This window comes from Juglans regia, chromosome 12, assembly GCF_001411555.2.
Source record: "Juglans regia cultivar Chandler chromosome 12, Walnut 2.0, whole genome shotgun sequence".
NCBI lineage: Eukaryota > Viridiplantae > Streptophyta > Magnoliopsida > Fagales > Juglandaceae > Juglans > Juglans regia.
In genome coordinates this window covers 22844084-22965979 of record NC_049912.1, presented here as the reverse complement: position 1 = coordinate 22965979, position 121896 = coordinate 22844084, and the positions used below count along the sequence as shown (strand labels likewise).

Below are 121896 nucleotides of genomic sequence, written 5' to 3'. Positions count from 1 at the left end.
GTAGTTTGTCAATTAATGGGCTTATAAATAAATGTTTTTCTATTAAGAAATTCCTTTGCTTTTGGTTGTATTTGGTCTCCTCTAACAAATGCTTTGGTTAACACTGTCTAATGTCTATCCGATTACGTTCTGATAAAAATAAAAACACTTCAAACTCCCCGATTAGTCTTGGTCTTCTTTCATGCTATTACACACAGCTCGACTGCAAATCCGGTGACTTTTTCTTGTGCCTCGAAAAAAGAAAAAACTCCATTGAGTGAGCCCATCCCAGAAAATAGCCTACAACTGATGACAGGGCCAGGGAAAACAAGTACAAGTCCTCTCGATTTCTCATAGAAGTGAAAACAGAAACGGGTACGAGTTTCATAATCTGTATTTGTTTCCTATCAGAGTAAATTTTCTTTTTATCGTTCAACTTCATCAAGTGAAATAAGAATGACTATATCTTCATTAATGTTGCCTCCTCTAAGACTGGGAACATGACGCGTTTGTGACCAAGCTAAAGTTGGAAGCAAAATCTCAAAAACATTGGTCATCAATCTACACCAACGTTCAAAGAGAACATGTGCTATAATTCTTGATCATACATGGTACTGATCTCTTTTACAGATTGGAAAGGGGTGATTTCCCACTCATGAAGCACCCAGATGTTATCTTCACCTTCTAATGCGATCACTTGTCAGACAACATCCCTTCAATTTCACCATTCTGGTTGTACATATCCACGATTTTCTTTGCGTAAGAAGGCATGTGTCTATCAGCTCTGCATGTAATCAATAATTTCACACATAAAAAAAGGATATAATGCACCCTATTATAAGCTCGTCAGATGTTATTATAAGTTACCTTGCTTTTCCCCAGGCACGGTTTACGTGCAAATAGTTCCGAATGGTATGGTAGTCAAGAGAGTAACGAGCAAATTCCAGACCCTTTGGGCCAATCTGAACCACAAGAACCAAGTAAGAATTGAAACTTGTGTATTGATACTTTTGTCACGGAATGAACAATGAAGAGAAAACTTCACCAAGTTTAGGATAAATGCTATCAAATTTCCAATAAATTTTGGGGCAGGCTGAGAAGGACCTCTCCCTGAGAAAAAGAGAGAGGTTAGCCGAATGAAAAATTACCAAGTGGCATAGTTCACTCGGGAACTTTTCTTATATGCAGAGAGTAAAGGGAAATCTTAGTTAAGAACATGCAGAACAATATATACATTTGATATCCTTTTTGAACATCGATATTATACATATAAGAGTCCTGCATCTCCAAAAATGTGCAGCATGTCCAGTTGGAGTCTATACCTTTGAGGGAAGTGCCATATATTCAAATGAAATAATAACAAAGACGTCGGCACACTTACCTAACTTAGCATTATCATCTGCCTTGACAGTCTCAATAACAAATGGTCGGCGGTCACCCTGAAGCAGTGTATTTGTTTTAGTAAAATTATTAATTTAATGTAACTTCACAGCCAACCAAATATGACAAAGCAAAGGGTTTTACACTGCTGATTGTAGGAGTAATTTCTAGGAGGTTTTCCACGAGACTGAGCATTTCTCTTCCACGTTCATTTCTGTCATATAAAGTATGGCATCATGAATTACAATATTTGGTAGAAGAGAATGATGATAACTAGAGAGAGAGAGAGAGGGAGAGTGGGAGACAGGCAGAAACAGGGACAAGGGGCAGAGAACATCAGCAATGATATTACCTGACAGTAACATACTGTGGATGTTGCGTCATGCTGACTCCAGAATATTTCGGCACACCCATGTATCCAACCACCAGATCCTGCAGTTCAAGAGACTGCATTATACTACAAAAAGGATAACAGTGCTTTCTTGCTTCTTTGCAGAATAAAAGTTCAGATCTGAAGTGGACATACATGTAACCATGATTCATGAGCCAGCCAAATTTAATTGATTATTGAAAGATTAAAGGCATCTGAAAATTACTCGTGCGTATAGAGAAAGAAGAAGTAACAGTTCACATTAACACATACTTAGCAAACTGAGAGAAGGCATACACAGATGTGGAACTGTGCAACACACAAATTAAAAAATGCACCCACCGGGTAAGACTTTCCGCATTATAAATGATGTCAAGCAATAAGGTTCTTCAGAATATACAAATGATTCAAGTGAACCAACAGGCCATCTAAAATCATATGAGATGATGCATCTTGAGATGAATTACTTGTAAGAGGAATAGAAAAGCTTACCGCTAAGGCATTGGTGTAGTCAAAACAGCTGTAAACAGAACAAAATTTGACTGGTTAGGACGGTTTTTAATGGTTGAATTAACATGTATTTATACAAAATCTATTACAATATACAACACGTGTCTTTTAGTTTTCTTAACTCATGCCTTTTTAGTTTTTGAATCAATGGATTCATATTTACAATTTAGAAGAAATTAAAGAGTTTATTAGTTATGACTCTTGGTGGATAGAGTTCCTTTAGCACATTACATGGTCTCTTGGTACTTCACTAGAACAAAGTGTTTGAGATTTTTTACATAGGTAATAAAAATATTTATCGATAATTGAGTATAGGTGTAACTCAGGTACATGGGTCATATACGGGATTTTTCATCACTAGCATACAAACATAAAATGAGTAAGGTGAGAGAAGACCTCGGTGCTCAACCAAATTTTGGAAATCACTGTGCCAACACTGGGACTTTCTTAAATGTTATATATATTACATAGTGGTCCATGGTATGTTAGCATAATTACAAATACTATTTTTACATTTCCCACGCATCATGTAAGTCTAAGACTGGTTTATATACATTTCCAAACAAACTGTGCCCATGGTTCTCCAGAAATTACTCTTTTTCTTTTGTCCATTTAACCCTAACAAGTACTCTCAAGGAGTTCTAAAAAATACAGAAAAAAAATAAAAGTAATTTACCTGTAGCATGAAGGGGCAATAACATCGACCAAATCATTTGCTGGTAGACAGAAATAAGGAACCTGCTTTAGTAAAATTTGAAACTGGATGAAGCAGCTTGATTATGATATGGAAGCCAAATTGGAAATACAGGACTGCTTTACCTCCTCAATGTGACCATCCAAATGCTTCAAATGAACCTATTGAAGAACAAGAAAAACTTCAAGGAATACTGTTCTTCACAATATTTACTAACAAATAAATATTTATATATATACATATATATATGCATATGTATATATAAGTAGCTCATTATATATATATTCAAACAGCTGAAATAGTGATGTTGAGATATACAATATATTCAGCATTACTATTAAATACTAAAATATCTGGCATGAGACAAGCTTATGATGTATTCTTCAAATAGCAATATTGTCACTAAAGCACACTATTAGAAGAATTACAAATCCAAACCCATCTCATAGCACTTAGTCCCATGTAGAGCACAAAATGAATTGCAAGAATTTATTTCAGGAGCTTTTGAGGCATACACCTTGAGGATTGACTACAGTGAATGAAGTGCATGCCTCTATGGTAAAATAGGTGATTTTAAATTAAATTTCCAATTCAGACTGCTCAATAGGCACTAGTGTTAAACCCCAAAAGAAAGCAAGGATTCTCAGCACAAACCTTGTAGTCTTGCATAAACTCATAATGGAGAACTGTTTCTGGTTCGCTACTTGCAGCCTTTAGAAACTTATCCAGTCCTTCTCGGGTTCCATTATCAACTGTTTGACAAAAGTTTTAGTACTGATCCAAGTTATATCTTTTAATTAGTACTTATACTTTTTTGATAATTTATTTTTTTGATAACTTAATAAATTATATTCAAGTCATTTACTTTCATTATATACGATCACCCATGAATGGGATTTGGGTAAGGATTCATCAGAAACTATTTGGAATGATATAGGCTTCAGGTGGGAAACTATTTACCAAAGAAAAAAAGTGCTAAACTTGCTTCACCACTCAGTTTCAAGGTAAAGGGGAATAAGATTTGACCAAAAAAAACCTTATGGTACGTGTGTTCATGTAACAACTTTTGCAATTATCTGAACCATATCTAACAGGATATCCCATAAAGCGCAATATTAACATATTTTTATGCGGTGTTGCATAACAGTCTTTCAACTTCATGGCCAGAAGACTAAAGTCAATAAATAAATATGGCAAACTAAATATAAAGCTTTTGATTACCACAATTAGTGCCTAATACATAGAGCTTGTCCAAATTCAAGTGGTGCTCCACAGATCTTAATGCTGCAGTTTAAGAAATTACTCTGCATTACAATGGTACAAGTCACAAATGAGAAAATTACTACAAATAGAAATTTCAGATCATAGTATAAGCCATACCTTGCACTTGGCAACCTACACCGCAGAAAAGAAGACGCTTTACACCTGCAGCCTATTGTGATAAGAAAATGAATAGATTCTTTCACTAGCTTTTTAAAGCAACTTACAAATTTAGGCCAACAAGAGCTGAAACCGAGAGAATAAACTGATCATAAACCAGTGATACATGCACATACGTCACACAATTTAAATAAAAAGCTAGCAAGTCAGCAAAAACCAAAAGAGAACCCAGAAATGTATCTAGAGAAAGTTTGTAAAATTTATAGAGATAGAAATGAAAGGCACGGTGATATTATTTGGACCCAGAAACAAAAATATGAATATCATAGTATTATAGAGGGACAAGCGTGGCTTCTTTTGTTAATACTTAAAAAATCAGAAGTTTCAGATTTATAATTGGATTTCACATTAGGCTTTCTTTGATAGAAACAAAGAATTTCATTAAAAAAGAAAAAGAAATGGCAGCAGGACCAGGAGTCTTGATAAACCGAATTGCACGGAAAAGGAAAAGGAAACCAAAATATCTCGCACGAATACACATCACACCTAAGCATCTCGACAACTGGTATCCATGTGTACTCAAGCTTTACTTGTTTATACTTTAAAACCTTTCCTTCCACACAAAAATTTCAAGCACATCTCTTGTGGAAGATGTATAAAAATCAAGCATAGGTGTCAAAAGAAGAAGGAAATGGCAAAAGGGCATTTCTAGGTCACTAATGAAACTCTTTAAAAAAAAGGTCACTAATGAAAGAAAAGACCAGGTACCTCAACTAGGGCAAGAGTATTCAGATTGGGAGATAATGTCGGCTTAACACCTTTAGCAGCTAGAACTTCATCCGGTGTCCTATTCAAAACAAGATAAACTATAAATATCATATTATAGATGAAAAAAATAAGTAAAAAGCAAAATTGACTCTCGCTGAACAAATTAAGAGATCAAGAGTATCTTGGATCAAAGTGCAAGTAAAAAGAACCAGATGCAAACCTTGCTAGGACAGGCCTTGGTCCAAATCTGTCCTCCGGATCACTGTGTATCCAAATAACAAGACCACAGAAGTTCACAGACAATGCACATTAAAATTGGCATTGACAATGAATGAGCTGCTACTTGACATCTACCATCTACTAAATAAAATTGGTGCCACTACCTCTGTACACAAACAACAGCTTCTACCATGCCTGATTTAAGCATTTCAATGGCAATTGTTGTTACTATCCCTGTCCATTGAGCTCCTACAATTACAAAAGTCGAAAAAAAATAAGGTAATCAGTATATACCATTTTTTTCCCAAACTTTAAACGAAATTCACCGGCAACATTATGAAACTGATAAATAACCGTTTTATATGAAAGTATGGAAGGCGTCTACATAATTTGACCAAAAATGAATGCAAAGCCCTACTTCATCCTTTGGCACCATCAAAACGTATAATAAAAAGACTCTGATATGAATCTAACATTGTTTTGATGAGTAATATGAAATCTAACATTTTTTAACAGCATTATTTTTTTTATAAGTAAACAGACAATTTTTATGCATAACAGATTGCTGAGAGACAGAGAAAGAGAGAGAAACCTGACAGTATATTGCAATTAGTTGACTTCTTTAAATTTTTACTATCTAACAGGCCTCCCTTTATTATTATTATTTTTTATTGGCACTGGGTGTCCAAAAACAGAGTCCGACTTATCCTGGGGGTGCACAGGCCCTCAGCAAGGAGTTTCCCGCAAGTGCACCTAACAAGCCTCCCTTTCAAGTCATAGAAATATGGTTTTTTAATAAGTAAAGTCATAGAAATAAGTAAGATGGTTCAACACCTCAAAATAGATAAAATAAAAGCTAGTTAATAATAAAAGCCGGTTCTATGGGGACGCCGTTAAACGTATCTTGGCTTCCGAAGTAGTTGGAAAGCTTTAGGTTAGAGAGAGAGCATGATGCATCATTTGGAAATTTCAGAAATAATAAGAAGAAGTTTAACACTATAATAAAACTCATGACTATTGAAACTCGTTAAAAACCAAAATGAAAAAAGAAGAAATAGTATAAATTAGACAGAATTGAATGAAAAGATTTGTCAGTAAAATGGCTCTCACAGAAACCAGAACAAAATTAAGGGTCAATCTTAATATGGTTCCAATTGTTCCCATGAAAAATAATGAACTAGAGCTTACAATTTCATTCCTGCGCACTAATCTCAGATCACTATCTATCCTCTATCAACTATTTGAATCGTGTATTGATGCTCTCTTTTCATAAGGTATTTTTCACTACACATCATCAACAAAAAGGGTGGCAAAAAGAAATGTTGCTATTCAAATTATGATAGGAGAGCAAGAATTTTCCTAGTGTAAAAGATACTTATTATGGTATAATATTGTATCTTTATAACAAATTAAAACCATTTCAAACCCCAAACAAACTGTAGACTAGTTGTCAAAATCATTACGCTTGAAGTCTCAAGAAAGCTGTAAGCCAGCAAGAGAAACCACAAGATAAGACAGACAAAAGAACGGTGGGGACTCAGGGAAAAAAAATTACCTTCTACAGGCTCTACTTTACGAGCATATAACACTTCCTCATGGACCCCCATATATATCTCATCTAAGGAACTTGATTTCCTCCCTCTACCATGAACTATGGGTTCCAAGCCCTGAATGGGGGAAAACAAATTATTATGGGGATTATGTGACAAGAAAAATACGATACACATACATATGATATTTATTTGATTAAAAGAATTATACAAGCATAGAAAAGAATAAGTTGAATTCAACAGAATAAAAAGCACATTGGCCTACTCTACTGCTAAAGATACATTTTATCCTACAAAAACTCAAAACAGTTATGACTGTCACAGAAAGTCAAGAGGGTGACTCAGGCATGTGAGAGTTTTCCGAATTTGATGTTCAAAGAGGCAATAAATCACACCCTTATCACCGTGTCATATTAGGCAGAGCATGAGCCTAAACAATAGATTATTTTAATGAAATGACTAGTTATGTGAAATCCAGAATTGATCATCCTAGATCATGGCGTGCAGGGACGTTGATCAGTTCAACTTTGGTTCTGCCAATGGAGTTTAGCCTTCCGCTGTTCCATTTTAGTATTCCAAATGAGTCCTTCCAGTAAATTGCGCATGTTTAGATTCATTTACACCCATTAACGCCTAAAATCATTTTAAAGATTTCACGATATCACACCATTATAAATTCGCAGCCATGATGAGCTATAGACCCGCTCACAAGAAGAACAAGAATAGAAATCTACAAATCAAGAGGTGTAAGAACGAAGGTTAAAAAAACTCAGCTAGAGAAACTGAACGAGATGTTTAGATAAGTGATTAGTTGTTTGTCGCGGGAACATAAGTAATTAAGTTTTTGTCGAATTTGTGCAACTAAAGAATAATGTCGTATTTAAGAAGAAACTTACTTCAATTCTAGACATTCCATCTCCCAGAAAAGCACACGCGTTCTTCACATGCGCAATGTAATACGTATCACACAACCCGCAATGACTACACAGAATTTCATCAAAATATAATTTTCAAGATAAAAATATGCCAATCAAAAAGTCTTCAAAATGATAACACTATTTACCTGCAGTGGTCTTTGGCCGGGTAGGTACCTCCAGGAGGAATGGGTCTGGAGCGGTTCCTCCAATCGTCTCTGAGCTTCACCGAATTTGAAGACTTGGAGTTCCCAACTGTTCCACAAAAAGAAGCATGTATGTAGTTATGCTAAACAACACATCTTACTTGCACTTACACTTGGATACACGCGCGTAGAGCATAGAGGGAGAAGGTTTTTTGTGCACCTTTAGAGGAAGAAGACGTCGAAGAAACGATTGAGAATGAGAGCGGAAGCGACGAGAGCCTGCAAATGAAGACGACATAGCAGCAGAGAGAGAGAGAGAGAGAGAGAGAGAGAGAGAGAGAGAGAATGGCAGCAACCTACAACCGGCGACGAGCAACGAGACGATGGCTCCGCACCCCACATATATATAATGTCTGTAGGATTAGGTGGGACCGCTAGTCACTTCATTCTCCTGCCAATTAGATACTGCCACTAACAAATAAAAATAATATTCATAACCTCAAATTTTAAGAGTAAAGTTATATACTATATTTTTATCTTATTTTAATCATATTAAATAGTATATAGTATATTTATCACTATTAAATAATAAAAAAATTTATAATAAATAATTATTTAATTATGATAAATATATCACATCTTATTTAATATGATGAAAGTAAGATGATAATATGATATATAAAATTTTTTTAAATTTAATCATCCCAATCATTTTATGATGTAATATCTCTAAATTTGTAATATTTATTAATATATTCTAATTTTGTCGCATTTATTAATATATTCTAAATGACTCTTGTTTAAATAATTCATAAAAAAACCACGATTTAAAATAAAAGATAATAAAAATTCAATCTATAAGCTAGTGTGGATAACTCGACGACTAATATGCTTACATCTCATAATTAATTTGAAAAAAAATTTAAAATTTGAATCTTATAAATCAAATTTTGCCATTTAATTAATATGAATTGTGTTCTACACACCAGCTCAAGAATAGAATAACTTAAAAATATAATATTGAACAAAAACATTTATGAGATACTTAAGCAAAGAGTTTTTCCTCTTAATTGAGAAAAAGCAAAACAAATATAACAAAAAAAAGAAAAAAAAGAGTTATACTTTAGAAAGAGTTAATTTTTTCTTCTCAACAAAAATAAAGGTTAGAGGGACGACCAGAGATACGACGTGACCATAATAACACCCAACTCGTTGGGGAGCCAGACAAGAGAGACCTAGATGGCAAGAACTGTAAGCACTCCCTACATGTCGAACTTGAGCCATAGTCTAACCCCAGCCGCACAAGAGCATCATTAGTCCATGAGTCACCGATAATTATGAACACTTCCTATTGGGAGATTCGAGCCCAGGACCTAGCACCCACTATCAAATTCATAGACCACTAAGCCACCACCCTCAATGTAGAACGAGTTTAATTTAATGACTGTTATATCTGAGTTTCTACCACCATCTTAATTTCACGAAGTTTTGCACCAGGATGTCTCCTCTCTTTTTTCTGCATCAATTCTCGTAGTAGGTGCACCTGTTTAATCTGTCACCTAGAACCAATATTCAACAGTGCAGAATTTTTTTAAACAGCTCCCCCGAGTGTAGGGTTTGCACCCCACCTCTCACACTAGAAAATTCAGACGAGACTTTGTTGGTAAAAACAAGTGGAGTGAATGCCATGGTTACAAATCCAAGTACCTTGAGGTTACATTATTGAAGTGCCAAAACCGGATATGGGCAGTAATATTTGTATGATTACTTCTGATTGAAACGAAGAAGGAAGAATAGGAGATGAAGAAATAAAGTTCTATGCTCTTTTTCTTCTAAAATCTCGAGCTACATGCAAGAGTTATTTTAAACAAATGGGGAAAAACAACGAAGAAAGAAGAAAACACTGGCCCAAGAATCTTATCTTCATTCTTGTATAACCAACCATGCCTAACATGAAGTCCAAAATAAATCAGGAAGAGAACCCGAGAAAAACCAGAACTTCGATTCATTTCCTAGGCTTAAGCCACTCTTTGATCTCAAATACAACAGATATGGGTAGTAACACAAAACGGCCTATGGACGTTACAACCTGTAATATTTGTATATATCAACATCATCCCTCTCTCTCTCTCTCTCTCTTCTCCCTCTCTCTCTCTGAAACATCAGATCCAACAAATGTCCCATTACACTTCGATATCCAAACACACAGAAATGGTACCATTTAAGGGACATTTTTTTATTGTCTTCTGGCTAATAAATGATAATTGAATTTTCCAATCGATGGGAAGGCCTCTCAAAACAAAACTCATTTCCTTCCACAAAGAATGGCTGTATAGTTGACTCAAAATATACAGACTACTACCTTTGTCGTATCACCAAATACATGGGAGGATGGTGGGTGCGTGAGGGATGACCAAATCAGATCTGCATTGCCGACAGCTATTCTGGTTTGCGTATTACAGAAGCTTGCTGGTTCTCCGTCTTGATGGCCCTCCAGGAAAGAGCTTCATGATCCATCCTAAGACCCTCTCTACCACCTAATCAAGCAAGAAATAGTATTAAAAAGAAAAGTAGAAACGTGAAATATTTTAGCTTCCAATTCATAGATTTGGGAACTGTACAACAACCAATAAAAAGCTATTGCAAGGCAAATTCTCTTGCACAGCACTGGTTTCTATGCAAGTCTTTTGTAATATTTCTGATTTGGATAGTGAGTTGAGATGAGATGAAAGTTGAAAGTTAAATAAAATATGTTAGAATTTTTTTTTTTAATATTTTTTTTTTTTTTAAAACTTGAAAAGGTTGAATTGTTTATTGTATTTTGTTCGGAAGTTTGAAAAAGTTGTAATGATCAAATGAGATGAGTTGAGTTGTTTTCACTATCCAAACCAAGCCAAGACCGTTGAAAAACTCTTCATGCTGGTTTTAAACATGAAAAAAATCAATCGCACACGTCCACACACCTACACACACAAAGACCCAACAAACATAGAATAAATTAAAACACATAAAAAGATAAATGATACCTCATCACCCTCATCAGCATATGGGGTATTCTCATGCATAGCACGAGAATCAGGTTGCCTAGCTGGTATAATCTCATTGGCCATACTTTGAGCAGTCAAAAGCTCTAGCCTTTGAGTTTGAGCTTCAAGTTTATGGGACAACTCCTTGTTCATCTCCTTCATTCATGAAAAACAGGACAGATAAGTAAATAATATTCAAATTAATACCTGAACAAGGCATTGAATTTCGATGTACGTATGACCTACTAAACAAACACGTAATTTTTAAACCACTTTGTCTACAAGACGAGAGTAGGACAACAAAATTTAAACAAAGGAATGAATAAAGCCCTGACTGCAACAAAGGAATGAACAAAGGTATAATAATACCACAATACAAAGGAATTATAATGGTCTTGCAACATATCAAATAATACGCCAACACAGAACAATTCAAAAGTGACTTTCTGAAGAGATTAAAACAAGACTGAATACCTATACTTATGATGTAAGTTCTAAAAGCATGTAAATTGTAAAGCCTACTTCAAGTTAAAAATTACCTTTAGCTTGGAACAATGAGATAACTCAGATGCCAAAGCTTGCATCAACTCTTCTTTCTCCAAAGCTAACTACAGCATGAAAAGGCCAGTGCTCTTGTTAGGTCTAAACTGCGATCTACTTTACAACATCAAACAATTAAAAGAAGAATGAAAAATCTAATGAGAGAATTTAATCTCAAGACATTTCCATATAAACTAGCAATGAACAGAAAATATATAAAAAAAACTAAGCCAGACTATACCTCAGAGATTAAAGCGCTGATATTGTTAATCATTCTCATCTGATCAGGAGGAATATTCACTGATGAAACTTCAAGAGTTGACTGTCCATTTTCAGGCAGCAAGTTAACACTGGAGGCATCACTTCCAAGCGAAGATGCATTTTGATCAAATTCATGGATGGAAGCATCTGGAATAGCATTGAATTGAATTGATGAACAGATACCCGCAAAGAGAGAATTGAATATCATTAAGAATAAGAAGAAAATATTGATGCCTTTCCCTTTTTCCCTTTTTAATAAAGATCTTTTACTTGCCAATAAAAGAAGAAAAGAAAATGAATGAAGACAATTTTTTAAGAACCAATCCTGTACCCCTTAATCAGCAATATGAATACACAATGTCAGCATAATGCCTATTTTCAGATGTTAAACATTGTTTTTGGTGAGGAAACAAAGAATCATTTGGCATCTAAAACACAGAAATATAAACAAACTTTATATGTAATCATTAAATAAGTTTTTTTTTTTTATTTAAACGAGAACTTTATCAGGGATGAGAATGACATGGCAAATAGACCTGATTTAGCTGTCTAACAATTATTTTTATAAAGAGCACTATCAAAATTTTTGTGAGCAGCAACTGAGCCATGACAAAATTCAATCTTACCTAAATCTTCAGTAGAGGTAGATGTATCTCTCTTATTAAGAGTATTATTGCTAAAATCAATAGACTTTGCACTTGTGGAAGCTTTCCGCAGCTTAGACTGCAACAGCTTCTTCTCTGTGTCAGGCAAACAAAAGAGGATTGAAACAAATTAGGGGCAGACATTGCAACAATTTGGTAGGTTGGATTTCTATTCTATGAATTTATAGAAAATCTAAAAAGAAGGCAATGAGAGAATAATTGAAGAAACACATTTTAATAAATTACCCTCGAGGTAGAGCACAAATTTGTTTAAATGGAATTTCAGATACAGATGTTGCGGACTCGAGATTGATAAAATTACTTCCTTTTCATCCCCAACCTAGCCCCCCAAAATCCTCCTCATCCCCCAAAAGAATGGCACAAAAATAACCAATTTTATATGAATGAAGGCCACTCAAACCCTACCACTCTGATAAAACTGTGATTGAAGCTAGGAGATAAATTATTAACAGAATATAAACCTTCTGTAGAAAAGCATAAAAGCATGCTTACCTTCTTGAAGAGCATCAATAGTTGACTGCAAATCCTGACGATCTTTCTCTAAGCTAGACATTTTCTTTCTGCAAATTATTCACTATGATCATCATTTCCTGACATCCCATAACTAAAAGCTTGCAATTGAAAACATTATGCAGGATTGATCAAATTTCTGCCCACGTGAAGAGACAAACAAGTTCCCAAAGCACTATTATAAGAAAGAGAGTTCCTCTTCAACATTTCACTCAATGCTCCTACAATGATTTACTCCCAATTAATAAGAAAGAACTTGTGATATGAACAGTGGTAACTTGGGCTATACAATTTGCATCATTTTGAAGTCCCAAATAGAACTTGGAACAAGTCCTACAAGGAGTATAACACTAAATGCAAGTAAAAGTAGGCACACCATAAGCAGAAGAGCCCTCTCCCTAAAATAAGTCACCAAGATTATGGGCCTCCAGATACACTATACAAGAAAACTCACTTGTGCCTGCAAATAAAAGCAACCCACATAGTTTCTCCACTCATAGAACACTAGTCCATGACCATTATGCATCTCTTCCTTAAATTATCCACGGTCAGATTTTCCCTGAAGCTGTTGTCCATACAGAGAAGCCACTCTTGAGGGAGACTTGTTCCACCATATACATCTCTATGGAAAGCGGTGTTCCACAGCAGGATGTAGAACTTGATAAAACAATATTGAATTTCAAACTTTTTCTTTCTGATCCTTGCTCCCATTCCACTCCTTAACTAGGCATTCTTCGATGTAACACTCCCAATGGACTTGGGTTGTGCCTCTGTCACTCTTTAATAAAATAATGTGACTTGACTCATAAAAGAAACTATAATATCGGATTTCAGTAGCAAATCTCTTACATTTTTAAAAACTATATTAAAAAAGTCAAATTAGTCTTTAATCAATAATGACAGTTTAGCTTCTAATTCGGTATTTTTTTCTATTATTCATGACCATCACAGATTTCAAAATTAATTTACAATTCATTATTCCCTCAGTATAAAATATATAGAAATTACAGAAAATTCATTTTCATGGCTTTAGATAACACTGCATCAACAAAAGAGAAAACCAATACAAACAGAAATCCTGCAATATCATTAGAATAAGTGATGCTGAAATGCATATCACAGTTATTTGTCTACAGGAAACTTATAATGTAAAGCATACCTGTATGAAGAGATTTCAGCTTGTGAGTTCTCCAGTTGCCTCTCCAGCTTTAGCTCACTAGATCTTAGTCTGAGTGCCTACACAAATTAATCATACAACGATTTCAAGAAACAAAGCAGTGAATGGGAAATGTGAAAAATCCAGTATACAATACAATATATTTACTATTGATTACTTATCAAAAAAAAAAAAAAATATATTTACTATTGAATAGAAGTAATTAAGCATCTGAGATGTAGTAATTTTAAAATCACGAATAAACAGGGATGTTTAGACTAATCTATCATCACTCACTAGATTCACAGAAGTACTTGAAATTTTTTTACATCACTTTATCCATTATCTTTTTATTATCACGTGACAAACAAATAAGACTAACCAAATGCTAAGGAAAACGAATATAAAAAGACCCACAAAGAAAAGCCAACTCGTCTAAATTAAAACTTCCATATTGTAAACCTATTACTATCATGACATTTTTCTGATCAAAGGCAATTTGATTGACTACATTGCGTAACCTAACAATTACATTAACCATACCACCAAACCTGGCCATGGTACAAAAAACTTTTGAACCACAAGTTTAATCAAAAACAGTCTGCATGTAAAAGCACTAAAACAGTATACTAATCGCAATTTTTTTTTTATAAGTAAACGATTATATTGATAAGAATAGGCACAACCCAAGTACACAGATGGTATACATAAGGTAACACCTATCTAGGAAGAAACAATGGAAACAAGAAAATCATGAACATCAAGGCCATTAAAATCTATAGCTATGACCCATAGAAATAAAGTCCTAACGAAAAGAGATCTAAGTTCCTCTATCATGCGCTCCTTGTCTTCGAACGGCTGGTCATTTCGCTCCAGCCACAAGCACCACAAAATACAAATGGGAACCATCTTCCACACAGCTTTGATTTGTGGAATACCTCCTAAGTTTTTCCAGCTGACCAACAACGCAGCCACTATGGCAGGCATTACCCGAGCTAGCCCTAATCTGCAAAACACTTCATCCCATAATGCTCTAGCAAGCTCGCAATGCAGTAAGAGATGATCCACAGTCTCACTATCTTTCTTACACGTGCAGCACCAATCTACTATGATCACCCTGCATTTCCGCAAGTTATTCGTCGTCAAAATCTTTACCCATAGAAGCTGTCCAAGCAAAGAATGCCGCTTTGGGAGACGCCTTATTTCACCAAATCCTTCTCCATGGAAACTGATTGTTCTGCGGTTGTGTGAGAGACTTATAGAAAGAGCGAATAAAGAATGTATCTTTGCCTGCGAGTATCCACCACAACGAGTCAGCTCCTTCAGTGCTCGGTTTCACAGAATACAAGAGACTCAAAAAGTCATCAAAGCTGCCAACTTCTCAATTTTGGACCGCCCTAGTGAAGTTGATGTACCATTGGACTTGATCCCGAGATATCGCCATAAGATCAGCCATTGAAGCTTCTTTCTCACATGTAACTTGGAAAATTGAAGGGAACGAGTCCTTTAGGGCATTATTCCCACACCATAAGTCGCTCCATAATTTTACCGAGCCATCTCCCAACACGAGTCTTGTATGACAATGAAAACCCCCCACCCTCGTCTAATGTGCTTCCAAACTCCCACCCCATTAGCCCCACTTATATCTCTAGTGCACCAACACCCCCCCCCCCCCAATACACACACACATACCTCCATATTTACAGTCAACCACCAATTTCTATAGGGCTTCCGGTTCCATATTATATTGCCACAACCATTTCTCAAGTAAAGCCCGATTGAAAATCCTTAGGTTCCTAATTCCCAACCCTCTAGAGGATAATGGAGAGCATACCTTCCCAACTGACTAGATGGAATTTGAAGTCATCGCCCATGCCACTCCAAAGGAAATCACGATAAAGTTTCTCAATCCGGTTTGCCACACTTGCTGGAATTAGGAATAGAGATAGAAAGTACGTTGGTAAATTAGACAAGGTACTCTTGATTAAGGTGGTCCTGCCACCATTTAAAAAGTACAGTCTCTTCAAACCTGCCAATCTACATTTTATCTTCTCGATCACTGTATCCTAGATTGATTTAACCCTTAAGGCAACCCCTAACGGAAGGCCAAGGTAATTCATGAGAAGAGATGAAACCTTACATCCAAGAGTGTTAGTCAACTACCGGATGTTACAAACATTGTCAACTGGCACCAGCTCTAATTTGTCAAAATTCACTTTCAAACCTGATGCCGCTTCAAAACAAAATAGTAGTGTTCTTAGTGCCCGAATCTGGTTTTGGTCTGCCTCACAAAATGTTAGTGTGTCATCTGCAAATAGTAAGTGAGAAATGTTAAGTGTACCCCTATTGGAATCACCATCCGAGAATCCACCAACAAATCCATTATTAACCAAAGCAGCTATCATTCTGTTAAGCACCTCCATGACAATGACAAAGATGAGTGGGAACAATGGATCTCTTTGTCTTAGGCCTCGAGAGTTGTTAAAGAAACCAACTAGACTGCATTCACCAAAACTGAAAGCTTCACCGTTGCTATATACCATCTGATCCACAAACACCATCTCTTTCTAAATCCACACCTCCCAAGTAAGTAATGTAAGAAATCCCAGTTAACATGATCATAGGTCTTCTCCATATCCAACTTACATAGAGTCCCAGTATTGCTAGCTTTTAGTCTACTATCTAGGTATCATTGGCAATGAGAACGAGTCCAATACTTGCCTACCCCTTACAAATGCATTTTGGGGTTTTGTAATGATCTTCCCTAATACCTCCCCTAGGCGATTTGCAAGCACCTTGGAGATAATCTTATAAACCCCATTCACAAGACTAATGGGTCGATAATCCTTAACCTCTAATGCCCCGATCTTCTTAGGAACCTGTGATACCCCATATGATATGGATAAAGGTAGGTGGTGTATGGGATCCCACATTGCTTGGGAAGGAAAAGTTCTTGCTCTTTATAAGGTTCCAATGGGGCTCTAATTATATCATTGACTAGTCCTTTTGGAGTATATGCCATGTGGTTTGGGCCTTCCATTGAGGCGTTACAAATGGTATCAGAGCCTATCACAACCAGAAATGTGGGACTTGAGTCGTGCCACCTACAATGGACAGGCCCGACGAGGACGTCGGGAATTTAAGGGAGATAGATTGTGATACCCCATATGATATAGATAAGGATAGGTGGTGTATGGGATCCCACATTGCTTGGGAATGAGAAGTTCTTGCTCTTTATAAGGTTACAATGGAGCTCTAATTGTATCATTGACTAGTCCTTTTGGAGTATAGGCCATGTGGTTTGGACCTTCCATTGGGGCGTTACAGAACCTGTGCAATAAAAGTGGCATTGAAGCGTTTCTCAAATTTTCCAGCCGAGAACAATTCATGGAATACTTTCATTAGATCCTCCTTCACCACCTCCCAATATGATTGGAAGAAACCCATAGAAAATCCGTATGGACCTGGTGCTTTGTTTTTTACCATTCTCCTCACTACATTGTGAACCTCAGTCTCCTCAAAATACCTCTCCAACCAAGAGACCTTATGCGGCTCAATAGACTCAAAAGCTAGTACATCAAGCTTTGGCCGCCACCCCCTCTTGCTCGATAAGCATGTGTTCAAAAAAATCAGGAACATGTTCTCGAATCGCAGGGGCCTCCATACAATTCACGCCATCTAGATTCAACATCTCAATGTTATTGGTTCTCCGGTGAGAGTTAGTCACTCTATGAAAGAACTTTGTACTTCGATCCCCTTCTTTCAGCCACAATGCTCTAGATTTTTGGTGCCACAAAATCTCCTCCAATAATGTAACTTCTCTAATCCTAAGACCACCTCTGACTTCCGTGATAATTCTTCTGAGATAAGGACCAGACCCTCCTGTATCCTCTCTAACTCCTCCAACATGGCTTTCTTACATTCTACCCACAAAACCTTCAGATTTCAACTACATATTTTCAAATTTAAAATATCGATGCCCTTCTTGGATCCCACCATAATCCAGCAATATAGGAAAATAATCGTTATTTTGCCATAAAATTCTCAAGGAGTCATATTTACAAGTCTACAAGTAATGTGTAAGTGTGATTGTACATGCATGTGTGTCCACTACACACACATATGTGTAGATAAAAGGCATGATGCCAATAGGTTATTTCTATTTCTATGAAATACACCTTTCAAGGGTATATCAATTTATGTTTTTTTTTTTTTTTTTAACTTTGTAGGCATCATATGGAATAGCATTTTCTTCATGAAAGGCAACAACAAAACTTAAACATACCAATAAATCTAACTACCTTCTCCTCTAAACCGATAACTTCAGAAGCCAACAACTTGGCGCGCTCATCAGCCGCATTGCATTCTAGCTGTGCATTTGCATATTCAATCCTGACAGACTCAAGTTCCACCTGGATCAAAGGGTACCCATATGGCAACAAAAGTAAAGGACAATTAAACAACTTTAAAACAATTTGAAACCATACATGCCACACTAACATCCAACATGAAATCGAATGAGTATTCTATGTCAGACTTATATTAGTTGATGAACAACCAGAATTTTTTATATAGGTATTATCTATTCTAATTGAATGTAGCAACTTGTTTGAGGCCATTATCAAAATGAAAGAGAGAGATTTGAAAGGCACAGAGAATCACTTGGATTTTATTTCATATCACCAACGTTCAAAGAAATTTGGGACATCTTTTATCGACACTCTTGCTCTACTAATTGGCTTTTTTCACACACAAACACACAAATAAAAAAACTTAAAAGGGGAAGAAAAAATATAAGTTTTTTTTTTTATTGGCATCGGGTGTCCGAAAATAGCGTCCCGACTAATCCCGAGGTTACACAGGCCCTTGACAAGGAGTTTCCCACAAGTGCACCTCAAGTAATTCAAGGGGAAAATCTCCCAGTCCAATGGCCCCTAGAGATTGTTTGCACCCAATGAGATTCAAAACATGGGCCTGGAGGGAGCATACCACCAAGACAAAGGCCTTTACCACTTGAGCCAACCCCTAGGGGAAGAACAAATAGAAGTAACAGGCAGCAAATTAAGAAAAAATGGATACTGACCAGTTGGGCCTTGATTTCCTCTTGTAAGTTTTCCATGTCAAATTTGAGTTGATTGATGACACTTCTCTGAAGAAAATATGCATGAAAAAACAGATGGATTAGAACTAAAATGTGTTGCCATCTCTGAAATGCTAGACTTGTCAGAAATTTCAGAGAACAAACCATCATAATTTTACATCAAAAACTAGAACAGCCAGGATCACATGGAAGATTGCATTAGCAATGCATAGGCACTTGGGAAAAGCCTTTGGAGTTCAGACCCGGAGGTCAGTTTCCACATTAACTGACCGGTAGTCAGCAAACTAAACAGATTTCTGTCAACACCAACTACCATGTCATTCGCAGCATTCTCAACACCATGTGTTACCCAAACTAACCTTTATATTCCAAGACTAATACAACTAAAAATCTTGTTTCAAGACTTTTTTTTTTTCCCTATTTAATATCCACCTGAAATAAACACCAAAATATGAAAATGTACTACCAACCATGCATTCACAATGATATTTTGAACTTTTGTGTCTAAGTTGGTCACCTGTATTTTCTGAGCATACAACCTTGTTATCTACCTAGAAATGGGCAGAATAAAATTTTTGAACTCGATGCTTAACCCACAGAAGCTCCTAAAATCTAAAACCTGATGTGAATATCCATATCATTTAAGAACATGAAATCAAATCAAATTAAAGATAGGGAAAGGGAAAGAAAACTAAGTGTCATTAGCTTCATTATCCTTCATGGAGTATCACTATCCCATTAAGATAGTACGTGCAGCACGTACATCTTTTATTATGAATGAGAAAGAGAAGTAAAACAGAAATATAAAATAGAGATCACGAATCATGGAAGAGGTCATGTTGAAACTTAATAATTTAACAAGCTCTCGAGAATAAGTTGTAATGCCACAAGTATAATAAATTCAGAACCAACCTGTTGGTTGTAACTATCTGTTGCGGATGAATTTTCAGCAGCTAGGGACTCTGCTAAAGCACGTGAGGCCTCAAGAGCTCGTTGCAAAGAGAATTTTTCTTGAGTCAAATCTTCAATATGCTGAATGGCACAAAAGAGGACACTATTAAAGTAATTATTCTACAGTGAAAAAGAAGTTGACATCAATGCATCGATTGATTTATACAAACTATTAATTACAAGTGAAGATATAATGGGACCATCTATTGCTTTTGCGTTTTCTAGTAATAAATTTTCTAATACTTATAAAAAAACATAAGGGGATCAATCATTCACATTAAGTTTTTTTTATTAACGCTAGGTGTCCGGGAACCGTCCCGACTAATCTTGGGGGTACACAGGCCCTCGACAAGAAGTTTTCCACAAGTGCACCTCGGGTAACGTTCACATTAAGTATATGACAATACTTAAAAATTACAGTAATATTCATCTCAAAGCCTTTTTTCAAATGTTAAAGTGTCAGGAGCATACTTTTTTCCAAAGTGGTCAAGTAGTTTTTTTAATTAAGTTATTCAAATATGTGATATACTGCCATTTAAACAAATTGTCAAATGTCTTTTATTCACATATCAAATCTCTCCAGATCTTTAAAACTTGCTCAGGCCCTCTCTCTATCAACTACAATTTGCGGAACCCTATGGGATTAAACCTGAGTGATCTCACTCTTCACATCTTGTTTTAGGGGGTAGAAGATGCAATTTGGTCCAAAGACAAGTGAGCTGAGTGTCTCATCCTCTCTGTTCAAGGGTAGCGAGCTTCTAGAATGAGTGGAGTGCCAGACAAAATAATTAGAGACGGGCATTAAATTATTATTATTGGCTTGTGAAGCTCCCTAATTCTCCTACCTTTTTTTTAATACAATTCAGCTCATGAAATTTGCAACCCTCCACCATATTTTCTTCCCTCCTTTTTGGGTAAATGAACTAAAAAGTAAATAGAAGTAACCCACAAACATGGGAGGTCTACTAGTTTGAGTTTGGAGCCTGAAATTTAATTATCACAATAATCAAAACAGATAAAGAAAAAAAAAAATCCTGTAAGCAGTCATCCCATCTTCCAAGAAGCACTACTCTACAACAACAAAAGCAAAAAATAAATAGCGGTAGCACTCAAAGATCACTCTAGCATTTCTTTCAATACACGCAGTGATTTCCCCTACCCTTTGTAATCAAATATGATAATTAGTTACTTCGAAAAATAAACAAAAAGAATTACTCTCAGAACCCAAAAACATTTCATTAAAAGAGTCCACTTTTTCAGAAGTTAAAACAACACAGCTCATAGAATGCCGACATACATCTAGCAATTCTAAAACCATCTAGGTTGTCAACATCCACTCCGTACTACATTTAGATAGGGATTTTTTTCTTTTTAAAGGGCAATCAACTCCTGTAGATCATCACTTCACATGTAGCTGAGGTTCTCAATAAATAGATACTTTATGAATTAAGGAACTTATCAGTCAAAGCAGCCCATTTAGCTTCAGAAACTTCAATCTAAATGACAACATACTAAGAGCACAAGGTTATCAAAATGCAGCAACATAAAATATGGGTACCTGTTCCAAAGCAGCAAAATCTTCATTATTTTTAGCTGGAAAAAACTCCTGTTTCCCATCCATGCTGTTGCCATATATACTCGATCTCACAAATGCCCCATTGCTGGAATATTCGGAAGAATACGTGGATTGATCGAATGCGCTAGGGCCATTAAGAATTTTCAGCTTTGAAGAAGCCCCCTCACTTTCACTCTGTCCTGATGGCTTCTGAAAAGGAGATGATCCTAAAACATCCATGCTGTTTGTATTTGAACCATTGGACATAAATGACTCCTCAGGTTCGGTATGTTGAAAGAGAGTCGCTGAAGAAGCTCTAGGAACATTAAGAGAATCGAGAAAAGATGGACGAGATCTCCTAGAATTTGTTTCAGTTTTGGCTAAAAATAGTGGTACTTGATTGGGGGAACTCCTGACATCAGCACTAAAATCCATGGCTTCAAATGCTTGTGGAGCTGCATTGTAGACACTAGCAGGGCCATTAACATTTCTTTCCCCAAAATTGGAAACCATAGAATCATTGATGTGGGCAACACCATTCATGTATTTCCCAGCTTCATGAGCAGACCCTCTTACATTAGTTGTAGGCTGGATAGAGTCTACCATAAAACCCCAAGACAGGTCAGTTCCTTCCCCCAAAAAACTATATATGCATACATATTCTATATAATACAAGCGTGTCTTAGTAGATGAAAAACACTGGTACAAGGTATTCAAATATGCAAATTACCATCATAAAATGCAGAGGATGAATGAGCACCAATCAGCATGCTAGCATTACTGGAATAATCTTGCAGTCGAATACCACCAGAATCCTGAGGTGAGACTTTTGTAGTAGAAACAATAGAATAACCAGGATTTTTAACACTGGACTGCATCAAAGAATTGCCACTTTCTGTTGATTGGATTTCATCTGTCCCATGAAAACTAGATTTACTACTTGTACTGTCAAAGTCCTGACTTGCTTGTGTGCGTGAAAGAATAGACCAATCGGCTGTAGTCCCATAAGGAAGTCCGCCATGCACTCCAGCATATATTCTGAAATCAATATTATGCCCTTCTGTACCATGGATATGATTAACATCCATTGATCCAGCAAATCCTGAAGTACCATATCTCTTAAATTTTTTGTTATCTGCATATGTCTGCACGCTATCTGCAGAATACGCATCATAATTTTTCACTGACAATTGAGGAGTAGTAAGTGCATCATCTGAAGAATCTTTTTCATTTTTAATGGGAAAACTAATTTCTTTGTTGTCATTGACGGTTACAGCAGGAGAGAGTCCCATAAAAGCTTGGCCCGGTATATCAGATGTGCCAGCTCCCTCTGAATCTGTAATAAGTGCAGGGACAGTTTCCAAAGGCTCTTTCTCATGAGGTCTGACATCAGAAGCATGATTTTGGCTAGTAGATGCAGCCTTTTTCGCTTGCTCTGCTGCTTTTTTCCTACGGAACTCCTCCAGCTGCAATATAGAAGACAATGTGTGAATTTTGACCCAAAAAAAAGCGCATCTAAGATATTCGGGATTGTAGCTCAAATAAAATGAAATTATCAAAATGGATTTGGAAATGTATGTACAAGAAATTTAAAAAAAAAAAGTTACAAGAAAGCTTCCACCTCCAATGTGTGCTTCCAACAGATCAATCGTGACATAGTGGACTCTTCAGTCTCAACTCCATCATCCATTTCAAAGATTTTATTTTAAAAATAATAATAATAAGCAACAAGAAACGATTCTTGTTCAGAAAACACATACTTTCCATGAGATTAAAATGGAGTTACAAGCCTAAAGTCAATGAGATGAAATTTGTTTTCTATCGGTAAACATAGTTTTATTGAGAATAAAATAGACAAAGGCCTGAGTACACGGGACATATACAAGAGCGTCCGGAAAAAATGTAGCAAAACCACAACACATGCAATGATGAAGTCGCATGTTCCAATCCAGTGCATAAAGTGTCTAAAAAGCGGCAGCGCTGGAGAGAGACATACATAGTTGATTGAGTCTAAAAGTAAAATCTTTAGTGTTGCTTCTAAGCACAATGCACTCATGAGAAAATGTGTCCAAAGCTCACTCAGTCGTTGAAGTCATATTCATCTCAACAAGATACAAAAGAACACATTTTTGTCAACTAAACAACAGGCAACATAACAGGCAGCAATATCGTAAATATTATAACCCAACCCGCAACAAAATATTTCTACAAATTCAAATAAAATAAATTCTTGAATAATAAAAAAAATGGACATAGCATCACCTACTAACGCATGCATCCATAAGAATACAATGGCAATGGACACAATGATGAAATTTCAAAACCAAACAATAAATCCCATATGAGAATCTATGTAAATATTTCCAACCAAATAAAATTATTAAAGTAGAATGATTAGAAGTTAGAAAACAGACCCGGCGCTTTCCAGCTTGCAAATGCTCCTGTTTCCGCAGCACCTGAGCCGAAGCCATTCTGATCCAAAGCCCCCAAACTCCAAAGTTCTCGTATATTTAATCCACAATTCTAATCAAGTTACGCGGATAAGAAAATTTAAAAAAAAAAAAAATCCCCACCAAACCCCCACCAAACAAACCCTAAAGAAATCTATCCAATTGGGATCAAGAAATTTGGGAATGACACTAAATTCGAAGTGATCAACGGTCGGATAATTTTTAAATTTTCAAAGGACGAAAAAAAAAGAGAAAAAATATCGTAACGTTTAAAACCCTAATATGCGGACGGTGGAGGGTGGGGGGGTTCCCGATCTGACCGGAGAGGAGGAGAGCTGTGTATGAAGATGTTTCGGTTTTCAAGTTCTCATAGATCTCCTCTCCCCTATTTCCTCTTCCGTTCCTTTTTAATTTTACGCTTTGTATCTTCTTTTTTTTTTTCTTTTTTCGTCTTTCATTCTTTTTTTTTTTCCTTTGTACTTTCTTGGTGGCTGATAACATTACCTTCTTTTTTTGGTTTTTTTGTTTGAAACAGGCTGATAACATTACCTGGCGGCTGGCGGTACATGCAAGCGACGTGTTGGCGAATTTTGTTTTGGACCATGCTAGTCGCTAGATTTACCGCAACGTGTAAAAAAAAAACAAAAATCAAACCTTTTTTAAACTCCCTAAAACGTTTTTTAAAAAAATCACAAGTTTATTAAAAAATATCTTTTTTAACCATTAAAATAAAATAAAAAAACACAGTCGGTAGCCTTTTTTTATATCCACTCTCACCGAAGACTAAATTCTCTTTCATAAAAATTTTTATCTCGTTTTATTTAATTATTATAATATATTTAAATTCTCACACAAAATATAATAAATAATTTAACTTTTTTAAATTTTAAATAGCACTGCTACAGACACGAATAAATTACACAAAATAAACTCATAAATTAATATAATTTAATAGAATCTTTTAAATCTACTTTATAATAAAAATAATTTTATAATCTGACATACCACATCAAGTCACATCAGTTTATAAATTTATTTTTGTGTAATGCTTAAATATTTTCCAATCTCAAAATAAAAATAATATTAAAAAAATATTTATAATAATATTTTATTCAATTTTTAACTTTTATCTCAACTCATTTTATCTCATATGCGAAAATAAATAAAACCTCAATAAGACAAGCATTTCCCTTATGGCATTGAAACAAAATATAATAGCATCCTTGCATGTTAGTGAGTTTTCTAATTGAGAAATAATATTTACAGTCTTAAAGTGCATAAATATTACATATTTTTAAAAAAATAAAGTAAATAAATACGATATTTATATAAAAATAATAATTTTTTAATAATAGATTATATTATTTTTTTAAAAGAGTATACGGCGCTTGCATAATTCATGAGTGTATCTAGCATTACTCGATAAATTATATTTGTAATTATAGAGTGCACAAGTGCCACCTACTATTTTTAAAAAAATTAAATAAATATGATATTCACATAAAAAATTAATTTTTTAATAATAGATTCTACTATTTTTCAAAATAAGTGTGCGGCATTTTTACAATCTATAAATGTATTTAAAATTACTCTTCTATTCAATTGATGTTACAAACTAAATTAAAAGTTGATAGTCAATATTAATTTGCCATATTAAAATAAAAAACAAGATGGATAATATTTATAGAATTTTCCTATTCGAGAAGGATTTAAATGAATCTATAATGAAACTGATAAAGTTTAGAATTATATCCTTAAATAAGTCCGATTCGAATAGTCTATGCGATTCTAATACCATAAAAATATAATGATAAAAAAACTTTGAGATATGTGACATGTTGACATAAGACATTAAATTTTTTAAGTTTTAAAAAATAGATAAATAATATTTATTGTCTTTGAGTGAACAAGTATTATATAATTATTTTATAAAAAATAAATAAATATAAAATTCATATAAAAAAACTAATTTTTTAATAATAAATATTATTTACACACTACACGACTGTATTAAACATTACTTTTTTATAAATGTGAGAAGAACACAAAGATGTAAAATACAATTTGCACTAATAAAGCAAGCACGTATAAGTATTTTAAATCAATTAATGTAATCGTGTCATTTTATTAAAAAAAAAAAAATTTTAAATAATTGTAATTTTACTTACTTACTATTCATTTTAAGTTAAATAGTTATAGATTAATTATAAATTTATCATTTTTTTCTCGTAAGTTTCCTTAAATACGTGTAAGAGCATTCTCATTGGATTAGCTAAAAGCTAAATCCAATGAGAATTTAGCTATTAGGTCAATAAATTGCTCACATTGAATTAGCTATATTCCAAATATAGCTACAGTAATATCCAAACTAATTTCTAAATTTGGAACACACTATTCATTCATCAAATCCTTTTTATATTATTTATTTCTCTCTCTTTTTAATATTAATTATTTATCTCTCTATTTTAAATGACAATTGAAAAAATATAATTAAAATACAATTACAAATTAATATATAATATTATAAATAGTAAAATATGATAAAATAAAATAAATTTATAATTAAAAAAATTAAAAAAATTTCAAAATTATTAATTACTCATTACTATATAATGAATAAATAGATAATTTAATTTGAAAATTTGATGTGAATAGTCAAAATTAAATTCATTTTATATTATTTTATAGTTATATAATGAAAAAATGGCTATTCCAATGTGGAGATTTATAAAAATGGAATAGTTAAAAGTTAAATTCATCTTACATTCATCAAAAATGTACTTTAATTTAGTCATTCCAATGAGAGTGCTCTAAGTAGGTGGTCGTTGCGTATTAGACTATTAGTACCCAATAAAACCGGTTTGGAGACTAATCCATTAAACATCAATTTCAACTCGAGCAACTCTACTCACATTTAGCTCCATTTAAATTATGAAATGAGATGAAATAATTTTAAATAAAAGTTAAAAATTAAATAAAATATTATTTTTAATATTATTATTATTTTATAATATATAAAAATTAAATTATTTATTATATTTTATATAAAAATTTAAAAAAATTATAATAATAAGATGAGATGAAACCGTATTTTAATCTAAACGGAGTTTCAAACTTAAGCTTGCAGCAGATCAAATTTTAGAAATCTGAGATTTAGGTTTTCAATTTTCACTGAATTTATATGAATTTAAAAAAACTCGAAATAAATAATTTCGTCAATATCTGGTTAGAAAATAATGGAGAATTGACACATGGACGTACTAATGTCATGCCATTTCAACTAATCAGAAACTAACACATGGCATACTAATATTATACAGTAATGTTTTATTAATTTCCTAATGGGAGATGGACGAAAGTAATTTATTTTAAATTTCTTGGAATCAATTTACGAAAGTAGAAAACCTATACCTCAATCTATAGAAATGTGAAAACTGATTTTACAATTAATCTTTTTTTTTATTTTGTTATAATTTTATCTTTAGAAAGTAAGATGTGGAATCTCAATTAATCCTACCAAAGGCAGCAGCTAGCAATAGAATTGAGATACATAAATGTTACTTTATTAGTTCATCAAGCAATTGGTAAAATTAATATCCATGCATTTTTATCTATGACATGACATGAGTCGCTAATATTATTCTTTAAACACTCTTATAAAAATTATAAATTTAAATTCTTTGAATATTCCATTGGTTTTCCTCTTTTTGAGTACATGCTCTCACATTTATGATGATCCTTAATGTGCTTTATTCATAATTATTCAAACAGTTATTCTACATATAATCTGTAGATATAACTGGCGTGCAGTAGTCTTTCATGTCACGTCAGATTTAAAATAAATTGTTTACTTTTTCTCTAAATGCACATATTCTCTCTAATCAGCTCTCTCATCAGCTCGATTTTTCTCTCATCAGTTTAGTCTTACTCTCATCAGCTCTCTCTCTCATCAGTCTCGTTTGCACGCCGTTTGTACCAAACGCTTGCAACAAGCGTTTCTCTTATTCAAAATGCAAACATTTCGGATGTAGCATTATTCGATCAATAAAAGTTAGACAGTTAGGCTAGCTCAAACATTAATTGCAAAGAAATGTGAAACATTACATACGTTACAATCCCCTAAAAGAGCAATGATGAATGCTAAACCCAAGGGATTGGCCTAAATGGTGAAGGTCTTGATTTTGAGATATCACTCTCTTCAAAATCTAAGATTCAATATCTCAAGAGTGCAAACAATCATTTAGGGCTACATCATCTGGTGAAAATCTAGCGATTTAACCAGTTCTGTGAATGAAAACTTTCGAGAGTGTGGTGCACGGAATCGAGATTTACTATGTAGGAGTGGGTCCGAAAGGCTTTCCTTGGAGAGGTTTCCCGACATAAAATATATATATATTTAAAAAAACATTACATACATTACAAATCCAAGTTTAAAAAGAAGTGAACTCATTGATAGACCCTGAAGAATAAATAAACAAAGCTAAAAAAAAAAAAAAAACAGGGATAAAGAAAGAAAGAAAGAAAGAAAATCTGGTCACTATTTGGAGTCAAGGTATTAATTTATGATAAATGATTTAGTAACAAAAAAGATTATAAAAATAAATCTATAAATTAATGTGACTTTCTTTTTTTGAATAAATAAATTAATGTGACTTGCTGTATATGGTACATTAGATTGTAAAACTATTTTTATGATTAAAAAATAGATATAATATATCATATGAAGTCGCGTCAATTTATAAATTTATTTTTTTAAATATTTACGTGACTTTAGGAGTTGATCTCTTGATATTGTTGACATGCATATATGGTGTTTTTGGCCAAGAAAATCCCTCAATTCTCTAACACAAACATCTCATAATTATGAAGTCACTATTATCAAGTACCAATTATCCAAAAACATAAATAGGGCAAAAAGTTGGTGCCACAAAATCCCAATCATTCTTTAATTATCCAGCTATGGAACATTACTACTTGGAGGTAGGGTTCTGGGCAGTAATTTTCTCCCTAACTGATTTTAAATAGATCAACAATTTGGTGTAGTCAGGAAGGTTGTCTTTGATTACAGAAACTTGTCTGAAATTCTCAGCCCATGCATGCAAGCGAGGGAAGGTGCTGGGTTCTAGCAGCTTCACCCCTTTCATTTCTTCCAAGCATTTGAACAAGTAACTAAGCCATCCATACACTATGTCTACCATTCCTATTTTGTCTCCACCGAAAAACTTTTTGTCCCCAAGAGCTTGCTCTTCCAAGATTTTCAGAAACTCCAACACTTCTTTCATTTCATCCCCCCGATCTTTCTCTTCTTTTTCTTCTGAAACTTGAAAAAATACTGAGAAAATGGGACGCTATATGATCAGAGAAGTAAGTTATTAGTCAATCATTAGCATGATAATATCATGGCTAGCTAGTTCATGAAGATTTTTGTGGTGCTGATTGATAATTATAAATGTTTAAAGAAAAATTATATTCTAAACATGTTTTTGATACGTTTAACTCATTAAAGTGGATTTCATAATGATAATAAATATGAGTAATGCTACATATAGTTGTGAAGTAAAATTCACTATTAAAAATTTAATTTTTTTTATGTAAATCTCGTATTTATTCATTTTTTTTAATGTAATTACACGGCACTTACACACTCACAACTGTAACTATAATTTCTATAGACATATTGATGTTTTAACTTCTTTACAAGTATAACTATCTCATAGTAAGCGTCTTGATCTAACTGATAAGTATCAAGATTTATCATGTTTAATAAAGTTTTATGATAGGAACCCAGACAATAACAAGGTAGAATTTCTCCATTGACTACGGTAAGAAAACGCAGCAAACCCCACTCGGGATGGGAGAGAGACCACAATTTCAATAGACAATTCTTGACACTTAATGACAACATACGGCCTTAAAATAGGGTTAAAAAATAACCACCCAAATTCAAATACTTGCACAAAACCATCTCTATTTCATTAAATTATTATAATTTTTTTTAATTCTCATAAAAAATATAATAAATAATTCAAATTTTTTTAAATTTTAAAATAAAAATTATATTAAAAAATTATATTCTAATAATATTTTATTTAAATTTTAACAAAATAATTCATCTAAATTGCGTAACCAAATCAGACTAAAACTACCAAAATAAATCCTAACATCTTACTCAAAGTGCAAGCAAATCAAACTTGATGGATGGAATTCATGAACAAACAAGTTCACAGTAATAATTAGAAAGAGATGATAGGGTACTTGTGCAAGTCGAAACTACCTTATCTTCTCCGAAATTAATCCAGAACCGAGCTAAAGCCCTCTCGTGGGCATCCTTCGGCAGCAGAGGGTAATTATGAGGCCAAGTGTCTTCGATGTATTGAAGGATGACGAAGGACTCGGCTATAGGTCTGCCGCCATGAACAAGCACAGGAGTCATCTTGTGAACAGGGTTGTACTGCAGGAGCATATGGCTCTTGTTGCCGATGTCTTCTTCTATGTACTCATACTTCACACCCTTCAGCTTCAGAGCCCATATCACCCTGTGGCTATAGGGGCTAGGCCAAAATCCCAGAACCTTCACTTCTTCCATTGCGCTCTGATGACTGATCTGTAATCAAAGATCTAGCACCGGAGAATAGGACAAGTCAACGCATTGCAATAATGTAAGTTCTTTAGGTGAGGATTAGATAGTAAGATAGATAAGATTAAATGAAAGTTAAAAATTGAAAGTTGAATAAATATTATTAAAATATTATTTTTTAATATTATTATTATTTTTGAGATTTAAAAATATTGAATTATTTTTTATATTTTATATAAAAATTTAAAAAAATTATAATAATTAAATGATATGAAATGAATTGAAATTAAGGTCCTGTTTGATTGTAAGATTTAATTGAAATCAATTCAGTTCAGTCTAATTTTAAGTTAAATCTAACATCTAAATATTTAATTTTTAAATGATTAAATTCATCTCAACTCAAAATTTTTTTATTTGTAGGATCTATAATTTTTTTTTAAATTATCATCTTTTTATATATTAGACCTATAATTTTTTTTAATTTTCTCTAAATAATATTAAATTTATCTTAATATCTAAATACTATTAAATTCATTTTAAATAAACCTCGCATAATTCACTTCATTGACTCAATTTATTACTATGCATACAAAAATCAGCTCAGCTCAACGTATAAATACAGTAAAAAATCTACTCAACCTCCTACTATTCATACAACCTCCACACTCCACATTATTTTTAATTTTTATTATTTTTTTCTTTTATTAAATATTTATTATATAAATAATGAATAAAAAATTTAAAATAATTTAAAAAGAATAAACTCAAAAAAAAATTTTAAAAAATATTAAAAATTTAAAAAATTTAAAAAAGTGTGGAGTGTGGAGTGTGGTAGAGATTGTGTAGCAAAGCTCTAGATACAGCCTAACTCTGAAATCAAACGGAGGCTAGTGAATAGCCGTCTTGTTCGAAGAAAGTACTAACCCTACTTTGCTAGCTGGACACGTGGTGCAGGTAAGGCACTCGGATGCACACGTGGGTCTTGGGCCTTCTACAACCAATGGCTCGGGCCCAGTTGGAATTGGCACCAAACCTTCACCTAGGCATGGGCAGGACTTGCCATTGGAGAGTGGTATCCAAATATCGAAAAGCCCATCAATTCTAAGGATCTTTCCAAGAGCATTGGCATTGAGACATTTTATAAGCATGTGAGATAGAAATAACGAAGAGAATAAATCAATTCTCAAAATATTTCCTTATATTTAAAAACGTCTATAGCCTATTGAACATAAATAAACAATAATCTTGTTTTATACTTTTCTTCTTCCACAAAATCACCATGCTGCACCACCACGGCGTCCATGGAACCCATACAGTAATGTCTCTTTCTACATATTCACAGTAATATTCTTCATAAAATCACCACACAACAGATTCCGTGAAGAGCGAGGGCATGAGAGGAGCTGGAGCTTCAGCTGGAGGAAATGAGGAAGTGGAGGGGTCGATGAAGGAGGAGGCTGCTGGTGGTGTGGGAGTGGCTAACGGCGGAGCTACGGGGAGAAACTCGGGCGTGTAGAGGGGTTGCGTGTGTGGGGTTAGGGAGGAGCTACAGGTGGTAGGTTCCATGGAAGTGGTCTACAGCGTGAAGAGAACTCGTGGGTGGTGCTTGGCAGAGCTAAGGCTGAGCCGAGGTGGCGAGAACTCGTGCGTCGAGGTAGGGTTTGGTCGCCGGCGTGAGGAGAAGTCGGTGAGGTGGTTGGTTACGCTGCAGGGTGGCACACGACGGCGTTGGGCTGCTTGAAGGAGGAGATCGGGTGAGAGAAGGGGAAGACGTGCGACTGAAGGAGGGAGAGAGAGAGAGAGAGAGAGAGAGAGAGAGAGAGAGAGAGAGAGAGAGAGGGGAAATGCTAGGTTTGGGATTTTAAATATCAACTCTTCATCTTGAATCTCCAGATTTAATCTAACGGTAGAGATTTAAACTTTGATTTAAACTAACTTAAAATAAATAATTAAAATAGAAATATTATATCATACACTTAAAATCAATTTTAATTTATAAAATACTAATATTTCATCATTAAATAAATTATGAAGTTTTGTTAGATATTTTTAAGAGAATAAAACCATTTAATTAATTAAAATTTTTAACATAATTAAAATTCTATAATAAATGAAGAATATAAATAAATAATAATTTTACTCTTATACGCTAAATTATTTTCGATGATTAGGCAAATCTGGATACTCTAAAAAAAAAAAAAAAAAGAGAGAGAGAAAAGAGAAACGTGGGGGATGTGGTAAACGGGCTTTGCTCGTTTAGCCACTGCTAGTAATTCATAAATGCATTGAATGGAACTGGGAACATGTTTAACACGTGGGTGTAAATCGATCAAATTATAGGCAAGCCTTACTTCCTCCTTCTCATAACCTTCCTTTGACGTTCCTCCTCCTTGCTTATTCTAATTGACTCGACGTAGAGTCAATCATTACGTGGATTGGGTAAATATTGACCGTCCACGTCGCCGAATGCGGAACCCTCATAAGATGGACGATCCAAATACAGCTTGATCATCCTCATTAAAAAATGAAAAAGGAAAAACAGCGTTACAGCATGCATAAATGATAATAACAACAAAAGTCCATATAGCAGTTTTCGGTGAATAAGAGAAGGGGAGAGAGAGAGAAACAGAGAGATAGCTAAATCGGTAAATCCTCCGCACGTTATCTCTTTATGCCGTTTCTCTGCAATTCGTAATGGATTCCAATCGCCCAGCGTCCGGTTCGTATTGCTCTCTGCTCTCGGGACTTTACTTCTTTTTCTCTCTTTGATTTATTTTTGTGTTGACGTTTTTTTGGTTTGGCGATTTATTACTTTGGGAGATCCGATCGGTTACTCTGATCCTGGGATTTACGTTCAATCGGCTTTATTTCTTGAGTCTTTGTGGCCCAAATTTTCAGTTTGAGGTCAGGTGGTTGTTTTTGGTTGCCAATATCGGAAAACGAAAGAAAATTTGGAGTTTTGAATGATCGAGTTATCGGCTTTTTCATCTTATATTATATAGGAAATTACGTCTTTTGGTTTCCTTTTTTTTTTTTTTTCCGTTTATATTTTTCCGGATAAAGGTGGGTATTTGACGATATTGACTTTTATTATCTTATTTGAATAAAAAGGAGAGGGGACTTCTTCAGCTTGCTGTTGACCTTTGCTTTGATTCGCTTTTTCCTGGGACAATAAATTTAGCCATTCAAAGTCTCAAATGATTCCGGTCGGATTAGGTGTAGAGATGAGATTTGATGCACCTCGGTTCTCTTCGATATTTGATGTTTGTTCCTCTTATTAAGTGCTGCGGGTAGTTCTATTACCCCGCTCGTTTCCATGGAAATTTTCTTTATAGAAAACCTTTTCAATGAGGAAAATAAAATTCTCTATGCAGGAAATATTTTTTATTGAATTTTGGGGTTGGCTTCTCTTTCAATTCGTGTCTTATTTCGGCAAACAATGCTAACCCACGTGGATGTGACAAGAGCCAATTTGTTTGCTAGAACTTCTTAGTTCTTATCGATTGTCTTTCCTTTGCTGTCTATTCACATTCTTTGCACCTCCCTCTCATCCTTCGTACTTGAGCGCTAGCTCAATTTGGCATCTCCTCTCCCTAGAAGAATAGATCAGCTGTGGAAAAGATCCACCTCCATAACTTCCGTACCCCTAAACCATCTCTATTTGCTTATCAAAATAAATAAATTACTAATAAAAAGGTAACTGAAAGAACCTCTACTAATCAATGGCATTGTAAATGGTACTTCCAAAACAAGGGTACCCAATTCTCCTCCCCTCCGGAAGAAAAAAGAATCATAAAAAGTATACTTAACAAGTGTTCTCGAACAGGATCATGATCTTTATTATCATTATCATGGTTGATCATAGCTCGATGGAATCAAGGTACACTGCATCATGGAATGTATAACCTTGAGAAGTCAGGTGTAAAACAGTTGGATGGATTCTTGATGTGGAATCTGAGTATATAAATTCAGTAGGTTTAGTTTTTATTTTTCTGGAACCTATGCCAGTGATGAACGTATTGTCCTTCATTTATTTATTTTTTCTGCGGTGACTACTATATTGCCTATAATATTATTTTGACATGGCTGTCCATAGTATGCTTTGCTACTGGGCTCTGTGCTCGTAGTCTCGTGTCGTTATCAGTCATTTGAGATATGAGGGTTTTGGACTTGAAACATTATTGCACACAGGAAAAATATTTCTATCTGCAGCCCATTATCCATACCTATGGTCAATCAAATGTTTTAAAACTGGAGAGCGTGACATTTAAATTTTTACATTTTTAAGAATCAGTGGAGTCACATGATTGCCAAGTACTTTATTCCATAATCTGAGTACATGCTGCACTTTCCAGATAGTGTGTGGTCACATTGATTTTCATTTGGTATGTTGGAGATATCATGTCATTTAAAATATAGCAGGAATTCTTTTTAATGCCCTGATGTTGAGGTTGTTGTTGAATGATAGTAAAGTTTTTAACTTTTTACTATCAGAAGGTACTCAAAAATTATGTTTAGTTCATTTATTTACTTTATCAGTTGGTTTAGTCAAGATGAAGTCATCTGCCAACCTTTTAATACTTTTGGAAGTTGAAGTGTGATATAATATTTTGCAGCTAATAGCCCTCCACCAAAACCCTGGGAGCGGGTAGGGTCCTCATCCGGCCCTGCTCCTTTTAAACCCCCATCAGGTGGCAGCACAAGCGATGTAGTTGAGGCTTCAGGAACTGCAAAACCTGGAGAAATAGTTCCTAGTACTGGTCAAAATGCGGCTATTAACAGAAATGCCCTTGGCAGGCCTGTTCCCACGAGGCCTTGGGAGCAGAGTTATGGGAACAGCAATTATGGAGGTAATTACTGATCTTTAATGGAAAACTTTTCCCTTTTCTCTCCCTTTCCCTTTCTTATGGTTGTTTCTGAATCTTTTGAAAAATCACCCCCTGATTTACAGGTTATGGCTCTACAATGGGCGGCTACAACTCTAACTATGGTTCTGGAATGTATGGTTCATATGGTAGTGCGGGGGGGATGTATGGTGGGGGGATGTATGGTAACAACATGTATAGGGGAGGTTATGGTGGGCTTTATGGATCTTCTGGCATGTATGGAAGTGGAATGTATAATGGTGGTCTAGGAGGCTCCATGGGTGGTTATGGAACGGGTATGGGTGGGCCTTATGGAGTTGAAGATCCAAATAATCCTTATGGTGCTCCTCCATCTCCTCCGGGGTTTTGGATTTCGGTTCTACGGGTGGTAAGGCATATGATGCATTGTCAAGTTTATTTTTTCCTATATTGAATTACAAACACATTATGCACATAGTACATAAAGGTGCTTATTTGTTTTCTTTGTTTATGAAGTCTGACATTACTTGCCCTTAGGATTGGCCCTGTTGGTAAGTCTTTGGATGGGGCTCTGTGTACCTCCGGGATTAGTCGGGATGCTATTTCCGGACACCCGGTGCCAATCAAGAAAAAAAAAAAAAAGTCTTTGGAAGGGGCTAGAATAGATCTTGAGTTCAATTTTTACCATCTCCAGTCCTACCAAAAAAGAAAGGACAAGAAAACTGATGTTTCCAGATTACTATTGTGACTAGACGTTTGTCAAATCGTGTCTGCTGCTTCAACTTACCATCCATATGTTCAATGTATCTTCATCATCCAAAAAAAAAAAAAAACCATCCGTATGTTCACATTTTTTTAGTGCTGCTTTAACTTATCACTTAAAAAGGCTTTTAGGTTCTGACCATGTTGTTAACAGGTTGCTTCATATTGTCTCTTGCTTCTTTCTTAATTGATTTCCTTTTTCTTTCCTTGTGTGCTTTTGATGAATATGAAGAACCTTTTTGTGGTGAAAATTGTAACTAACGAGTTGTTTTGGCCCATGATAGTTTCAGTCTAGTTTTTCTCTCTTTTCTTTTTTCTTTTTTTTTGTGAGAATATTTCCACTATGATTGACTTATTATTGCATTGTCTGATATTGCAGATGCAGGGTGTGGTAAACTTTTTTGGTAGGATATCGATTCTCATAGACCAGAATACACAGGCCTTTCACATGTTCATGACTGCAATGCTTCAGGTGCTTTCTCCATATTGTTTCCTTGCATCTGGTTATATTCTGTATGAGCACATAAAAAAGGAAAAAAGAATCGGTATGACACAGAGTCGCGATCTATATATTTTTTTTTCTTGATAGCATTCTTTTTGTTTTTAGGAATCTTTAAAACCATGCCATCTTCTCAATGGTGATATAATTGTGATCCATTTTCTTCAATTGCAGTTTGGGTCCAAAAGACTGGTACAGATGATAATTTATTTCAGCTACTGCAGCCTCTTGATTGATATTTAGTCTAATTCCAAGTTCTGATCTGTTGTTGATTGGAAAAGTCCAATGCATTTTTAGAATACCTTTTTGGCTACCCTACTTCAGTTTTTGTTCTGAATTATCAGATGTCTAGTAGATACAATACTTTTTGCCATTGTTTTTAATTTCGTACCGTACCGGCCGGTACGGCCGAAATTTTTCGTTTCGGCCGTCCGGCCGGTACAGGTACTAGATATATACCGTACCGGCCAAAATACCGGCCGTTTCGGCCTAAATTTCGGCCTGTACCGGCCTATATTTCGGCCGGTACCGGCCGATATTTCGGCCTGTGTTTTTTTTTTTTTTTCGTTTTTTCAAACTACAAGTTTATTTTTTGACCCCCAATTTAGATTAGACTATTTATAATTTATATGTATGTATGTATTTATATATAATTTATTCATATATAAACTATTATTTTAGAATATAATTGTTATATATATTTATATATATAATTTATTCATATATCGACTATCCCGAAACGGTACACGAAACGGTACCGGTACCGAAATATTTCGTTCCAGTGTCTTGACCGGTACGCCATCCGGTACGGTATTCAAAACATTGCTTTTTGCGCAAAAAGAAATAGAAAATCTCAAAAATGAAATGTCCTTCTGAAGTCAAAGTGATCAATGTCATCTTTTTGTTTCACTGTGTATCTTGGGAACTTCTAATTTAACACCTAGAGTATTATCTGTTTAGTTTTATGTAACATGGCTTTTGTGGCAGCTTTTTGATCGCTCTGGTGTATTATACGGAGAGTTAGCTAGATTTGTGTTGAGGATTCTTGGCATTAGAACGAAGTCAAAGAAGATTCACCCGCCAGGCCCCCCCAATGGTCTTCCATTTCCTGGACCTCACAATCCCCATGCAAATCAGAACTACTACCTTGAGGAAGCAAAGGCTGTTCCAAGTGGTTCTTGGGACAATGTGTGGGGAAATGACGCTGGCAACTGATGCAATGTTATTCTTCTGCGGGCACCAGAGTGAACCCCTGCTAAAAGATTTTGAGATGAAGAGACGTCTCTCTGTTCACCGATATGAACTGGAGGAGATGATATACAGTTTTAAATAGTCCTGGAGTCGTTAGTATGTTTGGGTTTGTGGTTCATTGGATAGACTTGGCTGTTTATAGTAATGAGAGGCAAGAGATCAGTTGTGTTTCTTTCATTGAAGATTGAAATATTGGCCATAAGTTGTTTCAAATGCTTACGGAAATGCCCTTTTACTGTATTCTTGCAGGTCTATCTTGGATTTTTAAAAACCTTCATGGTGGTATCTTCTGAATTTATAAACTAAAAGTGACAAAAGTTTTACAGGGAAATGGTGACCTTTAATTTCTTCGCCTCCCCCCCTCTTTTCTCTTATTTAATTTCCAGGATTTTAAAAAGAAAATTCACCTCAAGCTTATCAAAATGCTCAGACTTCCAATTTGGTATTTCAATTGACCAAAGTGCTTTTAAATTGATTCGTGAACTGCAGACAGTGAATTGGACAATTTCATAATGAGTATTGATATACATACAACACATTTTCACAATACATTTCACAATAATGTTATAAGATAAGGATATTTTTGTAAAGTAATGTCATTTTTATAAAGTGTTTTACAAAATTATCCCTCATTTAATACATTGTTGTAAAATGTATCCTGAAAAATTTTGTGTATAAGTCATTTTCCTTTCATAATTACGGCGCATTCAATTTATGCATAAAGAAGAAACAGCTACCAAGAAAATCTTACACTACATATCTCTACCTAATCAACATATAATTTGTCATTTTTTTTTCTTATTTACACATATTTAAGCATTAAGATAGAATGATAAAATGATAAATAACATATTAATTAGACGGAGACGAATGGTGTAAAACTTCCATTTAGAAAATTGAAAGTTCACCTTTTAAGCCTTCCATAGAAACACCAGGAGCTACTACCTATAAATTTTTGTAGGTTAAATTAATTTTTTCAACATTGATCTACCTGTATTTTGGTAAATTTAAGCATCGGTCAAAATCTAACTGTTAATATATCTTATTTACCATTTTAGTTCTTCTATATACAGTCGTTAGATACAACAGGCGTGCAGCCGTCCATGCCACATCAGATTTAAAATGAATTATTCCTCTCATCAGCTCGATCTCTCTCTCTCATCAGCTCCATCAGCTCGGTCTCTCTCTCTCTCTCATTAGCTCGGTCTCTCTCTCATCAAATGTCTCCACGTCAGCCACATTTGCACGCCGTTTGCACCAGGCGCTTGCAACAAGCGTTTTTCTCACCATTTAACTTAGGGTGTGTTTGGATGTTGAAGTGAGTTGAATTGAGTTAAGATGATAAAATATTGTTAAAACATTATTTTTTAATATTATTATTATTTTGAAATTTGAAAAAATTGAATTGTTTATTATATTTTGTATTGGAATTTGAAAAAATTGTAATGATGAGTTGAGATAAGTTTAGCAACCAAACTCACCTTTAATCCAACCGTTGATATTAGCATTATGTCGTCCTCTTTATCATTCATTCATCTTGATAACTTACTTTAATCTAAAACGTGCATTCTCTCTCGCCCACAACAAGTTTCTAAGTTCTCGTTTTTGACGTGTCCTAAAGTCTTAACTCGAAACAAGTCATTGACGAGTCAAGTGGATCCATCCCCCGAAACTTTCCATAATCTCCCTAAGAAAGTATTAAAGATTTGTTTTCAGTTGTGAATGTGTTTCCATTTGTCCTGAAGCGCGTTTAGATTCCCATGAACTTCTCTAATATCATACAAGGTGGTTTGTGTGCGTGACATCTGACACGATTGACAATTTTTTTAGACCATAATTTTGTCAGTCCCTTAACCCTGCACGCTCATGCTTTGATCTCAATGTTGGTGAAAGCGATAAACCGACGGTCGGAGACAACAGAAGAGAAAGACCAGATGGGTGATGAAGAAAGAAGGAAAGAAAAAACAAAAAAGCAGCTGCTATACATGGAGGCTAATTCAAGATATACATATGCAATAACAACACAACCAATTTCCCAAAACCCCTAACTCAAACAGGCTCAACCCCAGCTAAATCTCATCAATACAATAATAACGCACCGAAAACAAAAAATGAAAAAATGGGTACCAGCAGTTCTAGCTCACCGCCACGACAACCTGCATTATTGCATTTGTGATCAAATGTCGTTTCCTCTTTGGAACAAACAAAGTAAAAGGAAAAAGGAAGCTATTCAAATTCTATATTGCTTCACTAGCACTCAGGCTGTCAAGTCACTTTCTAATTATGTTCTCTCACCAATACCACAGAAACCTGACCACACTAAACACGTTGGTTTAAGCACATAATATGCATACGCAAGTTCAACCAGCACCTGGAATAACTCATAGAAATGCTCTGATGTTCTGTACCTTTAGATTAAAATATTTGTTTACATATCTTCAATATACTTACCACACATGAAGAATTCCATATTTTTAGAGGAAAATATATATATATACACATAAGTATAACAATTTATGATAATTTTATATGCAGTCGTATTTAAGATTCAAAAACATAAAAACAAATGAAATAGGAAAGTCAAGAGAGCTAGAAATTGCACACAATAGAACGTACCAGGATTTTTTAAAGTCTCTGAAGTTGGTAGTGCAGGCAATGACATCTCTGTAAGATTTAATAACAGGAATAAGGACATGGACACCTCAACAAACTCCAAATATGCTAATCACAGAATCTTAACATTCATTATATTGATATCTTAAAACCATGAGGAGAGAAACCAGATAAAAATGATATTCTGGGTAAGTTACCAGGTGCACAAAGAGACACGGATGAAATTGAGGATGATGTAGGCCATGGTGCTGCAATGTTGTCACTCAGGTCACATATAAAGCTGAAGCCTGTAGTATTGTCAAATATCATATCTGTGGGCAAGCTTCGGAGTAGACACCCTGCGTTTGAAATAAAATACAAAATAACCAATAATTACTATGGTATATTTATTTTTTTAAATTCATTTATGATACTAGCTTTTTTATAACTATTTTTTATCACCAACCATTTATACACAAAAGGGAACACAAACACACCCTAAAATCTAGCGTGCACTAGGAAATTTCCCTAAAATATCTTGGATGGTCAACATTGTCCAACCTACTTGGTTAGCATTTTCACATTGTAACAAGAATTTTAATAAAGCAACCACATGGAAGTCCTTCAATTCAATGAAAAACCCTGAATATTGTAACACATAATACACAATCCAATTCCAAACTCTATGCTTTGAGAATCAACTGTTTAAATGTAACTAGAACATTAAGATCATGCTCATAACAAGAACGACAATAAAGACAAGATGATTGAAAGAAGTAAGCAGAAACAGTTGCAAACCTTCTTGTCCAAATACTGCTCCAGTGCAGAACCCAGATCCATAAAACAGAAAGAAAGTTCCAGGTCAGATAAAATAAAGGTATGGCAATGGGCAGAAAGCTATAACAAGATGGCATGAAGTGTACCTTGAATACTAAAATCTTTCAAGTCAATGTCACAGAGCTCATAAATATTTGCCATAATTCCCCCTTTCCGTAACATGGACCCAAACACTGTTGCACATATTATGGCTTGTCGATTTGTTATTAGCATTTGCTTTTGTACCCCAGCTATGTAAGTATTTAATGAGCTACAGCAGGAAGGACTGGGAGCAGCTACATTACGACATGCTTGAATTACTTCAGAAGGCTGCTTAAAACTTAAAGGACAAACTGCACAAGAAATGTTCATTAAGTTTAGGAATTAAGGCAGAAAAAAAATCACAAAACATAAGTAAAAGTGGACCATTTAGTAAACAAACCACGCAATAAGTAATGCATTTGAACTAAAACAAAATGCATGCCTAAAAAAGAAAAAACAGATGCAAAACTGAAAATTGTACATAAAATGGACACACAAACGAACTATCTAAAGTTTGATTTCAGGCTTGTGTGTGTGTGTGTGTGTGTCAACAGTCAATAATAATTACTTAGCAATTCAAATAAAATGAAATCTTGAACTGCAATCTGTAAAACCTCGTCTAGGGTATGTTTGGGTGCCGAGCTCATCTTAGCCTATTTCAAACCAATCATTGATGGGACCTACTACTTTTTCGACTTCCCATAAAAAGTTAAAAACATTTCTCAACCTACTTCATACATTCAAACACATCTCAATGGACCCACAAAACTCACTCTCATCTTAACTCACTACTATTCACAGATCAACTTAGATCATCTGAGAGCACCTCAGCACCCAAATGCAGCCTAAGAGGAAAACGAAGATCATTAAAATACTAAACGCAGATGTCCTTCAAGGTCCCTGGAAGCTAAGAAAATTTTTCATCCACTTCTCAGGGCTCCTTTTGACTTATACTTTTAAATATTTACTCAACAAACCAAAGAGAGATAAGTACTCAACATTATGTTACGAGAATTATATATTTGCTCTGATCAATATTCTTTGTTCCCCTTGGGATAGTTGCAAAAAAAAAAAAGAATTAAATCAAGGAAATAAACAAATAAATTGAAACAAGAATTTTGAAGATGACAATTATGAACAATGTAATTCATGCACCTAAAGTATGCTTTACAATATTAGAAAAGCACAGAACCTCACCAAGAAAACTAATGCTAATGCACATATACGAACGTTTATATGTTACAAGCATGTGAAATACAATAGCACTGTACCTTTGTTGACTTTGCAGGCAGATAATATTCGAAATGCAGTATTTGCAGCATCTGACGGAAGTTTCCTTGAAAGATAGGAATAAACCACACGTTTACAATCATTAAGAGAATCAATATGATCAAACTCCCCAACTATATTTTTGTTCTCATTGATCGTCATTTGTCTTCCTGAAATCTGAAAAGCAGCATCCATTACTGCAGTCTGGCAAACTGGTCTACAACACTCTTTAAGAGGATCAATAGTTCCACAGGCCTCCAGTAATTTGCTTGTGTTCACTGTTTTCTCAAAGGTAACAACATCCTTCACAGGACAAGATCCACCTGTAAGATTCGACGATTTAACAGAGCAAAGTGTAGGTATCGTTTTGTTTGCCCCTCTGCTAGCTAAGATATTAATGATATCTATAAAACAATAATTAGCAATAGCATCTTGCAAAACCAACTTATCAGAGTTGATGCTGTAGAAACCCTGGAAGATATGGAGTAAACTACTCAACTGTGGACAACATATTACATTTCCTACAAGTGCTGCAAATGGCTGAGAACAATCAGATGCTGTTTTGTCCATGACACTTGATATAAGAGAGAAATTTACTGGACATTTTCCTGTTAGAACTGGCTCATATCTGGCTGGAAAGGTTGGGTACATAGGTGGCAAAGGTTCACCAGGATTTGGGTAGTGGGGAATGACAGCTGGTGATATCTCAATAGGATCAAACAGTCCAGTAATAGGCGGATTAGCTAGCTCTGATGTGGAAGAAATGTGAGTAGGCACAAGCTGCGTCTGCAGTGCCACTAATTCTTGAAAACTGTATAACCAAATGATGAATAATAGTAACAGACGGCATAGAGAACCTGCAACCACAGATGTAAGCCTGCCTTCAGCAATGACACAAGTAATTTATTTTATAAAAGGAAATAATTCTTGTTTGAAAATTAAATTTTTGTATCAGTAAATAAGATTTTTATTGATGAGAACTAGGCATAGCTCAATTACATGGGACATATACTAGAGCAATACCTAGGCATGATTGACTAGGGATACAAGGAATTCATGGATATTCAGACCATTGAATTCTAATACAATTGACAATTAATTGAGAAAAATTTACTCGGAATTTTTATTAAAGGTATCTAATGCCAATCAACCTTGCCCAAACATACCATTCATTAAACATTTCTAGAAGTTTCTTCATTGCTTTTCTTCATTACTATTATTTATGTAACGAATACTAATGTCAAGGTGCCAAGAGAGAAAAAAAGGGATTACTACTGACAAGAGTAAAAAACAACAATGTCCCTTGGATTTAGGCAAAAATACATAGACTTGCATTTTTTTCCCAAATACATCCAAACCCCTCCCTAGTCCATCTGTTCATCCCCAAACCCATCAAACTCCAGACCTAACTGAACAACCCAAGCAGGCAAGTTCATTCCAAGTTTCCCAGGACCCTCACTTCCCTCATTTATTCATAAAAAAGGAAACTGAAAAACACATACACAGAGTTTCATACTGCCAGCCATGCCTCCCAACACCAAACTCCCACATCAACTGTACCACATCCATCACAGACAACAACAAACAGTCCTGAAGCATACCTCAACTACACAATTTGGAGAGGGGAAAGGGGTTATAAGACAAATGAGTGAGCATTTGGGTCAGGCTTGAGGTTTGAGTTCCTTTGGTTTGGTTTAACAGTAGCACAAATCTCAGATGAGTGGTGACACAGTGCCGAAGGAGGTATGCGATCTAAGATCCCCCCCCCCCTCTACACCTCACTATCACGTTTCTTACTCTATAAAGTTGAATCACTTTTTTTTTTTTTATAAGTAATAATTTATTCAAGAAATAGGCATAAGCCCAAGTACACAAGACGTATACAAAGGAAACACCTACAACTTCCACAAATGAAAAGAAACTAAACGCCAGAAAAACTAAAACAATTGCAGAAAATTATCCTCCACTACAAACACTTTAACCCAAGAACTCAAAGTACTCAAGAAAAGATCCCTAAGATCTCCCAATGAGCGTTCTTTATCTTCGAAGCATCTCCCATTTCTTTCAATCCATATGCACCACATAAGACAAAGAGGTATCATCTTCCAAACTCTCATCGCCTTCTTACAGCCCTTCAAACCCTTCCACCCTTCCAATAAATCCACCACTTCTCTAGGCATTACCCAATGTAAACCTGTCCAACTCAAAACCTCAGTCCACAAGAATCTCGATACTTCGCAGTGAAGAAAAAGATGACTTACAAATTCTCCTGCCCTTTTACACATGACACACCAATCAGCTATAAACAGACCTCTCCTTCTAAGATTATCAGTAGTCAATACTTTACCCAAAGATGCCACCCAACAGAAAAAAGCAACCTTATTGGGAACTTTAACTTTCCATATACTTTTCCAAGGAAAAACACAACTACTATGACTTGACAAAAATCTGTAATAATATGATACTGAAAACTTAACATTTCCAGCAGGGATCCACACCATACTATCCTCTCTTTCAAGCACCAACTTTGAACTGTAGAGTTTAACCAGCAGAGCCTTAATTTCATCCACCTCCCAATCATTGACATCCCTTTTAAAAATGATATTCCATTCAACCCGGTTATTATTACTGCAGTGAGAATCATAAATAGATGCATTATGATCCCTGGCAATTCTGAAAATTGAAGGAAAAACCAGCTTTAGAGAAGTATCCCCACACCACAAATCAAGCCAAAAGAGAATCCTCTTACCATCTCCCACCTTCAATCTGAAATTATTGGAGAAGGAATCCCAACCTTTTCTAATAAATGTCCACAAACTAACCCCATAAGCACCACTGGCAACTTTAGAACACCAACCACCCCACAAACTTCCATATTGCACTTCTATCAAATTTTTCCACAGGGCTTTACTCTCCAAATGATATCTCCAAAGCCATTTTCCAAATAAAACTCTATTAAAAACCCTTAAATCTTTTATCCCCAAACCACCACAATCCAGTGGTTGACAAACCTTCTTCCAACTAACCAAGTGAAACTTCTTTTCCTCACCATAGCCTCCCCATAAGAAATTTCGAAATAAACTCCCAATCCTCTTTTCAACACTTGCTGGAAGAGGAAAAAGAGAAAGCAAATAGGTGGGAAGGTTGGACAAAGTACTCTTTATAAGAGTTAGTCTTCCCCCCTTAGACAAGTAGATCCTCTTCCAACCCGCTAACCTCCTTTCAATTTTTTCAATCACCCCATCCCATATATTGACAGCTTTAAAAGAGGCTCCCAAAGGAAGCCCAAGATACCTCAAAGGCAAAGAAGAGATTCTGCACCCCAGTAAATTAGCCAGGTCTGATAAATTCTGAACAACATCCCATATAAAGTTGAATCACTATTTAAAAGAAAAGCAGCAAAGCAACCAGTCACCCTCCACTGCTCACTCTACCAAAACAGACAACTTCATCGATCATATTTCTCCAAGAACCCAGCTCTAATCAACCCTGACCTCCATCAACAATTACAACACCTTCACCATCTCCTCCAACTTGGATTAACTCTCTAATTCAGACTCCAATTGAAATCACAGCATGAGGGTTATAGAGAGGTTTGAATGCACGTCAGCACGAGACATGGGTACCTTGTTACAATTCCATATTTCCAAGGTGGTAATAATTAGACCTTAGAATGTTAACTCATTGCATAGGATAAAACTTGGACTCCATACATAAAACTGATAAGCGGCAATTTCCAGGCAGCAAAAACACCATGAAAATAAGCTGGAAAAAGGGAATGAATTGTAAATCCATATCTCTTTCTAAATAGTGAACACCGTAGTAACATACACTGGGCATGTTTTGCATTGAGAATATTTCTTAGAAAAAAATGAAAGCCAATAATTCATCTGAATGGATACCAAGATCTCTGGATCAAAACAGCATCACACTAACAAACTAGCACCATAATAAATTTACACAATCAACAGAAGAGATTTCATTTTGAAGAGGAAGTCTTTGGTAGGGCAAGACAATCACCCTCAGTGACATCTATTTGCCTTGTCCCACCAAAGAATGGCAAGGCTATAAAGGCAGCACCAGTCGAGGAATATATCTTACCCTGAAGATGACTAGTAGTCTGGAAATAGTCCATGATTCCACTAGCCCTTTGCAACCATCGATATTTATGACAGAAAACCCTAAGTTAGCTGGTTAAAAGCCAGAAGAAAGCTCACAGCAATGTAGCAACACCTGTACCACCTGCATAAGGCCCAACGTCAGAAAATGAAATTAACACCATTGGGAATGCAATCGACACATGAAGGCAAATAATTAACTCGGAAAAATGAGGTGTAGGCTTGAGCATTTTCCAAGAGGCACTCCAATTTTCACAGAAAGAAAATCAAGCTAGCGCACGAAAAAATTAGCCCAAATGAGTTCCAAAATCATATTTGCTTACTTGGGCCGTAACGCAAACATATGTCATGTTGAAGGTTTAGATTTGTCCCTTTTAATATGAATCTTATGGTATACACAATAGAAATCAAACCCACAATCAAAACACATCGAACGTAGTCCAACAGAACCTCATATTGATACTACCTTTACCCTTTCTCGCACTTTTTTGGCTACCAAACAAAAAATCAGACATCTCTAAGCAAGATAAAAGAACTACGCAGACAAGAAGGAGAAAGATACCTGAAGATGTTGGAGCCATGAAGAATCATGGAGCTAAAATTGTAGCCTTGTGAGGTTTGGGATCAAAAAATCGGAGAGAAATCCCGAGTTTTATTATTATGATTTTCCCGGGTCGATCGTAGTTGGGTACTTGGGTAGTATAAGATTCGGAAACCCCCAAGATCGGAGCTGGCTCCTCACTCAAAGAGAGACAGACAGTCCAGTGGAACTGTCACCCACCCTCTCTCTCTGTCTCTGTCTCTCTCTTCACCTTGACGTTGTAATCTAAGAAGGTAGGTTTTGTAGGACTTTGTGTTTTTGACTCTTGGGGAAGCTTTACTAAAAAAAGTAAATATAAATAAAAAGAAATTTTATTTACAATCGATTGGAAAATTATGCGTGCAGTTTATTACTGAATAATGATAAAATAAAATAAAAATTAATTTTAAAAAAATTATTATAATTTTAAATTTTTTTTAAATATAACTATATGAATTTATACGAACAATCTCTATTTAAGAATGATATATAAACTAATTTTTAATTTTAATTAATTTGGACGATTATTATTTATTTTATATTTTATTATTTATTAGTTTCTCAACATTTTAAGTTATATTTAGCTAATGAAGTATTTTTATATATTTTATGTATAATAATAAAAAAATATTAGATAATAATAAATAATAATAATAAAATAATAAATAACAGTGAGAAATTCTAAATTCAGTAACTAAACTAGGCCTTAATTTGACTTTTTATTAAGTAGGTTGATTTTATTTTGTAATAAATCAATCCAATTGTCTTCTATTTTGTTATCATCGATCCTTTACAATGATATAAAACAAATCATATTTCTCTGATAAACCCATTGCTAGATATGGGAGGGAGAAGAGTAGTTATTTCATAGAAAAATTATATAAAAGTAATCTTATAAATTTATGTGATTTTATGTGATCCGTCATATTTATTTTATAATTAAAAATAATTTTACGATCTGACGAAATGTATCAAATCATATCAATTTATAAAATTAATTTTGCGTAGAAGAACTACTATAATTCATTCTATAATTTTCTTGTCGATACAACTAAAAATCGGTTATTAAAATGAATCATACAAATTTGTTAGCGTCCACCTATGAGTTATAGGCCTTGTTTGTTTTTGCATATAAAATGAGATGAATTAAGATAAAAATTAAAAATTGAATAAAATACTGTTAGAATATATTTTTTTAATCTTATTTTTGTTTTGGAATTTGACAATGTTGAGTTGTTTATTTTATTTTGTATGAAAATTTTAAAAAAATTATAATGATTAGATCAGATGAGAATAATTGTGAAAATAAATGAGGTCCTTAGTATTTCTCGCCAAGCCGTTACATACTTGGGCGCTATTAGTTAGGTTGCTCATCCAACAAGCTCGAGTTGGATACAATCAATTTTGTAAGGATGGTCACTCTTGGCAAGTTGTGTTTGAAAATAGATTAATCACTCTCCAAGGTAGAATCTATTGGTTCTAGTTGGATTGATGGGACTATATGTATCATTCAAGTCATTTTCAATTTGGGATGAGCCATTTGAGCTAACCAAAATAATTTATAAAGTATTCAAACTCCTTCCTTAATGCACTGTTACACATAAATGGGTTGCGTGATCGAGATGTGTTTGAAAACAAGCACATACATAGACTTAAAGGAAATGGATATGGACAGGAATCAATGACCTTTGGTACTGTCAATAATGAAGGTGGCTATAGACTTAAGTTGCGCTTTGATTTTGAGTTACGTTGAGATGAATTGAATTATTTATGAATAGTAGTGAGTTGAGATTGTTGAATAAATTTTGTGGGGTCAACCTAAGATGAGTTTAAATGTATTTAGATGTTAAGATGAGTTTAGATGTATTTATAGAAAATTGAAAAAATTTGTGAGTCCCGCGTGTAAAGAAGTCTTGGGTTAAAAAGGTTATGAGTCTCACTTATAAAGAGATCTTAAGTTGAGTGATATTTAGTGATTTTAGAGTCGTGGGCTAGATTTTATAGAGAAAATAAGAAAGCATATTTGAAGGTAATGACTCGCACACCTTTTTCCATTTACATTAGCAGGTATAAATACAAAGTTCTAAGGCTTGAGTTAAGCCTAAAAATTATGCTATTCTATAATTGACTCTCTAAGATATATACAATGTCAACTATGAGCTGTACCCGAATTTAATATTGAAATTTAAACTTGCTGGAGTCGATTTGTGAGCTGCTAATTTTGTGGGCTGATTATGCGGGAGAGAAATGGCTTTCCTTATATGCCCTCGCAAAATGGAGGTACAATCGGTAACACCAATCTTGGATTGTAAAGTCTGAAAGCATTGGCGTGGTAGAGGCTTCGTGAGCAGGTCAGCGAGATGATCTAAAGTGTGAACATGATTTACAGTAATGTGACATTTCTTGATGAGATCACGAACAAAAAGGAGGTCGATTTCAATATACTTCATGCGAGTGTGCTGAATTGGATTTAAGCTGAAGTGAGTTGCACCAATATTATCACAGAAAACCTGTGGAGGATGCTGTAGATGGAGACCAAGTTATGTGAGCAGTGAGTGAAGCCATGATGTTTCAGAGGTTGCAACTGCCAGGGCACAAAATTCTGCCTCTGTGGATGAGTGGGAGATAGCTCTTTGTTTGCGTGCGGACCATGAAATTGGATTGGAGCCCAGAAAAGTGATAAAGCTAGTGGTTGAGACCTTTGTATCAGTATTTGTAGCCCAGTCCGCATCAACAAAGGTCTACAGTTTTAAGGGGATGTTCTTTTGAATGAGGATTCCATGAAACATTGTGTGCTTTAGATACCTGAGGAGTCTTTTGGCTGCAGTCCAATGACAACCTGTTAGTTTGTGCATGAATTGGAAAAGTTGATTCACTACAAAAGTAATGTCGGGTCTGGTTAGGCCAAGATATTACAATGCCCCAATGATTATTCTATACTCTGTACTGTCTGCAGGTTCGGAACCATATGTAAAAACTAGTGGGGTGCTGGTTGACATAGGAGTTTGAATTTCTTTGGTCCCATCCATTGAAGTTTTGGACAGTAAATTTCTTTTGTATTTATGCTGCAAAAGGAACAGGCCCTTGGCTGTAGGAATAACTTCAATGCCCAGAAAAAAATGTAGATTCTCCATGTCTTTTACTGAGAATGTGCTGCTAAGTTTGTTGATAATGTTAGCTACAAATGTGGAGGCATTTCCTGTGATAATAATGTCATCAATGTACACAAGACAGTAGCATAGAACACTGTTAGAGGTACAGACGAATAAAGAAGTATCAGTAGCTGAGTGCACAAATCCAGAACTCAGGAAAGCATCTCAAAGTGTCTTGTATCATTGATGGGGTGTTTGTTTCAAGCCATAGATACTTTTATTCAGTTTACAAGCATAATGAAGCTTTGATGGATCTTCAAAGCTTGAAGGTTGATGCATAAATATTGTTTCTTCAAGGCTACCATGAAGAAAAGCATTATTGACGTCGAGCTACCGAAATGACTAGCCATTCATTACATCAATAGAGAGAATTAGTTAAATTGTTGCTATTTTGACAACTGGACTGAATGTTTGGGAATAATCGATGCTTGGTCTTTAGTGGAAGCCTTTAGCGACTAGGCAAGCTTTTGTGCCGGCTGATGGTTCCGTCTGGGTTTCTTTTCTTGTGAAAAAATATTTTGCAACTTACAAGATTTTGACCAGGTGCAGGAGGAACAAGTTCCATGGTTAAGCAATGCAGTTATTTCTTTAGACATGGCCTTGCGCCAAAGTGGGTCTTTGAGTGCTTAACTGACACATGTGGGTTCATCTGGTTCAGGTAATGCATGTTTGGTGGTGGTATGAAGTTGTTTGGGACAAAAAATGTTGTTCATAGACCTAGTAGTCATGGTATGGGTCCTTTGAGATACAACAAGAGTTGGCATGGTTACCCAAGTAGGTGGTGTGGCTGTTGTAGTGTCTGGATTTGAAGAGGGGAGGGAGATCTCTTCTTGAGGTTCTGTGGAGACCGGCACTAAAGGAGCTTGGTTTTTCTGGTGAGTCCATATTTATGAAAAGGCAGTCTATGAGTTTTATTGATAGAACATGAATCACAAACATGAGACACAGAAGAATTGCTAGAAACTGGAAGAGAGAAAGAATTGATCTGTTTGGAAACAACTTTGGAGAAGGGATGGCCAAGATGCTAGTGCCAGCCATTTATTGATGTGCATTCATGGACCATTGTAATGGGAGTGGAGGCACTGGGGTGAGGTAGAGGATAGACGCCATTCTTGCACAGGCCTTGAAGAAGAGTCTCCCAAGTCCTCTAATCCTTGACAGGAAAACAAGTAGGATGAAATTCAAGAAATACGTTATTGTGTTTGGTAAAATGATGAACTGAAATCAAATTTTTGTTAATGGCTGGAACACAAAGAGTGTATTGAATATGAAATGTGCATTTAGGAAAAGAGAGAGTGAGAGAACCCGAGTGAGTGATTTTCAAACCTGATTCATTCTCGATAAGTACTTCATCCATTCCATCATATTCGAAATGCAATTGCAAATTGGATACTTGAGATATGATGTTATGAGATGCTGCAAAGTCTATTAGCCATAGTTGGTCTGGCTAGGATGAGTGGTGCAGTTGGTTGTGGCCTTCTAAGTTTGTAACTGAGGGTAGTATTTGGCAACATGGCCAAGTTGGTCATAGTATTGGCATTTGAGGGTATATTTCTGCTACTTGAAATTGTGGGGCTTAGGCTTCGAGTCATTTTTTTGTGTGGTTGTTCTAGGAGATGGCGATAGTTGCTTTTTTGAAAATCTGAAATCCTTACACTAGGTGTTGTTGGATGTGACAACCAATGATTGAGGGTTGCTGTCCAGGTGTTTGAGATAAGACTTATGGCCTATGAGAAGGTCATGGAGTTCTTCAAACGATTGAGAAGACTCCCGAGCACAAATGGGAGCTACCATTTCTTTGTACTCAGGGCCTAAGTTGTTGAGAACATAGAGGGTAATATCATTAGCGGAGAGAGGAGCATCAATGAGAGCAAGTTCATCAGCAATAAACTTGGCAAAATATAGGAATTTTGTAACAGTGCGTGTGCCACGCTGGATGAGTGTGAGATCCTCTTTGAGTTGCATAACTCATGTTCTGGAATGGCTGGCATATAGCTTGGTTAGTTTGTTCCAGGCTTGAGAAGATGTCTTGAAAGCAGCTATAAAGGGTATCACAACATCTATCACCGAAGTAAGGATAACATTCAAGATCAATTTGCCCTGACGAAACCAGTGAGTGTAAGTAGCGGTAGCTGCTGCATCAGGGTTCATGGACAAAGGGTTTGTAGAGCATGTGAGTGTACCATCGAGAAGAATTGTATAGGTTGTAGCCGAGAAGAATTAACTCAAATTGTGCATGCCAAAAAGGATAATTTGTTGGTGTGAGTTGAGTAGTGATTTGCTGGGCAGCGTTAACGGCAACAGGGGGAAGAGCAAGGATAGGTGCTAGGTTAGCCATTAGAGAAGCTGTAGAAAGGATCAAGAAACTCGTTGGAGAGAAAGGTCAATTTGATACCATATAGGGAAAATATGAGAGCAGATTTGAAGGTAATGACTCGTACACCTTTCTCCATTTGCATTAGTAGGTATAAATACAAAGTTCTAATGCTTGAGTTAAGCTTGAAATTATGCTATTCTATAACTGACTATCTAAGTTATATACAATATCAACTATGAGTTGTACACGAATTTAACATTCAAATTTAAACTTGCAGGAGCTGACTTGTAGAAGCTGATTTGTGAGCTGTTGATTTTGTGGGCTGATTCTGCAGGAGAGTAATGGCTTTTCTTATAGATTTAAATTTGAGCTCAACTCAGATTAGCTCAGCTGTTTCCATATTATAAATATAGCCTAGTGCCCCTTTATTGGAACCATCTATTGTGTGAAAATCCATTTGCTAAGGATATACTAATATATTACTGTTAGATTATAAGCCATATGAAAAATAAAATAAAAAAGAAGAAGTTGAGAATCTGTTCTCTACAGTGGCATATAAATAATAATTTTTTTTTTCACTTACAAATAGGAAATGATGGATTGGTTAATAAGAGAATTCCTATAATTATAAATAACAAAGAAAACAAAAGTAATGTTGCATTTTGTACACACAAAATAAATTTCTTTACGTGGTTCGTTTTGAGCCATGCATTGCACATGAGAAAAGATGGAGCAAGCAATTTGTTCTTTTAGCACGTAAGCTGTACAAGTATGAAATCAGACGACATCGTTTTTTGCTAACATGAATATAGTCGTGTCGTACCCACACCATACCCTTCAATCACATGCTGCTGCCACCCCAACTACGCCAACCACGACGATTAGATTCTGGCAATCTTATCGGAGCTATCCCTTCAGGGCTCGGCACCCATATTGTAAAAATTAAGGTAATTTTAAATGTTATCACCCTTAATTCTATATTGATCTTTAGGGATGATGGGTGAGGAATTATCTAAATCGAATGAAAGTTGCTAGTGCTCATCTGAAGGTCTTGAATGGGGTGGGAAAAGACCAGGCCTATGCTGAAACCCACATGTTGAGCATTCATCAGGGTATCATTTTCGTTCTTGAGGTGAGCCGTGTATGCCATTATGGGAGGCTTTGTGGTGTGGGTGTGTACGAAACTCCAGGAAAATGCCTTCAAGATTGCTATTTTGTTGATGGTCATGTTGGGATGTATCTGATAGTTTCTTTTAAGAATTTCATTTTCATTTGCTTTGTTTTCTCAGCTACCATATAGATATTTAGGCTATTAAGTTTTGATATCAAAGTACCCTTATGCGTGTGTGTGGGTGTGTACATGCTTACGTACACACGCATGTATATATCAATTTCTTCATTAGATTTTTTAATCCTAATTTTGTACGTGTGCGTATTGCTGTTAAACATGCAGGCTTGTGTTTCTGTTGTTCTCGTTGTATTGCAGCCTCTCTATGTTGCTAAGCACCGGTTTCTTTTGGTCTTGGCGTTTTTGTGGTTACCTTGTAGAATTGAAGACTGAATGATTCCACCTGCTGGGGTATTTGCTGTGAGAATGCAAAATCTGCATCGAATTATATTATGTTTCTCTTCAACTTCACTAGGCTAAAGCACAACAACAACCAGAGTTTTGACAGACACAACCAAAACCAAGTTGAGAAACGAGGCAATCAACTTGAGAGGATTTTCTGCTAAATCTGGTGAAAATGACGGCAAAGATGAATGGGAAAAGACTGTGACGGGATCATTTGGTGATAAAGCATCGAGTGATTTGGGATGAAATTATGTGTCGTCTTGGTCAACGGGACTGACCAAGGAACATTTTGATGGTGAGGCCCCACCTAGCAGAGGAGACTCACCACATTCTTCTGTGATCTCTTTATTGCAAGAGACTAATGATAAGCTGAGAGAATTTGAGGCAGAGAATCGTAAAAGTAAGGCTTTTGTAGATGGATGGGGCGAGAGGATGCAGAAGATGAGTGTGCTCTTGAAGCAAGTTAGAGAGCCTGGTGCAAGGGGGTCTTATCTAAAGGACTCTGAGAAAGCTGAGATGTATTGCTTGCATAAGCAGAATCCTGAGGTTTACACTGTTGAGAGGCTGGCGAAGGATTATAGGATTATGAGGCAAAGAGTGCATGCAATTCTTTGGTTGAAGGAGCTTGAGGAGGAAGAAGACAAAAAGCTTGGGCATCCTCTGGATGATTATGTGGAGCTCTTGCTTGATACTTGTCCTGAGTAAGTTATTACTTAAGAACATCAACGGGTTTATATCAGGTGACTTATGTTTGTTGCTTTTGAATGGTGTGAGAAATGGTACTTGGTGATCATAATCGTGCTTATTCTGTAATTTATATTGGTTATGTGCTATTTTATAAGAAACTTGGCTACAAGGATTAGTTGATTATAAATGCGAGATATGTATCTAACTGTATGCTCTTCTATAAGCAAACTAGCCCACTAATTTAGCATTGTAATTTTTATGTTGAAAATAAATTAATTTTTTATTAATGTGAGATATGTATCTAATCGTATGCTCTTCTATAAGCAAACTAGCCCACTAATTTAGCATTGTAATTTTTATGTTGAAAATATAGGGTGGTGATGGCCCAGATATCTTGCTTCTACTGCCATGCATGATGCATCATTTGCATGTATGTATTATTTGTTCTCGGGTTAATGTCCATATACAGTGAAATCATATCTAGTCGGTGACTGTTGATCCAGCTGCATCAAAGCCCAGCCGAGCCCTATGAAGTCCTAATTAGCTGCCTTCATCCAACATAATCTCTCTTAGTTGGTCATTGAACCATGTTGATTCTGATCTATATACTTTTCCGCAATGAAAAGAAGTAACCTTTGCCTTGGTTTCAATGGCCAAAGCTGTAGATTTCAATGGCCTCGATTTTCATGATTTTCTTGTTTCCATTTCTTCTTCCTAAATATGTGTTATTTTTTGTATACCCCATTGTGTACTTGGGCTATGCCTATTCTTATTAATATTATCGTTTACCTATAAAAAAGAAAAGAAAAGAAAAAAAGTAGCCTTCACTAATAAGTGAACTCCTATTATAAAAAGCCACCTCAGCTTGAGAAATGACTATTTACTTCCATTTGGTAGTTTCAAGAGTTGTTGATATGAGTGAATATACGCATGCCCTTTTTTCTGATTCATGTACTGTATTAACTTTCTTTCCTCCACCCTCTACTCTCAATTTCTTTGCTAATTCACATGACACATTTAATATCCTATTTATGCAAAAACATAAGTGTTCTTGCCATCTGTAATTCTGGAATTTTAGCTACATTGGTCAAGTAGTTGCTGAATTTAAGAAATTTTATAAGAGATTTTTGTTCTTATACCTTACTCAAAGGAGGGCGTTTTAGGGAATGTAGCGGCAGGACCTTCCTTTATATGATAAACAGAGTAGGGGTGGCTCCCTTTACACCTTAGCAAATTTCTAATATGCCACTTCATATATTAGATGCGATTAAAAAGGGGTTATTCAATATTTTGAATATAAACCGATAGATTCTAATTTGCTATGCATAAATAAACTGTACACCTCTTACACGAAAGAAAAGAAGGAATGAAGATTTAAGCAAGGAACATGTTATTCTGCCTAAGGAATCTGACTATTTTCATTCTCCTCTCATTGTTTTTTTTATAGATCATTCCTCCACTCGTTGCTATAGATATAAATTCATGAGATCAAATTACTAGGTTTTGGTTCTTGTAGATATGAATCAAATCTCTTATGTATGACATCCTATGGCATGTAGAATCACCTAAATATATGTAACATAGTAGTAGATGCAAATCGCTATGAATCTAACTTAATATCTTCAAAAAAGGGAATTCCTGATCTTTTGCCTATACACTTTGGTGGTATACTTTTCTCTGAATTTTTAATGTTTTCCATGACCTTTTGTTTCTTAAGTTGTACTTCTGTACATAACCAATCGGTATTTTTAATATGAAAAGGGATTTTGACATCGAAACAAGTTTTAGGCCTCGTTTGATTACATAGATGAGATGAGATGAGAAATTTGTGAATAATAGTAAAATTGTTTGAGTTTAGATGTTTTATAGGGTTTTGAAAAATAAGAGAGAGAAAGTTGAATAAAAATATTATAAAGTTAAAATATTGTTAGATTTTTAATGTAAATTTTGTTTTGAAATTTGAAAAAGTTGAATTATTTTTTATGTTTTGTTTGGAAGTTTGATAAAGTTAGAATAATTAGGTAATGATTAGATGAAAAAGTTGAAAATTTGAAAATTTGAAATTGAAAAGTGTTTGCATTTGTCTATTTAAATGGTGTTTGGATGTTGAGATGAATTGAGACCATCAATGAAATTGAAACCAAACAAGGCCCTAGTTTTCCTAGTGCCGGTTTACCCCTGATAGAAAGACAACGATGATTGGCACCCCAGTTTATGGTTCAAACCACCACTTCTAGAAAAAAGGAGATCCAACAACCAAGTTGAATTGCTCTGACTTCTCTGGTGGTGGTTGATAATACTGCAATATTTGAACTGAATAAAGGAAACCATGCTTGGAATAGGGAAGTTACACATTTATGTTTGGAATAGGGAAGTTACATATTTTAACAGGTTGAAGGGGCCTAGTTTGATTTCTTCTAGTGGGTTTTCAGGTGGTTCAAAATTCGAGGATGGACTAAAGTTAAACAAAATTGGTATTTCTCCCAGTCACGTAAACTACAAATTCAGTACTCCTGCTTTGGTCCCATGAGAATTGCAAGGTTTTCAATTTATCCAAAAAAAAAAGCATTGCAAGGTGTTGTGCTTGACATTGTACCTTCTTTCTCTGGTCTTGATAATGAACTTGAAAGTGCTAGTTATGGGTATGTATATGTGATATGTATGAATGACATGGTTTTGGGATGCTAAAGGCTCATCATAACCCTGATAAGCCTTAGGTTAGGGGTGAACAACTGATTTATGCTATTATAGAAGAAAAATGATTTCTTATACTTCTTTCTCCTTTCATCTTGCAGATTTTTAAATTTCCACGACAGGGAATTCCATGTGGCTTCCCTTTCTTACAAACCTGACTTCAAAGTCATGCCGGAGGGTTGGGATGGTACCACCAAAGATCTGGATGAAGTCCATTATGAGATCTCCCAGAAAGAAGATGAAATGCTTTATCAAGAATTTGTCCAGAGGATGAACTTCAATAAAAAGAAAGTAAGTTCTCATGCTCACCCTTTTTGCCCTGAGCAAAAGAAAGTGAAAAAATCACCGATTAAAAAAAGAAGAAAGTGAAATATTAATTAGGGCTAAAGAGTCGGATTTATATTTTAACATATGCTATTTATTTTATTATTGGTATTATTAGATTGATGTTAAGCTTGTGGTTATAAGCTTCCTGCTCTTTATTCTTTGATTCCAAGTTAATGCATGATTGCCCTTCAGCGATAAAAGAACTCATACATTTTACAAGTCATGCCCCTTAATTCTCACACATACCCACTCAGTCGGATATGTAAGGTGAGTGAAGAACTTATTCTGTCTTTATAAGAGGAAGTTGGTTTGTATATGATGATTTAGACGGAGATACACAGGAGTGGTATCATGGTGCCATTTGAGAGTGGAGATGGAGGTGACTTGGAAGCTGAGGTTTAGCTGGTGATCAAGGATTGATCTGTCGGCGAATTAGACAACTCAAGTTGAGTGCCTTGCATAAAATGGGGCCTTAGAGTTTGCAGTCATTGATTAGTTGGTTAACCTGCATACGAACTCATTCTTTTTATGGCTGCTTTTGGAAGTTAGACAAACCTATTTTTTGATAGTAAGAAAATGTTTATTGGTAAATAAAAGTAGTCTAGTATACGGAGTTGAAGAGGAATAAGATGTAAAGGTTGAAGATGAAAGGCCAAAGAAAATGACTGGAATGACTAGTGGTCACTGGTAGGGATGAGTTTTGGACCTCTTGGATAGGTCTCATCAACTTGCCAAATATTTGCTGCTTGTCCCATTGTGTCCACCTTAATTTAGGGCTCGTTTGTTTTCGGAAATGAGATGAAAGTTAAAAAGTTAAATAAAATATTGTTAGAGTATATTTTTTAATATTATTTTTGTTTTAGAATTTGAAAAAATTGAATTATTTATTTTATTTTGTATTGGAAGTTTAGAAAGTTATAATGATTAGATTAGATGAGATGAGATATTTTTTCAAAATAAACGAGGCCTAGTCTTCGTGTAGGTGTCCCCCCCCCCCCCCCCCCCCCAAAAAAAAAAAAAAAAAAACCTCTCCCCCTCGAGAAGTTAGGGGGTTTTCTTGTTTTCTTCTCAATTTTTATTTTCTATTAATTTACTGCAGACCCAATATAAAGATCAATGTCATATATATTTCACTTGTGCTATTTTGAACCCTTTAAATAATATAGTCACTGGTTTTGGTCGGGTGCAGATTGCAGGGGAGGTCAAATGCCACAAGTACAGCCGGCGCCGTCCATCAGAAGGGTGGAATTTTACAGTAGAGAAACTGGGACCTCGAGGGAAGCGTGGAGGTGGTGGTGGCTGGAAATTTGTCAGCTTGCCTAATGGTTCCAGCGGACCTCTTAGGAGTGGTTTGGATTCAGAGATGAATTGAGATGGTTTATGAATAATAGAATAAAAGTTAAATTATTTATCATATTTTGTGTAGAAATTTAGAAAAGTTATTTTGAAATTTGAAAAAGTTGAATTGTTTATTATATTTTATATAAAAATTTAAAAAATTATAATAATAAGATGAGATGAATTGAGATGAATTGAGATGAGTTGAGATGTGTTACGAATACAAACGAGACCTTAATGAAATGGAGAAGATGTATGTGAAGCGAGAGACCCCCCGCGGCCGCCGCAAGATACTTCCCTGACGAGTCTGATTCTAGATCAATCTTAAACTTAGATTTTTGTGGCACGTATATGATGGTTGGGATTCTAAGCTGGAACTTCTAACCCCCCGGGGCGTGCGGCTGTCAGAAGAATGTTCTTTGGTTAGGAGTATGTATCTCTTATATGTTACACCAGTGAAACTTGTTAGGAGTTCAACTTTGAGCAAATTCATGTGCGCTCTTCCTTGCTTCTTACTAGGGTAAGCTAGCAATAACAATAAGAAATTTCACTAAAAACATCTCATCTCATCTCATCTCACCTCACCTCATCTCACTTCATCATTATAACTTTCTCAAATCCCCACACAAAATAAAATAAACAATTCAATTTTTTCAAATTCCAAAACAACAATAATATTAAAAAATATATTCTAACAATATTTTATTCAACTTTTTAACTTTAATCTCAACTCATCTCATCTCATCTCTGAAAACAAACGACGTAAGATGAGATTAAATATGGTTTCAAATTGGGGCAAAGAGACCAATTCAAACTGTAATATGGATGCCACAAAGCAAGCATACTATCTCATCGGGATGAGAATATTTTCTCTGTTAGAAGTAACAGACGAGCCTTGTGGGATTACTAGAATTAGTTCATTTTTCTTTTAAATTACATTTTTCACTCTTGAATTACCAACATTTTTTTTAGAAATTTTAACTTTGAAAAAAAAAAAAAAAACAATATGGGCATCCTAAACTACCTAATTTTAGTAATTTGCACTATCGATTAAGATTTGACCTTTTCGTCTATAAAAATAGGAATTTAAGACTACATGAAAGATTGATTTCTCAATTCAAAATACTTTTTCCTCAAGTTTTCATGCAAACATATTTTAACCTTAAAAAAATACTATCATCTTTTAAAAAAAAAAAAATCGCCTTGGATGGGTAAACTCCCTATTTAAAAAAAAAAATTATTTAGTTTATTACTGTTATTGGGGTATAATATAATTTTGAAGGTACTCAATTGAAAATAAAGTGAAAATATATTATTGAACATCCATTGTCAAAATAAGAAACTATAAAAGTAGTAGAAGAGCTTGTATTTTATTTATTTGAAAAGAATAATAGGTTGAGAAACCATTTCAATTTATCTCATCTCATCATTATAATTTTATCAATTTTTTATATAAAATATAATAAAAAATTCAATTTTTTTAAATTACAATTCAACTTTTTCAAATTAACTTTTTATCTAAAATTAATTCATTCCATTTCAGTACGGGGTATTGCTAATACATTGCAATTATAAGAGTTTTGATAGATCAAGTATAGGATGGACAGTGCATGGACAAAAGCAAAAAAATTGCTATTTTGTTATTGTTTGTGTACATTTCATGCATCCATTCTGTTCGTGCATAATTTATTTCTGTAACTGTAACCGTACGGTCGTTCTTTATTCAATTATGAATATAGCGTTAATTCAGATCTTCCATTGCTCACAGTGGTAAAAAAGCAACTACTGTGCTGCAAGCACAAAGAAGCAGCAGCATGTTTTTTGCATTGCAACGACCATGAGGAGCAACAGCCATAACAACGAAGAAGATCAGCGCAAGAAAGAAAGCACTATCTCCGGCTTAGATTCGAGATTCAACCAGACCCTCAGAAATGTTCAAGGGTAAGAATCCCCCCAATTCCCGACAATTCTAAACTTCCCATTTCTTTTTTTTGATAAGTAGACTAAGAATCCCCCCAATTCCCGACAATTCTAAACTTCCCATTTCTTTTTTTTGATAAGTAGACTAAACTTCCCATTTCTCAGTCATGCATTTGCTTGAATTTTTCCGTGAAGACTTGAAAACCCAGCTTCTGACCTCCTGAGGAAGCCCTTACGAAACTCATGACATGAGTTTTCGAGGATTTTCAGATTTCAATTTTCAATGGGTCTGTGGTGTTAGATTTGGAAAACCCATTTGGATATTGGTTCTAACTATGTTTTGGCTTTGATCTCTCGAACTCTATATACGATAAAAAAAAGTTCATAAACGTTCTGGTTGATTTTTTTTTTATCTTTTGGTAGATATCAGCGAGGAATGTCGTGTAATTCATAGGATCTGTGTATTCGGATTGGGTGATTTCATTAACGCTCTGTTCTGTTTGGTTATGTCATCTCCTACAAAATTACTTTTGGAGTTGCGTTTCTTTATGAACAAAGCTTATTATTTGTTATCTATATGTGCCATGTGAAACGGTTGGAATGGTTCTATCTAATATTTAGATAGAGACCTATAGCATACCTTCTATAGCTGTTGCCGTGCTCCTGTTGTAATTTCGTCTTCTTAGCAATCAAGATATTTTGGTCTATCTAGGTTGCTCAAAGGCCGAAGTATTCCTGGTAAAATTTTACTGACTAGAAGATCAGATCCAAGCTTACAAGAACCTTCTCCTGAGTATGAAAGGAGCTCCTCATTCAAGGATGCTAGTTCAAGTGATCGCATGGCCAAGGCAGTAGAGGCAATTTTGACAGCCATTTTTACTGATTCTTTTATTATTATTTTGATCGTTATTATAGAAACATGATGTATGAAATTTTGAAGATTCATAATTTAAAGTTGGGATTTTACTCTCAATGTAGGAAGAAGTCCAGAGTACAAGCAATCCAAATAAGAACATAAATGTCAATCAGTTGAAAACATCAACCTCAAATATTGAAAATACATCCAAAGAAGTTCAGAAATCTGCTATGGGTGCTAGAGCTACAGATTCTGCAAGGGTTATGAAATTCACCAAGGTGCTCTCTGGGACAACAGTCATATTAGGTATTGTTTATCTTCCCTGTCTTTTAGCCCTTTCCTTGTATCTTGATCGATATGCTGGGACGGATATTCTAGAGTATGATGGATTTCCCATGAACCTAAGTCTAATGGATTGTTCTCTGCCCAATGTTATCTTGTGATACCCATATGATAAGTGAGGGTATGTGATATATGAGATTCCACATTGCTTGGGAATGAGAAGTTATTGCTCTTTATAGGGTTTCAATAGGGCTCCAATTGTATCATTGACTATACTCCTTGGGCCTTCCATTGGGGCGTTACAAGTGGTATCAAAGCCTATACCAACCATAAATGTGGGATTTGAACCATGTCACCTACGACGGATTGGCCCGACAAGGACGTCGGGAACATAAGGGAGGGAGATTGTGATACCCCATTCTGATAAGTGATAAAGGTAGGTGGTATTATGATACCCCATATGATAAGTGAGGGTAGGTGGTGTATGAGATCACACATTGCTTGGAAAAGAGAAGTTCTTGCTCTTTATAAGGTTCCAATGGGCTCCAATTGTATCATTGATTAGTCTTTTTGGAGTATAGATCATGCGGTTTGGGCCTTCCATTGGATGTTACATATCTTCTATTGAATTATTTTTATAGGAAATCCATTTTTCTAATAAAACATCCAATTGGAACATAAACCATATTTCTGAAAAAGGATCATCCCTTTTAGTGATGTACAATTCTAACCTAATAGCATCCTCATTATCTTAATAGCACTCTTTTTAGGCACTCCCTTTATCACACATTTGATTGCAACTTGCCTATTTTGAACTTAAATTTCATTTTTCGGTGCATTGCATAGATGTTCACTTGCCCTGCCATCAGCATGATCTCTTTTGTAGAGTTTATTGATTTCTAAAATTTAACTTTCTAATATCACTTTGTAGAGAATTTGCATGAGTTAGCTTGGAGTGGAGTACCAGATTATATGCGACCTGATATCTGGAGGCTTCTCTTGGTAAGTTTGAGAGTTCTGGTCTAGGCTTGTAACCTATTATTGTTTATATACAGAAATGTCAGACTTGTAATAAAATGTTTCCTAGTTTATAATTAGAGATATTAATTTGAATATAGAGCTTTGAAATCCAATTTATTGTCCATTAGACTGATACAGAAAACATATTTCAAAGAAGATCTTAATGCTTCATATGTGATAATAGGTGCTCTGTCGTGATTTTTTTTTCACTCGATTTTAGCGAAGACCTTTAGTTTTTAGTACTTGTACGTTTGGAAGCAAGCTTCTATTTCCGGATTCTAGATGTCACATGGATTTTGACCTTCTTGTGTTCACAGACAAAGCATGACTCCTGTTAGTGAAATCTCAGGCAATAGAATGTTAAAGGGCTGGTTATAATTTTACTTGGATGAATGGGCCCCACAGTCAGCTATATGGGTCCTATGATCCTAATATGTTGCTGTGAGACCATTGTTGTATGTGCTTAGAAAAAGATCTCCGTTATTTGAGATTTCTCTGACATGAGTGGTGTAAACATGAGATAATCCAATTCCCATATTGTAAAATATCATCTACCAAAATGATCCGGTAGAAATCCAAAATTCTACTTAAATGTTGGGTCTAGTGCAAAGAAAAAATTAAATATGTTGGAAGGAAAATTTTCCTCTTCACAGTTTGGACTTCTCATCTATGGAAAAGCTTTATTTTTTAGAAGCACCATTCAAATCTTTCCAGATATGTTTGAAAACTGAAATCAACTTAAAATTCTTGCTAAGACCTCTTCATCAAGATTGTCAAGCATTGATAAGTTATGGCCTTTTTGGGATATCAGAAGGCAGAAATGATTTATTATTATTTCTTAAACTCTTCTACTGACGTTAAACTGTTCCTAAAATGCTCATTTTGTGTTGCATATATTGGACGGACCATCACATTTAAGCTCAGGGGCCTACATAATCTGGCTTTTTCACTTGAACTTTCTTATTTGTTTGAATTTTGTTGCTTACTTGAAATTTAAAATGAACTGACAACAGGGATATGCACCACCTAATTCAGATAGAAGGGAGGGAGTTCTAAGAAGAAAGCGCCTCGAGTATCTCGACTGTGTTTCTCAGTGTTATGACATTCCAGATAGTGACAGATCAGACGATGAGATCAACATGCTTCGCCAGGTACTTTCAGTGGTTATTGAATTCTGATTCTGATCATTATTGTTCTCTTGTGCCCTATTTTTAACAAATTGCCGATATTATTCTTGTCAGATTGCTGTTGATTGTCCACGAACCGTACCTGATGTCTCTTTCTTCCAGGAACCACAAGTTCAGAAATCCTTGGAGCGCATCCTTTATACATGGTTAGATTTTATTTTTAGTTGCAGTGGCTTCTACATGCCATGTAATACATGCATTCTAGGTAAAAGAAGAAATGAATGCCCCAGCCTTGCCAAACTAAATCAACTGAATTAAGTAAAAATTTGGATTCGACATACTGTTGGAATACTTTATCACATGAATAAGTCGTCAGTAATTTTCTGACAGAATTCTTGCTTAGTTGCTTCAGGGATGTGTTGCTGTGCTACATATCCAAATATAGGTAGACCAGTCACCATTCTTTTCTTTTTTATTGCTTCTGCTCTAAACCTATAAAGGTTTTGGATCAATGCCTAAAAACTACCAGTTAAACATGAAAATAGTTACATTTTAGTGTTGTTTTGTCAGTTTGAATTTGTATTTAATCAAATCTGATTATATTCAGATTTAACAATAATTCAGCTGAATCTATCTAAATTAATGTCTGTTTAGGTGTTTACAGAATTGTTTATTTACTATTAATTACGTCATTTTTCTTCAGTTCCAGATCCAGTCTTTCAATGTGAACCTTGGTATATGTTACTACATTCACACCTTTGACTCTCTGGATTTGCTTTGAATTTGACTTGCTCATAGCCTGTGCTTTGTTTGTGATGCTCCTTCCTACTGCAGTATAAAGTTTATCTCATTTATGCGATTTTTCCACTGTATACTTATAGGGTTATGGTGTGACAAAGGATCTCCTACCCTAGTGGGTGCATGAAAAAACTGTTTTCTGTTATCTGTACATACAAATGTACATACACACACACATATATATATATAAAGGAAAATTTTGTGATATATTAGAGGTGTAGGATCCGCTGATCAGGAGGTTTTTTTGGCTCTTGGGTGATCTTCCATCTGATTTGAACACTCAATATTGACCTTTGAAAAGTGTAAATGTGGATGATGGCAGAGACATTGCGACAAAGCTCTCTTAGATATAGTGATGAATAAGCGCTCCCTATAATCTGTTGTTCAGATTTATGACAGAACGCCTACACGTACTGCATGCCTCATCTATCCTTTTTTAGTTATTCTTTTCATGATTAATATAAACTATTAGGGTATATGCTTCAACTGTTTTAGGGAGGGGGTGCATTGTAATTTTTTTGGTAGTTCAAGGGGCGATTGCTAAAATTGATAGTTTGAGATAGTCAAGTTTATTTTCCCCAAACTATTAATGGTCAATGGTTCCCCCCCGTGCCCCAAAAAAAAATCCACACTCCATGTCCGCCACTCATTATTTTTTTGTTCATTTCCTTAGGGAAGGAAAAAAAGAAAAACTGGTCAACAAGTAGAATATGGTTGTCAAAATGTCCTCATTGGAGTATTTTCCTTGTGTTGTCATAGTATTAATTGGTCTGTCTCTTTTCTATGTTTTCTGATTTCTTTCCAGGGCCATTCGGCATCCTGCAAGTGGATATGTTCAGGGAATAAATGATTTAGCTACTCCCTTTCTAGTTGTTTTCTTGTCAGAATACTTGGAAGGGGGCATGGATGGCTGGTCAATCTCTAATTTATCTCCTGAAAAAATCTCTAACATGGAGGCCGATTGCTATTGGTGTCTATCGAACTTGCTTGATGGGATGCAAGACCATTACACATTTGCTCAACCAGGAATCCAAAGGCTGGTGTTTAAACTGAAGGAATTGGTTAGGCGGATTGATGGTAACTCCTTTCTTTTAGCCTCTAGTTTCTTACTCTAGAACCCCTTTATTTGCATTAAATGAACTGCCTTACACCATTATACATTAATTCCATACTTGTTTTTGTGATTTGCCTATGTATTCTTGTGTTTGTTTTGGGTTGAATTGGAAGTCTCAATCATTCCCACTTTTGTATGTGCAGCACATATAGAGCAAACCTAAAAATCCTTTGGTGCTCAACTATCCATATTTTTTTATTTAGATGGCAGTAACTAATTCATATTTCTAATAAGCCAAACTCTTGGGAAGTTTTTGTTCTCCAAATTTTGCACAAAACTTTTTGAATGGTCTTGTACATTTGCCTACCAAGGTGGCCCATTTGCACAAAGCCAACTTTAGAAATTCGTGGGAAGTTTTCTATTAAGCCAAACCCTTGGAAGTTTTCAGTCTCCAACAAAGGCATGTTTACATCTTAAAAAACAGGGGCTTTTGTACATTTTGTGGTCAAATAATTTCTTATCATTATTCCCGCTTCCTACCAAGGTGGCCCAAGGTGATGTATGATGAGTTTAAGTTTCATTTGGTAAAATGGGCCACAATATGCTCCCCCATCTCAGAAGGAGGTCTGGGTATTAGGAATTTGCAGGTTTTTAACAACGCTTTGTTGGATAAATAGTTGTGAAGATACCATTAAAAATGGGGTACCTTGTGGAGAAATATAATAGAATCGAAGTACGGTGAAGCATGGGGGAGGTTGGTGTTCAAATGAGGTAAGTGGGGCATACGGCGTGGGCTTTGGAAGCACATAAGAAGAGGATGGGATGCCTACTCTAGAAATACCCGGTTTGAGGTGGGTGACGGACTCAAGATCAAATGTTGGCATGACATATGGTGTGGCAACAGGACACTCAAGGAAGCTTATCCAGAAGTCTATGGTATAACAAGAATGAAAGAAGCCTCGATTACGGACCTTTTGGTTACATTAAATGGTGCTCCTCAATATGATCGAGAAGTCGACACAATATCGGATTTTTATAATCTCATATATTCCACTCGCATGAGGAGGGAAGTTGAAGATAAGATTTTCTGGCGTCACTCCAAGAAAGGGAAGTTCACCGTCCGCTCCTTCTATCAAGCCATGAACACACATACAACAAACCCATACCCATGGAAGAGTATTTGGAAGACAAAGGCACCCTTCTTTGTATGGACAACTTCACTGGGAAAGATACTCACACTTGACAATTTAAGGAAACGTCGATTCATTGTCATCGAGTGGTGTTGCATGTGCAAAACGTGTGGGAAGTCAGTTGATCATTTATAACTTCATTGTGAGGTTGCCACGATCTTGTGGAATGACTTCTTCACTAGGGTGGGACTTACTTGGTGATGCCGAGAAGGGTGATAAATCTCTTAGCTTCTTGGAGAGGCCTTCAGGGTAACCTTCATATTGCAGCAATATGGAAGATGGTCTCAATATGCTTATGGTGGTGCAGTTGGAGGGAAGGAATGACAGGAGCTTTGAAGATCGAGAGCAATCAATGGAAGAGCTTAAGAAATTGGTTTTCAATGCTTTACTCATTGGTCAGTTGTAATTGATTTCAATGGAATGAGTTTCCATGAATTTCTTGTATCACTGAACTAGCACGCTTATGCAAGGCTTTTGTATATGTCTTGTATACTTGGACTTTTGCCTATTCTTATGATCAATATTTTAATTTTATCGATATAAAGAAAAAAGAAATCTTCCCTAAAGTTATTGTCAAAATGAAGCAATTCACACTAGGGGGAGCTTATTAGCCTTATTTCTCTAGCTTCCAAGGGAAAGAGGCTGTCATGAGTGCAGAACATATGCCTTAACATCCATTTCCTAGATGGGTCCCAAACCATTTGTATTTACCATAGTGTACCACCCTACTTGAATACAACCGCTTATTTATATATTGAGAAAATTCAAGTTTGTGTAGTTTTCTGTATTCTTTTATAATTCAGAATTTTATTGGGAATTTTTTTTTTTATAGTTGATATTACATGATGCCATCTACGGTTTAAACTGCCCTAACCACTTCCCTCTCTTCTCTCCCATCTTTTAGGTTATTCTTTTATTTTCCTTCTCTGCTTCTCTCTTTTCCCTATCACCATTCTTTCCCAATTTCCTTTTATTTTCCCTCTTAAAGAAAAAAGCCAGGACACACAGTGTCTGCCAATAGGTTAGCATTATATAAAGTTCAAATTCTCTGAAGCCTGTTTCTTTATGTTTTGGCATACAAAGTTACCCGTTGCCAGAATAATGGAAATGGGGTTTTTAAGCATTTTGCTTGTTTTAAAAGTTCAAATTTGAACTTCAGTAAGGGGATGCGTCTGCTGCTGTAGGATGATATGCGGCCTTAATTAGAGTAATTGCAAAACGAAAAACTGGCGTATTAAAAAGGGAAAACTGAGTTAATTAAACTGTGGCATAATTAGAAACTGATGTCATATAGAGACTTGAGTTAGCAATGTCTGATAAAGACCATTACTATGTAGGAACTTTAGTTTTGAAGAAAATCAGAGCATATTTCTCCTAGACTCCTAGTTGCTTCAAGTGCTTTCATGGGAGAGGAACTTTTCAACTTCTTTAGTGAATAGCTTTCTTGTGCTTCGATATCTTTTTGTTGGCGTGGTTGGTGAAGCATCTTCCATTGAATTGCAGTACCAACTTGTACATCTAAGGGTATCCATTTCATTGATGCATGAAATGTGTCTATATTTCTATCATCTTACTATATCTAATCCTTCTTGTTTCTTAATTTTTTTTATATTTATAGCTGTCCAGAATTCTAAATACTATATTCTGGGTCCTACTGATGAGATCACTTTTTAAAACTGTGCTAGAACCTGTTTCAAGACACATGGAGGAGCAAGGTCTGGAATTTCTTCAATTTGCTTTCCGCTGGTTCAACTGTCTTCTAATACGTGAGGTTTGCTCCTCCTACCAATGCTTAGTGTATATATGAATTGCTGTAATCTCTTCCATTGTAACATGCTACAAATTTTCTTTAGCAGATGAATTAAGCATAATGCATTTGCGGCATATATTTGGCCATGACCTGGAGCTTTTATCTTTTATGCAAAGCTAATGTGAGCTTCTATTTGTTAGATACCTTTCCATCTTGTCACTCGCCTGTGGGACACATATCTTGCGGAAGGAGATGCATTGCCAGATTTCCTTGTGTACATATTTGCCAGTTTTCTTTTAACGGTGAGATGGCATTCTTTCTTTTTTCGCTGAGATGAGCTCTTGATTTTGGTAACTGTCAATGTCATTGTGTCTTTTTACTGCTTTTTGGTTATTAACAAAAATACAAAGGCTGGCATGTTTCGCAACTTTGATTTTATGAAAAAGCAAATGTTTTCACATCATTGTGCATTGGGATTAAGTGTAGTCTAAAATATCTTGCGTACCATTCAAGTGCCACTTTTGAACCTGTCTTTGTACTGTATTTTTTGTGAGCTCCTCATTTGGACATGGTATGCATTCCACTTAGGAATTCTAAAGCCAGAACAACCCTGGCTTTAGTGCTAACTCATGAGTACCTTTACTTGTAATATGCTGATACATGGAGAGAGAAATTTTGATGATGAGAAATCCCAGAAATCGTGCAAATGCAACATGCCTTCTACCAGTTAAACCCTAGACCTATATAACGCACCCACATCACATGGATTAGGTAAATGATCATCAGCTTTTCAAAGATGGGATGTGGACTCTACAAATCGTTTACACCCAAGGGCTTGAACCTTGTACTTGGTGGGAGCATACCCCCAAAATGAAGGCCCTAACTACTTGAGCCAATCCCAAGGGGTCCTTTGGAGAGAAATATTTCATGTTTTATCAAGCAAATTCCTGTCAGACATTCCTAGTTTCAGTGGCCTCCAGAGGGTTTTTCTCTAATTCCCATTTAGGAATTAAGTCATATTCAGTACACCTAAGGCTGTGGATGCTTTACTGTATGGCTGGTGATTGAACCTGTTATGGCCAAGGGAACACTGGTTTTCATTGGCTAGCTCATATGCTAAATATTCTGGCCTAAGCTGTTGTATAGATCATGATCAGTGTATTGCTGCACTTTTATTCCTATTCCATGCACCTTATCTTTTTCATTTTTTTGGGGTAGTAAAAGAACAATATGCCTTGTAATAAAACCTTGGTTCTTGGCAGAATAATATCGTCTCTTTAAAGTACCTATTTTTTAAAGCAAATCTGCCATCCTAAAACTGATTTGATAGCAGCATATCCTTAGTTCTATACCAGCCATAGGATCAGCTGCTCAATTTTTTTCCTGGTAAATGCGATATGAAACTTCTCAAAAGATATATGAAAGTCTTGAACCACTGTCCTCATTGTTGAAGGCGTTTTAGAATTTCCTTTAACACTTTCAGTAACGTCTTCACGTCCCGGTGAACATGAAAGGCTATCTCTGTATGGTCCTAATAACATTTTATGATAATCCATTAAGTTGTGCCTTTTTCTCCTGATAATCTCTGGATGGTGACTAGATGATTTTACACTCCAATGCAATGGTGATAATTATATGTCGAGTAATTGACATGAGCTGTTACCTTATCTTCAGTGGTCAGATAAGCTTCAGAAGCTTGATTTCCAAGAATTAGTGATGTTCCTTCAACACCTTCCAACACAAAACTGGACTCACCCAGAACTTGAGATGGTGCTTTCAAGAGCATTCATGTGGCACAGTATGTTCAATAACTCTCCCAGCCACTTAGCTAATTAGAAAGGGATTTCGGGTATTCGCCAGTTTGGAATTTTATTCTTTTCTTACTTCAGTAAGGGAAGCCAGTCAATTTGCTCATATTGTATTGTGGTTTATGATGTCTGTATTTTTGGGCGTTTCTTTTGTAGATTTACTTTGACACGAGGATAAAAAGAAAAAGGAAAAAAATGCTTGTATAAATTTTTTCTATTTCGGGAGTGTAGCCCAGCTGACTGTTTTTGTTCCTGGTAAATGGTGAACTCCCAGCTGTATCTACAGAATGGGTATATTTTTGTTCTTGATTATATAACTGCTCGGTTGGCTGCCTCAGCCAAACTGACTGTTTGGGGAATCCCATTCAAGATTAGATTTTTCTGGTGTATTGGTAATGGCAGTCTCACAGGCCACAGCTAAATGCATCTTGGCCGTTGGAAGGTTGTGTTCGTTCAGTTGTTTGAGAGTAAAAGATCTCTTGTAAAACAGCATTGATGGGAGGAAAACGAGCAACTAAGACAGCCATTGTCGAAACTCTTTCTGTGAGAGTTCACCCTTGGTGTCAATCGCAGAGGCAGCAAGAGCACAAGCAGCAGAACACACGCACATAACATGGCAAGATATCGTTATCCATTTCTGAGCATTGTGAAGAGCAGGGAGGGGAGCGTTGGACGAAGAATGGCCGACTCACGTAGGGGAGGAGGGGAGGGAGGTTCGACAAACAGCAAGACCTGGACTACAAATTCACCTCCTTAAAATACACAAAAAAAGAAAGGACTAAAAAGGCTCCTCACTCTGCACAATTTTCTTCTTAATTATACTTTGCACGTTCTCCTCATGAACGATCATCCTCTTTTGCAATCTCCATAGTTGTTGCCACTTAGCTTCAATTCAACACTTTTTACTACATTATGTACATTAAAATTGTGAAATGTTTACAATTTAAAATTGGAAAATCTAAAGTCCTTTTAAAATATATATATATATATATTTATATATATATATATACCAATTTCCATTGTCCGTAGTGATTTTGGATAAATCCCACGTTAAAATTACATAAAGTTCTCTAGTATTTAATCAGTGTATTATTGTTGGGAATCTGTGATTACCTTTTAAGGACTAAAATGCCCTCTACCCTATTGCTACCACCGCCATTCTCCACGACACCGAGCACATGCCAGAGCACCTTTCGTTGTTGCCGCCACTGGTGTAAAAAAAATCCGAAAAATCGGCCCGAGCCTATCAAACTAGTTTGGTCCGGAACTGATTTCCGTAATGAAAAAACTGGCCAGAACCGGTCCGGTTCGGTTCTGGGTTTTTTAGGCCCGGACCGATTCCATTTAATATGTATTTTAAATTATTTTTTAAAATATTATATATAATATATAATAATATAAATTATAATTATATATAAGATAATATTATTATAATTTATAAAATAAAAGTTTAATCTTAAACATAAAAATTTAATTGATCATATGCTTTAAACATAAAATATATATATTAATAACATTTTATCATAAATTAATTTAAAAATAAATTGAAATTGTAAAACTTCAAACTAAAATTAATAAATTACATCAATATTTTTTTTATCACTTAAAATCAGTTTAAAATTGAAAAACAAATCCTAAATATCAAAATATTTGATATTTATAATATACCAAAGTTGTAAATAAGATCACTAAAATATTATTTACCAACAAAAAAAACAACTCAAATATCATTACCAAATTTGTATGGCCTAATAAATTCTTAATATATTCTTTTTGATAAGTACATAATACATTAGTGAATTAGTAATACTAATATACATTACTAAATTAGTATATAATGTATATTAATTACAATTTCCTTTTATGGCCTAATACTAATAGTCTAATACTATATTACTATTAGTAATATACTTTAAGTCTATATATCAATTAGTATATAAATCACTATACTAAATAATTACATATCAAATAATGATACAGTAATACTAATACTATGATAATGATTAGTAATTTAGTATTAGTATACTAATACTATCACTATAGTCTATCAATAATTTAGTTATAATAAATTAAACTCACTATAACAAATACAAATACTAATATATAGTTATTCTAATACTAATAGTCTAATATAGACTATAGTTATATTTATACTAAATATATTTATACTAAATCACTATAACTAATACTAATATATAACCATACTAATAGTCTAATATTAATACTATTATATAGCCTAATATATTATATAGCTATGACTAATACTAATATATAGTTATTATAATATTAATAGTCTAATATAGACTATAGTTATACTTATACTAAATATAGTTATACTAAATCACTATAATTAATACTAATATATAAATATAATAATAGTCTAATATTAATACTATTAGATAATCTAATATATTATATAGTTAATATAATATATTAATATTGTTATTCCAATATTAATAGTCTAATATAGACTATAGTTATACTAAATATAGTTATACTAAATCACTATAACTAATACTAATATATAGCTATACTAATAGTCTGATATTAATACTATTATATAATATATTAGACTATAGTATATTACCACTGTAATATTAGACTTTTAGTACTAATTTTGATAAATACATTATTGTATTAGGAAACGGCGCCGTTTCTTCTCCGGTATCCCAAATTCCCAATTGAAAAAACCCTAGGCCAGTCCCTCTCTTCGTCACTCTGCCTCTCTGCCTCTCTGCCTCGCTGTCTCTCTGCCCTCTCACGCGGCCACGGCCCACGCCGTTGCACTGTGCACATCTCGCCGTCGCCCCCTCAGAAACACAGACCCGCTCTCTCGCCGTTGCACCTCCCTTCACGGCCTCACCTCTCGAGCCGTTCTCGTTGCACACACAGCCCCTCGGCCCCTCTCTCAGCGCTGCGGTGCCCTCTCTGTCTCTCTTCCAATCTCTCACGCAGCCGGCAGCCCCTCTCTCACGTCTCTGTCTTCGACTGTAATTTTTCACACTAATTTTTTTTTTCATTTCACTTATTTAAGTTATTTGAAATTACTTTGAAATCTGGTATGAATCATATGAACAAGCTTTGGAACAATCTCGGATGTGTGTATCTCATACCATAATCAGAATTTTTATATAGCTAGTGATCTGTAGTATCTGTATATGTATGTGTGTGTGTGTGTGTGTGTGTGTGTGTGTGTGTATATGTAAGTGTTAGTTGTTTTTCATGAACTTTGATGCAACTTTTTATAAATGTTTGTTTTAATCCGATGTAGTTTGCATGGTAGCCCTTCGAAACAGAGATGGTGACTCTTGACAGTTATTTATTTATGAATTTATTTCTGTTGTTGAACATGAAAAAGGCATTAAACTGTTGAGCTGTTGATTGCAAATAACACACCCAAAGCCATGAATGAGGCAAGTTGCCAACTTGAGATGGAAATAGACAGCTCGCTAAATGCCACTTGTGTCATTTTTAGTAGAAACCGTATTCTATCAAATACGTTTCAAATCTACAGTACACCAGAAAAGTAAGTAGACGCTGAAACCTAACAAAAATATATGAATATGGTTCTGAAAAATATCCATTGAAGTCACGAGAGATGGACAACTTGGGGGGTGGGGGGTAAGTTGTTTGACTTGGGGGCTCTAACCCTGCATGCACAAATTAGCTAGGGCCAGGCAAACAGCCATTTCCCAAGTTGGGTATTCCCCTAACAATTAAAACCTGCAGCTTGCTTATATATATATATATATATATATATATATGTATGTGTGTTTAGACAACATATGATATATAAGATTTGACTTTTTGTACTGATCATGCATTTATATTGCAATTCTTTTCTTGTCATTTATATTGCAATCTTCTGAGTTTTTTGTACCGATCAGATTTTGGAATAAAAGTATAAAACAGATGTTTTTAAAACAGTTTTTTTTTTTTTAAATGAACAGAATTTTTTTACAAATTTGCATTTTATTAAAACCGGACCGAACTGGACGGGAACCGGAAGTACCGGTTTAGGGGGGTAACCGGTGCATAATCAGTTTTTGAAAATGCAAAACCGGTACATACCGGTTCGGTCCTAGATTTTGTCTAAAACCAGATCGGACCGGTTACACCCCTAGTCGCAGCTCTCATCTCTGCACGGGACTCTGAGTAGTACTCTCTCTCTCTCTCTCTCTCTCGCTCACCCCGTTTATATCTTCTGTTCTTTATTCTTTTTGGTTGCCTGCCCTTCCCAGCTCGCGATACTTGTATAAATTCCTAACCAATTATTTTTTTTTATAAGTAAAAAATTATATATATCAAAAGGAAAAACCAAGTACACTGAATGTACACAAGAAAACACCTTGCCCAAAATGACCCAAAAAGCCCGTGGAAAAAATAAATTCCTAACCAATTGTAACCTAAGAATACGTCGTGGCTAACTTATGATGCCCCTTCTTTCAAGAATTCATGTGTTATACCCTAATTCTGATTCTTTTTTTCTTTCTTTATATATTTTGTAATAGTTGTGAATCTGGTGTTGACGGTCGAAGTTACTTGCTAGTGAGAATGGTTGAGTTTCTTTTCGAAGATATTTTTAGGGTTGAGCGTCTTAACCCAGATGGTAAAAAGTTTGATAAAGGTATATATCTCTTTCTAGATATGCTCATTGCTATTTCACTACATACTTTCAGTTTAATGTTCTCGCTCTCTCTCTCTCTCTCTCTCTCTCTCTCTCTCTCTGTGTTCTTCAATTTTGATTATAGTTTATGGCTTTGTCATCTTGGGATTTTGAGATTATCTGGTATCTAATCACCAATCTTGAGTTTGAAAATAAGATTAAAGTCCATACAATGGTAAAAGTTAGAAAAAATTGTGCCGTTGAATGTAGCCATTATAAGAAAAGTATTGCCTCTGCTAAGAAAATCTGCTTCTAAGGCTCATAGTATGTGAAAGAGTGTAGTGATGTCTCTCGATCTTCTACTCCATAATTATCTTAAAAGCGAGTATTTCTACATTAGCGAAGTTGTCTGGGTCATTTTTCTGCCTCTAAAACAATTGTGAAGTTCTAGCCTCTTTTGCTCATGTTATTAGTTGTCCTGAAATCTTTTTTTTAGCTGTATAACAAATGTAGCCATAATTTTGCAATGGTATCTGTTTCTCTTAAGAGAGTTTTGTTTACGTAGAACTAAATTATGAACTTAAAGAATATGGGGGTTCAGGAAGTTACGAATTTCAGGTGGGTTTTTTTAGTAAAGAAAATCACTGGAACTGCAGGCCTATGGCTGCACTATGCATTGTGATATTTAGTACCATAACCTAATTGAAATTCAAATTAATCATCCTGCTGGAAATACAAATCTGTGTCGAAAACACTACTAAATTATGAATAAAAATTTGCATGTAATGGTACTTATCAAAAAAAAATTTGCATGTAATGGTTTTGGTTTATCATCTCTTTCCGTATTAATAATGGAGTTGAACTGAGTTTTTTCAACTGGATATGTCTTTAAATGCAGTTGTGGTATGAAGATATTGTGTTTCTATTAAGAGCTTTAGAACTAAGTTTCACTTAACTGTTACCACCTTAGAGTTTGCGAAATATGAAGTAGTTTCCTTTCTGCTCACTCATAAGATTTTGTAGATTCTTTTGCGTGTTGATCCATTAGCCTTTGAATGTAAGGGTCTTACATTGCAGTAAAGTTCACTTTGGCACTTTCTTAGTAGTTTTTTGCAGGCTAGTTTATGCTATACTCTACATGAGATAGGAATATACTGTTTTTAGTCAAGCTAAGTGGATTCATTGCGATCAGAAGACTGTTTGGATTTTTTCAAGATATACACACGTGTTGGCATTTTACATTCACAATTTCATCAATGTGCTTCTGTAGTTATCCGGGTTGAAGCAAAAAGTGAGAAGTTCGACATGTTCATGCACCTAGATGTGATGGTTACAAAGGACTTTATGCTGAAGGAAGGTGATAAGTTTGCGATGGTACTAGCTCCAACACTAAATCTGGATGGAACACCTGATACTGGCTATTATACTCCGGTAATGATATTCCTCGTGTAGCCTCAAAAGTTTGGATTATGATGAAGTTACAGCATTAATTATAGATCAGATATCTGTTTATGTTTATTGCCCGCATGAAGAGTTAGTTCTAAATTTAATTGGAGCTCTTTTTTTGAATTATTAGCTTTAAACCTGGGCCTTTTGAATATGACTCTTAATTATGCTGTGATGATCTCTGTAATTTGTATATAGATGCTATAGGTGAGGTGTGCATTTTTTAGTTTCTTCAATTTCATGTAGTTTCCATGGTAATGAGCCATTATAAATCGTACTTCTATCTTACACTGATAATAGGGCAATATCCACAATCTTTTGTTGCATCCTCTCCCAAAATTGATTGTTGGTTGTGGCATTTTCAAGTCATCAGGGCCCTAATCCTAATAATGAATGTTAATCTTTTCCCAGGGCAATCGGCAGTCGCTTGCAGACAGATTTGATTATGTAATGTATGGCAAGCTTTATAGAATTGCCGATGGTTCAGGACGTGGAACAAAAGCGTATGTACTACTCTTCTTTTCATGTATGAAGTAATAATCAATCTCTGTGGTGTTTTTTCCTTGGCTAATCTTTTTAGTATGTTCACTAGACTTCATATGGATGGTTCAAAACCATGCAGTTCCTCCAACTACTAAGGAAAATGTTGTTTAAAACGAGCCTAACCATAATTCAGCCTGAAGTTTGGTGAGGTCAATTGGGCACCATCATTAGTTGTAGCTTAAGCAGCAAAGTAGGAACACCCCAACCAAAATTGTTCCCATTAATTTTGAACTGAGACAAAATTGATCAGTGTTGTCATCTATTTTTGTAAGCCTTTACATGGGTTCAGATTTTGCATTCAGGGAGATGAACGTTTCATTTGGTGGGCTTCTGATGATGCTGAAGGGAGATCCATCTCATTGCAACAAGTTTGAACTTGATCAGAGGCTATATATCCTCATGAGGAAGGTGTAAAGTTCAGCTATTTGATCATCAAAGTGTTATTTTATCTGTCTGTTAGTTATGGAAGCTCTCTCTACTTTCCAAGCTCCTAATCGGCTATGTTAATATGCGATGCCATAACATAACAGCTTTTCAGTTTATAATTGGCAATGCTAAACTTATGGTAAAATGAACAGTTTTGTACCTATACATGTCTACATGTGGTGCAAATGAACAGACGGCTAGGCCTCCTGTGGCTAATGTGACTGGCTTGAGAAATATGCAGTTCCATTCCACCGATGGAAATTTTATTTAGATATTTTTCCATTAATAAGTTGAGGCAAGGAGGGTTGCCAATTGGAATGGGATTAGTTCACTATGCATTTTGCCCAAAACAGAAATTTGTTGATCCCAGCCCATTGTCAAGAAACACCGAATACAGAAAAGCTTAAAAGAGAAGACAGAAAGATGTGGGGCTTTATCTCTTTACCGTTGGAGAAACTAGTCAAATGGATAGATCATGTCAACTACTGTCCAGGGGCCTCTTTTCGAAGCAATTGAGACCCTTGCTCCCACTTCTGCAACCAAAATCATACAACACTTATCTTAGATTCTTTAGAGTATAATTCTAGAAAATGATTTTTGCAAGCCTAGACGTGCAAGCTTGGCACAAATTGCAAATCCTCTTATAGAAAAAGATCAATGATTTGTGCATGTCTTAAATAAACAAGTTTTGCACAAATTTTTATAAAAAAATAGATATTGCTTTCGTGGGATTACTTTTTTATAAAATATTTGTACAAGACTTCTATTTAGAGTTTGCAGCTAGTATTACTATTTTTTATGCATGGAATGATAAGTTGATAATTCAACTTTGAAAGCAACTTTGATTGATCAGTGCATGAAATGAGAGGCCAGAATGATTGATTCAGATATTTTAAAACCTTAACCCTGTTACTATTTTTTTTTTATGTCAAATGAAATTGCATTAAATTATCCACGAATTAATCCAGATTTTGCATGAAGGTTAGTGAAACAACCGTAACCCCACTCCCCCAAAAATGTAAAAAAGAATAATAAATATTCAAATGTTTTTCAACTTGGAAAAATGATGGGTCTCATTTGGTTCTCGATTATTTTCAATGACAATAAAAAGGAAAGCACCAAAATAAAATGAGTTGTGTTATACCCACCCGAGAATGGATATGATAAGGTTATTTGGGCTTTTTATTTTTTTTATACCTTGCACATTTAAAAAAAAAATTACAATATTATTAAAAATCAATTTCTTAATCATTAAGTAAAAAAATTATACATCGGATCCAATCCTCGGACCCATCCTTGATCCTTGGGACAATAGCATTTCCCAAATAAAATTTCTCCAATTCTTTCTTAAAATTCTTTCATTTCAGTCTATTGAATTATTTTATACTTAAAAAAATGTAAATCACAAAAAAAAAAAAAAAAAACCAGATTTCTCTATGTCAAGAATTAAATTGGTTTCGGAATTCAAATTTTCACAACAATTACTCCAACTTTGCAACGACCCGGATCCGGCCCGTTAAATTCGAGTTAGGAAGCACCGAAAACAGCTAAAAATGTTTCTCAAAACCATACACTGACTGGAGAAAGGCGATCCCGATATCTTCTTCGTCTGCTCTATCTTCCTTTCTTTTTTTTGGAACCATTTTGTTTTTCCGCAACAAATTGGACTGATTTCAACAGTAAAATGGCCACAAAACCGCAGATGTTTACGGGATTAACCCTGGCCTCTACGCCTGCTTCTTCGTTCCAGCCCTCTTCTTCAAGCTCTCACAGTCTATGCATGGTCAGGAAGCCCCTGACGACGTCATTTTTCGGTCGTGGAGGTATGTGCCTTTTTGCTATTTTTGCTCCGTGATTTGCGAGTATGGCTTAGATTTTCTTAGTTTCAACGTTTTTTGGGTTCTTACCTGGGTTTCGATTTACACTCTGTTTGGTTGCTTAGGAGAGAAAGAAGAAAATCTATTACCATTTTACTCATACAATCCAAATTAGTGCACTACACTTGGTAAAATGTCTTGTATGTTTTGACGGTAGGCGCATGTCGTATGCTTGTTGTAATATGAGTTCACTGTTGATATGTAATTTTACGGTTAGCAGATGATTATGAAATTAGATTAAAGAAAGTAACTGTCTAGAAATAGAATCAAATAAGTATATAGGTGGGAAGAGCATGCTTATTGATGTGGAATTTATTCTAATGAGACAATACGGACTAACTCCAAAAAAGTTGAGGCAATAATGCAAAACTATATAAGCCAGTAATGAACTTTCTCACCCTGTTCCGTTATCATTTTGGAGCAATCAAAGTAAAAAATATGAGATTCCATAAATTTTCTTGGATTATAAGATTGTACTGAAATAAGCTTGATGTGCATTTGTTAACACCATTTGATTCAAACACAAATTTATCTGTCAAACTGATTTTTTGGAAAAAAGTTCAACTTGGTTGCTGCGCATCATCTCCTATGTATATTTGTCTCTCAAACTAGTACACAAACATAAGATGTTCTTCAAACAAAAAGTACTTATGGGTCATGCATACAAAGAGATGACCACATTTGTGGCGTCTGCTGTTTCAAATAAGTTGGGTTTTCTTTTATTGACTGCATTTTACTAAGGATTTTCATTGATAAAATAAAAGCATTTGAAGTAACCTGCATATTTAATGTGTGTGTGTTTCTACATTACAACTTAACGATGCAGCCAAAAGAAAAAAATGTCGCATATCTTGTTCTTTTTATGTGTTGGAAGTTTCTAATTGGAATGGAATTTACCATGGTGGTTAGTATGCTGGAGTTCTATTCTTCAAATAACCTTATTACGCATATCATGAGTTTGGCACAATGACATTACTCAATTACGAAAGTAAAATTACTTAATTTTAATACTTAGAAAATTTAAAACTAATTTTTTACTTATTCAAGAAAAAACCTTGGTTGAATTCCCTCACAGAATTGTAAAGTCTCTCTCACTCTCACATTGTATGCAAGTTGTATTCGCATATAAAACCCTGACGGGGGAAATATTTATTTGCTCGCAGTAAAAGTTGCTGGCATAAGAATCGCTGCTTCCAAACAATCCCATAGTAGACAAAGGGGAGGTTCTCTTGCTGCTGGTATGAACCTTTTTGACCGGTTCGCTAGGGTTGTCAAGGTGTGATTTAAGGACTCATTCACATGCATTCATGTAAAATTAATTGTTGCCTTTTTATCTCCTGTCTATTAACTGTTATTTGTTAAATGATAGATATAATATGATTTAGCTGTCTCCTAACTGCAGTCATATGCAAATGCGATTATAAGTTCCTTTGAAGACCCAGAGAAAATCTTAGAGCAAACAGTGCTTGAAATGAATGATGACTTGACAAAGATGCGTCAAGCCACAGCACAAGTAAGCATCATTTGTTCTTCCCCCGTTCTTTTCATTTGTTTTATTCCGTCCTTTCTTTGATCAGTTTTTGTTCTCCTGTTACCAACAAAGGACAAAACAAATAGATTATTCTACTGCTCTCTATAGGATGGGATTTTTATTATAAGTTAAACGGGCAAAGGGATGCTACACAAGGTGTATACAAGAGGAGCAACCTGGGGGTGGAGGGGCAAGGAAAATAAAATCAAAATCTAAATAAGAAGAAAAGTTAAGAATTATCATGCACCAACATCCACGCATATTGCTTTTAACACTCTAGAACTAAGCTCATCTCCCATCTTGTTACAATCTTCAAAGTTGATAAGACTTAGATATCTTGTAATAAATTCTTTTTACTTATTAAAAAAAAAATTTATCTTGTAATAAATTCTTATTACTTATAAAAAAAAGAAAAGAAAAGATATTGTGTAATTCCCCACTCTATTCATTGTTTTTTTTTTTTTTTGATAAGTAATCGATATATATAAATAGAGATAGGAAAAATCCAAGTACACAAGATGATATACAAGAGAAAAGACCTATCTAGGTCGAAGTAAGAGAAACTAGAAAGTCATGAAAATTCAGGCCATTAAAGTCTAGAGCAATGGCCCATAAGCATAAAGTACGGAAAAATAGGGTTCTAAGTTCCTCTGAAGACCGCTCCTTGTTTTCAAAAGTTCGATCATTGCGCTCTTGCCATATATACCACATAATACAGATCGGGATCATTTTCCACACCGCCTTGATTTGTTGGACTCCTCTTGGAAGAGTCCAGCTGGCCAGTAGATCTACCACAATTTCAGGCATAACAAAAGATAACTCTATCCGGCTAAAGACTTTCATCCACAAGGCTTTAGCTGTCTTGCAACGTAGCAAGAGATGTTCCACTGACTCGCCAGATTTCTTGCACATGCAACACCAGTCTACTATAACTATCCGGCTCTTCCTCAAATTGTCGGTAGTCAGAATCTTCCCCAATGCTGCTGTCCATGTAAAGAAAATTGCTTTTAGGGGGCGCCTTATTTCGCCAAAGTCTCCTCCATGGGAACGAAATATTAACGGCTTGGGAAAGGGACTTATAGTATGATCGAACTGAGAAAATGCCCTTACCCGCAGGAGTCCACCACATCTTATCAGCTTGTTGTCTATCTGGCTTTACAGAATAAACTAGACTAAAAAAAGCCTCAAAGATGTCCACTTCCCAGTCTTGTGCCTCTCTACTAAACGTGACATTCCACTGCACTTGGTCCCCTGATAGAAGCATAAGATCCTCTATTGAGGCTTCCTGGTTGCATGCCACTCGGAAAACTGCTGGAAATGCATCCTTTAGAGCCTCATCCCCACACCATATATCCATCCAAAACTTAATATATCCATCCAAAACTTAATACGAGAACCCCTTTTCAACACCAATTCAGCGTGCTTCCATATTTACAACCCACTCTATTCATTGTTAGTCTGTGGCATTTACTTTTAACCCCCCAAATTCCATGTTTTAAAATTGGCGAAACTTTTGTTTGTTTGTTTGTGAGAAGGTTTTGGCATCTCAAAAGCAGTTGGAAAACAAATACAAGGCTGCACAACTAGCTTCTGAAGATTGGTAATACTTGAGTGCACTATTATCATAATTCCCTAAGTATAGTGATAATGCATTATGCCTGTGTACCTTATGTTTAATGTAGGTATCGTAAAGCCCAATTTGCCCTTCAGAAAGGAGAAGAGGATCTTGCACGGGAAGCTCTAAAGAGGCGGAAATCTTATGCTGTAAGTATTCATCTGTCTGAAATAGTTTATGCTAGAAGTTCAAATTCGTTGTTATTTTGGATTAATAATGACCAGTCTGACTGAATTTGAAGTAAGATGCTAGAAACTGCATAACATTGATCCCTTGATTATATTTTTTCTTTTTCATTTTTTTCCGTAAATTTACTGCTTTTGAAAAAAAGTGCAGTTTGTTTTTACACACTATGCTTACATAGATTTTCTGCTTATGCAAGCGGTTGCAACTGAAAAGTGGAATTATATAGGGATGTCTTGGTATCTGGGCCATAGTAATGCTACATTCTGAAGGATTTGGCATACATGATGATGATGATCATGCTTAAATTTTTCTGCAGGATAATGCTAATGCTTTGAAAGCTCAACTTGATCAACAGAAAACTGTTGTTGAGAATCTTGTCTCTAATACACGGGTATGTTAATGACTATTATCTCATGCATTGGTCATATCCTCACGGGGTTGTTTTGATAGAAAATAATGTTCGAAATACTATTTTCGATTCATAGTACATCACTGTTGTTTTGCTAGTGATAAATGTTGCATTTTAAATAATGCAATAGCATGTAAAGAAGCCATGTTTTCATATGTAAAAGACGTACTTCATAATATAATTGGCTAGGCAGATAGAAAACTCATTTACTTGGATATTTTTTTTGCTGGTAAGAATGCATTTAATTGGTTGTTAGTTGTCAAAATTGGTATTATTGCTCATAGGTATCATGAGATTTCACTCATAAAAGGGGGAAAGAAACAGCTATCCTGAGAACTATGAAGAGCTGACTAGAGAAGCTGTGATTCTTTTATTACAAATTGTGAGTTAAAAACAAGAAGCTGAGCAGAACCAAGGCAATTACTTATGCTTTTCTATTCTATAAAAAACCAGCCGAAAGAATAATTTGATGAGATCAAATTTATTTTTTGTCCAGGGACTGAGAATGAAACTTTGCCATACACTGACTTATTTGCATTATTTAGTTCTGACTCTGACCACGCTATTCGGTATAATAAGCATACGTCAAGGAGTTTAATAAATTTGCCTTTTGTTTTTTTGGGGGGGGGGGAGAATAGACAAAGAATTCAAGTTTCATTTGGTGAATTAGGCTACGGTTTGTACCCCTATACACGAAGGCGGGTTGGGAATTTGGAATTTGTTGGTTTTCAACAGGGCTTTATTGGGTAAATGGTTATGGAGATATCACGAAGAGAGGTCTTATCTCTTGTATATCATAGCTTTAGATTTTAATGGCCTGAATTTTCATGATTTTCTTGTTTCCTCTATCTCGACCTAGATAGGTCTTATCTCTTGTATATCAGCTTGTGTACTTGGGCTATGCCTATCTTTATCAATAATATCGTTTACTTATCAAGAAAAAGATATCATGAAGAGAGGGGAGCTTTGTGGAGGGTGATCATAGATTTAAAATATGGTGGATTGTCGGGAGGATGGTGCTCGAATGAGGTGAGTGGACCACATGGGGTGGGGCTTTGGAAACAAATAAAAAGAGGCTGGACCAATCTCCATCGATCAACACGGTTTGTAGTTATGGCTCTAGTATTAAATTCTGGAATGACTTATGGTGTGGAGATCGAATACTCAAAGAAGCCTACCCAATACTATACAACATTCCACAAAGAAAGGCGGCTACAGTAGCACAGCTTTTGGATCTCTCTAGCGGCTCTCCCCAATGGAATATTATTTTCTTTAAAGATACCCAAGATCAGGAAATTGAAACATTTACAGATTTCTTCAATCTTGTGTACAATTGTAGAGTGACTGGAGGAGCGGATAAGATGATGTGGTCACCATCCAAGAAGGGGAACTTAGTGTACAGTTGTACTATAAGTCTCTTATGACACTCTACAAGAACATTCCCATGGAAGAACATATGGAAGACTAAGCCGCCGTGGCCCCCCCCCCCCCCCAAAAAAAAAAAAAAAAAACCAAAAATAGCTTCTGTTTTTGTATGGACAGCTTTGTTAGGGAAGATTCTGAAATGCCGACTCATTGTATTGGATTGGTGTTACATGTGTAAGAAAAGTGGCGAGTATGTGGATTACCTATTATTGCATTGTGATGTAGCCAAGAGTTTATGGAACGAAGAGTGGGACCCTTTAGGGTAATGACAAGAAGGGTTGTTGACTTTTTACTTTTTGGTCAGCTGGCAAGGCATCTGGGGTAACTCTCAAATTGTAACTGTGGAAGATGATATTGACCTGCCTATGATGGTGCATATAGATGGAGAGGATTGGTCGGAGTTTTGAGGATCGTGAATGGACAATGGACGAGCTTAGAACTTTTTTTCTTCACACTTATTCTATTGGTTGATTGTAATAGACTATGATGGCATGAACATACATGATTTTCTTGTATCTTTAGACAGTCATGCCTAGGTGTGACTCTTGTATATGTCTCATGTACTTGGCTTCGCCTATTTTCAATAAAATTCTCATTTACTGATTAAAAAAAAATAAAATTGTTTGGTGTAGCTTTTGGAGAGTAAGATACAGGAAGCTAGATCAAAGAAAGATACTCTAAAAGCACGTGCTCAGTCCGCAAAGTTTGTCTTCCACCACCTTAATGCATCGCTATGCCATTTTACCTATATATTGTCTCCTTAATGATGCCATTAATGGCCACTTTGGTGTTCAGGACTACAAGCAAAGTGAGCGAGATGTTGGGGAATGTCAATACAAGTAATGCCCTTGGAGCTTTTGAAAAGATGGAAGAGAAAGGTGAGGCATTGAGATGGTAGAAATCACGCTCTAATCCACATGATATATATATATATGATAAAATAATATAAATCCTGGATTTTCTGCACACCACCCTCATCCCTTGCCTCTTCTCCATGGTGCAGATGACTGCAATATTATAATATACTTAAGTTTTATGGCATGTCTCATGTGATGCACCCTGGCACCACGTTATGTATATCTCATACTTAAGGTTACAATGGTTATTCCTTGCTTAATATGTTTCTTTATCACCCAATATATAACCAGCTCACTTTTTGCATGTTATCTTAATTTTTCTGAAATATTGACTGAATCAATCTTGGTTTATCATATTGATTCTATTTATTTTTCCTATTTAAATTTTATTAATTGTTTTTCATCTTGATAGTGCTGGCAATGGAATCCCAAGCAGAAGCTCTTGGTCAATTAACAACTGATGATCTTGATGGAAAGGTAGTCATCATTTCCCTTTCTCTTCACTCCATTCCATATTTTGTCAAATCAAATCATTGTTTATCCGAGTGAAGAAACTTGAGAGAAAGTCCTTGAAACTATTGTGAATGGGTTACTTTTTTATGTTCTTTGCGAAATATAATCTGAAGATAAGTCAATGAGTAAAGTTCAGCACCCTATGTGGGTTTTCTTTTGAACTTGTTGGCGTACATAGTCTATTTGCATGATTGTATGTTATAAATTGCGTCTGAAGCTTAAAGTGGCTCCCCGATTTCAAAGCTCAGATGCTGGTCATTTTGGAGCTCAAATGGTGTTCAGTACAGCTGTTTGATATGTTAGCTGATACAAAATTTGTGTAAATCATTGTGTAGTTGTCCAAGATCTTTGACGTATTATTTTTACTGAACACTGCATTTTGTGCTGTTGAAGTTTGTCACTATGTTACCTATCAAAAAGTTTGTCACTATGTGACACATCTAACAGGCCATGTTTTGGTGTTGTGTCATGGATGCAATACTTTCCATACTTCCCATGCCTTATGGGAGGTTTGGGAAATGAGTTTGAGATACTTATGACCAATGATCATGCCTTTATACAAGAGTGGAGGTCCAGCGGGCTTGAGAATCTCTTTAACTAGCTAGTATGGAGCAAAGGGCTCACAACTGGTTTTGGTTTGACATTATAGTATTGAGATATGTATTTCAGTGAGGGGATTATGGATATCATATAGCTTTGACCAATTTAGAGGTGTCTGGGATGTTGATGGCTTGTTAATAGTCATTTGCAGTGATGTGAGTACCTTGGTGGATACTGGCATATATTTGCAGTTCGTACAAGTACCAGGACTCATCTAGGTTTAATGGTTACAGTGCCATGGTCTTGTCCTGCTTGATGTGCTAAGACCCACCTCAGCTGAGCTCTCTCATGCTCTAAATTATTTGAGTAACCCCTGCGGTTGTTGATTTTGGAGTCTCACCAGTGTACAATGAGTTGGTTTTATTGAATATCATTCAGATACATGCACATATACACAGGCTCTCTTAGATGTACTGACATGCAGTTAGCATGCTTTCCAGTTCTTACTGTTGCTGTCATATATAAATATGGATAGGCGAAGGTAGCAGGCTTCTCTTCTCCTAGGCTTCCTGCACATGTTATTTGTGAAGAAAAGGCAGAGACCAGTTCTTCACTTGGTAGAGATACCAGATGCTGGTTGGTCTTTTTATTTTTATTTTTTATTATTGGCACCAGGTGTCCGAGAACAGTGTCCCGACTAATCTCAAAGGTGCACAGGCCCTCGGCAAGGAGAAGCATGCCACCAAGATCAAGGCCTTTACCACTTTCACATGAAAAACAAACATAAGATACAATCCAGTCTTCTTTAAATTTGAATAGCTGTCCTGCATAGGTCTGTGCAAGCTTGCATATGCACATGCGCACATACAGTAGTAATATCAAACATGGTCAAGATTTGGAGCAATCTTACAAAGTAAATTGGAAGCTCAAACTGGGAAGGTGGCCTTTCGCAGAAGTGCATGAATAAAATGTGTGCTGGCCATCCACTGCACATCGATGGCTCTCTTTTTGTATATATTGTTTGTACCTAGTATGATTGACCCAATTATTCCCCTAGAAAGAAGAGAACTGGGGAAAAACTAGAAGAGGAGGGAGACAGAAAAGAAAGTTAAAGATTGAAAGAGGAAGGAGATAGACATCTGTGACAAAAATCATGGCTAAAGTTACTCTTACACCCTGAATTACTTTTGGTAGTTGGTATTGATGAATTGGGGAATTCATGTTACTTTTTCCTTACTAATGGGTTTTATTGTAGGAAAGATATGATTGTTAAAGAGGTTACTCGAGACATATCCCTAAATAGGGCCTGGTGGCATAAAGGAATGTGGTAGACCACGAGTAACTGGGACTGGGGCATAGTTTCTGGGGTTGAGTCTAACTTAATACTACTATGAGGAACTTTGTGTTTTATTCATTTAATGTAACAACGATTTTGATTATGAAGGGTATATAGTCATAAATTTAGCTGTTTGATGTCTCTGTATAGCCTACTGAGCACGTCAGTCAATCATTGAACATTCAGTTAATTGTTTTGATGATGACTACACTGCCAAACGCATATAAGAAAGAAAAGAAACAAGAAAAAAAGAGAGAGACTACACTGCTAAACGTTCATGCTCTCTGTTTCTCGCATTTGATTGCCCCTTACCAAAAGTAATACTTACCATTTTTGCGCTTATATTTATGTTGCAGTTTGCATTGCTAGAGGGCTCATCAGTCGATGATGATCTAGAAAACCTGAAAAAAGAATTGTCCGGTAGCACCAAGGTATGCGTTATACTTCCAGTTACATGTGAATGCATATGCTTTCAATTATTCAGCGAAGTACCCAGATTTTTAGCATACATATAATTTAAAACTTCATTTCTGTTCATTTTTTGTTAAAATTACTTGGCTTGCAAGTGTCTCGTTCTTCATTTTTCGGGACAATTACACAGAGGCAGCATGTAGAAAGAAGATAAATTTTTTACTGGGTTGAAAGCTTCCAATTTTCTACTATTTGCTATTTCTATCCCTTGCCAAGAAGCTGGAGGAAGACAGAAGATTCAGTATCTTTTGTTATAAGATACCTGCGTTTTTTTAATCCAATTATCTGCCTTTTCAACAACCGTAGACTTTGCCCTCCTTTTCTTTCTCTCTTTTCCCTGCAGAAAGGAGAGCTTCCACCTGGAAGAACTGTCACGACAAGCACAAACAAGCCATATCCATTCCGAGATTCTGAAATTGAAAGGGAGCTTAATGAATTGAGGCAAAAGGCAAAGGATTTCTAGACTTTCCGAACTGTTCCCGTCTTAACTTTCTTTTTTAAAGCTCAGCATTGGTTTCATTTTGCCAACATTTTGTATAGCCAAAGGCCAAACATATTTACTTTGTAGAGCTTGAAGACCAAGCTTAAATGTACTATAGTGATGTTATGCAATGAACAAGGCTGCATGCTTCTGTACAATAAAACACCATTTTTCATGTTCTCAATGTAAGGTTTTGAATAACATTATCTGCGGCAACACTCTTGTTTTTGGATTATTGGTACCACAAAGTCCATTAGACGTACAATTAGACCCCGTTGGGAACTTGTGATCTCGGTTCAGTCTAATTTTAAATTGAGTCTAACATCCAAATATCCAATTCTCAAATCAATTGACTTATTTAAACTCAAAATCTCTTTACATGTGAGATTTATAACTTTTTTCAATTCAACAGTTTTTTACACGCAGAATCCAGTCGTTTTCAATTTCTCATAAATATAGCTAAACTCATCTTAGGTGGGCAATACAAAACTCATTTTACTATCTCAACTCATTGCTATTTATAAAGAATTCAACTCATCTTAACTCAATTCAACATCCAAAATTTACTTATCCTTTTTGACATGTCATCCATTCAAACAAGGGTACAACTGGCGAAACTGTCTGTCTGCACTTTGTGTTTGGATTACAGGTACCACATTAACGTTCATTAAATATACATTTGGAATGACACTGAATATTCCCAGCTTGATCCTTCTTGATAATGTTATCCACTCAAACAAGGGTACATACCAACTTGCGGAAAGGTTGGTGCCTACTTATGCCTGCCGTTGGATTTTCCCATGCACCGAGTCATCAATACGTGTTGTGAATGTGGTGTCGCAGTGAGGATGGTAGCACGTGGCAGAATTACAGTAAATGAGATCTAATTTTTTAGAACTTACCGATATGTTTGAACGTCCAAAAGCCAAAAGACATAATGCATTTTTATGTGAATATATATAAACTACAATAATAGGGTGGTGTCTGGGTTGTTTCCTTCAAACAATTTTTTCCCTTTTTTCTTGGCACACAGTAGTCCATTCAAAAGCAAGAACACGAACGAGTCCATTGAAATTAAATTTCCTAGCTTTGGACTTGTTTAATGTGCATGCATGCCACACCAATTCAAATTGATGCATTTTTCAAAACTCTTTTCGTTTTCCATCTTTTTTTTTTTTTTTTTGTCTTTGATTGATATGTAACATTTTCCGCTATAAAATGGATATAAAATATTTCTGAATTAAACTTGAATAATTATTGTATCCTAGCCTTGAAGGTAAAGTGATCTCTTGATATTTTATTGTATACATGTTAATCGTCGTTGAAAGAAAAAAAGTCGTAAGATTGAAGAACACATACACATGATATAGAGAGATTCAATTGACTGTTTCCCCTCCCACCAACCAAGATGTTTAAAAATGCAAAAGCCAACGGTCATTGCTATCATTATAGTAATTAGATGAATTCATTAATTAAGGTCATTATATAATTTGGGTGGTTTTCCAAAACTAAATATATATCTCGTGATCGATCTCCTGAAAGAGTCCATTCAAAAGCAAGACTAATGATCAAGTCAATCCCGTTTTTGAGCCATTCCCGTGATCTCCTCATGTTCCTAATATCATGAACAATAGTGCTGCATGCATGCCCTGCACTTGTTCGACACATCATATTATGAAAAAGGCCATTTTACCAACTTAAGCTACTTCGACTTTATACATATATATATATATATATATATATATAGATGTTGACTTATTCCAATTTCCTCGAAGCCAAGGAGTACTGGTTTACCCTTTTTACGTACATACCAGGCTGCCAGCAAATTAGGAAAAATTCAATTTTCAAATCGGTGTATAGAATACATGATTTAATAAAGTATTTATATGATATAATTAATTTAATTTAAAATTTTAAATATGACTATTTAAATGATGTGCTTTAAATACCGACTCTAGAATCGTATAAGTTGCAAATTAAACAACTAAGTAATTTCAGCTTTCATGTGAATATGACTATTTCAAATTAATTAAGCTCCTTGGTCAAAACGTAAAATCCTAAAATCCCACCGAAACCCCCAGCTCAGAAAAACGCGTACATTACAAAGCTTTAGCACTATATATATCTGCACCTACTCATACTTGATTTGTCATAAGTACAGCCACAACTACTACCAGCAAAAGCTTTATTTCGAGTACGTACGTAGAAAGTTCATACATTTCAGCAGTCTAGAGCGCTTAATTCTGACGATGAATTGCAGAAAGACGTGCACTTTTTTAGTCATCTTTGTTGTGATCACTATGGCCATTTTAGGCAATGCAAGGGTTGAAGCAACCAGAGTGTTATCGGAGGATTTTGCCGGTGTTAATCACCTTGTCGACGTGCATTCCACTACCTACGAGAAGGCGAAGCAGACTATGGCGTCTTGGCTCGAACGGTTGCCGTCCGGACCCAGCGATAGAGGCGCCGGTCATTAGGTCGAGTCTTGAAATTAGGTACTCTTACACAAATATTACAGCTACGATTGCACCCAAGAAAACAATGATCATATATATATATATATATATATATATATATATATATATATACTCCGTGTGTATTTTTTTTTTTCAATTTGTCTAGTCATACGTATATATGTGAGTACTATACCACACAATTGATGTAAAAGAGAAATAAAATTCATTTATTTGATTAAATTATATATGTAGGCTATCATGATCTCCTCGAGTTCTTGACTTAATTATGTTCAATAAATCTCGGTCCTTCATCTGACAGTGAAATTAATTCATGATATTACCAACTCATCAATATTCCACTATTCTCTAAAAAGAAAGAAAAGTTACTAAAGAAAGAGCCATCGCCTTAAGTAGCCAACCATAATCTTTGAAATGGCACGCGACCACCCCAAAGGAATGGCTGGAGTTCAGCCAACCTTGCTCAGGGCCGGTGGCTAGAGTTCCCCAGGAGTACTCATGCACCATGCAACCATGCATTGGGGCGTTTGGAGATCCACCTTGCACTAGCGGATTTCCTCGATCCCACGTGAGGAGGATGGCTAGAGTATCATCGGTGGACTAACTGCCACCCCCTCGCCAGGATATATATCCCAACGTTTGGATATCCACACTGCATGCATGCGAAGGGTGCGCGCAGGTGGATATATATATATATATATATATATATATATTGCCATCCTCGTGCATGGTAGTTACAAATACACCGGACCCTTGCGGGTACGTAGTACTACTGGATCTAGTTAGCGACCTTAATCATATTGTACGTGCGTGGTCGGAGATGATCTGCAAGGTGGTTTTTCGACCATCCTTGAATTGCATTGGGCGAGTCTTGACTCTTGCCACCTATATATGCGGGGGTACCGGTCGGCTAGCTATCTCAAGGTGATATATTCATCTTTTTTATTTTTAAATAAATTTTTTTTTATAAATATTTTTTAAGTGCATAGATTGTAGAATAACGAGTGATCAGCATGCATTAACAATATCATAACCTTAAATTTTAATTTATTTATGAATGAGTTAAGATTTGTTAAATATTAGGTTAAGATCAATTTGAGATCAGATTAATTAACACTTTTCCATACAGACGCGTTATTACTTCCCAATACTCTAATAACATGGTTTTTTATTTATCCTTAATTCGATCAGTTTTGTACGCATGCATGCATTAAGCTATATATATATATATATATATAAATATATATATATTTATATTATAAACTTCAAATTCAAAATTCTCTCGTGCCACAGATTAATTCTGTATAAGTACGTACCATTTGGGACTCAACCATTAATAAAGTACTACTTGACGGTCAAAAGAGAGAGAAATTAGCAACAAATATACATGAACTCCGGTCTCTAAACTAAGATCAATTAGAAAGAAAACATTTTCAGAAATTATATATATATATATATATATATATATCGGCCGCGTCCTTAATTTTCTCATTATGGGGGGAAAATTAGATTCGATTTCATACAAAATTAATTAATATTGATGTCATTAATAATCAAAGTAGATGATCAGCTAGGTACTTTTATATATGTGTAATGATCATGATAATTTTACTTACGTACGCATCATGCATGACAACAATATCTTTCTAAAAATACATGATGCAACTGAATCCATCAAGTTAATTTGTCCACATGATATTTAATTGTGACAGCTAGCTAGCTAGCTCTTTCTCATTAATGTCCTGCTGTTCATGTAACAACAGATCTAGAAATTAAGTACTATAACATGTTGCAGCAAAAGTCTAGGCATCATCAAAGCGTATATATCTTGTCATGCACGGTCCCCCCCCACCGACGAATTAATTAACTACGTGCCCAAGCCAAGGCACAAGGCTCTCTCTCTCTCTCTCCCTCCGATTGTGAATAATATAAATATATATTTATATATATATATATCATGTTTTTCTGTACTCAGTCAAGAAAATTAAGAACCAATTTTATTAAGCATGGTACGGATCATCCGTCAATTAATTAACATTAATGCTTCACAATTAATAATGGTAACTTTTTTTTTTTTTGAGAATTAATAATGGTAATTTACTGCATGGTTTAATTTATAACTTCTAGCTAGAAAGTCTCTACTTTAAACATGACTTATTATAACCTGAAAATTAAATATTTAGATGATATCAGTAGATCTCAATTGAGTTAAATTAAATACTATATATATATATATGTGTGTGTGTGTGTGTGTATATATATATATATATATATATATATATATATATGGACGTGATTTGATCTGTCGACTCAATTGAGATTAATTAGTCGAAGATCATCCGAAATAATATTTTAACGGGTTATAATAATTATAAGTCTTGATCAAAGTATATATATACATATTATATATATCTAGAGAGAGAGAGAGAGAGAGAGAGAGAGAGAGACTAACTATGGTTATCCACTTCTGACTAGGTTTATTTATGCCAAGTATATATGTGATTTTTGAAAAAGAATAATTAATTACAGCCTACAAAAATATATATAATACTACATGGAATATATATTCATAGGTCAATATACATGTACATAAATCTTGAAATTTGAGATCAGAAAAATCTTCTCGATCTGCCCTTTTAATTTCCACGGTTTTCAATTAATTCTCTCTACTTTTTTTTCCTGTGAAAAATGATCTGAACGAGGTTGATCAACAAGCTGAAAGTGGCTGCTGGGCTGATCATTTTAGAAAAACTCAATTAATGGTCATCTGGGTATGCATATAATTCTGCTAAATTTTTCTCATTTTCTGGCACCGCCCGTACGTCAGAAACAAGAACAAGATGTAGCTCGCAAACCAAGTCAATCGAGTTTTCCAAACTTTCGCCTCGACTAACAACGAAACTTATATTTATTTATATATATATATATGCGCGCGCAACCCATGCATGATATAAAATTAATCTCACGATCGAACGAATTACAACCAGCTTGGCCCATTTTAACAATTAGTTCAAATATTAATATATATTCAAACTCAATATATACTTTATATATAGTCTTAATTATTTATATATCATATTAGCATGAGTTGACAGATTCAGACATAGAAATCTATGTATCCCATTTACCAACAAAAAATCAAACTCCTGGCCAGCTCCTTGGTCAACACGTAAATCCTTGAAACCCACCAAACCCTCCCACTCAAAAGTCCTCCAAATACACAGCTACGTACAAATTAGCACTCTCGCTACCACTATAAATATGTCCACCCATCTATACTTTTGTCACACACATCCATCAGCAAGCAAACAGCACTCGCTAGCTAGCTTATATATTATATAGATTGATCATCAGTATAAATTAGAATTTTATATATAACGTCAAAACCTCGATCTGATCTCACCAACCTAGCTATTTTGATCAGGAAAGAGCGAGGTTCATACAATCCGCGTTTCTGAAGATGATGATGAATTTCAGAAAGACGAGTAGTACTTCCGGCCTTTTGATCATCTTTGTCATGATCTCTGTGGCCATCTTGATCGGCCATGGCGGCAGGGTCGAAGCAAGCAGAGTGTTAGCGGAGGCGGATTTTGCCAGTACGAATCACCTCGAGACATATTCGTCGTCTATCTATGAGAAGGCGAAACACAGCATGGCGTATTGGCTCGAAAGGCTGCCGTCCGGACCTAGCCCCAGTGGCCCTGGTCACTAGTCTATTCAATTTGTCAAAGCAAATACGTACTACACGCCATGCGTACTACGTGCACACAGAAATTAAACAAGCACAACAAGCACTATGTATTTTCCTTTTTTTTTTCCCCCTCGACGGAGGATATATATAGTACTGTAACTCTTGCGACATGGAGTTCTACGAATTAAGCAAATAAAAATGAAAAATAATCATTCATGATCTATTTAAACCAGCAAGATAGCTAATATTATTGTTTCTTATAATTCTCAGTTTTCGTTTTGTCCTTTTGTTTTGTATGCCTGCAGTACTACTGCATGCATGGACGTAAATATAACATGGCTCTCATCAGCCTTATTGTGCATCTGCGAACACGACAAATATGATTCAATCCAAATAAAAAAGGACAATACATTCGTAAGAAGTATATCTTTTCTTTACCTAATTCTTTGTTGTTGTTGTTTTTGTTTTTTTTTTTCTGTTTTAATTCAAGATGGGCAGTTTTTTTATTTTTTATTTTCACACAATTCCTGTAAATAACGTTGGTTATGTTTTCTGCATATTTTGTTTCTACAAATGAGATGAGATGAATTAAGATAAAAGTTAAAAGTTGAATAAAATATTGTTAGGATATTTTTTTTAATATTATATATTTTTATTTTGAGATTTAAAAATGTTGAATTGTTTATTTTATTTTATGTGAAAATTTGTAATAATTAAATGAGATGAGTTGAGAAATTTTATGAAAGTGAATGACATATTCGTAAATAGATTTCTATATATAAGTCTTATCTACATCATGAGATACTGGAAAATGTTTTGGTGTAATTTTACTTGACAGCACAGATCAGAATAAAAACAAATAAATTTACTACTCAAGTTTAAGACAAAGCAAATAAATGTTTCAAATCTCTGATATCTAATTAACTTCGATATCTATGGATCATATTGTTAGCAAGTATATATGTTTGCGAATATTTCATGATGATCATAGTGATAAAAGACAGAGTCATTCTACTCATCAATATTCTTAAAGCACACGCCATGTACATTTGATTTTTTTTTTTTGCTAAACTAAATGAATTATTCTATTCATCATTGATCATACACCACATTTGATAAGAGAAAAAATTAAAAAATTAAAAAATCATGTGTGAAAAAATTAAAAAATTAAAAAATCATGTGTGACGTATGGTGTAGGCCAGATGATGAGTAAAATTTTTCGAAGATATAAAAACTAAGTCTCAGACTAGTCCGGTTTATATATATATATATATGAATCATGCCACAAACAGTACTTTTAGAAAAACATGTACATATAATTTCCTGGCAAAAATGCTTGGAGTTTTAATTCACATATGGTGAGTGGTAGTACTGCTGGTAAATCAGGCATTAGCGTATATTTGTACAGAAAAAACTCGGAGAAAAATAAGTTAAAGAGTCCCGAGAAAGTTTCTTAATTGAATTATTTTGGTTAAGAAATTATTTAACATGACGCTGCTGCATGCACTACTACTTGATCTGACTTTGAATAACTATTTAGTTTGGAACAAAGAAAGTATTGCATTGCGCAAGTTTAATCGATCACTTCATCCAAATTTCCTAGTTATCTTTGACTTGATCATCACTAACACCACCAGGCCACCTTATAATCAAAGTTGGATTTCACACCCTACATTTCTTTCTTTCTTTCTCCACGTGACTTTGCCAAAATCACCCTCCGCCCGTCCAGTTGGATTATTGACTTCGATGTCACGAGGAGCATGCATATATGCAAGAACAATTTGATAAATTATTCAAAGTCTTCCAAACTTTAATTGGAGTAATTGATCATCAACATACTAAAACGCTTAATTAGTAGGCATAGAAATATATATACCTGTTGTGTATGGGCTGACGTGGTAGTGCCATGTCAATGCTGACATGGCGTGCCACTTAGTATAAGAACAATTAATACACCAACGACATAGGATGGTGCCACATTGATCGACAGGTTAGAGTTGATCGGGTAGACATGGCATACCACGTCAGCCTATGTTCAGAAATTATGGACCATATATTTATGCTGATCCATTGGCATATATATAAATTAAACTAAGAAAAATCTTATTTATCATCTTTACACATCATAAATTATATTTTTATTTATTTATTTTGTTCTCTTATCAAATATGTGGTGTATGAATAATAAGTAGAAGAATTCAATTAATTTTAAAAAAATAAAATCAAAAACATGTTTAAAAAAATTAAAAAGATAAAAATAAATAAAAATAAATATAATATGCTATACGTGAAGATGACTAGGAGAAAGTAATCATAAACTAAAGCCTCGTAACGTGAAATGACCAGCACGTAGGACCCTCCACCTATACTTCGATCATGGATGACATTTACATGAACACGTACGAAATCCCAACTTAAGATCAAATTAAAATATTCAAACATATATATAAAACTGGAGTTGACAGATTCATAACTAGGAATATTAAATGGTCAATGACTCCCTTTACCCAGCAAAATCCAAACGTCTTGGTCAACACGCAAGTAGAAGCGCTGGTACAACGTCCATGAACTCATCTACCACTATAAATACTGCATCCACCCTTTTATACTTTTTGTCAAACACATCCACAAGCACACAAACACGTACCCAGCTCTCCTTGTACTCTTCAAAGAAGATAACAAAACCTCTCACTGATCTCTCTCACCAACTTCCTAATATATTTTTAGCAAAAGAAACAGAAGTTTATAGATCGAATTCTAGGCGCTAATTCTGATCAAGATCATGAATTCCAGAAAGGCGAGTACCCTTTTGATCATCTTTGTCATGATCTCTGTGGCCATCTTGAGCCTTACCGGCGGCGGGGTGGAAGCAAGCAGAGTGTTACCGGAGGATTTCGCCAGTGCTAATCACCTCGATACACCTTCGTCTATCTACGAGAAGGCGAAGCACACCATGGCGTATTGGTTCGAACGGTTGCCGTCCGGACCTAGCCCCAGTGGCCCTGGTCACTAATCAACGTACTCAAATCGTGAAAGGCCGTCTTTACACAAGTTATAGATATATATACAGTGCATATACGCGGTACGGTTATACACAAGATCAAATTAGCAAGCATTATAAACTTTTTTTTTCGTGTTTCTTTTATTTTTTTTGTTTCTTTATTTTCTTCCCTCGAAGTAGTGGGGGAAGATCATATATTCATGTAACTTTACGACACAAATGGAAATGAAAAATAATTATTCATTTATTTAATCTAGTTACTTATATATATATATATATTGTTTCTGATTCCCGTTTTTGTTGTCTCTGTATTTTTTTTTTTTTTTGCGCGAATCCATGGACGTTAATTTGCATGATCGTCAAACTACTGAGGCTCATGATCAATCTTAAACATGAATGAACGTGACAAAAAAGACATTGAACAGTACGATAAATGGGATTCATCAAAATAAAAGAAAAAACAACATATGTATATGTTGAGAATTAAATACATAATAATATAATAAAAGTTACAATGAAATTAATATTCAAACGAAACCAGTTTGGACTCCTCTTAAGTTTACTCCTCCAAGATATAACAGTCCAATTGATCGTCGTATGACTCAAGCCTACTCTACACAAGTGATTGAGTCTAAAGCTCCACTCAAAATAACATCTCTATTTTATCTGAAAATACTCTCTAAATTATTTAGGTAGAACCCTTTTTTTTAATCTCTCTAGAGATTCTCTATATTATACAGATAAAACAACACCACATGACTAAAAATAATAATAATAGACTATAGACAGATGCCAACCTCCATCCAAATTTAAACAATTCAAAATACACCAAGAGCCGGCACATTCATTCATGAAAAAAGATAGACTCGGTAATAGTGCAATGAATGAGGAATTAAAAGGACAAAATTAATGAAAAGGTCATTAACGTTTTTTTTTTTTAAAAGAAACGGCACACTCATTCATTACCAACTAAAAAGAAAAAAACCGACAGCAGAAGTTTATAGGACCATTAACTAAGAGCGGTAAGAAATTAGTTGATAAAAATAAAGAAGAAAAAGTTCAAACGTTAAAAAAAAGGGTACAGACGTTAATGGCCTCTTAAAAATAAATTAACGTTGGTAATGAACGTCTCAGAAAAGAAACGTTATTGATAAAAACTATTTATTAAAAATACCAACAGTATATATATATATATATATATAAATGCATGTATAAGTACTTTGGGTGCGTATCTCGCGAATGCAAGCTGCATGAGAACAATATATTTTACAACGTACCGTTAAAGCAGTAAGGTCTCTGTCCATGTACGTGGTAATATTTAATTAATGCATAGTCATGATATTGAACTCTCTGATCTGATCTGATCTGATCTGATCTCTCTCCATTAATCCTCATAAAAGTTACCCTAAAAGGCATGCAGATACAACCAATCAAGCATCGCTTACCTATTTACAACCTCAGCTAATAAAGTCCGAGGCATTCTAAAAACATGCATTTCTAATCATGCATCATGCATGTACAGGACCACATGTTACAGCCAAATAAACACTTTAGAGAGAGAGAGAGAGAGTACTTCCTATAAAACATTGACATATTTGTACATATCTAAATACCATCTTAAAACTAAGAAAATTAAGCCAATATCTTCAAATCAGTTCCTCGTGTGTTGATTTTATCTGAGGCTACGTCTTCTATTATACATATTTTCTCTAATGATATATATACCTTTACTAATTTTTTTCCGGAAGAAGAGATGAACAATGCCTAATGCAGAAAATTTAGCGCACAAAGGCAACTAGCTAGATAAATAAAAGCCAATCAGCACTGGCCATAATATTTTCAGAAAGAAAACAGAGCAGGAAGAAACAGGTGAGTGAAAGCTCAAACCCCAATCAAACAAAGTATCATCATTTCTTGACTCTACCTGAATTAGTTTACCAGATATTAGCCATTGATAAATATATTTGTAGTAATAGAGTACGTTAGCGTCACTCATTCTTTTCAAAAAAATTGAATAAATATGAAATTTATATAAAAAAAATTAAATTTTTAATAATGAATCCAACTATTTTATAAAATCAATGCACGATGCTTACACGACAGAATTGTATTTATCATTAATAATGTTTCCACTAAGAATTAAAAATTCCAAACCTGGAATAGGAAACAACGATCGGCGGTTTTTTCTCTTGTTTTATTTATTTATTTTAAAATCTTCCACAGGTTTTGACCACAGTGGCATGCAGCTGGCAAATTGGGGAATTAGTCCTGAGAAAAACAATAGCCAACGAACAAACCAATGCTACTGTAAAAAAAAAATGCCTATGAACAGTATTGGGAAAATCGATGGCCCTGGTTCCGTAAGTTCCTTTTCGTAGCAAGACAAGTAATCAATATTTCTTGATCTTTGACTTAATTAACAGAGCACTCAAAATCAAACTTAGGGTTTACACGCTACTCTTTGCTCACTTGACTAATCAAGGAAAGAAAATATTCATCATTTGAATGTATTGATACACCAAACCATATAATAATCTAATTAAAAAGGTTTATATATATATATCAATTAGCCTAAAATATATTTAATTTTTGATTTTTTTTAATCTCAACTAATCTCATATCATATCATATCAACTAATTATTATAAATTTTTTTAATTTTTAAATAAAAATAATATTAAAAAAATATTTTATTTAATTTTTTACTTCTATCTAATCTCATTTCAACGGAAAGAATATATGTCATAATAAATTAGGTATTCACACGTAACTTGTAAGCTGTGGGAGGTACACCAAAATAACTCTCCAACTGGATCAATGTCCAAACATGCGGTGGATATATTTCCCAGGCTTTGAAACATTCAGTCCTTGAAATCCACGTACACACGTGAATATCCGTGAGCCTGCACAACCAAGTTGACCCTAGCTACTTTATAAAATATGAGAAAAGTTATTTTTGCCGCCTCAATGGTGGTCTCAAGTGTATTGCTCAGGAATTTTTTTTTTTTTAATTTTATTTAGTGATTAAAAAAATAATTTTAAATGTAATGATAATTTTTTTTTAAATATTTTTAAAAAAAATTAAAAAGCACAATCTGCCAACTTGATCAGGCTACTTTGGTAGCCTGACTCTTATAATATTTCAACCTCTACATATGACTAAGTCAAAAGTCCTTGGCCAACACGTAAGCGCGCTCGATTCACAAAAAAAGTCCATCAAGGCTCCTCCAAGCTGAACGAACCACCCTACAGATTCTACGAATATATAATACTCTTCCTTCACCTTCATATTTTTCTCATACCCATACTGCAATATACACACAAGCAACCGAAGCTAGCTAGCTTAGCTCTGCTCTTCTCAAACAATACAAATTTTCTTTACTTCTTTCTTTGATCGTCAGGAAATTTCAACGATGAGTTTTTTCCGAAAGAATAGTTGTACCATTTTGATGATGGTCGTCGTGTTGGTGGCCATCATGTGCCAGTACTCAAGGGTCGAGGCAACCAGAGTACTACTGTTAAATGATCAAGATTCTGAGGTCCAGGTATACTCAAGTGCCGGCCTTTACGAGAAGGCAAAACACACCATGGATTATTGGCTCCAACGGTTGCCGTCAGGACCTAGTCCTAGCGGCCCGGGTCACTAGTTCTTCTACTACTTCGTTAATGGCCTTTGTACGTGAAATTCCTTGCACAACTTAATTAGTTACAGAGGCCGCGGTTACACCCAAAAAAACACAAGCAGCTCATGATCATGCGCGCGTACTAGTGACTGTGACACTCATCATGTGTAGGAGACATATATATATGCAAATATATATCGTAAATGAAAATAAAATTTCTTTGATGATCATATGATATTGATAATGATCAGTACTGGCTATTTTTTTTTTTTTTTAAATTTCATTGGAACTGATCCTTTGTCGTGTTGATAATATTAGAGAAGTATGATCATACTGGGTTGAAATGATGATTAATTGCTGTTTAATCATGATCATCTGTCTTTTTATTTATCATTTTTGCAACCATATATATTTGTTGTTATATATATAATATAATCATTGGTATATATTAATCACGTCTCGCCCACGTAAAAATAATATATATATATATATATATATATATATATATTGATTGTAAAGAAGAGATTGAGGTACGGTACACATGATGATAAGTCACTAATTACCCGATGAGATCAAGCTAATTAATTTCTTAAGCTTTTCGATTCACATGATGATGTCAGTATATCGAAAATTTGCTTGAAAACCTTCTACATGATGTTCATTTATGGGGCATGTAAGCTATTCTCTAAATCAAATCCAAATATATATTCGACTGATAATATATATCATGACGCGCGTTCGATCTAACCATATTATATATATATAAATATATATATAATACATATATAATAGGTCCGTGTCATGCAAATTAAAGTGAATAAATTATAAAATGCTGAATTAAGTTAATCTCTCTTTGTTTTGAGCTGGTGGGGATCATGCATTATAAACATGACTTAGGAGGTTTACAAAGACATTTTGGATGGAAATTAAATATATATACCTACCATGCATATTATCATGCATTCGTTGAAGAGATTCCTTGCATATTAGATATATGTAGCAAAACGTGGCCATGGCATTTTGATCCTAGCCTACAACACATTCAAGATCACATGCAAACTAGTCATGCCGCAGTCCATGCCAACTTTTCAAACTTTGAACATAAATGAATTATAATTAAGTACGTGTGACACCCAAAATAAAATTGGACTTACACTATTTACTCATGTTGAACACTCTTGACACAAATAACCAAGCTAGCAGTAGATCATGATACGTCGTCGTATATTTTCAAACCTGGAATTCCATGCATGCATCCCCTTTTCTCATGAGAACAAATGTACATGCGTACGTGGCCCCTTAATTTTCTTTCCGCCGTCTGCATTAAGTAATACTGATCGATCTTTATATAACAACACCTAATTAGTCAACACGTAGCCTCAAAAGCCCACAAAACATCAAGTGACCTAGAAGACTACTGCTACAACTCTTTCACTATAAGATCATCCATCCCTAGCTAGCTCCATTCTTTCTCATGCATACACAACCACCAGCACTCAATTAAAGCTCCTACTTAATTTTTGCATTTAATTTCCTCAGTTAATTCAGGAGCACCAATTTCACAGATGAATTTTCGTTCCTTTTTGTTCATTTTTGTCATCACCAGCCCGGTGGCAATGATCTTGATCAGCTGCGCAACGGAGTCGAGGCAGCCAGGCTATTATATGACGATTTTTCCAATATTGTACAGTATTTATTATAGATTGTGATATTAAATATGTGAGTTTATTAAATGTGGGTTATGATTTATTTTTGTAAACCACTATCACAAAGAAATGTGTTGGTTCAAATGAAAGAGTAGAAGTTTGAAACTCCACAATGCCAGTTTTGCAATTCCATCGGACCATTTCCGTTGCAAAGAGTTTTTTAATATTGCAGTGAATTTTTCTGTTGCAAAATGTAAAACAATCGCTGCAAAAGACTAGTTTTGAAAGTCCGCAGTAACATCAAAATCGCTAAAATTAAAGACTTTTTGCTACGATTTCATTTTTATCAAACACAAAATTGCTACAAAAGACTATTTTTCTTGTGTGAAGTGAAGTATTGGATTTGGATATACACAATAATTGGGCCGGCCAAGCCTTGCATATGGGCCAAACAGTCACAACACTTACACATGGGCCGAATATGCACTTTGATAGGGTGCAATGCTTTAAAAATCAATTTAATTGAAAAGTGAAACACCTTGTGGTCATCACCAGTGTTCTCATTTCCCCAAGGGAGGGCATACACTTTTGTCTGTAAGTGAAACATCATGACTTTTAAACCAATAACAACCACTTGAAAAGTTACAAGTTAAGAGTTGTGATCTTTTACATGGGTGCCACTTCATTCTCTATAAATAGAGGACGTGACCCACGAATTTTAACATTTCATTCTCCCATATTTTCAGTCACTTACACAATTTTGTAGAGAAACTTCAAAATTACTATTTGCAGTTGGTGACTTTGTTGTATCCTGGAGGTGAATTACTTATAACCCGATAGTAAACTCTTTCGAGTGGGGCAATTATCACCTTAAAGATAGATAATGTACTACACGTCTCAAAGTCGTATTTATTTTTTCAGATTATTGTATCCGCATAATTTTCTTCAACATATTGATAGTCCCGAGATCACAAACTCGTTAGTCCACCAAAAGGCAAAGTACACCATGGCCGGACTTTGGCCGGAACGATTGCATGAGGGGCCTAGTCATCATGGTGGCGGGATCAACTAATTCTTAATCTGCATGAAGTTGTAAAAGAACTTAATTACAGAAGTCAACCAGAAGCACTTTGTGAGTCCAATAAAAACAAGAGAGGAATTGAAGGACATGATCAATACCATCTTTCAGATTTAGAGTTAATTACAGAAAAAATTATATTTTCAAATTGGTGTGTAAAATACACTAAATAAAATGCTTACATAACATACTTTGATTTGAAAATTAAATTTTAAAATTTAAATCTTATAAATCAAATCTTACCATTTAAGCAATCATCATGTACTGGATGGTGTGCTCTTAATTATAATATACACGCAATCTCCTTTTGGCTTGTTTTTTTCCGTACATTAGAGATTTACTTGACTACTTCAAATTATCAAGTCATTGCCTAGTAATTTTAGTCATTTCTTAATGCACCAGCACTTTTTAATTCTATATATAATTGGTTTTTTATTATTCTTTTCCCATATATACTTGCAATAGCTAGCTAAACGGGAGTTATTCAGGGACGTGTAAATTGTCGTGCTTTTGAATATTGTAATTGAGGGATTCTACTCATCATCTCACACCACACACTTTACATATTTTAATATTATTTTTTTAATTTTTATATTTTATATTTTACTTTATTCTTGTTAAACTAATTGAGTTGTTCTACTTATCATCCATACACCACATATTTGTTATAGGAAAAATGAAAAAAAAAAATTAAAATATGTAGTGTGTGGGGATGATAAGTACAATTATTCATAGTATATATGAGTCCTGCAGAACGGGATACGGGGTTGGAGTTTCAAAACAAAATTAGAAAAAGAAAAATTCTTCTTATTAGTCACTATTCACTTTCTCACACCCCACACGCTATGAAAAAAAGAAAAAAAAAAAGGCTGTCAAGTTTGGAGTGTAGGGATGAATAGTACGTGGCTGATGTATAGCATTCCAGATATAGGAAATACTCTTTTTCATTTGTAAAAAGTTATTAAACAAAACTCTTATTTTTAGCATTTTTAACTCTGAAATTTGTCCACGTCAAGGTGAAATTGGCATTTATCCCCTCTTCTCATAAAAAAATATTCGGGGGTTGCAATTGATCTTATACCCTAATTTAACTCCTTATAAAAAATCTCTCGAACCCCACCCCCTCCCAAAAGAAAAAATCAACTTCTGTGAATTTTCAAATACCACTCAAACGTGATAGTTATGAATAATGTTAGATATAGTCATAATATTAAATATAGTCATAGAATGTGTAAATCCGCACACTCATTTTAAAAAAAAAGTAGAGTTTACTGTAAACAAATAAATAATTTTTTCATTTAAGTTTCAAATTTATACATTTTTTTTTTTAAGAGAATGCATAAAACTTGCGGTCTTCAAAATTACAAATATTATATAGGGTTGTAGATTAATTAATGCAGTTAAAATGGACGGAGTGGCCATGCAGCCGCATGACGTGCCCCGGCCCTGCTGAACCCAAATTTGGAGTTTGGGCTGAAGGTTTTAGCTTATAAGGAGACATATATAGTATAGTAAATAGTTGCTGGGTGGGGCTGTTGTTTAACTTTTAAGGCCTCGACCTAAGCTAATTTACTCTTGTTTTTTTCTTTTTTTCTTTTACAGAATTACCTTTTTGCTCTTTATTTCTCTACTTTTTCCTTTCCTTTTGAAAGACAATTCAGAGTACTCGATCGAATCTAAGAGCTTAAAGAAGATCACATCGCAAGCAACTAGGACTTGTTTAGATTCAGAAATGAATTAAGATGGGTTAAGATAATTTGTGAATAGTAGAATAAAAATTAAATTATTTATTATATTTTGTGTGGAAATTTAAAAAAATTGTTTTAAAATTTAAAAAAGTTGAATTGTTTATTATATTTTGTATGAAAATTTAAAAAAATTATAATGATAAGATGAGATGAATTGAGATAGATTACGAATACAAACGAGATGTAAGTTGTAAAATGCCTACAACAGCACGAAAATAGGGAAAACAGAATTTTCTGTCGGAAAGATGCACGAAAATATACTTACCCAGTACATTGCCAAAACTAGCTTGCCGAAAACCAGAGCCCAAAGCTTTTGCTGGAGCCACTAGTTTTACTCAATCTTTGTTGACATCATGATCATGAGTTAGGCGCAAAATGCTGTTAATGTTGTACATATATCATATTCGTATAACCTAGTGGGGATGGCTTAGATTTGATTACCAAATACATATATATATATATATATATATATATATATATTCCCTCATCACCGTTACAAACTCTCTACTTATAATTGGGCCAATCTTCTTCATTTTGTATATGAACATCAACCCATGGATTGTTGCACAATTTCAACAGGGACCAATTAATTTGAAATAAGATTGAATTAATCCAATAACCAATACAATAATTTCCCAAAAACCAACATATTTGGGCAAGATTAAAGATTTTAAACTTCAAATTTGGTTTCAAGGAAAAAGAGATCAATCTTCGTAGATAAATTAAGCCAGAGCAAACTGGTATAAAAAAAATGAGACGTGTATACGTACTAACAACTGAGATTATCACCAGGAGCAATCCCAAGTAGATCGCAATACTTGATGTAATACCCAGTACGAGATTGGACTGCACTAGGGTTTCTACCGTTGCATTCAATTGCACCGTTAATGGCTTGAATTGTTGCACCGAATCCTCCTTGACTTAGTCTTTGGTGTACATTGGTCATCCAAAACCACAAGGCGGTTTTAAAAGAAATAATAGGGTCTGTCGCCACAAGTTCAGGAGAGTTTAATATGTCGATTCCAATGTCACTTCCAGCTGCTCCATAATTATAATTCCAAGTTAACTGAAGTGGTCCACGGCCATAGTATTTCTTGTTAGATTTACATGGATATAGTGTGTTGGTCTTGTCACAGTAGTCCAGCGAAGCACCATCTATCTCTTCTATATAGCACAAAGCTGCTCAAAGACAAACAGTTTACTTCAATTTTCAGGTTCATGTGGTTCTCTTTACATGAATGTACGCATGCAATAAGCTCAATAACCGACTAAGAATGCTACAAATTAAGCTGATGTATGCCTAGCTATGATCAACGACACATGAAATTAATCAGATATAGATATGTTCTGTTGCATATTTAATTAAGGTTGTTTCAGTAAGTAGGATATGTACATAATTATATTTAAAGATCAGAGAGGGGGAGTAAGATCTTACATCCAGTCTCATGTGCAACATTGGCGAAGAAAGCTGCAACCGCACGCTTGGAATCATAAACAGAACCAGCGGCGAACTGCTTATACGCGCTAACAGCATCAAGAAAGGCTGCTCTAGTATAGAAGCTCTTCCCTGGACAGCCTCCAGTACTGGTCTCATTAAGTATCCCATTAAAGAAATCATCCGTCACAAAATCAGCCACCGAAACATCGATAGAGCTTCCAAAGAAGGGCAGACAGTAATATGTCTGGGCAAATGATGAAGTATTAGTACAGGGGCCTTCTTTGCACCCCACTCCACAATATGCCTCGGTCGTACCGCAATACCCGAATTGGCTGCAGCATAAGTTTGGCGGACAACCACAGTTTTGACCCTTCACATGAGTGCTTGCAGCTAAGATTCCAAGTAGAATAAGGGTTAGTAAATCTTGCCTTGCACTAAAACCTGCCATTTTAGGTGGGTATCTTGCTCTATTTTCCATTTTCCTTCTCTTCTTCTTTGACTGAAAAAAAAAAATGGAGAAGAAGAACGGGTGTCTATGGAGATGGCTTAGGAAGAGGAAGTCTCGTTGAACGACCTGAGAAATTGCAGAGGAAGCGTAAATGGCGGGTCATTGACTAGACTTGGACTTTTCAAAAGAAGTACGAGCTGGACTTTGCTTGATTGATTATGGATGAGGATGTGTGTTATAATTGAGATCGACTTTTGTGCCTTTTCTGCATATTATATATATATATATAAATTATTTCTATACGTTTAAATAGATAATTTTTGCGTAAGCTTTGCAACAGTTTTGTGGCTTCCGTGCATATGTAGTAACAGTTCAATGATCTTCAGACTAACGTATTATAAGCGTTACCCTGTTGCACACGGTGACACTTGCGATTTTGTTTGGATCTTTGAAATGCATCTGATCTCTCTATATATAATTGGCCCCTTGTAGTTCAGATGCTCCTAACTTAGAAAAAGTATATTTATAATCGTGAAGAGTAAAGGCATCGCATAATTTTTTTTTAAAAAAAGTAAATAAATATGAAATTTATATAAAAAAAAATTAAAATTTTAATAAAAAATTTCAATTTTTTTTTAAATAACTGTATAAATCTTACACATTTTAGGACTATAGATAATATAACTACCGAACCTATAGTCTGACTATTAATCACGATTGACTGCCACATATCGATCGACTGTAAATATAAAACTGGTCATTATCAAATGATGATCATGTGCAATAACTACGTATTATTTTAAAAAATTATCATTGCTTATAAATATTACGGAATTCTGAGACATATATATAATTTTTTATAAGTAATTTACAGTTCCATATTATAATTAATTAATATAAAAATACCACTTTATTAAAATTACATAGTTGCCCGCCGTTTGCACCTAAAATTATATAGTACAATTGATTTGCAAAGAAAAATTAAATTGCATTAGTAGTACTGAACTAACTTCAATCAAGTAGTTGCCCGTCTTTATCTATTTAGTTAGTTAGAGGGAGACACAAAGGGATCCCGATCCCACAAACTGACGTGTAACTTTCACGTCCATTAAAATTTTTTCTCTCCCTCTCCCTCTCCCTCTCCGGCACCCCACTCTCCCTCCCTTTCCACTATTGCAAACCAGCGTTCCCGTCCCCAGCAAATAGCCGACTTCGTTCGTCGGAGCCAGTCCCAGCAAACCACTAACGTCGTCTCTCCGCTCCCATTCCTTGTTGACGCTACGAACAGTTTTTTTTTTCCACCATTTCTCTCTTCCCCCTCCCTTTCAATGATCTTTTTTTGCAATTTCTTTCAGTTTCTCGACAACCAGACATAGAACAAGTTGCAAATTCATTATTTTCCTTTCATTTTCTTAACAGCCAAACAAAGAGAGATTCATACCTGGCAGTTCCTTCCATTTCCTTTCAACTCCTTTCATTTTCTCAACAATCAAACAGAGATTCATACCTGACAGTAGAGGGCTGTCGGCGACGTCGTCTAGCTATCTGGGGGGCTCCGGGAAAGGCAAGTGGGGGGAGGGGTACTGGGCGCAGGGTGAAGTGGGAGAGAGAGAGAGAGAGAGAGAGAGAGTGGAGGGGAGACTGGAGAGGGGCACGGGCGGGAAAAAAGAAAAAGAAAAAAAGGAGAGGCACGGGAAAGAGGGGGAGAGAAGGAGATGAAAAAAAAAAAGATGGCGAAATTTCTTTATATCTATAATTTTTTCATTTATTTATGAGTCTCCATGAATCATTGAATACAGAGTCGTTGGAGATAGCTCTGTCCAATATTCAACCTTGTTCCTAGTACTAGGCTAACTAGCAATTGGCACCAGCTTCGACAGCTTTATCTCTTTTTATTTCAAACATAAGAGGGAAAAAAAACGTAATTAATAAATGGTGATAACAAAATACATGAGATCCCTGATCCTAGCAAGACAGATTATCGCCGGGTGCAACACCAAATTGTTGACAATATTGAGTGTATTTGTCGATACGGGACTGAACCTTCTCAGGTTCTTTACCGTTACATTCAACATCACCATTAATGGCATTGATGGTTGCTCCAAACCCCTGGCTCACATATTGTTGAACACTGGTCTTCCAATACCATAAGGCAGCCTTAAAAGACACAACTGCGTCTGTAGCAACAGTTTCAGGAGAGTTTAATCCATCAAATCCATTGTTACTTCCAGCCTGAGCGTAGTTGTAATTCCAGGTTAGTTGGAGTGGTCCTCGGCCGTAGTAACGCTTGCTAGGGTTGCATGGATATTGGGGGTAGTCTGTGTTGCAGTAATTCTGCGTGGCAGGAACATCCCTTTCTTCTATATAGCAGAAACCTATTATGTTCAACAACAACAAAAAAAATTTGTTTAAATTCATAGGTCAGTTATTTTCACTGTAATACACCCCATTTCCTAATCTGTATCTTTATAATTTAACTACATGAAAATCATGCATTTTTTACAAATTATTTGTAATGATAATGAGTATTTATTATAAAAATAGACTATTTTTAACAGAAAATAATCATTTTTATAATAAATGAGCAATTTTATTAAAACATGATGACGTCACAAGATCATCAAACAACATATATATCACATACAAAGATGCATTCTAGCTTGCAATTAGTAAATGGCCAGACTTATAAGTTTCAGTTCTTGATCTAAATTTGGGTTTGCTGATGCTGCTAAACATTTGATCCAAAAATTCAAGTACCTTGATGAGTTTGATTCTCGAACTTTCGATTTGCCATGAAAATATGTATATGTATGTATGTATATGTGTGTGTGCATGTACTTGATAATGAAGTTCTAGAGAAAATTGAGATCTTACTTCCTGTCTCATGTGTGGCATGGGCGAAAAAAGCAGCGATCTCACGCTTAGAATCATCGACAGACCCAACCCTGCCAAACTGTTCATAAGAATTAAGGGCATTAATGAATGCAGCTCTTGTGTAGAAGCTCTTCCCCGGACACTCTGCAGCGGCCTGATTAAGTATCCCATTAAAGAAAGCCTCCGTCACAATATCAGGTACCGAGACATCATTAGGGCCGTTGCAGGGGCCTTCTTTGCAACCCACTCCACAAAAATCCTCGCTCTTACCGCAATAGCCGTATTGGCTGCAACATTCATCTGCTGCACAGCCACATGAGCCCTGACCCTTCACATACCCAGGCACCGCTCCGGCTAAGAATATTCCGACCAGAACAAGGGTTAGTAGATTTTTCTTTGAACTAAAAGCAGCCATCTTGGGTGGTGTTTGATCAGGTGAAAGATAAAATGTGTTGAGAGTAAAAGTGAGGTCGATTGGTTGATATTTATAGAGTAGCTGGCACATGTAAAGAGGCGGCTACGAAATTACGAATAGCTTTAACGAGTTACGAAACTTCTTTGCACCTGCGAAATTGTAGAGAGAGCGGGTCTTTGTAAGACTTTTGACTTGTCAACACCGTAAACTGGCCTTTGTCGGTCGATGAATAATTACGGTAACGTGTGCAATCCGCCATTTTTTTTTTATGAGCAATGTTATGTACGCATGTCTAAATCTAATTAATTTTCTCTTTAAATTTTTTTAAAATTATAATAATTTTTTTATTAAATTGATATTTTTTTTTATTTAATGAAGAATTTACATATACAGTATTTAGAAATTGCAAATAGATTTTTATTTTTATTTTTCTTATTTCTCGAACTGAACTGTAGAATGTACCCGTAAATCTTACGTTTATATAATGATATAATTTAATTTAATACTTTAGACTTATTTTATAAAAAAAAAAAATTATAATCGGTGGATCATATTAATTAACAACTTTACGCGGCTTCTTTAAGCTCCCGAAGTCAAAGAAGAAATTTAAAAACACCTCGTAGTCGTAGTTGGACTTTCATTTACGTCATTATTTCTAAAGTACAAAAAAATAAAAAAGAGAATGGAAACTAGAAATTAAAGAATGTTAACTAATTTAAATATAAAAAATTTACTCAGCAGTCTTATACTACACATCTATTTATAAATTTTTATTTTTTATTTTTCCCAATAAATATGCGATTTAAGACTAAAAACTCTTCAAATAAATCCGCAAGATTGCGTGGGCATTCCAACCTCCCCAAGTTTCCAAAATCCAAACCCCATTTATTGGACATTCAATGGGGGTAAGAGCCCAATTGCATTTTAGATGGATTTGGTTTTGGGCTTTATCGACCCAAACTGGACTCAATTTTTTTAAGTAAATTACTGAATATTCCTAATCTGAACCAAAAAAAAAAAAATCTTACTTTTCTATTTCTATTATCTACCATCTCTATTATAATACGAAAGATACTATAGACACAAAGAAATTCCACACACTGATGTGGTGCCGTGTCTCTCTTTTCTTTTTTTTCCTCCCGTGCGTCTCCCCTCCCTTTCTCCCCCTCTCCCTCTCTGCCTCCACCTCCGCCTCCCTGTGGTGGCTATGGTGGTCGGGGACCACCTCAGGGCCAGCAGAATCCGCTGGCGGTCCAAGCGGTACCATCCAGCGGGAGGATGGCAGCTCCCATGCAGAGAGCGAAAGGGAGAGGAGGGGAGGAGAGAAGCACGGAAGAGGCGTTGTCGTGAGGGAAAGGGAGACGATTGCGGCTTCTACCGGCCTTGAGGTGGTCCCCGGCCACTATGACGGCAACGGAAAGGGCAGAGGCGGCAGAGACGCACAAGAAGGGGGAAAAAAGAAAGAAAAAAAACGTTGATAGACGTGGCACACTCACAGTGTGCCACATCAGTGTGTGAGATCCCTTTGTGTTTGTAGCAACTCCCTTACAATATTATTATTGTTGGGCAGTGCTGACAAGGGCGATTCTAGCCAAATCCATGAGCTCAGTTAAGAAATGAGTCCCGAAAACAGGACAGAGACCATTGTGCAATACAAGAAGATCGGATAAGTGATCCAAAGGCTCGTATTGTGGAGATGATTAGAGCAAACCTGGAGGAGGGTAGTCATCCCCCTTTTGCTCATAAGAGCCCCCATCATGAAAAACATGCCAACAGGCCTACAAGAAGGATCTGCTCTTGTCAGAAGGGTTTCATCAAGAACCCCAGGAGGCGTGTTGCATTAAATGCACCAAAACGCCCACTCGAGAGGCAGGTCTGTGATAGGCAGGAATGGTCTTAAGGCTCATACAGGTTACCACATTAACAGCAACGACATGCTCGCTCAAAGAAGTACAACTGCCAAACTGTCGAAAGCAGTAGGTGAGACTTGCTAGGAGCGACATACAAATAAGGAACATAGCAAAGATCTACAAGTGCATTCATACTCTCTACTTTGGCTAATCTAGAGAAATATTTTTTGTGGCAGCTGACTTAGGCATTGGAAGTGGCCCCTAGTCAAGAGAGTTGAGCACACCTTGCTTTTTGATTCCATGTTGAAGAAGAATCACCCAGAACAAAAGTAGACGCTATTGCAAGTGTGCAAAACACGTGATTAACAATTCTATATTTATTATTTTATCTTCTTGTATTAAGAAAAATTGATATAAAGTAAATTCAATTATATTTATTTGTGACAGTATTTTTTGGGAAAAAAATTATGCAAACTGTATATATAGCTAATATTGCTCATCAATGTATATAGGGTTTAATATATATATATATATATATACACGTATGTATATATGAATTGCATTTCTATTTTGGCAAATGACGTTAGGGAAATTCTTTCTACCCTTGATGTCTCACATGCCAGGCTTTGGAACTTGGTATATGAATTTCATGATTCGACTAAACCAATGATCAAGCCCCATTCCAAGGACGGTATATCTATTCTATTATAATAAGTGTCTATTGTGCGTGAACAATGATTTTTCTTGTCCTTTCGTGTCAAGTTCGTGTATGTTGTGTTGTGTCTTTTTTATCATTCTATTATGTTATTTTGTGTTCGATTAAGTGAGGGTTTTTGGTCTTTTGGTGCAGGTGTTTATTTTTACTGTTACCATGTTAGTCTATCGGTCACTACATGGTAGGTCAATCCATTATTGGTCTCGGTAAACCAAATTGTCTTTTTTTTGTCTTGTTCTAATTTTTTTCTTTTTGCATCTGCATCTGGATCTAGGATATATTTTCGTTTTGTATTTTTTTCATTTTTGATCTCTATCTAGATCTGAAGGTTTTATTGGTATTTTTTTCATTTCGCTGTATTTTTGTTGTTCAATTTTGCATCTGAGTCTAGATCTGGATCGGGGATATTTTTGGATCCCATTGTTTGCCTTTTCTTGTATTTTTGTTATTGACTTTTGGATGTTCAAAACCTATTATTAGAAAAAATTATAATATTAACAATATTATTGTATGTTTGGTTTTCATATTTTTGCTAAGTGTGTTTCTCTTGGTTTCTTTTCTTCGTGCAAGTTTGTTTTTTAATTTTGTTTTACCTTCTGTGTATCTATTTGTTATTTTTGTCATATAGCTCCTCAAAATTATTTTGAAAATGAGTTGTTGAATAAATAATGTGTTTTTCTATTTTGAGATGAAGGACACATTCCTTGCAATTCCGACAGTTACATACTTCGGCCATTATCAAATATCAAAACGGAACAACGCATTATTCTTTCATAAATTTTTGACCAATGTTCCTGTCATAATTGCCAGGTATGTACCCTTCATCAAGGACAACTATAACACGGCTCGAGAAGGATTTTGCTAGATTGATTGTGTTTAGTGTTTAGTGTTGCTTCTGCTTTGTTAGTTTTTGGGATATATTTTCGTTGGTCATTGAAGTGTCATTTGTGTATGTTGTTTTGGTTCTTTTTTTTTTTCCCCTTTTCATGAGATCTCGATTGTATTTTTTGCCTTCTGTTGTGTATTTGTTGTTCATTTTTGGATCTACATCTGGATCTGAAGGTTTTACTGGTATTTTTTCATTTTGCTGTATTTTGTTGTTCATTTTTGCATCTGAATCTGGATATGGATCTTGGATATTTTTTTGTTGGTCTTTGAATTGTCATTTGTGTATTTCGTTTCAGTTCCTATTTATTCGAGATTTTTTCTCGTCTTATCGTATTTTTTTTGTTCATTTTTGCATTTCGATCTAGATTTGAAGGTTTTTCTGGTATGTTTGTTCTCTTTGCATCTCCATCTGGATTTGTGATATATTTTCATTTTGTTGTATTTTCATTGTTCATTTTTGCATCTGAATCTGAATCTGAATGTGGTATATTTTTTCGTTGGTCTTCGAAGTGCCGTTTGTGTATGTTGTTTGGGTTCCTATTTTTTCCCTTTTTGTGAGATCTGGATCCTATTTTTTGCCTTCTGTTGTATTTTTGTTATTCATTTTAAATCTAAATTTGGATCTGAATGATTTACTCGTATTTTTTCATTTTCTTGTATTTTTTTGTTTAAGTTTTGGATGTGCAAAACCTATTATTAGAAAAAATATATATATAATACTAGAAAAAATGTTATGATATTTTTTTTGTATTATTATATTTTTTATTTTCATATTTTCACTAAGTTGTGATCGTTTCGTTGGGCAGATTTTGAGATGACCTATGTAAATAGTAATGTTGTCAATATTCTTATATGTTCTAATCCTCTATATCATCCATTTTTTCATTTTTAAAAAAAATATATCTGCATTCAATCTCCTAATTGAGATCTACGACATTTCCTTATCAAATGTAGTTCCAATTTTTGTTCTTAATTTATTTTTCTTAATTTATTTGGTTTCTTGATACTCAGTTTCTTAACTATGACATTTTATTATTTGGGTGGGAAATAGATAGGTTCAGTTTGGGGAAATGGAAGAGTTGTGTGCCAGCGTGTCAGTGTGTCAGATTGAGGGGATGGGTTGAGTGTTTGGGTGTATGTTTCTTGAAAATTACGTAATATTTTACACGACAATGTTTTAAAAGGAAGATTATTTTTGTAAACTAAGTTGTAAAAGTAATATCATTTTACCAAATTACCCTTATTTTACAACATGGGTTGTGAAATATGTTGTGTGGATATCATTACTTATGTTTCTTTGGTCAAAGTTTCTCTTTTATTTTTGCCATCCTTATTCATGCAATTGAGTGTGTCAATCGACCACTTTTTTTCTTTATTTTCTCTCTTTCTTATATGTTTGATAGGTTTACGTCTATCAGTCAGTTAGTCCTTTTTTTCTTGCTTTTATATTTTTTTATTACTTGCATAGTTACATTTTTTACCCTCGATTTTTTAAAATGGTAATGCCTCTTTTCAAATACCATTTGCTCTTTTTTTTTTCTCATCCGTCTAACGTCTTTCTCATCCGAGCTCTCCTCCTCTGAAAATTAGGTCTCTTCTTACCGTGTCTTTCATTTTGCCTGTTGCGTTGCTCATTCTCTATTATTTCTTGGTCGTGTTTTTAAAGTCTTGGGTTGTTGGTTTCTTCCTTCTTTTATTTGTTATTTGTTATTTTTTTATATATTTTGATATGTGTATCTCTTTCAAGTTTTTCTTTCAATGCATGTTTGTTTTCAGAAGTTTGTCTTTATTTGTGTATTTTTTATCTGTGTTTTTCTCTGTTTCTTTTCTCAATGCATGATTATTTTGTGATTTTTTTCCCTTTTGTGTGTTACTCTGTATTTCTTTTCTTGGTGCATGTTTCTTTTTTAATTTTTTTAAACTCTTCTGTCTCAGTCGATTTTGAAATAGGAGTTTTATTTTTTTTACATGCCACCGTGTTAATGTGTTATTATTTTTTCATTTTAATTGATCTGATTTATTGGTTTTTTTCTTGCAGGAAGGTCTGAGTTTCTAATTTGTAGTTCAGTTGCTTTAAGGTTTGTATATGACTCTAATTTTTTCATTCAATTTGTATATTATTTTCGAGTTTTGAGTATATATTGTGGAATATGTATATTTTATTATTAATTGGTTAATAGATATTCTTATGTTTTTTACTCTTAAGAATTGTTAGTATGTTCGTATTATATATTTGGTACAATTTGTATGCTATTGGGTTTGATATTTTTTTTGGTTCCTTTTTTCGGTTTTTAGATTTTTCTTTTTTTCATCAAAACTCAAGAGTTTTTTGTTTTATTTATTTTGATTTGTTGGTTTCCTCCTTGCATGAAATTTGAAGTATTTTATTTGAGAAATTATGTTGTTTTGAGGTTTGTATGTGTTTCGGTTAGTTTTTCAACTTTGTATAATTTGGTTAGTAGTTTTTGGTTTGGAGTTCAAACTGCTTTGGACTGATGTGTATATATCTATCAGTTTGATTTTTTCGGCTTGTATATTTTAGTTGACAATTATTTGAACAAGGGGGTTCAAAATTCATATTTTTGGAATGTATTTATGTCTTTAAGTTTTTATCACAATTTGTGTATTTTCGTTGGCAGTTTTTAATTTAGAGTCCAAACTGGTTGAGAGTATGTATCTCTTTCAGTTTTGTAATTTCAGCCTATATATTTTGGTAGGCATTTATTTCAACATCTGTATTGAAAATTTATCTTTTTATAATGATGATTAATTTTTTCTCTTTGTATGGTAAATATCCTTTTGTTTTTAGGCTCTTAGTTCTTTTTTTTCATTAAAACTCAAGGGTTTCATTAAAAACAGGGACATGGTTCTCGTTTTGTTTGTATGGTATCGGTTTTTTTTTTCGTTCATTTCTTTATGATTTTAGTTTTTTTATTTTTTTGTTAGAACTCAAGGATTTTAATGAAAATAGAGTAATGCTTCTCATTAGCTAAAAACTAATTGGACTGGGAAATAATTTTCTTTAGTGGGTTATACATAGGCCATACATAGAAATTTGACTTGGATTTAGCATTAAGTAATTATTTCCTAATTTTTAAAAATCATCCAAGAAAAGCATGTATATATCAAAGTCGCCCAACAAACAGGTTTGGGCTTTTTGCTTTGAGGGTTGCCCTGTTTCGTTTAAAATTTATATGAATCTGAAGTTGGATAATGTGCAGCTTTTTTTTATATATGTTATTGTTGTGGGACATATCTGTCTGAGGTATTGGTTCTTTACTCTTTTCCGTATGATTATAATTATTCTTTTCAGTTTTATATTTATTAATGTAAAGTTTTTCCCTGTTTGAATAATTTATATATTAACATAAGATTAATGACATATTTGAATCAAGTTTGCTGTTTAAATTTTATATTTACGTTTTTACTACAAAATTAAATTCCTTTGGTATAAATAAATTTTTTTCAAGTCCATTGTATAAAATTTAATCAAACTAATCACATATTTGAAGCAAATTTACCGCTTGAGTTGTATATGTATAAATTTTTGTAAATTCTTTCTCAGAAAAAAATTAAGGGATTTGTAGATTGAGAAATTTATTACATTATTCATAAGAAAATAACTTATATTGTAATGGTAAAAGTAAAAACACAAAGGACATTCTTCCTTTCTCAAAAAATAAAAAATAAAATAAAATAAAAGATTATTATAAAATAATAAAAAGTTGTCAGAAATTTTTTAAAATATTTTTTACATTTGTCGAACATGGTTATTAGAAGAAAAATGGATGTAAAAAATTTCCTCATTATTTTATTCAAATCTTCTTGATTTATCTCTTTTTCTTTAGGTGAGGGAAGAATGTTCTAAGTGTTTTGAATTTGTTGTTACAATAAGTACTAATGTTTTGGGTGAAAAAATGTAATAGATATATATTTGAAGGTGTAAATCCTTTTTTGTTTAATGAAAATCATCTTGTCGAAACTTCTAATATTTTTAATATACATTATTGCTTATAAGTATATATTCTTCAAACTGTCCATCAAGTAGTTAGTTAATAATGCACAGTTAAAAAAAAAAATCCATTCAATATATATAAGTTTTTTAGAAGCGTTTCTGTTTTCCATTAATTAACTAATATTTCTTAGACAAAATTTTAAAACTTTACAGTAAATTTTACAAATAAACTATTCTTGGCAAATCTGAATTAATGTAGGCTTAACATATGATGAATTTCATTTATGCATCTTCTTGTTATTCTGGTGATTGGTCGCTCAATTAAATTCTTTTTCATTAAAAATTGAAAGTTTTATAATTTGAAAATTTTATTGCATTATCCTAAAAAAAAAAAAAAAAAAAAAAAACACCATGGATATTCCTATTGTCTCCAAAAAGGAACACATAAAGAAATAAATGTTTTTGTCCTGGAACCATTTTGCATTGTAGAATTTATCCAAGTTTTTTACCATTTATTTCATTTTCGAGTTTTGTTACGTACAAGTAAGTTTACGTAACAATCTGCATATTAATATTGTTGTCTTTATATTCTAATTTTAAATTAATACTGTTTTTAATAAAATCTATTTTCTGACCAATCATATTGAATGAGTGCTCGTATTAGTACGCATAATCGCTTACAATTAGATTTTTTATTGAAATTAAACCTATTTAGTACCCTCAATGTAAAGATTCCGTTGGTACTTTTCAAATGTGATTTTGTGATCGATGCCATTTTCAAGTTTCTTGATAGTTTGATGTTTAGAAATGCTCTCAACAAATTAAACAATCTGTTGTTATTTTCCTAAACAAAGTTTTTTCAGTTAAACATCAAACGATAAAAAATCTTAAAAATGGTCTTGGTGTTATTGTCACGTTTGGATTTTTATTGTAAGTTCTTGGGAAAAAGATCCCTTTTTATGACATTAAGTGATTTATTCTTTCACAATTTTAAAAAACAATTGAAATTGATCGGAAATAAAGATATGTTTCTAATTGATGAAGATTTATGATATTTTCAAAATTTGACTTATGAAAACATCATTAAAATTTTATTTTTATTTTTATCTAGCTTTTAAAAGTGTTTAAGGAAGGTAGAAAAATTTCAATTGTTTTTTTTTTTTTCTATCATTCTGTATTAAAAAAAATGTTTGCAGTGGTATAATAATTGCAGAAAAATAATTTATCCATTCAAACAATAATTTAGTCTGTATGCACTATCAATGCATAAAGGTAGTTTATTATATTTCATCTTATTATCTTTTTGTGCATGTTATTCTTTGTTATAGCACATTTTTTGTTACAGTTTTTATAAGTTTTGTTTTATTTATATTTATATAAATTTTTGTTATGAAAAAAAAAACTTACAATGACTTTTGTATTCAAATAGGAATTATTGTCCGTATCAAGAGATCTAAACATAGAAAAGATTCTTCACTTTTGATTTTAAAAACTGTAAGTACCTCCCTTTTATATTATATATTCCATTGAGAAAAAAAAATATCGGAACTTAAAAAATCAAATCGATACAAATTTGTTGTGATGCTTTTTGTTTGTAATTTTTTGTGGGGACTTGCTTTGAAGAATTGATTTATTTTAACAGATATTCAATTTATCAATTTTGATATATGATATGGATTTATGGTTTTTATAAGTTCTTTTTTCATGGGCATTTTTCCTTTGTTGTGTTACTTTGTTTTGTTTTTTGTTTAATTCGTTGTTTATTTAGAATATCAGTAATTAGATATTATGTATTGTTCAGCGTAGGATTCAATGAATTTGTTTGTAGCATTTAAAATGCTTTGTTGGATGCTTTGTAGCATTTTATCATGAAACAAACATGTTTTGTTATGCTGATGAGACAATTTCTTTGGTCACAAATGATATTTCTGATCAATTTTATAATCTATTTACTTCCAACACAACTAAATCTGTGCATTTTAAGACTTATGTTCGAATGTATAATAACAAGTTCACTTTTACATTTTTAAGAGTTAAATTTGATAGAGAGCTTTGCACAAGGAATAAAGGAATTTATACAGTTCAACCTCAAGGACAGATCTTTCACTAAATCAGCAATTTAGCCCATTTAGATGGCCATTCTTCTTGCATGAATTAGAAAATCTCATTTTTGATTCAAGCAAAATGGATCTATAAATTATTGCCACTCAGAAAAGAATAGCAAGGTTAGAGCAAATTTTTAATGTTGCCATTTGGTATTAAGCTATTAGGCATGTAATTTTGTAATATTTTTTTCTTCAACTTTTGTAGCATTGAATAAAAAAAATATTTAATTTTTTTGTACTATGAATATTATTGTTACAAGTTGCAAATCAAATAAAATGTCAGATCTATTCTTTTTTGTCTGGTCGTTTGTTCCAACA

The 121896-nt window shown here is 34.6% G+C and overlaps 8 protein-coding genes, 1 non-coding gene and 2 pseudogenes across 11 annotated transcripts; 5 read left to right on the top strand and 6 right to left on the bottom strand.

Annotated features, from left to right (window-relative positions):
• Nucleotides 1-422: 422 nt before the first annotated feature.
• LOC109002839 (7-hydroxymethyl chlorophyll a reductase, chloroplastic) lies at nt 423-9194 on the bottom strand. The gene is made up of 20 exons (XM_035683785.1): nt 9186-9194; nt 8131-8266; nt 7914-8019; nt 7747-7831; nt 6856-6967; nt 5465-5549; nt 5302-5343; nt 5082-5160; nt 4314-4365; nt 4155-4217; nt 3588-3685; nt 3059-3094; nt 2916-2977; nt 2222-2249; nt 1712-1791; nt 1504-1573; nt 1361-1418; nt 1025-1089; nt 847-941; nt 423-763 (listed from the first exon to the last, which is right to left on the bottom strand). Exons 1-20 carry the CDS (start codon nt 9192-9194, stop codon nt 673-675), a joined length of 1452 nt encoding a protein of 483 aa, XP_035539678.1. The 3' UTR covers nt 423-672.
• Nucleotides 9195-9814: 620 nt separating this feature from the next.
• On the bottom strand, nt 9815-24566 carry LOC109002838 (protein BLISTER-like). Its single transcript, XM_035683441.1, has 13 exons — nt 24090-24566; nt 22406-23141; nt 21679-22274; nt 20082-20201; nt 19152-19217; nt 18370-18480; nt 14072-14148; nt 12895-12962; nt 12364-12477; nt 11718-11884; nt 11476-11544; nt 10937-11092; nt 9815-10447 (listed from the first exon to the last, which is right to left on the bottom strand). The coding sequence occupies exons 1-13, from the start codon at nt 24144-24146 to the stop codon at nt 10367-10369; spliced, it is 2418 nt and encodes an 805-aa protein (XP_035539334.1). The 5' UTR covers nt 24147-24566; the 3' UTR covers nt 9815-10366.
• LOC118344140 lies at nt 18663-18797 on the bottom strand. Its single transcript, XR_004797905.1, has one exon. It is a non-coding gene; the product is annotated as a small nucleolar RNA snoR86 (small nucleolar RNA).
• Nucleotides 24567-28938: 4372 nt separating the features above from the next.
• LOC108980925 (probable glutathione S-transferase) lies at nt 28939-30802 on the bottom strand. Of its 2 annotated transcripts, XM_035683440.1 has the most exons (3): nt 30600-30802; nt 30400-30563; nt 28958-29473 (listed from the first exon to the last, which is right to left on the bottom strand). In XM_035683440.1, exons 1-3 carry the CDS (start codon nt 30709-30711, stop codon nt 29096-29098), a joined length of 654 nt encoding a protein of 217 aa, XP_035539333.1. In that variant the 5' UTR covers nt 30712-30802; the 3' UTR covers nt 28958-29095. The 2 variants fall into 2 exon arrangements, with proteins under 2 accessions (XP_018807532.1, XP_035539333.1); XM_018951987.2 differs by having other exon boundaries at nt 28939-29473; nt 30400-30802.
• A 2448-nt stretch (nt 30803-33250) lies between these two features.
• LOC108980908 (peroxisomal membrane protein 13-like) lies at nt 33251-38389 on the top strand. Its single transcript, XM_018951961.2, has 5 exons — nt 33251-33421; nt 35319-35552; nt 35654-35955; nt 36688-36780; nt 37795-38389. Exons 1-5 carry the CDS (start codon nt 33397-33399, stop codon nt 38020-38022), a joined length of 882 nt encoding a protein of 293 aa, XP_018807506.1. The 5' UTR covers nt 33251-33396; the 3' UTR covers nt 38023-38389.
• Nucleotides 38390-40000: 1611 nt separating this feature from the next.
• LOC108980901 (uncharacterized GPI-anchored protein At1g61900-like) lies at nt 40001-47723 on the bottom strand. Its single transcript, XM_018951952.2, has 8 exons — nt 47458-47723; nt 46879-47019; nt 42780-43634; nt 41574-41819; nt 41449-41463; nt 40869-41009; nt 40675-40722; nt 40001-40214 (listed from the first exon to the last, which is right to left on the bottom strand). Exons 2-8 carry the CDS (start codon nt 46910-46912, stop codon nt 40138-40140), a joined length of 1416 nt encoding a protein of 471 aa, XP_018807497.2. The 5' UTR covers nt 46913-47019; nt 47458-47723; the 3' UTR covers nt 40001-40137.
• Nucleotides 47724-53965: 6242 nt separating this feature from the next.
• On the top strand, nt 53966-59865 carry LOC108980490 (annotated as a pseudogene).
• Nucleotides 59866-61232: 1367 nt separating this feature from the next.
• On the top strand, nt 61233-71737 carry LOC108980875 (GTPase-activating protein GYP1-like). The gene is made up of 10 exons (XM_018951912.2): nt 61233-61504; nt 62196-62340; nt 62462-62645; nt 63553-63623; nt 64655-64792; nt 64883-64974; nt 66372-66643; nt 69496-69581; nt 69761-69862; nt 71235-71737. Exons 1-10 carry the CDS (start codon nt 61401-61403, stop codon nt 71394-71396), a joined length of 1356 nt encoding a protein of 451 aa, XP_018807457.1. The 5' UTR covers nt 61233-61400; the 3' UTR covers nt 71397-71737.
• A 2280-nt stretch (nt 71738-74017) lies between these two features.
• LOC108980886 (DNA-directed RNA polymerases II and V subunit 8A-like) lies at nt 74018-78702 on the top strand. 2 transcript variants are annotated; one of them, XM_018951935.2, is made up of 5 exons: nt 74018-74358; nt 75880-75995; nt 77245-77405; nt 77832-77923; nt 78266-78702. In XM_018951935.2, exons 2-5 carry the CDS (start codon nt 75923-75925, stop codon nt 78375-78377), a joined length of 438 nt encoding a protein of 145 aa, XP_018807480.1. In that variant the 5' UTR covers nt 74018-74358; nt 75880-75922; the 3' UTR covers nt 78378-78702. The 2 variants fall into 2 exon arrangements, with proteins under 2 accessions (XP_018807480.1, XP_018807487.1); XM_018951942.2 differs by having other exon boundaries at nt 74065-74342.
• A 1238-nt stretch (nt 78703-79940) lies between these two features.
• LOC108980881 (membrane-associated 30 kDa protein, chloroplastic-like) lies at nt 79941-89833 on the top strand. The gene is made up of 11 exons (XM_018951917.2): nt 79941-80212; nt 81430-81542; nt 81669-81779; nt 83333-83397; nt 83480-83561; nt 83915-83989; nt 86065-86135; nt 86228-86310; nt 86702-86766; nt 89035-89109; nt 89493-89833. Exons 1-11 carry the CDS (start codon nt 80074-80076, stop codon nt 89610-89612), a joined length of 999 nt encoding a protein of 332 aa, XP_018807462.1. The 5' UTR covers nt 79941-80073; the 3' UTR covers nt 89613-89833.
• Nucleotides 89834-107459: 17626 nt separating this feature from the next.
• On the bottom strand, nt 107460-112121 carry LOC108980869 (annotated as a pseudogene).
• Nucleotides 112122-121896: the final 9775 nt, after the last annotated feature.

Excerpts from the sequence above, each read along its gene's own strand:
- LOC109002838 (XM_035683441.1), bottom strand. The coding sequence starts at position 24,146 with ATGGCTTCGGCTCAGGTGCTGCGGAAACAGGAGCATTTGCAAGCTGGA. Across the intron at positions 11,093-11,475 it reads CTCATTGTTCCAAGCTAAAG|GAGATGAACAAGGAGTTGTC; the intron begins GTAATTTTTAAC and ends TCATGAATGAAG. Across the intron at positions 10,448-10,936 it reads ATGCTGATGAGGGTGATGAG|GTGGTAGAGAGGGTCTTAGG; the intron begins GTATCATTTATC and ends TTGCTTGATTAG.
- LOC108980875 (XM_018951912.2), top strand. The coding sequence starts at position 61,401 with ATGAGGAGCAACAGCCATAACAACGAAGAAGATCAGCGCAAGAAAGAA. Across the intron at positions 62,341-62,461 it reads GCATGGCCAAGGCAGTAGAG|GAAGAAGTCCAGAGTACAAG; the intron begins GCAATTTTGACA and ends CTCTCAATGTAG. Across the intron at positions 69,863-71,234 it reads TTGCCAGTTTTCTTTTAACG|TGGTCAGATAAGCTTCAGAA; the intron begins GTGAGATGGCAT and ends CCTTATCTTCAG.
- LOC108980886 (XM_018951935.2), top strand. The coding sequence starts at position 75,923 with ATGGTTGAGTTTCTTTTCGAAGATATTTTTAGGGTTGAGCGTCTTAAC. Across the intron at positions 75,996-77,244 it reads TGGTAAAAAGTTTGATAAAG|TTATCCGGGTTGAAGCAAAA; the intron begins GTATATATCTCT and ends GTGCTTCTGTAG. Across the intron at positions 77,924-78,265 it reads TCAGGACGTGGAACAAAAGC|GGAGATGAACGTTTCATTTG; the intron begins GTATGTACTACT and ends TTTTGCATTCAG.
- LOC108980901 (XM_018951952.2), bottom strand. The coding sequence starts at position 46,912 with ATGGACTATTTCCAGACTACTAGTCATCTTCAGG. Across the intron at positions 41,820-42,779 it reads TGCCTGCAAAGTCAACAAAG|TTTGTCCTTTAAGTTTTAAG; the intron begins GTACAGTGCTAT and ends TTTCTTGTGCAG. Across the intron at positions 40,215-40,674 it reads AGAGACTTTAAAAAATCCTG|GTTGTCGTGGCGGTGAGCTA; the intron begins GTACGTTCTATT and ends GCAATAATGCAG.
- LOC108980881 (XM_018951917.2), top strand. The coding sequence starts at position 80,074 with ATGGCCACAAAACCGCAGATGTTTACGGGATTAACCCTGGCCTCTACG. Across the intron at positions 86,136-86,227 it reads GCACGTGCTCAGTCCGCAAA|GACTACAAGCAAAGTGAGCG; the intron begins GTTTGTCTTCCA and ends TTTGGTGTTCAG. Across the intron at positions 86,311-86,701 it reads TGAAAAGATGGAAGAGAAAG|TGCTGGCAATGGAATCCCAA; the intron begins GTGAGGCATTGA and ends TCATCTTGATAG.
- LOC109002839 (XM_035683785.1), bottom strand. Across the intron at positions 3,686-4,154 it reads TGTATTAGGCACTAATTGTG|TTGATAATGGAACCCGAGAA; the intron begins GTAATCAAAAGC and ends TTTGTCAAACAG. Across the intron at positions 1,792-2,221 it reads ACTACACCAATGCCTTAGCG|GATCTGGTGGTTGGATACAT; the intron begins GTAAGCTTTTCT and ends CTTGAACTGCAG.
- LOC108980908 (XM_018951961.2), top strand. The coding sequence starts at position 33,397 with ATGGATTCCAATCGCCCAGCGTCCG. Across the intron at positions 35,553-35,653 it reads TGGGAACAGCAATTATGGAG|GTTATGGCTCTACAATGGGC; the intron begins GTAATTACTGAT and ends CCTGATTTACAG. Across the intron at positions 35,956-36,687 it reads GGATTTCGGTTCTACGGGTG|ATGCAGGGTGTGGTAAACTT; the intron begins GTAAGGCATATG and ends CTGATATTGCAG.
- LOC108980925 (XM_018951987.2), bottom strand. The coding sequence starts at position 30,711 with ATGGAAGAAGTGAAGGTTCTGGGATTTTGGCCTAGCCCCTATAGCCAC. Across the intron at positions 29,474-30,399 it reads TTAATTTCGGAGAAGATAAG|CGTCCCATTTTCTCAGTATT; the intron begins GTAGTTTCGACT and ends CTGATCATATAG.